At 50.6% G+C, this 139761-nt stretch overlaps 4 protein-coding genes across 17 annotated transcripts in view; 3 read left to right on the forward strand and 1 right to left on the reverse strand.

The window, feature by feature from the left end:
- The first annotated feature begins 3802 nt into the window (after positions 1-3802).
- On the forward strand, positions 3803-92686 carry MBNL3 (muscleblind like splicing regulator 3). 13 transcript variants are annotated; one of them, XM_030497097.1, is made up of 11 exons: positions 4865-4958; positions 14731-15699; positions 35432-36449; positions 61363-61527; positions 68155-68355; positions 69714-69950; positions 76829-76979; positions 79225-79260; positions 81222-81316; positions 82728-82801; positions 84814-92686. In XM_030497097.1, exons 3-10 carry the CDS (start codon positions 36276-36278, stop codon positions 82782-82784), a joined length of 1116 nt encoding a protein of 371 aa, XP_030352957.1. In that variant the 5' UTR covers positions 4865-4958; positions 14731-15699; positions 35432-36275; the 3' UTR covers positions 82785-82801; positions 84814-92686. The 13 variants fall into 13 exon arrangements, 12 of the variants coding, with proteins under 12 accessions (XP_030352961.1, XP_030352959.1, XP_030352964.1 ...); XM_030497098.1 differs by lacking the exon at positions 4865-4958 and adding an exon at positions 5632-6439; XM_030497095.1 differs by lacking the exon at positions 4865-4958 and having other exon boundaries at positions 13421-14834; positions 15619-15699.
- Positions 92687-102604: 9918 nt separating this feature from the next.
- RAP2C (RAP2C, member of RAS oncogene family) lies at positions 102605-112457 on the forward strand. Its single transcript, XM_030497611.1, has 4 exons — positions 102605-102724; positions 102810-103199; positions 104913-105232; positions 109973-112457. Exons 2-3 carry the CDS (start codon positions 102927-102929, stop codon positions 105189-105191), a joined length of 552 nt encoding a protein of 183 aa, XP_030353471.1. The 5' UTR covers positions 102605-102724; positions 102810-102926; the 3' UTR covers positions 105192-105232; positions 109973-112457.
- Positions 112458-118600: 6143 nt separating this feature from the next.
- FRMD7 (FERM domain containing 7) lies at positions 118601-130052 on the forward strand. The gene is made up of 12 exons (XM_030498366.1): positions 118601-119272; positions 123692-123796; positions 124147-124189; positions 125245-125323; positions 126024-126121; positions 126250-126364; positions 126552-126699; positions 127795-127890; positions 128104-128267; positions 128466-128534; positions 128632-128707; positions 128835-130052. The coding sequence occupies exons 1-12, from the start codon at positions 119111-119113 to the stop codon at positions 129825-129827; spliced, it is 2148 nt and encodes a 715-aa protein (XP_030354226.1). The 5' UTR covers positions 118601-119110; the 3' UTR covers positions 129828-130052.
- Positions 130053-132921: 2869 nt separating this feature from the next.
- STK26 (serine/threonine kinase 26) overlaps positions 132922-139761 on the reverse strand; it is a 31041-nt gene continuing 24201 nt past the window's right edge. For both annotated transcript variants that reach the window (XM_030497135.1, XM_030497137.1), the window contains 6 exons: positions 137745-137930; positions 136975-137123; positions 136215-136308; positions 135675-135737; positions 135446-135582; positions 132922-134929 (listed from right to left, as the gene is read on the reverse strand). In XM_030497135.1, the coding sequence (XP_030352995.1) occupies positions 134905-134929; positions 135446-135582; positions 135675-135737; positions 136215-136308; positions 136975-137123; positions 137745-137930 (654 nt within the window). In that variant the 3' untranslated portion in view covers positions 132922-134904. The remainder of the gene's footprint in view (positions 134930-135445; positions 135583-135674; positions 135738-136214; positions 136309-136974; positions 137124-137744; positions 137931-139761) is intronic.

The following is a 139761-nucleotide window of genomic DNA, read 5'->3' on the forward strand; positions in this document are numbered from 1 at the left end:
GCCTTTTGTGTAAAACGTCGTTTTCTAAGGAGTGCTCAAGGCCTGTGCCTCTGCTTACCTTTTGTAACACATGTAAGGTTAACACTCAGCAGCGGCTATTAAAAGCAACTTCTGCTTGAGCAGGGTTAGGTTTTGAAGAGTCATTTTCAGCATTGCCCATAGCAGGCATAGTCAGAAGTGCAGGAACACAGTGCAGGGCCCTCCTGCAGCAAACGCGGGGTCTTGTGCCACGAGGGGAAGTGATGTGCAGAGGTGAGCCCCTCTGCCTGGCACACTGAGGAGTTCAGGACAAAGAAAACTTTGCAGCAAGAAAACGCAACACAACAGCAAGGTAGAGATGGAGGCAGGACTTTATGGTGGGGTCCTTCTTTCTGTGTTTCCCTTGGGGCATGTCGCAGGAGGCATGGGAGTTCTAATGGGTTGTGTCCCTGGTGCTCCCCGTAGCAGTGTTTGGCTCGCTCTGCTGATTGTCTTGCAGCCTTTAACAGCGAGAAAAGGAATTAGCTGGTAGCCGAGGGGATTCCTAGACAGGGCAGCCCCCAGCACAACTACAGGCTGGGTGGGGAACGGATGGAGAGCAGCACAAAGGAGACGGACTTGGGGGTGTTGAGCACAGAACCCCCTGTGTGCTGGGCTGCACCCCCAGAGCGTGAACAGCAGTGATGTGCAAATCCCAGACCAAGTTATCCAAGCACGGGCACTCCAGGCTGCATCCTATGCATGCTGCAAGCAGATCACACGCTTCTACAGCGTGCAGCCAGGTGGAGATGTAAGGCACCATCTCCACACTCACCTGCAGAGCCTGCCCCGCAAACACGGGACGTGGCATGAGTCAAAATGAGGGACACCAGCAAATAATAGACTTCACCTGAAGAAGAGCAGTAATTTACAGCTGTAAATCACCTTTCATCTGCAGATCACAGAGGCGTCTCCAGCAGTGATTAACGCAGCCCTGCAGCATCCCTGCCCCATCACCAGTGCGGGGCCATGGTTATTGCACCCACTGGCACACGGCCACGTGTCCTTGCAGGCACCTGCAGGAGGGACCTGGCTCACAGGGCTGGTCCTGCTCTGCTTCCCATGGCCACGTTGGAGGGTCCCGGGCACCTCTGCCAAGGTGTCCCCAGCGTGAGCAGTTTGGGGTCTGCTCCCACAGCAGGTAAGGATGGGCCAGGAATGGGTGGGGGAGCGGAACCCTCTCTGAATCCAATCCACTGGCGCCTTGGGGTTTATTTGGTATTTTCTATGTGGGCATCACTATTTTGCTCAAAGCAAACTGGAGCGAGGAAAGTTAAGCCCCTCCAGCAGCAGAGAGCACGGGCAGGGTTGTAAATAAAGTATGGCAGGAAAGTTTCCTAAAGTTCCTAAAGTTTTCCTATGTTTAAGTGTGTGTGTACATGTGTATTTAAAAATATATATTTACAGAATATTTTCAAAGAAGCCAGAGTTCTTTAACCTTAGTAGTTCTCTATCTAAAGAGGGACACACACACCAAGCACTTGTTAACTCAGGCATGGAGCACAGGTTTGCAAGGATCCGTGTGTGGGGCTGTTCCTATCCCAGCCTTAGTCCCCTGCTTCCCTGAGGTGAGGCATCTTTCCTCGGGAAAATGAAATAAGCTTTTCTGGGAAGAATTTAAGCGTGAGAGAGAAAGATGAGGACTGGTATAATCAGGAGAATTCCCTGTCAGTTGGAGGTGTACCAGACTTGACTTCCCTCCCCCTGGGCTGGGTATGTACAACACACCCTGCAGCACACCAGTGCCTGAACAACACAATGTGAGACTCTGGGCTACAAAACTTGTCTATTTTGAGTTTTCAGTGAGCAAAATAAAGCAGAAGTTACTGGGCTGCACGTGGGAATTGAAATGTGAAATACAGGAGAGGGGAACCAGACTGCAGGACGTCTATCAACGTTGTTGAAATCCTGTGTGTGATCACTTTGCATGGCTGAAAATAGCTCTGGAAGGTGCCTGGGGACAGTGCAAGCCGGCCCCTGGCATCGTGCAGCTCCCAGCACTGTTTTACTGTCACGCCAGGAGCTTTGCTGTACCGAGAAATTACAACTGGACTCTGCTGCTCTGTCCGTGTTACAAGCAGGTAAATTAAAGGTTAGAGAGATTGTAATTTGCTTCAGGACATAGAGAATGTTGGGGCAGGAGTGAGACCTGCAAGCCCTAGCTGACAGTCTCTTGCTCCGACTTCTGCATGAAGTGGGATTTGTTTCCCTCGTTAAAAATAACCTTGTTTATAACCTCTGTTTCATGATTCAGCTCTTCTGCAGAAAACAACTGATCACCATCAGAGCAGGGAGCATCACGTTTCAGGAGGAAGGTGCAATGGGCCGTGGCACCTCAGGGATGCTCCTTGCGAAGGGCGGTTTGGCTGAGGAAATGAGGGTACATTGGCAAAGGGCTGCTCTTTTTGACGAGGAGCTCTCCTGTCGGAGATCGCTGTGCCAAATCCTAACCTGCCTGGAGCTCCTGCCGTGCAAATCCCCACCCATGGCTTCTGCCCCGCCAGAAGCACCGGTGCCTCATCACCATGAATGTGGCCCTGTGCAGGCCCAAAGGTACAGACAAATGTGGTTTTCCTGGTTCCTCTCCTCCTTCTTGCCTGTAGGTCAGAGCATCAGACATGCATTGCTCCAGATGGGGCGACCCGGAGCCCTACCAGTGGCACAGCTACCGGTTTTACGTCTAAAGCAAGACTCATTGCCAAGAGAAATCTCCTACGAAGTCCCCCAAGCTTTGGTTCCTCAAAGCTTGGTGTGATGTGTCTCATGAGCAGCACGGCTCTCCTGCCTTTTAAAGACAACGCTGCCAGGGTTTGCTCGCTGCTGTAGTATCTTGCCTGCAAAAATCAGGATTGCAGCTGCAATCCTCATCCCATTTAGTGGCTGGGAAGCAGAGGTGCAAAGTGAGCATGACCAAACTTTTTCCAAAAGCATCTGATGAGAGCTTTAAACTAACAGAGGGGGGATTGAGATATAAAGATGGAACTGGATGAGCTTTAAGGTCCCTTCAGCCCAAACCAGTCTGGGAGTCTGTGATTTTTGGCTAGCACTGGATTAAGTTTTTGCTTTCAGGAGTGTCAGCAACTGCCGGCCCAAGTGATTACCCATGGCCACACAGATCATTGGTAGCAGAAACCTAAACAGAAGTGAAAGCAAAACCCCTGAGACACAATCTGGTGATGCAAATTTGAGCTCACCTTTCCTGTTTTAGGAGCTAATCCTTTGTCCTTGCAGCAAGAGGAATTTTCCATAGAAGGGATAGTCTTTTGAACACATCACTGTGTGTTTAATGTTTAACAGTGGGATCATTATGGGTTTATTAGCAGTATGTAATGCTTTTTCGTGTTCAACTGACTTTGCAAACATTAACTAATTGATCTCAGCTAGGGTGGTAACTAGGAAGAGAGGCGAAGCGATGTGCTCCTGCTCACGGGGAAGCGGTTGTCGGCACAGGGTGCAGACACGAGGCTCCTGCTTTGCTGCTCTGACCACCAACACCGGCAGTTTTATTAGTGTCATTTCCATTAGTGCTGCTGTCGGGGAGGAACACTCTGTGCGCAGTAAACATCCCTCAGCTGCTTCCCTCTGCTTGTGGCTGAGCTCACAACATGTAGCAAATGTCACCGAGCCCCATAAAACGCTGATTTAAAAAATATTAAATACACGATTGGCAGTGTTTCCGTCAGTAATCCCGTAGTTGCTGGTTGTTTTCAGCTCACCCTCCCAGAATGCGTGATTAAATGGTGCGTATTTGTGGGAATTAGATGCTAAAGTCAGAAACAAGCGGGGCTGCTCGCAGCCAAACGCTGTGAGGGTTTTAAAGGCCACATTGGCAAAGAGCGACTGGAAGCCTCCTGAAGACGCCTGCCAGGAAATTAGCTCCTCGTTTGCAGTATGCAGAACATGTACGAGCTCCATGATTTACTCGCTCATCTGCTCCACATTGCGCCTGTTCTCCCTCACCACTGTCCTGGCGGACGCGATTGTCTGTTGCAAAACAGGAGTGAAAATGAGCACTGCAGCGTGGAGGAGCTGGGCCGTTACCCAGGTAAGGGCCGCCGAGCCTGGCAGGGACACAGCCCCGCCACGGGCAGCGGTGGCAGGAGCGGTGGGGATGGAGGGCACCCAGCGGGGTGGGTGTGATGGTGGCTTTGAGGACACAGGGGATGCGGTGGGAGGGATGCAATGGTCGATGGTGGCATGGAGGGGATACAGCCCCTCAGTGAGAGGTTGCAGTGATGGCTTTGGAGATCAGGTCGGTGCAGTGTGGGGATGGGGTGGTGGCTTTGGGGACCGTGGGGACGTGTGATGGCAGCTTTGGGGGCAGTGGGGACACACTAGCGGGATGTGATGGTGGCTTTGGGGACAGTGGCGACACAGTGCTTGAATGTGATGGTGGCTCTGGGGACCATGGGGTGGTGTGATGGCAGCTTTGGGGGCAGCGGGGAGACAGTGCTTGGATGTGATGGTGGCTTTGGGGACAGCGGGGACACAGAGCCCGGATGTGATGGTGGCTTTGGGGACAGGGAGCCCTCGGGGTGGAGGTTGTGCGATGATGCCTTTGGGTCCCTTGACCGGTGCCCGTGTCAGGGCGGTCCGCAGCTGCGGGACAAGCCGCTTGGGAGCCCGGCGGGGCGATACGACCCAGCAGACCCCTCCGGCGGGGCCCGGGCGCGGCGCTGCACCGGCGGCGAGTGCGCGGAGCCCCGCGGGTCGGGTCGGGTCGGGCCGGGCCTGCTCGGCGCGGCCCGGCCCGTTGCCATGGCAGCAGCCAGGCGGCGCGGCGGCGCGCGCGCGGCCGGCGGGGCGCGGCGCGGGCCCGGAGCGTACCATGTGCGCCCGGCGGCGGGAGGCGGCGGAGGGGCCACGACGGCGGCGGCTGCTGCTGCTGCCCTGCTAGCTCCGCCACGGCGGGACCAGCGACCGGGAGCCGCGGCGTCAATGTAACGGCGGCGGGACGGCGGGAAGGGAAAGGAGGGCGGGCGGGGGGGGGGGGGAGAGCCGTCGCTGAGTGGCATTTCCACGCCGCGCGTGGCCGCGGGGAACGGAGCGGGGGGGGCGGAGAGGGCGGAGGGCGGGCGGGAGGCGTTAAAATGGCGGCGCGCAGCCGGCCCCCGCGCTAAACCGGCCCCCGTGGTTCGCCCCGTGCCGCCGCGCGTGGCACGGTGCGGCCGCCCGCTGCCTGCTGCCGCCGCCGCCGCCGCTGCTGAGGTAAGGCCGGGCCCGGCCGCGGGGCGCCGGGGCCGGCTCCGGGGCGGGCGGGCGGGCGGGGGAAGGAATGTCTGTGGCGGCGGGGGCTCGGCGGCCGCTGGCGGTTGTCCCGGGGCTGCCGGCGCGGCTCCTTGGCGGCTCTTCGCTCCTTTGTCTGGCGGTGGCGGGCCGGGAGTGGCTGCGGGGGGGCGGCCGGAGCGGCGCGGTGCGAGGGTGTCGCTTCGTTCTTAACCACCCCCCCCAAAAAAAACAGAGGAAAAACCCGCTCCCAAAGTAATGTCGGAGCCGAACGTGCCCCGGGCGCTGCCTGCGCCTCGCAGCGCAGCGAAACGCCCGCTCGGCGCAGGGTGGGAGCGGAGCGGTGCTGCTGGGAAGGCGGCACAGGGCGTGCGGAGGGGCCGGGGGGCAGCACGCGGTGGGGGGGTGTCCTTCTTTATTTATTTTTTTCCTCTTTTATTTTTTTTGGGCTCTTATGAAGACATGCGCATTTGTTCATTCTTGCCACCGCACTGGAGTCTGCCTAGAAACAAAGAACACAGCCTGGCGAAGTTGATGCTGGCTCCCAAAGTGTCTGGCTTTTTTTTTCCTCCCCTTCCATTCACTTATGCCATAGTTAAAAACCGGGAGATAATTCCTTGGGTTATTTCCCCGTGCCTGCTGATGGAACCCCCCCATACACACTATCCACCCCCCTCCCCCCCGCCCCTGCCAGCCCAGGTTACGTGTTTGGGAAGGTGCAGCCATGATCGCTAGAGCAAGTTCTCCCGTTCCCCCAGCCCCGTGGTGTGACAGCTCGCAGGAGGTGTTGCTTTCCGACGGGGAGCCACCCCCTTGCTGAATCATCCTGGAGCCATGGCCGGACGGCTCGTCCGCCGCTGCGGGAGCACGATATTCTCCTCTCGAGCATGAGGTGGTGGCGAGGTGAGACGCAAGGAAGAGACCTGTTTGCATTCGGCTCAGGCGCGGCGCACGCTTGCGGGGAGAAACCTTTCCCTTTCATGGCAGCAGGAGCTGCGGATGCAGTTCGGAGCTCAAAGGCAAGACGTGCGCTGCTGAAAGGAACATCCCCTGCCTTTGAGGTAGTGAAACTCCAGTCAACTGCCTGAGCCTGCAGCTTTGGCTCCTCTGAGGGCTCCTTTCTTGCATGGATAGGCTTCGTGCGAGATCACCTGGCTTGGGAATTCGTTGTCTTGCTCAGTGGTGGCTGTTAGCAGTAATCCTGGGATACGTGTGCCCAGACAAGTGTGTGAGCAGGAGTGTCGTGTCCGTGCCGTTTGCCTAAAACTAGTTTGTGCTGTCCTGGTGAAAGTCATTGCCTTCATTACTGCAAGGAAATAATGACTTTACCTTTTTGTGTCAGATGCTGAAGTGTTGCCAGGTATCCTGCCTTTATTCAGAGCATGCCAAAATGTATGGGAAGGGAGGGAGAGGTGGGACGAGCAATTTTGAGCTGGGGTGTATCAGGCAAGACTAAATTGCAGCAGTTGTTGGACATGTAACGAGATCCTGTAATTAGTTATAGTCTATACCGTGCTGAAACTATCGAGTGTCTGAGCTGGAGCAGTCTGAATTAAGCTGGTTCTTCTGGGATTATGCAGAAGCAGAAGTAATGCAGTTAAAGTTTCCATACAGCAGCTTCCATGGGGTTGCAGAGATGTTTTCCCCCGCTGGGTCCTCCTTGCGGGTATTTTGCTTTTAAGGTAGTACGTGGAAGCTGCAGTGGTGCTGCTCTCCAGGTTAGAGAAATGGCACAGTCATTGGAGCTGTATTTACTAGCGAAGGTCCAAATCGTGCGCCTCAGCTCCTGAAGGAAGGACTTGAGGGTTCAGGTTTGTGCAGATCTGAAGGATTTAAAGGACTTTGTCGTTTGGTCTTAAAACCTCCCTGCCTGCCCCCTCTCTGTACCCCAAAAAACATGTGTGCTAGTGAGTGGTGTGGTGGAGAGCCTGCAGGCTGTGGTGTTGCTGGTGCTCCTGCAGTGGGGCAGGGTCCCCGTGGGGCTCTGGTTTGCTGTGGGGCTGTTCTGGTGTGTGGCAGTCACTCACACACAGGCAGACCCAGGAGGCTGTGCAGTCACGGTGTGTGGGCACCAGCCCTTCATCGGGTGCTAATTTCCCTTGGTGTGTGCGTGTGTGTGTATATATATAGACATGGTACATATTTAAATGAAGCGATTTTAAAGTAGTGATGGCCCAGAAAAGTTTGAGAGCTATTTCAGAGTGTTTCTCTCTGAAAGACAATGGACTGTGCAGAAGCTTCTAGGTATTATGGGCTGTGCTTACAGCAGGAGAGGGTGCAGTCAGCCCTCTCAGAAGGTAGCTGCGTTTTCCTGGTTCAGCCTGTGTGCAGCTCTAGGCCTATGGCAGGCCTGGTTCTATCTTCCAGGCGGTTTGGGATACACTGGCAGGGGCCAAAAGCAGCCTGGTAGTCAGTGGGGAGATGAGCCCCTCAGGGCTGCTCAGCCTCCTGCAGCATCCGCCCAGGTCAGCAGTCAGGGTACCACATCCTGCCCACCACCGTGGGGAGCGAGGGACCCCGTGGAGAAAGAGGGAGTGGATCTGGGGCTGCCCTCCCAGGGAAGGTGACGGACCAGTGGGGATGCTGGACAGTTGTCCATCTGAGGTGTTGGGGTGTTGCATCCATACAGAGGATTTTGTAGTGGCTTTTGTGCCCAGTTCCACTTCACCAGCAGTGCTGACCTGCTCTGCTGCCTCCTTCCCTGTTGGGGAATGACTGGCATGAGGCTGAAATGATATTCTTAGATTTTTACTGACCTAGAAGTTTTCTCTTGGGCTTACCCCAAGATGAATACTTGTGCTGCCACCAGAAGGGAGGTTTTGAGAGGCTGTTCTGTGCCTTTAAGGGAATCTCAAAGTGGGGGTTAGAAACTTGTGGCTCGAAGCGGGGGAGGTTGGATTTCGTTTGCAGCACAGCTCACAAATCAGTTCTGAAGCTGGTGCTGTGGTGGAAAATGTGCTCCTGCTTCCAGCCCTTCCCTCCAGTCTCTTCCCCATCCTTGTGGAGTAAGAACAGCCTTGCAGAATAACAAGAAAGCACTACTCATTTTAGCCATCGCTTGGTTCACTTCTCCATGTGGCCACAGGAACACTTGTGTTGGCACAAGGACCTGGCGTGCAGGGACAGGACAGGATGAGGCTGGACTGCTGCTTGTATTAGCAGCACTGGCTTATGCTGAGTTAAACTGGTGGCAAAACTGCGTTGCTAGTGTCTTGCAAATGGCTCTTTCTTCATGCCACGAGTCAAACCAGGGCTTTCCTAGTCCCCAGTGCCTGCAGCTTAGTCAGGACCATGAAAGCAAAGGGAGATGTTCTTTGTGGGCAGTGCAGGCGCAGGTGACGATGACTCCGCAGTCGGGGTTTGGTGACTGATGCCTCAGCAGGACACCCCTCCTGCCGTGCTGGTGCTTGGAGCTTGGCTTTGGCCATGCAACTCGCTGTGTGACTCAGGTGTGTTGGGAAAGAGTGTGCAGCCTCCAGAGGAGCAGGCTATTCTGACCATGAGCATACTAGAAGTCACGTGTGGGAACTAAGATGAGTACTAGAAACACGAGGCTGCTCATTTAGAGGGAGGCTGTGCGCTGAAAGTGGAGTTTGCTTAGATCTCTTTGCAGGGGTAGTCACAGGAGCTGTGGCTCTCTGCTGTGTGCTCCGAAAACAGAGTGTAAATGTCCAACTGAAGAACAACTGCCACTGCAGGCAGACATGGTGGCACCCTGCATTTGCGTTACCCACGTCCAGCCTCCCAGCACCCAGCAGGAAAAACATGAGGAAAATCTTCAGCAACGGGATAGAAACGCTGGGTTGGGGAATGGTGGCAGTGGTGGGGAGAGGATGTCTTCATTGAACAGTGCGTGTTTGCTCTGAAAATCCCTTAAAAGCTCTGAAGCTCAGGCTTGCTTGGTCTGCTCTTTGCCATATGTAATATTTCAGGTAGAAGCTTTGATTCAGTGTGGACAAGTTGATGCAGGAGTTGTTCCCTCTTAGGTGGTAGGGAACCAGTTGCCCATGTGTAATGCACTGGTTTGCTTGTTCGACTGGTTGGGGGTTTTTTTGGGTGAGTTTGTTTTTAACCAGCGTAGTGCAGAGCTCTGGGCAGTACATGCATCCTTCTCTAGGGCAGTGCCTAATCTGTCACACGGTTTAAGCACAGACTTGTCTCTCTTGCTGAAGCGCAGCCTTTAAGCCGGAGCATTTATTAGAACAAAAGACTTTGTAATTCTCTGTTCACATTTAATGCGGCATCACAGGTATTTTGTGCGTGTGTCTGCTCCTGGAACAGAGTTCCTCCTTGCGCCCCCAAAGTATAGAAGCTGTGTAAATGGATCCTTTAGGTTTGTTTTCTCTAGGTTCCTCTGTGTGTGCAGGTTGCTGCTCCTCGATAGATGATTTACCTGAACTTGTGCTTGCGATGCTCTTGCAGTCAGGCATCTCTTGCTTGCTAAGCTGTTGTGTGTTGTTTTAAAAGGAGTGTATCCTCCCCTTTTTCCATGCCATCTTCCAGGAAGGATTGTCTACCCAGAGTGATGTTATCTTCCCCCATTTTAAATGGTATCAGTAGGTACTTACTTTTTCCCTTCTCCCATCTTGATGCTAAGTACCGAACCGTCTTGGATTACTCACATGGAGCAAATCTGTGGCTTGGCCTCCAAATTACATGGCTCTACTCAGCAAGGGTGAGGTCCCCTCTCTGGAGCCCAAGTAAAGAAAGGTGCCAAGATCTTACTTTGTGTAAAAGCACATTGACTGATATCGAGCTGAAAACCTGGAGGCCTGCAGAGCTGGGTGGTTTATGTCTGAGGGCTTCTGAATGCATAAAATCAGAGCGAATGCGTCTGTGTAATCCAATCTGCTCTTGAAAGCCTTGCAGAGGGCTGCGTGCTGCAGACATAAGCTGTGTCAATAAGAACTCTATTCACCCTGGAAAACAGCCTCGTGATCGGCTTTGACTGGCAGCTTCCTAAGGGAGGGCCTTTCCTGAGCGAGCTCCAGTTTTTGGCGGCACTTCTGACTGCCTTTTGGACTCCCACTTGGTGTTCTTTCCTTGCCTTATGTGCTGGGAGGGTGCTGGGGCAGAGGGTGGATTTCACACAGCACTATAATGGGAATGTGGGGGGAGTTTCCTTCCTCGCAGTGCAACCCCTCTGCCAAAGCAGTGCTTAGGAACACGGAGGCAAAGGGATTTAAGAGAACAATAGGACTGTAGGTTGCTGTGTGAGGGGTGCACCTTGAGCGTGCTCAGGGTTCTTTACCGCAGAACAGTGGCACAAACCCCCTGTCCTTGGAAAACTCTTGGGTGGTAATGGACAAAATGTGCATGTTAATGTGCTCTTTCCCCTTGGTGCTGCGGATGTGTGCGTTACCCAGCAGTGGTGTTGGTGCAGTTCCACTTTCAGCAGTGCTGGCACATATCTGTACCAACAGCTGTCATTTCCTGGTTGTTACTATTGAATAAAACTCACACAAGTCAGAACTCTTACTCTGCTTTCTGAAGTGTTCTGCACCATTTTTCTTGGAGGAAAAATCTGCTTGAGCTGCTAAAAATGCTGCTTATGAGCTTTTCTGAAAGCAGGGTTTAATCAATATATCTGGTTCTGAGCTGCTGTGCAGTGCACAGTGTTTGTGCAAATGGCGTTTCCTGTTGCATTACAAGGCTGATACTCAGGGTTTGCTCTGCTGGCACTGAGTTACCAAGACAGACACTAGACTGTCACTACTGGGTGATTCTTTGTTCCTGCAGGTCCCTTGGTCTATCTGTCACTTCTTTTCTAAAGCTTCAGCTCCATGCTCAGGTGATGGGTTGAAAATGAGCTCATCTGTCTGTCTTTCTGGGTTATTCCTGTAGCTGCAAATGAAAGCTTGAGAATACAATTAGGATGTAATATGCACAAACTCAAAAAAACCCACCCCAAAACCCAACCCAACAGAAAATGAAGTCATGCAAAGCTGTTACTTGAGAGAAATGCAATTATGTTTGGAGCCAATTGAGGCTTGACTTGATTTCCCAGAGTTTGCTGGTGATGAGGCAGTAAAACCAGAATTAACTCCTGAAATACGCCTGTCCTGAGCCAGGAATTTGGCTGGTGAAGATCCCAGGAGCCACCCAAAGCAGTGGGATCCCCTCGCAGGGAGCCCCGTGCTGTTTGCAGCGGGGTGGGTGGGTCCTGCAGTGCCATTGCCCTGTCTCTCCCCAGCCCATTCCCTGCGATAAAGCCCTGGCGCTGCTGCGGGAGCTCTCATACCCGCCTGTGAGTGGTTTAGGAGGGATCGGCCCCCGGGCAGAGCCGGGAGGCCAGGGCTGGGGCAGGAAATGCTGGTTTCTCTGCTGCTGCTCCTGAGGCGGAGAGGCCACCGCTGGGTGATGTGGTTTTACTTCCTGTTCCCGAGCTGTTTGGGTCAGAAGTAGCGGTGTTTTTCCATATTAAGATGTTTGGCTTCATTCTGAAGGCAGCAGTAAATGTCACACCATGCACAATGTGCCGCTTATGTTTCAGAGACTCTTTATGGCTGCCTTTGACTTTTAATTTGGATGGTGAAACCTTCAGTAGTACTTTTTCTGCTGCATAGACCTGCTTTTCAAGGAAAACAGAAAGGTTTTATTTTCTCTTTCTTTCTGTTTTGGAAAGAGCCTTTGAACGGGTGCTGGAGAGGGACTCTTCATCAGGGACTGTAGTGACAGGGCAAGGGTTGATGGGTTCAAGCTGAAACAGGGGAAGTTCAGGTTGGATCTAAGGCAGAAGCTCTTCCCTGTGAGGGTGCTGAGGCGCTGGCACAGGGTGCCCAGAGAAGCTGTGGCTGCCCCATCCCTGGCAGTGTTCAAGGCCAGGTTGGACACAGGGGCTTGGAGCAACCTGCTCTAGTGGAAGGTGTCCCTGCCCGTGGCAGGGGTTGGAACTGGATGAGCTTTAAGGCCCCTTCAACACAAACCAGGCTGGGATTCTATGAAATAGCTCGCAGGCCTGTAGCTGAGCAGGAGGGAGCTGGCAGGTCTGACGTGGGGACACAGGGACACCTCAGCCTGCTTCTGCACTCCTTGGTCCCGAGGAGATAATGCTGCAGGAGTTCATTGAGATGCTGGGACTTTGTTCATTAACATTTGGGAAGTGACCTTTTGGTGGAAGGTCCTGGGACTGCAGGGCAGGGTGGTGCTGGTTGTGCTCTGCAGGGCTGTGCCGCCGGGAGGGATGCATGTGGGTTGATGGACCGGTCATTACAACAGTCCTAAAGGCTGGAATGCTGAGCTGCTGAGTGTCCCTGCCTTGCTGATGGGGAAACCTGCCTGTAAAGGAAAACCAGCTCATGCAGAGGAGCATCGTGGCCTGCTGGGAGCCATGGCTGGCTGCAGGGCTGCTGCTGGGACTCCTCCGGAGCACCCCGTTAGAACACAGCACGCAGAGAGTCACCGCAGGCTGAGAGATCCAAAACCAGTGGAGAAGAGGGGACTGGGCTCCCTGGGCTCTTCCCTGCCTGTGTGGGGCAGCAAAAAGTTTCTCTTCCCCAAAATCTGGTCAAACCTCTTGATCAGTGCTGTTCACTGTTAACCAAGCCACTTGGTTGTAGGATCTCCTCCCCTGGCTACAGCCAGCAGGTCAGGATGCATGGATCTCTAAAGCCACACCAGGTATTGGTGGTATCCTTTAAAATACAGTCTGAATGCCTTAAAATAAGTAGTGCTGGCCCAGGGAGCTGGTATTGCACCTTCAGATATAGAAGAGTTATTTTTGAGGTACCAAAAGAAACATTAGCGTGGATCCATCCGTAGGGATCCAGGTGATCTGTCCTTTCTCTGTAGCCTCCAGGTGCTGGGTGGATCTGACTGAGGAGGCCAGAGCACAGAGGTGTCTTGTGAAGTGTCTCTGTGCCATCAGACAGGCTGCCCAGCTTTTGGCACTGCCATTTCCACCTCTGCACTTCACCCCTGGATCCACAAACTGATGCGTCTGCCCTGGGTCTTCTGACCAAGTCCCCCATGAATTGGGCTCCCCTGGGTACTCGGTGGAGCACTCAGTGCAACAACCTCGGTGCCCTTCGTTCAGCACAGCCTTGGTAAGGGGCTGATGTTGGTTGTGCTCCAGGCAGGGTCTGGCTGATGCAGCAGCACCTTTCACAGGGTGCTAGAGGAGGCTGTGCTGCAGGTCATGTCAATAAGGCCAACCAGAGCGGGGTGACCGGTGAGCCCCTTCCCTCCTGCTGACCTGCAGTGAGGTGCCCCCCCTGCTGAGGCAGGGCCATTGGCTACTCCAGCTCCCAGGCTGTGCCACGTGCCCTTGAGGGCATCACGAGGAGCTAAGCCTGCTGTTTCATGCCCTTCACATGGGGTTTGCAGCTGAAAGGTGCTTGCTTTCCTCCTTGTGCTGTCCTCATTGCTCTGCTGGTGCTTGGGCTCACAAGTGCTTGTCCTGGCTGAGGAATGAGGCCTGAGCCCCACAGACTGATGCAGCCTGGACTTGGGTCACCTGGAAATGGTGGTGACAGAGGAGCTGGAGGATGCCCAGGGCTGAGGAAAGCATCTGCATGGCTGAGGCTGAGCTGGTCACTGACAGCTTCTGCAAGTAACCAGCTAGTTCAATAAAATGCTGCTATGGTTCTGTACTGGTTAATAAGAGTGATGCTTAATCCAGCCACTGCATAAGGCCATGTGTCAAGGCAGATGCTTTTTACCAGCAGTAACTCCCTTTCTGAAACTAAAAGACTGGACAGTTGAGCTGATCCCATGCAAAGGTAATTCACTGCAAACTACATTTCAGACAACTGCCCACTGATTCCTGCTGTGCAGGCTTGGGGGTGTGCTGTTCTTCCCAATGGGGGGACCAGGAGAGCAAATGGGGAAGGCTGGAGTTGGGGGACCACAGCCCAGCACTCCAGATCTGGGGCTGCCAGGCAGGGATGTGCAGTTTGTTTGCCATGGAGTTTGCCTTCTGTCAGTAAAATACAGATAGGAACATGTGTGAGAAGCTTTTAGTATGAACATTCCTGATGTTCAGCAGCAATGTGGCTGGTGACTTGCTTGACTCGTGGATTTCCTTTGAGCATCCTCAGGTACTACTTTGTCAATAGAATCATAGAATGGTTTGTGTTGGAAGGGACCTTAAAGCCCATCCAGGCTGGATGCCATTAGGATGCAGAAACTTGCTGAGTTATGTAGCAATCACCTAAAGGAAGGAAAAGAAGGCAAGATGCTTGTTAAACTAACATTACAAATGCTTCTGGTTTACATGTTTTTAAAGACACCTGGTACAAGCCAACTGCTGAGGGCGAGAAGTCCATTACAGGGATTATTGGCCACCTGTAACATCTTTGTGACAGGCAGAAAGTGAAACTGACTCCAGATGGGAGCGATACAGGGAGGAAGGTAAAAACCTTAATATGCTGAATACTAGAAGAGTGAATTTAAATTCATCTAATGTCTGTAATCTCTGTTATTAGCTGTAATCTGCTTCCGAGAAGCACACAGACTTGCCTTTCTTTTTTTCCTTCCTCTTCGCAGAACTGCATTAATAAGAACAGAGTGTTTCTCCTGACCTCTGCATTTAGACTCTGAGCTCCCAAGAGCACCACTTTCTCTTCTGTATTTCTGGACAGCATCTGCAGGTAGTGAAAAGCTGCCACAAGTAAATAGCAATGCTGGAAGCATGTTACTGCAGTCCCAGGTCACTCAGCAAGGCTCTAATGCTGCCTGCTGCTTACTGGAGAGTGGAACTAGGGCTACAGTTACTGAGTGTATGGGTGTTTTTAGGATGGTCTTAAACCTGTGTGTTGCCGAAGTGGTTCTCAGCAGGGTGATCCCAGGAGGAAACTGGGAGAGGGTTTGGATGCTGTGGGTTTGGATATATACATCTTTCTGGGGGTGTACTGCAGGGGAGATAAAAATGCAGTGGTATGGATGAACTTGGTGCAGTATTGTTAGCTGGATTGTGGAGACAGAGGTGAGGCTGGCCTTAGGGCTGTGATTTGAGCCTTCAGTGTGGGGAGAGAGTGCTGTGGCCCAGCAGCAGCATCCAGCACCTCCGGGTGGGAGGTTCTCACAGCTGACCCCGTGCGTCTCCGTGTTCCGAGGGGCAGAGCCCGTGCACACAACTTTGCTTTGGTTCCTGCACGGATGTGATGTTGCTCATCCTGGAGATTCAGGCAACCAAAACAAGAGAGAGAATTAAAGCATGAGATCTGCTTGCTCCTGACCTGAATCCCCTAATCGCAGCCTGGCGTAAGTGAAGGTCTTAGGCTGGGTTGAGTAGAGGGCATCTCCACACAAGAAAATGTCTATCTGCCCTCCCTGTCCCAGAATTAGAGCTACCTCGTGATGAAATATGGTTGTAAGGGTTAAACCTGCCTTGTGCTGGACCTGCTGTGTGTGACCCTGCTTCCCCTGCTGCAGGCACCCCGGTGAGGATAGGTGAGTGCTCCCGGAGCTCCCTGTCCCCAGGACAGCTCCCCTGGGTGCCAGGAGCACGTCCCGGTGAGTCCGAGCCTTTTACAACTGCTCCTTCATTTGGTGGACTTGGATTAGAGCCTTAGTTGGATTTAATTTAGAGTGTGTGCTGCTACTTTCTGTTCTTCAATCCAGGAGGCAGCTCATGCAGCAGTGCGGCCGCTTTCACTGAGCCTGGAGCTTGCTTTTGCCTGTGGTGCCTCCCTAACCCCAAGCCAGTGGTAATCCCTCTATTTCAGCTTCGTGTTCCTTTCATTCCAGGTTGTAAGACTGCAGCAAGTGATGCAAGTCCAACTGGGTTTTTTCCAAGTAGGTGGCTAAGCTGAAAAATCAATTTTAGATAAAAGAAAAGGAACTTATTCCACTTTGGGTGGCTCCAGAACAAAGAAAAGGGAATTGTCAGCACATTTTGGCATGGAGGTGACGGGAAGTGCGTTTGTTTTTTAGTGGAAAGATACGTAGTTTATTTATTAGATGAGAGGTAGAGATGCTTCAGCTGAGGGGTGGAGATGAGAAGGCAAACAAGGGGGGAGCAAGCCTTGCCTTTGTAAAGCAATGCTTCAGGTTTTCTTTTGAACAGTCTGGAAATTCAGGTTAGTCACTGTAAAACTGAATAAATAATGTCTGTGGAAAGCACAGCCGAGCCTGCACACAGAGCAGGGAGAGCCACATGAAAATGCTTGATAAAAGGACCTTACAAGCACATTGGGCTCAAATCCGTGGTCGTGCAAACTGAGGGAGCATCTCTGGTATTTCTGTTACCTGCGGATCTGGCTTCTGTCTTGGTTTTCGTCTCTTTTCCTTCCTGCCCTCTCCTCCCGTGACATGGAAGATGTGTCTGTGTGGAGGGTTTCTTGCAGCACGTAGTCAAGGGCCGTTGTGGAGCTCAGAGAACTTGATCCAGAGGCTCCTCCCAGCTCGATGGGGGTTTGATTTTACAGCTCCCATGCACCAGGAGAGCATCTGTTCAGCATTGTGTCAGATACAGATAATGGGGGTGTGAACATCCCCCACAAACACACCACCGTGAAATGTCTTTGGGAGCCAAGAAACACGTGTGGTGGTGCCTGGAGGTTGAATTCACAGCTCACTGCCTTGGGATAAGCTGATAACAGATTAGTTGCTAATATCTCACTTATGTGTTGATATTTCCACTGCTGTTACTGATACAGGGTCGAGGGTTTTGGGTCACAAGGTGGAATGCATGAGCCAGATCCCACTTGGTCTTGATACCCTGTTTGTATGATGTGTTTGGGCAAGATAGGACAAGTTGTTGCCCATCTACCTCCAACCTGTGACTCCTGCATGTTGGCCACATGAAGACAGCAAGGAACAGGACAAGTGTAGCATACTAAAGAGCCACAAACTACCTCTTCCTTTGACCGTACCATCGCAGTAAGTCTCTGGGCTGTGCCTGGTAGGGTACTGTTAGAGGATGATGTGGTAGCTGGTTGAAGTCCTCCATGTTCAATTGGTGTCTTCTCTTTCTGCTAAAGAATGAATAAGCGCTCAAGGCCAGGTTGGATGGGGCTTGGAGCAACCTAGTCTGGTTGAAGGTGTTGCTGCCTGTGGCAGGGGGTTGGAATATAGAATCAGCCAGATTAGAAAAGACCTTTAAGATCATCAAGTCCAACCTTTACCCCAGGACTGCCAAGGCCACCACTAACCCATGGCACTGTGAGCTTTGAGGTCCCTTCCAACCCAAACTATTCGTCCTGGGTTTGTCTGGGATAGAGTTAATTCTCATCCTGGTAGCTGTGTGTGCAGTGCTGTGTTTTGGTTTCGGTGAGAATGATGCTGATAGCACACTGATGGTTTAGTTGTTCTCAGCAGCACTTACCCTGATCAAGGACTGTTCAGTCCCTCATCCTCTGCAGTGAGGGGGGGCACAAGGAGCCGGCAGGGAGCAGAGAAAGGACACCTGACCCCACTATCCAAAGGGTCACTATACCACAGCACATCATGCCCAGTATAGAAACTGGGGGGAGTTACCTGGAAGGGACCGATGGCTGCTTGGGTCAGGCTGGGTTTCGGTCAGCGGGTGCTGAGCAGTTGTATTGGGCATCACTGCTGGTCAGTTTGTTTTCCCTTTCTCCTTTTAGTTTTATGTTCTCTCTCCTTGTTAGCTCCCTTATCATCACTGTTATTATTATTAGCAGCATTATACTGTACTTTAGTTATTAAACTGTTCTTATCTCAACCCGTGGGTTTTACATTCCTGTGATTCTCTCCTCATCCCGCCCAGAGGAGGGAAGCAGGGGGGTGAGCGAGCGGCTGCTGGTGCTGAGCTACCTCTGGGTTAAACCATGACACTGTTCTATCCTAACGCTTGGATGAAGCTGGATGTATCAGACGTGGCTGTGGCTTCGCTGAGAGGCCAGGGCTGCATCCGAGGCAGCTTTGGGGACTGTTGATTGAAGGTTCCTGTCCTGTCGGGTGAGCTCTAGGGTAGGGTTTACCTTGCGGAACATGAAGCGTGTGTTCCATGTTTGCTTTGTGGCTCTTGAACATACGTGTGTGTTTGAAGTACCTGCAGTTCAGAGGGAGCCTCATGAGCCTTTGTGTGATCAAAAGAGTCTCCTGGCTCTGCAGGCTAAAGGGGAGGCTGAGCGTAGACAGGCCCATGGTGGTGTCTCTGTGTTCGCTGTGCCCTTAAGGTAAAGGATTAAGCTTGCAGAAGAGGAACGAGGTCAGGTCTAGACCAAGGAGTAGACTCTGGAATCCAGCCAAGAGTGTAAGTGAGGTTTTTCCTGTAACAGCATCCTTGATGTGGCACTTGTGTTGGCTTAGCCGAAAGGAGGCTGACATCTGTAGGTCAGGCCTGATTAAAAGGGAAGGAGGGTGGAGAATAGCTCTGCGGAGTAAAGAGGATTTAAAGATAACGGTGGGAGGAGATGCCTGGCCCTGAACTTGCAGAGTTTGGTTTGGCCTTGGGAATCCAAGGCAGCAGGGACCTCCTGATCCCCAGGGTCCTTGTCAGCCCCTGGAGCACTGTGGGTTCCCTTCATCCCCAGTTCATGGATGTCTTCTTTCCAAGCCCTTGTTCCCAAGTCTGACTTAAGCTCTCTTCTGCTGCTGCTGAAGGGAAGCCTTCCACACAAACCTCCGGCTTGCAGTAAAGCCCTACCATGAGGACAGCAGCCACCCTTCTCCTTGCGTGTGACAGGGCTCAGTGTGCGGCTCGCTGGGTGCAGATGAAGGGCGCTGTGGTGCTGAGCTGTGCAGTGGTGCTGAGCGTTATGCACCCGAGGCTGCTTCAGAAAACGTTTCTGTGCTCATTTTGACCTCTCTTGTGTCTTCCTGCCCAAATGCAGTTGTGATGGCGGCTGAGGATGCTGGAGACTTTGCTGAGAGAGGAGGATGATGGCACTTGAGCAGCTCTGTAGAGCAGCATGTTGTGTTCAGAGCTGTGGCTCACACTCACCAGCTGCTGCTTAACTTCCCCACTGAGCATGTTGCTCTCTCAAGTGCTTTGTCACTGAGGATCAGCTGTGGTGGGTGACCTGAGGCGCAGGGGTGAGGTGACACTGCAGGCAGTGCTATCGAGGAGCGTGCTGCTGCCGGAGTCAGGAATGCAACTTCGCTGTTCCTCTTCCTTAGGGTCCTTCATGGGCTGTTCTGATTTTTTCCACGATGATTCCTTTTAGTGGAAAAAGGGTTTATTTGATTAGCTGAAAACTTCTGTGGTAAAAGTCTGACAGAAGAAGGGCACTTGGCTTCTCCCTGAAGCAACAGTTTTAGTTTCTAAATGAAAAACTTTCCTATCAAGATAAAAATAGAGAATTACTTTATGGGGAAAGTACTCATTTCCCTGCCGGCTCATGGGCAGCCTTCAGCCATGAGGAAGTGGGGAAATCACCCTCAGCTCCCCTGGACCACAACCAGCCCAGGTGGCTTTCCAGTGAGGCATCTACACTGGAGCTGTGCTTTGGCCCTCTGAATTGAAGGAATATGTGAATCCATATGAAAACTTGATGTTTCAATGCTGCTTCCCTCCCTGCAGGACCTATTGCACATCCAGTGGTGCATGGGTGAGGTTCTTCCCCTTCCTGTGCTTGGTCCAGTGAAGCAGCACTGAGAGCTGTGATGGCTGCTCACATCAACCCATTGCTAACTGTTGTACTCAGGGCAGTAACAGCGTAAGCACCAGTGTCCTTGCGCAGAGTCCTGGGCCTGTCTTTCAGAACACTGGCAATTATTTGATGACTTTGTAGAAAATAGATTAACTTGGCTCTCGTTGTAGGTCCTAAATTCATCTCCAGCTGTGACAAGAGCCAGGATTGAAGCCTGGGTCCCCCAAAGTAAAATGCAGGTAATTGCCCCACTCCATCATGTGGCTGTACTCAGCTAACAAAGGCAGAGCCTTCAGCAGACAGGTCCAGCTCACAAGTGATGCCAAGCCTCGGAGCTGCCTGCATGGCAGCCTGTGCTTGCTCAGAGCCTGCAGTCCTTGTCTGCATCCCTCTTCAGCTGCTTAACCTCTCGGTACTGCTGCCTCTCTCCAGTTGAGAGACTTCTGCACCAGGATGTGTTCTAAGCTTGAATGATGATTTGTGTTATGGCAAAGGCTGTGGGGTCCCACCAAGGTCAGAGTCTGCTACAGAATTCAAGGGAGAGGGTTTCTACCCTGAGGAGCCTTAGGCCTCAGGCCAAATCCTCAGGGTGATGTGACATTAGTGTTATTAACTGTAACTGGTGAAGGGGGTTCAGAGGGGTGAAGTGAGACAGCTGAAACTGCTGATTTCTGGCCTAGAAGAAGGGTGTGTAAGCCCTCAGCTGGAGTCCTGCCTTGACATTCCCACCAGACCAGATCTCCTTGCTGCTGTGCCTGGGGGACTGTGCTGCACTGCCCCTGGCAGGTCAGGGGACGTGCTGGACATCGCTCCTTGCCACCTCTCCATTGATTTGGGTGTAGAGGCTGGGGCAAGGCAGTGTGATTCCAGAGCAGGGCCGGCTGCTGTGAAGCTTTCCTGCCTGGCCACTGACCTCGAGCAGGTCACTTAAACCTGTTTTTCTGCAAAGGGACAGCTTGGATTAAAGTTTCTTGACATTTGAGTCCTTTGCAGTATTGTGACGTTGTTCAGTTTCAAATACCATTTTTCTTCCCTGTGCCATACCTCAGTTTGACTGTTGCCCTGCAGTGACATTGGATTAGTAAACTGGGGAGAAGAACAGTCCTTGGTCTGGGTGTAAGCATTGGCTGTAGCCTGTAGGAATGCGTCTGCAATTTAAAAACCATAAGGCCTTATTTTCAGACCCTGTCATCTCTTTAGATCCAGGCTGCTTCCCGAAATCCACACCGGCCGTTGTTGTAATCCAGAGGCTGTGTGTGCAGGCAGTGCTGGCTGCTTGAATGCAATCCTTGCACAAAACCTCATCTGTATGTAGATACCAGCATGTGAACAGTGGTGGCTGTGTGAGTGGATAAGCGGGTCAGGACCCCCTGAAAACAGAACCATATTGATGTTGTTAGCAAAAGCTGGGGAGCGTGTTTTCCTTGGAAATTGTTATTCAATATTGTCCTTGGTTCCTTTTGAATTAAACATAGCGTTAAGAATTGGTTTGCTGGAATTCGGACTGTTGTGGAAGATTGGATGTTGGGCGGTTGTTACGAGCAGCCGGGGAAGGAGGCATGACCCGAGCAGCCGGCAGATGCGGAGGCATTGGCAGCACTGGCAGCAGGGAAATCGAAGACAAGAGAACCCATGGAAAAAATATGTACAAGGTAAAACTTGCACAGCCAGCCCTTATGCAGCAAATAAAGCAAGGTCTTGCTGACCTTGGCAGCTGTACAGGGCAGCCTCTGCATAAGAATGACTTGTGCTTAATATGCCAGAGAAATTATTCAGGGACAAATATCCCTGCCTGCTGCAGCGCTGGGGATGCCATCTTCTCCCATCTGCACTTGCAACACGAAGCATTGCAGACAGCGTAAGAGGAGCAACTCACCCTCCTCAAGCACTTGCAGTTCTCCTTGCCATGGCCTGCAGAAGGAATCTAGTGCTGTCCTCCTGGCAAAGCTGGACCCTTCAGTGCCTTATAGCAGCTGCCTGTGAGAGCTGGCAGTGCCTGGTGTAAAGGCAGTGTGATGGGGGTCTTACTTAGTCCATGCAGTTTGTGTCTGCTGATGAGAGATGTGCTTGGCTCGGGAGTGCTGTGCTCCCCGTGCTGTGCTGTGCTGAGGCCCTGCAGCCTGGTTAGGTGCTGTGAAGCTCTGCTCTCCCTGGCAGCCTGTGCGGGTGCCTGTGTGCAGCTCCGGGGCAGCCCGAGCCCTGTCACCCGCTGGCAGCGTGGGCTGGAGCTGTGGCACAGCCTGTGCATGGCGGCTCCTGCAGCAGAGCCTGGGCCCCCCCAGCCAGGGGGGCATGGGACAGATGGATGCGAGCTGGCTGCAGGCTCAGCTCCCCATGGCCTGGGGCCAGGCCAGGGCCCGCTCTGCGCCTGCGCGTCCCTGCGGTGCTGCTGCTTACTAGCCCTTGCTGCTTACTACTGCTGTTCTACATGGGCTTTCCTTTCTCAGCCCCATAACCACCCATGTTCAAGAGCACAGCTATCTTGAGAGTGAGGTCTCTCTGTCGGGAGACGGGCAGGGACAGTGTGTGTTGCTGTTGGTCATGGGAAGTGTAATTAATGCAGGTATAAAGTGTTAAATGCTAAATTGAAATGGGAGATGTAGAAGCAGTCGATGGATCAATTCCAAGGCTGGGACGGAATGCTCAGGCTTTCAAACAATAACCAGATTTCCGATAAAATCTTCATTGTGTGTAATTAAAGGGGTTGAAATATGAAATCGGGTGTTAAGGGAGTGATATTTAGATCATGTTGAAAGAACAAAGATCCAGACAGAAGAGTCCTCCTGTCTGCAGGCAGAGCCCTTGGCTAGGCAGAAATGGTGTGGAGCTCGGGGGCTGTACCCAACTAGTGACTAAAACCACAAAAACGATGGGAAAACTGGGAAAACCCATGCTGCAGTGCTGAACATCTGCCTGGATGGAGAAGAGACCATTTGGACCTGATAGCTCCTTTTAGTCTGATAGCGCTTCCAAGGCCTTGGTCCATCCACGTGCACAGACATCTACAGCCGAGTCAGCCTTCCAGAGAGGTGATGACAGCCTGTTAAAGATGACACCAGTGGGAAGCACTGCCACAGAGAACGCTTCCCAAGAGTTAAACCTGCTCTTTACCAACTGCCACCCCGTTTCAGTGATAGCCCAGCTAGTCAGCAAGAGCCAAGGCATGCAGCTGGTGTTTTGTTAAGGAGTAGAGTGGCAGTTAAGAGAACGAAGGTTGGGCTCAGCACTGCTGCCAGTGGAATGCATGGGGTGTCCTAAGGCATTTCCAGGACATTTCTTTGAAGTTCCTGTTTTTCCCTTGCCCTGTAATCCATAAAGAAATAAGCAGAAAAGGCTTCAGAGTAGCAACTCCTCAGTTTAACTGGCCTGTGAGTAATGACATCAAACAGGGTTTGCTCTAAGGGCAGCATCAGGCTTTGCTCTTCCAGTCAGCTTGATTTTCTGATGCTGGGAGCTGTGCGGGAGGCTGTAGAAGGCTGTAATAAGGACTCCAAAGGAGATGTTCCTCCTTCACGTGAATCATGGTGGAGCTGTGAAGGTCCTTGCCAAGAGGTGTTGTGGGTACACGAAGCTTGCACAAGTGCTGGGGAGACTGAGCAAGTACTAAGTGAGGAGATGGTTGGGGAATGGCTTTAACCTGCCAGAGGGGAGGCCGAGATGAGATCTGAGGCAGGAGTTCTTCCCTGTGAGGGTGGTGATTCTGCCAGGCTGATGTTCTATGAACGGTGAGCAGGGAAACCACCGCAGGCTCAGGAAGTTCCCAAAGTTAAACAGTGGGAGTCTGGAGAGCATTGGGGGGGTGCATGTTTGCCTTGGGTACTCTTGGGCACTTGTGGGTGCTGCTCGCTCCTTGTCTCCAACTGGAGTGGGGGGGTCATTCCTCCTCTCCTGCTGCTCAGGGGCCTTGTCCTCTCTGCTCTCGCCTGCCTGTGGATGGGAGCAGAGGAAGGACTTACAGGCCATGTACCACTGTGGAACATCATGTTTGAGGACTTGCATGCTGCAGGGTAAGTCCAGCCTCCCATGACTGCCTGTCAAGGAGGATTTTCTTGCCCTCCCTGATCCATCCCTGTGGTCCTGATCCCAGTCCGCTCGGTTGTTTCCACCTACATCTTCAACACAAGCAGGAGACCTGCAGCTCTGAGGGGTGAAAGGTGCTTTACACCCTGGCCTGCACACTTCCCCCTACTTAGCCTTCCTAGAGGGAAATCAAGGAGCAGAGATGCTGGTCTCCAGTCTTCTCAGATGCCTTGATGCTCCCTAAACTATATCCTCACCAGCTACTCCCTTGGGTTGACTCTGTCCTTGGGATGTGCAGATGAAGTTCCCTGCACTCTCCTTCCTATGGGGCAGAGTTGGCTCCTCCTTGAGCACTGGTGTGTGCGTGATGTCTGGTCCCAGGCCTGTTTTTCCTGACCTGGATGCATGGAACAGCTTGTTCCCTGCTGCCTGTTAACCCTTGCAAAGACAGTTTGTGGTGGTTGTTCCACCCTGCTGTGCTTGCAGGGTCAGCTCTGCCTCAGGCTTAGGGCAGAGCCGGAGGGAGTTAACTGCTGAGGGATGATGGCTCTCCCCAGCTGAAGATCTGCTCCCATGAGCTATTTAAGCCTCTGTTTCTTGTATCTTGGTGCCAATCAGATTAGCTGGTGCCAGGAAACAGACCACTGCCTGCTTGCTCCTGAATGCACCCTTTTTCCTCCTTACCTGTTTATCCCAGTCAAGCCGCTTCCTGCTCCGCCTCCGTTCTGTTCTTTTGCTTTGTTCCTTCCTTTTCATTTTCGCAGTCTTACCCTGGCCCATCTCTTCTCTCCCCCAGGCTGTCTTGCTGGGTTTTCACATCCAGCCTTAACAACACAGTAAATCCAGTTCCCTGCTGGAATACTGCTGGCTGCTCCGCCGTGCCCTGCATCAGGCTTTTCTTGCTCCTGATTCCCTCCACAACGCTTACCCCATTGTAACTCTGATTCCCTTTAGTGTGCAGAAGGAGAGATATCTCCAGTTCAGTGGAGGCATTGAATGTGCTTATCTTCCCAGGGAAGAAAGGGAACAGGCTGGAGGGAAGCTGGGAAGCTGCAGTCCTTCCCCTAGGCTGTGCTTGTGCCCCCGGCACTGCTCTGCTCTCCTCCCCAATGGACCCTTCTACTGGTTGCTGTTTTCAGCAAGGGATTCGTTGTACAAATAAGCTCAAAACCCCCTCAAGCCCCCAGGACCAAGTGTTCCAGCCTGGCCATGTGTGCCAGAACAGGCCCATCCCCTGCCTCTTGCAAGGCCCCACCTTTATCCTTATTCTAAAAATACAGTGCAAGGACATTCCTTCCTAGTTACTCTGTTCTGTTATTCTGACCTCATTACACTTCCCCAATAGAAAACTTCACTGCTCTCCTCTATTAGTGGTGAAAACAAACAAGACTGTTGGACTTCCTCTGGAAAAAATGCCAGATGCATCACAGGGAATTGCAGGGAGCCAAATTTCCACTGCGGAGTTGGTGCCGGACACACATGTTCCCTTGCATGCGTCTGGTAAACAAAGTTGTCTTCACACTTAGAAGAACTTAAACCAGTTTATCCCTTATATGTGGTCTGATTCCCCTTCCTGATTGGAAATAAAGTGCTCCTGTACTGTTAGAGCACGGTGCTGGGCTGGGCTTGCAAGAAGAGCTGCTTCTTTCCAGATCCCCCAAGCTAAGTATATTTTGAGGGTTATGGATGTTCCTGTAGGTGGGAATGAGAGCCAGTGATGGATTGCTAAACCGCATTGTAAATTCACTTCCTTGGCCACCTCTGATTACCTCCTCTGCACTCTGCTCCTGATCATTCTCCTTCAAACATCCTTCTCGTGTTCTTAACAGCAGGCAGTTAAAACAAAGACTCCCCTTGCCATCCATCCCCTCTTCCCTCTGCCACCACCCAAGCTCCTGCCCTTGCTGGGGGGAAACAAGTGCCTTGAAGGGCTCAGGGTGCACGCTCCAGGCTGGAAGGAATATATCCCTGTTTAGGTTTATTGCCTGCTGCTTCAAGTCGGTTTGGACAGGCACCCAAGCAGCCTGACCATGAGGTGCTGGGGGCTGCGGGGGGGTGGCAGGAAGGACAGGGATGTGGGAAGCGCTGTTCCTCTGCCGTGGTTAGCAGAGCCTGCCTTCTGAGGCTCCTGGGTTTGATTTGGTAGTTTCATGCCAAGCTGTGTGCTGTCTGGGTAAAAGCATGCCACGGGCCTTAAGTGTGGAAACTGGACGTGGTTCAGGTCACTGAGACTTCCACAGGGAAGGAGAGGAGTTGGAGACTGACACTTTGCAGATGCAGCGAGGTAAGGAGAGAATTGAAGATCTGAGGACATCAGTTGGTGTCCGTGACTCAGGCGTCTTGGGGAGAACAGAGAATGTTCAGTCCCTGGAAAGCTGATTCATCCGCCTGGCAGTGAGATGAAGAGCAATGAGTAACAGATTCTGGGGCGTGTGGAAGGCAGGAGGGGCCAACACATAACTCTGAGCGGCTTGGGAAGTACCTTGAGGGTGACTCTGACTTCCCCTCCGTGCCTTTTCCAGGGCTTGGCTGTGTGGGCTCCTCTCGGCCATCATCCCAACCCCTCTGTGTCCCACAGGGGCACGGGGCACACAGCCCCTGGTCACTGTGACCAGAGTGTGGTGCCAAAAGTGGCCCTTACACTTTGCAGGAGCCTCTTGGCTGGGTGCTCCCCTGCAAGCACTGCACTGGTGCTTGTACAGCCTTTACCATAGTGGTTTCTTAATGCCTGATTGATGTTCCTGTGTTTTATCACTGAGAGAGAGGGAAGTAGCAGTCCCTGTTTGAGAGGGATTAAGCAGCTTGTGACTTGTGGCACCTATGGCTGTATTAGGGTTTGAGCTGAGAGTCCCAGCCTGGCACTTCCAGACTAGAGCATCTTTCCTGTCTAACTGGTGACCTGTGGTGACTACCTGTATGAGGATAATGCCTTTGGGGCTTGGGCTGAGGCTGCTCTGGGTTGTCACTGGCATATGGAAGTGGACAGTACGTTCTCAGTGGTTGCTGTGTTTGCTTTTCCTGCTTTCCTGCATGTTTTAACTCCTTTCCTTTAATCCTGGAAGAAATTACCCTAAATAAATCAGATGCTTTTGTTACAAGTCTTTCAGTCTCCTTCCGTCATGGCAGATTTGATTTGCAACTTAGGGATGCTGTTTGAGTTGAGGAATAAGTCAAGTTCCCTCTTCCCAAGTCTTGGATTGTTTCACAGATGCTTCTTGAGTCCGTTTGTGTGTGGGATGCCCTTCTGAGTACCCATAAGTGATAGGTGTGTTTACCACATCCTGTAGTTCAGATGGACTTGAATGTAGCAGCGTGAGGACTTTGGAGGCCTGCCCTGTGCAAAGGGAGAATTCCTGTCTGGCCCAGAGTGGTGGCTTTGGGATGTCTGCATTGTGTTCTGGTGCTCTGTGTTTGTACCAAACTGGTTTGCTGCCAGCTTACCTATGGCTTATCCCAGCGCTCAGGACAAAGAATGTTAAAAGAAAAACCATTTCTGTTTGCTGCGAATTCAGACCACTGTGTAAATGCTGTCCTCTCTCTGCAGGCCTGTGTCACCAGGTAGGACAGCTAATGTGAGTGCATAAACTACAGTGTGTGCCTCGGAGCACGTCTGTGCTTTAAGGAGATGGAGGATGGGACTGGAATGGAATTGCCTTCCTGTTGGAGAAGACATGTCCCCTCGAGCAGCAGCTCTGTGCTGGAGAAGCCTGGAGTGGAGGCTTTCCAGGCACATGTGTGCACGGGCAGGCACCTCTGAAGCTCAGCTCTGGGCAGGTCTCCTCTGCTTCATACCTCCCCAAGCCTCAGGCTTCCTCTGCAGCACATGAGCGGCTGAGCTGGGCTCCTGTTCCAGGGATTCTTTGTTTACTGGAGTACACTGGAGGGCTTGCGCCGTGCTTGGAGCTCAGGAGAGCCTGCAGGTCATTCCTGCCAGCAGGATCCCGGGAAGGGCAGTTGGGTAAAGGTATTCCCTCCCCTCAACCTGCCCAAACACACTTAGCTCATTGGCAGGGACCTTGGGGGTGTCTTGAACACTGAGCAGGATAATCAGATTGTGGATACATCTGCTTGATCCTTTTTCTTACGATTATGTGGTGGGGAACAAGCCTTAATGAGTGAGCCTTGGCCTCTCCTGTCTCCTCTGAGTTTGTGTGACTCAATTGAGCTCTCTTTGTGTGAGACAGCTCTCTTTGTGCTCGGGGATGGCAGCATCCACCTCTGAAGCTGCTGTGCTTTGAGCGGGGTTGGGATTAGCTGACCTCCAGAGATCACTGCCAACTTGGGGTTTCTCTTCCTTTGTGTTTGCAGCTGGTGTAATTGTGGTCCTCACCCCTCCCAGCAGTGCTGGCGCTGCAGAGGGTTTGAGCACAGCTTCACAGCAGCACAGGAGCTGCTTCTGCTCCGCAGAGGCAATGCTGCTTCCAGGTTAGCTGTCCTGCTCCAACACAGGCCCTGAGCCTTGGCACCGGGGAGCTGCCTCCTGTAGGAGGCTGGAAGGGATGTGTCAGGCAGGTCCCAGTAAAATCCCAGCCTGGTTTGTGTTGGAAGGGACCTCAAAGCTCATCCACTTCCAACCCCCTGCCACGGACAGGGACACCTTCCACTAGGGCAGGTTGCTCCAAGCCCCTGTGTCCAACCTGGCCTTGAACACTGCCAGGGATGGGGCAGCCACAGCTTCTCTGGGCACCCTGTGCCAGCGCCTCAGCACCCTCACAGGGAAGAGCTTCTGCCTCAGAGCTCATCTCAATCTCCCCTCTGGCAGGTTCAAGCCATTCCCCTTGTCCTGTCTCTACAGGCCCTTGTCCAAAGCCCCTCTCCAGGTTTCCTGGAGCCCCTTTAGGCACTGGAGCTGCTCTAAGGTCTCCCCTTCAGGAGCCTTCTCTTCTCCAGGCTGCCCCAGCCCAGCTCTCTCAGCCTGGCTCCAGAGCAGAGCTGCTCCAGCCCTCGCAGCAGCTCCGTGGCCTCCCCTGGCCTTGCTCCAACAGCTCCACGTCCCTCTCGTGCTGTTGCCCCAGAGCTTCATCCTTCTCCCTGTATCTGTGGCTGGGAGTGATGGGCTCTGTGCTGGAGCAAACCTGCTGCTTGGCCGCCCGGGCAGCAGCATATCCCTCAGGAATGCCAGTATCCCACAGTATGGGATTGCAGTGGGTCGCCTTTGCTCCTAGCAGAAAGCTGGAATAGGAAAGGGGTCTTGTCCTCTAACTGCTCCTGAATAAGCTGATGGCAGCAAATCAAAAGCCCAAAAGCACAGAAGTGTTTGTGTGTGGTTGTTCTGACAAACCTATTCAGCGGAACAGGGGGAGTTCCCTTTGAAGCACCCGCCACATGCAGCCCTGGAACACCCCATGGAAAGGGATTTGTTCTGCTGGAGGCACGTGTGGGCCCGGCGCAGCAGCTTCTGTGGCTGTGTTCAAAGAGAAACAAACAAAAAGCTCCTTAAATTGCAGTGGGTTTGTGCTGCAGTTTTGGCTTAGAACCCCCCAGCACATAGTGGCAAATAGCTCCTGGCCCTCTGCCTGTGGAAGCCTTTGGAGGAGAGCTCGTCCTGCAGGAGGGGAGGGAGAGGAGTTCTTTGAACTTTGATGGCCAGGAGGTGGTGGAGATGAAGGGTGAAGAAGGAAACCAGATTGTAAAGGTCTCAGGCAGCTGAGGCAGTAGGAGCAACCACAGCTCTCAGTGAGGAATGGCCGATTTCAGAATGAAAGGGATTTTTTTCCTACTATTTCCTTAAACTTGGCATTTATTTTTCCTGTGATTGTGCTGCAGGGTGTAAATGTGGTGAATTGCATGTATGCAAGGGAGGATGAAGTTCCCCACGTTGATTTGTACTTTGTTTTTCCCTGCAGTGAAGGGCTTCCTTCTCTCATAGTGCTTCAGTTTCTCTTCTTCCTTTCTTTTCTTTCCACACTCCCCCACCATTCCCCAGCTGCCACCTCTCCAGGTAGGAAAGGTGCCGGGGCCATTCCAGGGCAGTGCAGAGCAGTGGGGAGCACCCAGAGGTGAGCGATGGAGGATCCACCTTCCCGAGGGCAGCAGCACTGCTGCCCCTGCAGAGCACCACCATCTTCTGGGGTGCCACCAGGGCTGGTGAGCTCCCTGCGAGGTGGGACACGGTGTCCCATCTGAGGAGCAGGAGGGGTTTCCTTGTGCTGCTCTCCCCATAGAGGTCACCACCAGTCACCCACACTGCGGGGTTGCTCCATGAGGGAGTGCGGGGGGAGAAGGACGAGCCTCAGCGGCTCCTTCAGCACAGACATGTGGTATTCACATGCCCAACTTTGTGCTGCTGCTGCAGTGGGTTTGTGTCCTGCCAACGAGGCTTCTCCACCACAGCAGCACCAGGGGCTTGTTCTAGTTGCACGTGTGGCTTCTGGGTTCTGCCGTCCTCTTCGAGCAGACGGCACTCGGGGCTGAGTTGTCTTTGGCACATGGTGTGATCCATGGTGTGATCATGGTGATTCCCAGCCCCCAACATCTGCCATTAGACCTTGGCAGAACCTTGCCATGCATGGCCGTGGTGGGGGAAACCTGCTCCTTTACTCAGTAACTGCAGAACAGGAGGAGGTTTATTTTCTCTGGCTGTAAAGGTCTACCTTAAGTAAACTGTTCCCTGAGGGAGAAAGTGTCCAGGTACAGAATGTTCACAAAGGAAATATTTAAAGTGCTGCCGTGTCCCCAAAGTGTTTGCTTTCAAGTATGAGGGCCAGAGCAAAAAATAGAATATTAGTTTCTAATTTGAAAGCAAAAATAACCTCTTGCAGGCAGCAGAAAATTAATTGACCTTCTTTAGGCTCGATACTGCAGCCCATGAAGCGCCCAGGCGAGGAGGAGCTGTGAGGAGCTGCCCTGTGCAGAGGTGCCTCCTGTGCCTTGTGCACAGCCCGCATGAGGCAGGGCAGGAGCTGGCAGACCAACACCAGCGGAACTGGGGTCTCCATCTGGTTTGTGTGATCCAGGGTAAGAGCCTTGCTAATGGCACTTCAGCAATGCAGGATCAGTGCCTGGGCCATATGGGCTGTATTTCTGTGTGGGGTGTTTTGCTGTTGTGCAGCACTTCTGAACCAGTTCCAAGCTGCCCTGTGATCCCATCATGGCAGCACTTCACTTGCCATGGGCTTTTCAGAGGCCCAAAGTGAGCTTCTCTTACGTCAGCCAGATGAACTAATGTCATCGTGGTCCTGGCTCTGTGGGTCCTAGGTGAAGATGTGTTCTCATGTGTTCAGGAGAAGGGAAGATGCTTAGTGTTCCATGGGAATGTGTAAGTGCTGTTGGATAGGTGGTGGTGTTCTCCTAAAGACTTCTGTTTCTCTTTCAGAACAGAATAGTTCAGTGTGCTATTTACGTTGTTCCTGTTTCTCTTTGCCATGCAGTGTTTTCCAGGAACACGGCATTTATCTGGAACATTGTTTAATCACGGAAGCATCTCACTGCTGTTTGAGTGTTCCCCATTCTGGGTTATCGAGGAGGGGTGCTGGGTACACCAAGCTCTTCTGTACCCATTCAGGTGCCATGAAGAGCCAAGGTTACGGAATCATCACAAAAGTACAAGGACTGATGAGTGTCACTTGTGCTGCAGCTCAATTTAATGCTTTAAGGAAAGGCCATAAAAAAGGCGCTTTTTTGGCTCTGACAATATCTAGGTACTCAGAAAACATTGCTAGTTCCGGGGTGGGATGCAGGTTGTAGTGGAATTGGTGAAAGACTCAAGGTGTGAATTTTGTGTGTGTCCATCCAGCTGGCTCTGAGCTGTCATTGACCATAACCCACACAACTGGGTAAAACGCAGCAGCCCAGCAGGACAGGGATGAACTTGGGCTCAGAGCGGGACCTCTGTTCCTGTGTCATGTGCTGGTGGTTCATATTGAGGAGGGGAGCATGGACAGCATCACATATGCTGGAGAAAGGGCATGTGTGGAACTTGACTTCAGGAAAGCTCCAGCATTCCTTTACCATCCACACTGTCCTTATTCCAGCTCAGGTGAAGGGAGGGGAATAGCTGCAGATGTCTCTCACCAGGACCGTCAGTCAGGGCAGCAGCACTTGTGCTGCTCATCCGAGCGGCCGTGACCTGGAAATCCTTGAGAAACAACAGATGAGGATCCCCACCCTGCCCCTGCTACTGAGCCAGGCTTTTCTTCTCAAAACCCAAACTCTTAAATAGCATCATTTACACTTGGGAGCCGCTCGAATCCACCCTGTCACATAAATTACCATCTCTGAACTCGGCTGTCAGGAAGCGTCCTCACCAGTTGACATCCATGAGGGGTGTCAGTGGAAGAGGACTGGTTCTGTGGAAAGCAGGAGGAATTCAAGCATCGAGGGAATATGTTTGTCCTCGCGTTACCTCGGGTGGTGAGGGCATCTCAGGCTGCTGCAGGCAGCCCTGCCGTGACCTTCGCTCCTCACGCTGCCCCTATTCCCCCTCACTAGCTGTGGGGCTGGCTCTGACATGTGGAGCGAGCCCCATGCTCCTGCATCTCAGGCAGTTACAGCCTGGCCCAGCAAGTGGCCCTGGAGCAGGGGCTCGGGATATTACAGTTTCCTTACAGGGGTAAAGCCACAGGCTTTTCTCTCTGCTGTGCTGCTTGCCCTGGCTTTGATGCTGCTGCCATTGAAATGAGGTTGGCCCATCTGGTAGCAGAAGAGATGAGCTGTGCTGGATGGATCTGCCTTGCTGGGAAGGGTTCAAAAGGCAGCACCTACCCTTTGTTGTATTTCCTGCATGCTAACGAAGTCTGTGTTTTCTGGAGCTACTTTTTATCCTTGTAGTATGTTGGTTTTGGCATTGGATGCTTTCAGCCCTCCTGTTTGAAATAAGTGGGAGGACAAAGTGGTGAAAACGCCAGTGTCCATCATCCCACTGTTGTCTGCCCCATCCCCATTACCCTCCCCGTCCCCCAAAAAAGGATAATACAAGGGAATTGTAAGGCTGCATCCTGGTGGGAATAGCTACAGTCGCTTGCTGCCAGGAGTTGAAACATGGAGAGCTGAAGCTTTGCAGTGTCAGTGGGTTCCTGTCTGTGTTGTCCTGTTGGGGTGCGCAGGAGTCTTTATACAGCTTTGGGGTGATGTCAGCCCTGCGTGCATGCGTTTCAGCCTTCCCCGTGGCCACAGGGAGAGGGGATTTGCAGCAGTCCAAACACTGTATTTGTTGACTTGCAGAAAAGCCCAACTCGTGCTCCTCTGGGCTGGGAGCACGTAAGCTGGAACGCGGTGACTGCTGCCTGCGCTCACTGCCCTCCCAGCACTGAGAAACTTCTGGAGCAGATCCATTTATTTAGGCTCTGATTCAGCAAAGCACTTAAGTACATGCTTCATGAAGGTTTTTTTCTTCCCAGTAAGATTGTCAGCATGCTCAGAGTTAAGCATGTGCTGAAGCGCTCTCCTGAGCGCACAGCAAAGCAGTGATGGGGCAGCGTGTGCTGGGCTCTGCCTGGGCAGGCTGAGGGTTGAGGGCCCTGGTATTAAAAACTTACTCATTTATTTGGCTCCCTCCAGTACAAAAGCCCTTGTCCCAGGGTCTGAGATAATAGTCTGTCCTGCTGCAGGAAGGTGGGTTGTTTCCATAGCACAGAATATTCCTCGTGTCTGGCTCTTGCACATTGATGAGATGAGTGTGTCCTGCAGGATGTGGGGCAGGGGGCTCTGTTTCCATCAGCAGAACAGGGGCAAGTCTTTCTTCAGAGTTCTCTGTTTGCTTTCCCCCCTTTAAGAGTTGTAAAAGATTCCAACCATGTTACATGTATCTGAATGTCTTGATGTTTGTAGTTCAGTATTTTGTAGGGTTCATTCTATTTATCTTCCGTTAAAACCATTCCCTTCATCTTGAGGACTGAGCAGCCTAGAGCAGGCATGTGCCCATGTGTCTGCATGTGCACGTGTGCTCCTGAGCTACATCGGGGAGAGCAAAATGAACATTAGTCTCTGGGATTTCTCCAGGTAGAATGGCTGGGAAGTGGCAGATGTTCCTACACTACATCTTGGTTTAACTGTGTGACCTTCACTTCCCTGGGAGTCTGAAGCCGTGGAACAGGCACTTAATCCACAAGATGGTTGTATTTCAGCCTGCTCGGAGCAGCTTCTAGGGAGCATTCTTTCTAATCCCCACCCAGAGCTGACCTGTTCTAGCTTGTTTTGAGGAGCTGCGCCCAGCCAGGCCCTCGCTCCCTGCAGAAGGTTTCCACACATCTTTTCCTGCTTGCCGAGCTCACTTGGACAGGGAGCCCACACATCAATGGATGGGATTTGCCCCGTTTGCAAAACTGGAATTGATTTAGAGCATCTCTGTTCTTTACAAAACCCAGAAGACACGAGCATGGCGAGATGTGCTTTTTTTTCCCCCTTCCCTTTGAAGTTTGAAACATGCTCAGCAAATCCCATGTTTGCAGTCTCTGTTCCCCACCTGATGTGCAGAAACGCAAAGGTCCTTCCAGAAACATGGATCAGACTAACCACTGTGCTGATGCTGCGGGGGGATTGCAAGGACCTGGGCAGGTTTTGTTGTGGACTTGACTCTAATGAGCCTGGAAAATACAACGTAGGTTTAACGAATGTTGGTTTTAATGTGAAATAATTTGATCTGTGAATCAAACGGCCTCCGTGCCCCACCCCCTGCTGCTGCTGACAGCCTCTTCCCACACTTCCTTGGGAGCATTGTTTCCATTGTTTCCAGCTCCAGTAATCTTCAGTTACTGATCAGTGTAATTGCAATAACACACCAATAATAAAGGAGGAATTTAAGCTTCCTTTTCTTGTAGTTGAAGGCTCTTCTCCTGTGAAAGCTTCGAGTTTAAATAGCAGTCACACGAGCAGCATCCTGCGCCTGTGAAGCGTTGGCAGAGCTGGGTGGCCATGCTTTAGGGAGATAAAAGGGCTGGATTTTGGGAGCTGGGAAACAGCCCAATCCTATCAGGCGGCATCAGTAGGGCTAATATTAGAATGGGAAACTCTAGGGACAGCTTAACATTTTAGTGGATGCCGAGGAAGCCTCGACTAGGAATGCATTGGGAGTTGTTTGTTGTATAACACGAGTTGCTGGAGTCCAGAGTAATCCGAGTTGCTTTTGGTCTGGTGGAAAACTACAGCTGGGAGCAGCGAGTTAATTCTTTCCGCGTGTGTCTGGCCGAGGTTTTCCTGGTAGGTTTGCTTTTAGCTCTGTAGGCTCCGCATCCATGACGGAGCGACCGTGAGACCAGTCTCCATGTGCCACCCCAGGCTGCTGATCCAACAGCATGGGTGAACCGAGTGGCCATGGGGGTGAGCCGCAGCAGCTCCTGCTTTGTCTACCAGAAAGCCACCGGCTGCTTTTCCTGCCGGAGCGTTTCCTACAGCAGGGGAGGGGCCCGTGGGGAGGACGGGACCTTCATTAAAAGAGATTAAAGAGCAAAACGCCCTTCCCCGCTCCGGCGGGGCCGGGCCGCGGCGCTGAGGCGCTGCTCGGTGCCAGCCTGCGCCGCTATGAAACAGTCTCCGCTATTGGTCGGCTGCCCGAGCCTGCTGCTACAACGGTAAACGCCATTGGCCGCTTCCTCCTCGCAGGCGCCGCTGGGTGCGGGAGATGCCCCCCGGTAGCACAATGGCGGCCGGGCAGCCCCGCGCCCCCTCAGGCAGGGGGGGCATCAGCCGCCGCCGGCTCCCGCCTCATTCTATTTCTCTTTTCCCTGCAGGTTGCTGAAAAGTGCCTTTCCTGAAGCCGCCGCTGCTTGGATCGCTGCCTCGGGCTGCCTCCCTCTGCCCCGCGCCCCCCGCTCTGTTTAACCGGCGTCGCTTGCGGTCCGTGCCCCGACGGCAGCTCCTCCAGCCTCCCCGCGGGTTTCGGTTCTGCTCCACATTTACACGCAGTTTGCTCAGCCATTTTAATTCGATTTTAGTTTTTTCCTTCCCCCGAGTATGTAGCAAATATTTAAAAGAAAGAGGAAAAACAAAACCAGAAAGAAATCAGACGTCTTTTTGCTCGTTTTGATGCTCGCGAACCGTAATTTTTAGAAGCAAGAAATAGAAGGAAAAAAAAAACCCCAGAAAACGAAGTTTTCTCCCCAAGGACCGAGACCATTCCACAAACTGAAGTGCTGCCAACAGCATATGCTTTTTGCAAGAATAATTGAAACCATTAACTGGAGAGCACAGAATCCTTTTGAAAGTCTGCCAGTTATTTGCAAGTAACTCCGGCAGTGGCACAAAATATAACACTTGTATTTTAACTTCTACAATTGCACTTTTAGGAGCTGGCCTCTCATTTGATTTTCAGTTGTTCTGATAAGATTTCTATTTTATGATTGGCTTTATGTTTAATCCTTGTTTCGAGAAACACGATTTGACTTAAATGAAAACCTAAGTGCTGATGAATAGGAGTTCTACCAAAGCAACAAGTTAGTTATTTCTTCACGTTTAACTTGAATTCACTTTTTTACCCTTTTTTTAAACAAACAAGAAGAAACTAAAGCGGCTCAGCAGTAACTGTTGCCCTGAGGAGGGTGCCCTCGCTTGCTTGGTCATTTTTGGTTTTTTACTATGGCTGTAAACGTTTCCCTGGTGCGGGATACGAAATGGCTGACGTTAGAAGTGTGTCGGGAGTTTCAGAGAGGAACTTGTTCTCGGTCTGATGCAGAGTGCAAGTTCGCCCATCCGTCACGGAGTTGCCATGTGGAAAACGGTCGAGTTATTGCCTGCTTTGACTCCCTAAAGGTGAGGACTAACGCGTGCGTTACCTAAGCTCACTTGCTCTTCCTTCTCTCCGGAATGGCTCGGCGTGCTGGGGCGTGGGGTGTGCACGACGACTCCTTATTGCTGTTTCTGCAGGGAGGATGCTGCCGGTGCAGGATGTAGCTCCTGAGGTCTAGGCTGAAGCTGACATTGGGTACAGTCAGTGCCCTGATGCATCGCAGGGAGAAAGGGGTTTATCCACCATTTCCAATGGCAGCTCAGGTCTGACAGAGCTGTTCTCAAAGTGGAGATTGTGGGCAGGGAGTGAAACTGAGATGAGAAAAGCAGAGAACCCAGTGCTTTAATTTGTGTCCAGAGCACATGGGCTGTGCATTCGGTGCAGGGCTCTGAAATGTGCTTTTAATGAGCAGAAACGAAAGCAGCATTTTAAGATAATGAATCAGCTTCATGTGCATTTCCTGGAGATGGAGTTGCAGATGCGCTTGAATGCTGGCCTGTGGATGAGAAACAGCCAAAATATTTGGAGAGCAGCGCTCCCAGGAAAATGGGTGTTGGGAACAGGCTTTCTATAAGGGACATGCAAACGCTGTGGCTCTGCTTGGCCTGGCTGAGTCACAGCCCAGCCTTTTGCTGGCACTCACCTTTGCGGAGCTCATTTTGCAGGCAGTAAATGGCTCTTGGTTGCTTTGTCACTGTTGCAGCTCCAGGGCTGACTTTCACGACTGACCAAGTACCTGGGGTCTGAGTTGGGGCAGGGGCTCGCAGGGGGAGGTGGCATCTCTGGGGCTGCTTCACTGTGGTTCTCAGGAAAGGAGCTTCTATTTTATTGTGTTTTGGTGGGTTTTTTTTGCCTTTTTCTCAAAAGTGTGGGTCATCAAAGATGCTTTCAATAGGATGGTCAAACCCCTGGCACAGTATGGCTGGATCACTGATTGCTTGTGCAAACTCCTGATGTAGTGCTCACTGTTTTGATTAACCTGTTTGAGTTTCTAGAAGGAATCTAGTACATTTTACAAGCTTAAAAGCTTTCCCTTGAACATCAGCTGTTGCTTGGGAAGATCTGGGTTTATTGCTCTGAACATAACAAATGACAGAAGTGGTGGAATTACGGATGCCCAGATTCGGACTGGGGCTGGATCCAGTCTAACACTGGTTTACCCATTTTATTACTGTTTGTGACTTCTTTGTGTTTTTACTTCTGTTCCCTTTTACCAAGGAGCTCAAGCTTCCTGTTTGCATTCGGTTTTGCTCTTTTTAATCTGATTATATGCAGCGAGGCTTAGTTACACAGTGACTTTCAAATGTTCATTTGCATTGCTGTTTGCTGACAACGAGAGGCAAAACTATTTCTGTCGGAGGGACATAAAGTCATGTTCTTTGTGCCCTTGAAACTCCTGAATTGTAGCCACTGGCAGCGCAGACAGTTTGAATGGAGAGATTAACACGTTTCCATGGGATAGTGTTTCTTTGGGAGGTGGAAGGAGTGCTGTCCTGCTGTGTGGAGTGGTACCCTACCCCGTGCAGGGCTTGCCTGATGTTCGCAGCATCCTGGGGAGCACCAGGTCTGCGGGCAGCTGGGTTCAAATCCCAGCATAGCAAACAGTTTTCCCACTTCAGCAGTGGGGAATGGGATGGGGAATACAGTGTTGAGAAAGTAAAAAAACCCCAGTGAAGGAGTCGGGTCTAATGTACAGCTCAGCGTGTTTCCTGTGTAACTGCCTGTTAAGTAATGTTCTTGTGGCAGCAGCTTCCTCTTGACACAGCAGCAGATGCCCAGTATGTGCTACTGAAGTGGCCTGAATTTTCCAGGGAACAGATTTTCCGGATTCTTTCAGGCTTAGGAAAGCCTTGTGGAGAACCAGCAGCTCTGCCTTAGGGAAGTGCACTGGGAGGAGAGCTTAGGCTCTCCTCCCATGATGGGGCTGTTCCTGCATCCCACTTCTCAGCCAACAAGTGGGCCTCAGAGCACCTCCTTCCTTCAGAGCCATGGATCCAGTAGCTCCCAGTGGGCAGAGCCCTGGCTGTGCTGTGCCGCAGAGCAGTGCAGTCCCTGTGTGTGCACACAGCATGTTTCCCAGCAGAGATAACCACCCTGGTGACTGACCTCTCCAACAATGGCCTTTCTGTCCTTGGGCTGCACTGGGCTGGCAGAGCCATGTTTGCAGTGGCATCGAGGGGCTCATGGGCATAACAGTGGCCTCCCTGACCAGAGAGATGTAGTGATAGGACAGGGGGTGATGGGTTCAAACTGAAACAGGGGAAGTTCAGGTTAGATCTTAGGCAGAAGCTCTTCCCTGTGAGGGTGCTGAGGCGCTGGCACAGGGTGCCCAGAGAAGCTGTGGCTGCCCCATCCCTGGCAGTGTTCAAGGCCAGGTTGGACACAGGGGCTTGGAGCAACCTGCTCTAGTGGAAGGTGTCCCTGCCCGTGGCAGGGGGCTGGAACTTAAGCTCCCTTCCAGCACAAACCAGTCTGGGATTCTATGATTCTACATTACATTCTCAGACCTGTAAAGAAGAGGCTTTTCCTGCCCATCCTATGGGTGTCTCTGTGTTTCCCTATGGAAGGCTGAGCCTCTCTGCTGTGGAAGGCTCGATAGCTGCTCAGTGCTCTTTTCCTCTCCTCACGCCCTGCAGTGGCAGAACATCTGTGTTGCTCCCTTGGAGACAGGATATAGGATGCTTGCAGCTAATAAGTTTTCCTTTCCCAGTTGCCTCGCGGTGCCCAGGGCTTTGTTCAGAGGTTGCTTATCTGCATCCATTGTGTAGTGCTGGTGCTTGTTTTCTTTCTCACAAACCTCTTAAGCCTGAACAATGCCTTCATACAGGAACTTCTGATAACCCAGCCCACAATGGCCTCACCTCCCTGGCCAGGTCACACACAGCTTCTGTAGTTACTGCATCTTACTGTTGCCTTCTGTTCTCTCCGTCTCATAGAGCAGTTTTGCCTCTGGTGCAGTGCTGGGAGCAGTAATGCTGCAGTGTGGGTTGTTTGATGGGTGAATGCGTGCTGCCTGTGAGCTTGTAAAGAACACACAGGGCTTCTGAAGATGGTGCTGGAGCTTCAGTGATGCTCAGGTGGGGTTCACCAGGACCTGCTCTGCAGGAGCACTGTGTGGTTGTGCAGTGAAATACTAGATCTTGACAAGGGTGGAAGTCCAGGGCTGGATCTTGCTGTCCTGAGCTGTGGCTCTTCAGAGGGGGAGTTTGCATATTTGCAGGCAGCAGAAGGAACCTTTCTCAAGCAGATTGATTGAAGCTTAAAAATAGTTCCTTGAGAGAAGCTGTTCGCAGATTGGAGTCGGATGCCAGGAGAGCTCTCGCTGCGCTCGTGCTTCCCCTCGTCACTCTGGAGGAGCAGTGCTGTCTGCAGTAGCCTGTGTGAATGGCAGGACAAGCTGCACTGCTTGCAGGAGGGCAGCCCAGGGACACAGGAGCCAGCCACGCACCCAGCGGTGGCCACAGGGGCTGCTGATGCTCTGTGGTACCCCCCGGCAGGTCCCAGGGCACATCTGAGGCCTTCTGCAGTGGTGGCCTTTGGGGTCATCCATCAGCTCCTTTCCCAGGCTTGGTGTGCACCATTCCATGCAGAGCTTTTGGTGAGGATCAGGCCATGGCTTGCTGGCTCATGGCACTTGATAGAAGGCTTGTGATGGGCTGTGCACAAGCACTCAAGTCATTAACCTTCCTGTTGAGGCTGGATCAGGCAGGCATGGTGTGACCCTGTCTGACTCCTCAGCAGCTCTTTAGCTGTGTTAGTCTCTTTCTAAAGCTGTCAGGAAGGAAAATAGCATCATCTTTGGTTGCTAGAAACACTAATGGAGCAGTGAGCTGAGAGATGGGGCGTTAGGAGATAGTGCACTGTGATATAAAAACATGCAGGTAATGCACACTTGGGTGTTCCCAGAGGCTTTGGGTTGTTCTGCTCACAGCTTAAATACAAAGTGTCCAAGCCCAGCCTGGTGAGGTGGGGGGGGGTTTGGGTTTGTGTTTCAATTTGCTTTATGAACGTAGGTGTTTCGCGTGCAAATCAAAGGTTTGAAGAGCTTTTTGAAAGACACAAAATCATGTGAAAATTTCAGGGGTCTGAATTTTGATCTTGGGAGGTCTAATGTAAAAAAGGTCTTTATTGCATGTTTCAAAGCAGTTCTGTATATATATAAAAAGGGTGGGTTGTCTGAACAGGCATGAAATTAGGAGTTAAGAGTAGAGTTTTGTCTGAATTATCTGTCTTCTAAAGGAAGTGTTATTCCCTGGTAGTGGTATTCGCAGTCCCACAGCAATCTTAAGAAGGTCACTGTGCTTGGGCAGTAAATGTACCATAGGATCTTGAAGCTGGGATACGTGAGGCTATTCCTTACACTTTTCCTGCTGGTTTGTGCCTGGTTTATGCTGACTCCACCAGAATTCTTTCTGTTACTGGTTTGCAACCAAATCTTTTCAATTTAAATAAACTCCAAACAAGGAAACAACTAAACCACCCACTAAACCTCACATATGGTTACGCTTTTACAGGGGAAGAAGAAAGCAAACCAAGCCAGAGAGGTATTTTTGGAGACACTACGGCTGCACGTCTCAGCTCAGTGTGATGGGGATGCAGATGTACCAGTGAGCAGTGTTGGGCCAGGTCACCTCTGTGAGGCACCTTCACTTCTCCTTTGGTCACTTACCTGTGTGGTGACAGCATTTGGTGATGAGAAGTGGATTTGCAGCAGTTTCTGTCTTGTCTGGTGCTGGTGTGTGTCTTACAGCACATCATAAGTGCTTTTTATAACTACTGAGTCAAACATCTGAAAGCAGGAAAAATTTAGACTCGGTTTTATTTAGAAGAGCTGTGGCTGTTGTATTTGAGTGCTACATCAGGGAGGACAGGGGAGCTATTTAGGCACATCCCTTCTTGTCTACAACAAGCTCCATGTTCTCACTGCTTCGTTTAATGGGCACACGTGCTGGGTGTGCTCTGCAGTGGCTCCAAAAGGTTTGTGGCACATCATGGGATGGAGACTACGGATGGAGGAGCTCACCTGGTGGTGCCTGGGGCTGAGCATCTCCCAGGCCTGCCCTGGTGTCTGGGCTGCAGGTGCTCTCAGCTGGGGTCAGGCTGGTTACTCGGGTGGTGGGTGACCTCCCCAGGCACGTTCAGCTTTCCAGGGAGCTGTGCTGCTGCCCCAGAGCTGGATCAGGACTGCAGGGGGGGTCTCCCCAGAGCGCAGCAGAGGGGCAGGATCCCCTCCCTGACCTGCTGCTCACACTCCGGGGGTGCAGCCCAGCACACGGGGGGGTTCTGGACTCAAGCGCACACTGAAGCTGGGTCATGGGGAGCTTCTCCTCACCCAACACCCCCAAGTCCTTCTCCTCAGGCTGCTCCATCCAGTCTCCCCCAGCCTGTGTCTGTGCTGGGATTGCCCTGACCCAGGGGCAGGACCCTGCACTTACCCTGGGCTTCTCTGATGTCCCAGTAGTTTTGCTTTATTTATTGGTGACTTCTTGGCAGCTGAACCATGCCCGCTGAGCCTGGGGAATCTTGCTGTCCTGGTTTAACAGCTTACTGTCCCCTGCTTCTCTGTGGCAGCTCACTGCCTCTGCAGCAGGGTTGGCAGGAGGACATGCTGAGTATGAAGTCTGAGCTGACGTCCCATCGGTCCTGGCTCTGTGTGGAGGTGCTGGGTGATGGACGTGTGTAACTGGAAACAGGCTGGTGTTACCTGGTGACTCTAGTGCAGGGACAGCAAGGGGCAGGGAGGCCTTACCCATCACCAGCCTTGCAGGGAGTTGTCTGGAAGGAAATGCCCTCCAAAGCTCTCACTGTGACACACGGAGCAGTAGCAGTAGTTATGTACTTGGAGTGCACAAGTTAGGCTTGGACAGCTTCCTCCTCAAAGTGTTGGTCCCTCATAAGCCACATTGTGCAACTTAACAGACCTCAGACTCTTACTCATGTGGAGGGTAGATATTAGATGACTTTGGGTTTTGCTTTCCAGCATGTGCTCAGCAGATCTAAGCATCCGTGTTGCTTTCCCCATGTGAAGCAGTAGGACTGTTGTACAGGCTTGGTCAATGTGAACACATTCGTCAGCTCATACTAACGGTCACTTTTCTCCCTGTCTGACATGTTCTCCTGTGGAGAGGAGCGTGTCTCTTCCCCCTGTCCTCACCCACCTCTGGTGCATCCCTTTCAGTGTCCCACATCTGCCTCCTTTGGTGGCACAAGGCAGTGTGACACTTCTGCCTGTGTGGGGCATTGCTGAAGCCAGGCCTGGGAGTGGAAGTGTCCAAAGCAGTGTCCTCGCTCTTGGGGTGGCTTTGGCCTGATGGGTATCAAAGCATTGGTGGGGAGGGACCCCAGTGGGTCTTTGGCACCCATCTAGTGCTGCAAGGTGAAGTCCTTGGGACTCCCCTGCTCTCCCGTGGATACCTGTAAGTGGAGTGTGCTGGCAGCCCTGCTGGAGTGCTCAGGGGGAGCTGAACAGATCTCCTGGCTGTGGTGGTGCGTGGTCAAGAGAACACCAGGACAAATGTCCTCTAAAAGTCTTTTGTTTCTGAGCATGGGGAGCACTGTCTCTGCCCCACACCTCCTGGCCCCACCTGAGTGCCCACTCCGGAGCAGCTGCCTTTGCTGTTACCCCATGTTTGGGGTGCCAGCCTCATGCCTGGGATCCCCGGGTCAGGTTCAAGGGCTGACAGAAGTGTGGGTGCAGGCACTCCCAGTGCGAGGGCCATGCACAGCACCACTACTCTTTCCTTTCTTCCTACGGCTCCCGAGTTCATTCCAGCTCTCTCTTGGGCCCCAGACTCATGTGCATGTTCCCTGGAATGTGTTGGGAAGCAGAGCTGTGGCCACAGATTGGTCCTGACGCCGCATGTTGGAGGCAGCCTCCTTGGGAGACAGGCCAAGCAATTGAGCACTGGGTTCCTGATGGCCTCTCCTCTCCTCACCAGGCAGCCCTGGGCCTCTGCTCCAGCCCCAGCCTTCTCTCCGTGGCATGAGCAAACCACCATCCCCACAGGATGAAGCCAGCAGCGTTTACATTATTAATACCAGCCAAGAGTAACCTTGGGTTGCTGGTTGGGAAGATGATGGTAAAGTGCTGACTGTTGCTCACGCTTGCCTAAAAAAGCAGGAGAGAGATTCTTTGGGGATGTGCCTCTAAACCCTTCTGAGCTGCTGCGTGTGCTTTAGCAAATGCATTCTGAAACCTTTTATGGGCATATTGCAGGGCTGTGGCAGCCACCTCCTGCTCCCCAGGCTGGCTTCCCTTTGCCAGGGCAGAGCCCTCCAGACTCAGGTTCCACTCCTGCAGGATGCTTAAACCTCATTTTAAGCCCTGTAGAATTCCTGTGGGCAGCAAAGAGCTCCTCGTGCTGAAGGTTTGGAGAGAGGGAAGTGGTCTCCTTGGCCCTTCTCCAGAGGGAAGGAATGCCTGGAGAGGTTTCCTTTCTGCCACTGTTGTCTCTCCTGTTTGGGGGAGTTTCTTTGCATCTCAGCTTGGATGTGCCAGCACAGGCTCTGCGCCTGTGACCTGTGTGAGTGCAGCTTGGTGTCTGCAAGCCCCAGGGGTTGCCCTGCAGGGGAGGAGGAGGAGGATGGGTGCTGAAGCCCAGCTAACAAGCTGTGGCAGTGCTCACACTTCCCTGCTGTGGCTCTGAGGCAGAAGGTGCCAGGGCAGCACTGTGGGTGCGTGTTTGTACAGTGAGCAGTGACACCTCAGCAGTGCCGTGGTTCTGCCAGATCCACCTCGGGAAGGAGGTTCAGGCTTTGCATCTTCCAGCCCTGATCTGTACCAGTAGCCACTGGGATTCAAAGAGATGTTTATAACCTACGAGTCCTTATCCCTGGAAAGAGTTTGGGGCCGAGAGGATGCTTGTAAACATGAAGCACACTTGGCCATGGTGCCCTGTGTTGCTGCTGTGGCAGTGAAGCTACTCGAGCACTGCTCTTGCTCATGGTTGCATTAGCAGAGACTGCTGAGGGGAAGGCAGTGGAAGATGCCTTCAAGGCGAATGGCTGTGGGCTTGTGGAGCTGGTGGATTTCAGCAGCAGGGTAGCATCAGCTTGAGGTAATCCCTTTGCTGACAGCAGCTTTCTGCCCTCTTGGTCACTCGCCTGAAGCAGGGTGCAGGAACATGCATTCGTGCAGTTGAGCTGCTTGAAGCTTCAGAACAAACACGAGCAGGATGCAGCAGGCTTTGTGCAGAGCCTGACAGCTCCCACAGAGCACTGACACAGTGGTTGGGCTTCCAAGTGAGGAGCTGAGCTCTTTGCAAATCTGCCCCTGTAAATGTGGTTCTGCTGGTATTAAAATAAATGCTGTGAGGCACTTGGGTGGATGTTGCCCCATCCAGGCACAGTTTTACTTAATGACTTACTAATGTTGTTTTATTGCTGTTCATAAAACAGCAGAGAGCCAGGCACTGACACTCTGCCTTGTCCCATGTAGCCTCTCGTGCCATGTCTGATCGTGGCCTTTTGATGAGAGCAAAGGCCAAGGATTTGGGAAACCAGCTTTCAAAGCCTGTGATGATGCAAGCTGCTTCAAAGTGGAGTAACATCAGTCTCTGCCTAATTGCACTTTTTGACCTCGCAGGAGCAGCACAAAGAAAATGTGTTTAAAAGCTGAGTAAAGCTGAGCTGCTGTAGTAACAAGAGTCAGGGTGTTGTAGACAGATGCCCCAGCTGAGTAAGCATTTCAAACCTCTAAATTAATTTAGATTCATTTATGGTGATGATGGAAGGTCATCATCAGCCATAGTGTGAGAGGCTACATGGGGTGAGGAAGGGGCTCAGTGCCTGGTTCTTTGCAGTCCTGATCCAGCTCTGGGGCAACAGCACAGGAGGGACGTGGAGCTGCTGGAGCGAGGCCAGAGGGGGCCACGGAGCTGCTGCGAGGGCTGGAGCAGCTCTGCTCTGGAGCCAGGCTGAGAGAGCTGGGCTGGGGCAGCCTGGAGAAGAGAAGGCTCCTGAAGGGGAGACCTTAGAGCAGCTCCAGAGCCTAAAGGGGCTCCAGGAAACCTGGAGAGGGGCTTTGGACAAGGGCCTGTAGGGACAGGCCAAGGGGAATGGCTTTAACCTGCCAGAGGGGAGATTGAGATGAGCTCTGAGGCAGAAGCTCTTCCCTGTGAGGGTGCTGAGGCGCTGGCACAGGGTGCCCAGAGAAGCTGTGGCTGCCCCATCCCTGGCAGTGTTCAAGGCCAGGTTGGACACAGGGGCTTGGAGCAACCTGCTCTAGTGGAAAGTGTCCCTGCCTGTGGCAGGGGGTTGGGACTGGATGAGCTTTAAGGTCCCTTCCAGCACAAACCAGTCTGGGGTGAGTTCTGAAGCTCACCTCTCTGTTACAGAAGCCTCTCTCCTGTAATGGCAGTGAAAGTATTCAGCTTATGGTAAAACCTTTCTGCTGTGCCTGCAGTAGCAGGTACATGGCACAGAAGTATCGCTGCTCTCAGGAGCCTGGGTGCTTCTGCTTCTCTGAACATCCGATTAGTGTTTGGCCTTGGGTTCGGGTTTGGGTTTCAGTGATGTGGTTACTGGTGTCCCCACCAGCAGAGCCTGTGACGTTGGAGTGATGGATTTTTAAGCTCTAACTCTGCATTTTTCCCTCCTGTGCCAGCACCCGGGCATGGCCCTGTGCTGCTCTCCATGTGCTTGAGCTCCGGGCGGGAAGCTGGAGGTGCCTTTCTGCATCATTTAGCTTAAAGCTGTGGGACGGTGCCTGTTCCTGAGAGGGGACGGTTGGGTCGCTGGGATGCGAGTGTGCTCAGCCCAGGCACTCGCCCAGGTTTGCAGTGCAGTGTGAGAGCAGATGGCCCGCTTACAGTGCGGGGTATTATTAGACCCATGATCGGTGCTAATAAGGTCAGTGGTGGTGGGGGAGGTCAGTGCCTGACCTCGTTTGGAAGGTGGCAGCCTGTGCTCCGAAGGGGAAGCTCTTCTCTCACAGCAGTGGGATGTGGATGTGCAAAACAAGCTGCTCTGTGTGTTAACCTGGCCACAGGGGAGAGAAAAACAGTCTGCTCCTGCTGCGGGGTGCTGGCGACACTGCTGGCCCCAGCCCTGGCTGGGGGAGGTGCACAGAGCACCACTGATGGAGACAAATTCTGCCCTAATGAACAGTCCCAAGAATGGAGCTAGGAGCAGCTTAGCCAGGCCTGCAGAGCAGTGTGGTATCACACAGCATTGCCACTCAGGTGACTGGTAAGTGGTGTGCACCACGTTTTATCTGCCTCTAAACATACGAACGTACTCTGCATTAACACAGCGCTTACTTTTAGCTGGTCTCTCCTACACTGGTGTCAAAAAAAGCCCCAAAACAACTACTACAGACTGGATTGTTGGGCTCAGCCGAGTTGCATTAGGGATGACCACATCTCTGCCCAGCAGAACCCACACCAGAGTTCTGAGCAGGATTGAAGCCTTTACCCCAAGCTGTGCTGCTTTAATGCTGTTTGTCTCCTTCTGTCTGCTTTGAGCGAGCAGCTCTGGGTGTGTGAGGAGAGAAAGCAGCCCTCAAACAGAGGGAGACTGTGTGGTACCTGGTAGGGCAGCACTGACACAGCGCAGCTACAGCCTGCCCGAGAGCACGGCCTTCATTAGATGGTGCTTCCCTAAGTCCATATTATCCGCAGGGGCACGGCTGGTGCTGAGCACGGTCACACGGGGATTAGGTCCTTAAAGAGCCCCGACTCAGGGGCTGAGTTTGCAAACAAAACCTCAGTGTGTAATCCCACTGACCGGCGTTTCTGCCTCGTGCTGTCAGCTCCTGGAGGCTCAGCGTGTGAGTGAAGCTGCTCTGCTCATCTGCTGGATCCTGCAGGGTCTGGCCTTGCAGCACTGTGCTCGGTGTGGTGCTCAGGCTCTACTCCTGCCGTTCCTTCCCTGGCATGCTGCAGGTACCGAGTGCTGGATGAGATTGCCAGGAGGAGGTGAGCACCTCGCAGGGTTGGATGCTGCAGCCCGTGCAGCAGTGCTGGAGGAGGCAGGGCAGTGGGGGGTTGGAAGCTGGGCATGTAGGTGAGCTTTCAAGGAGGACTGGGAAGGCCGTCCAGATGTGGCAGAGGTGATGATGTTGGGGTCAGCTGGAGGAAGGAAGGTGTTTTCCTCCCCGTGGGGGAATCCTGTTTCATGAAACAGCGCATTTCCAAAACAGAGAGTTGTCTTTGGAGGATGTTGCTCCTTCCCAAACAAACACTGCAGAGTAAGGCATTAAAGATGCTCCTGCTGCAAGAGCCCTCCTGAGTCTTGCTCCCGTGGCACAAGACTTGCAGCTTATCCTAATGCCCTCTTTCTCCTTTCTGCTCTGTTTCCTCCTCCCCTCCAGGCTTATCTGTCCCTGAGCCCTCCTGCAGCTCCTGTCCTCTCTGTCCCTGACGTTAGGTGTGATGTCTGCAGTGACTGAACACGGCAGCCTGGGAAGTCTTTGCCCTCCTCCTCTCCTGTTGCTTCATCAGTGATTGTTATTTCTCAGAGCGTCTGGTGCACTTGCAGATCAAGTAGTTAGTGCTCATCGTGGTTCCCTCCCTGCAGACGCTGGCTCCCCGCTGTGTCAGCCTGTAGAGCCTCTGTGCGTGCTGGGCTGGGAGCTGGAGCAAGGCAAGCACTTGGAGCAGAACCATCAGGGTTGATAAAGGCAGGACAGGGATGTCTGAAACGTGCACTGAGCTGTGAGAGACGGCCCTCAGGGAATGAGGTGGAGAGGACTCCGGGGAGGAGCAGCGCAGCTCCCACAGCACTGGAGCTCAGGGATGCAGCAAGGACCCCTGCCACCATCACTGTTGGCTTCAGCAGCATCAGCACAGCCATGACACACTGCTGTCACCACTCACACTGCTCCTGAGCCACCCTTGGGAGTGTGGAGGAGCAGGGGGAGCTCCTTTGGGAGCTGAGAGGCAAATGGGCAGGATGGCTTATAGCTGGTGCTGCAGAGGTAGGAGTTCACACAGCAGCAGGGACAGGGCAGCACGGGGTGGCTGGTGTGCAGCTTGGGGTTGCTGGGGTTTGTCCACCAAGTCTGGTGTGTTTAGGCTGAAAACTCTTCCTGCTGGGACAGTCGTGTTCTGTGTTTGGGTGGTAATCTGAGCATTTGTATTCCCACAGCCCCAGATCCCCTGCTGTGGCCTTTTGTGATGAAGCACAGATTGAATTAAGGGGATTGTCAGTGTTGTTTTGTGTTTCTCTGCGTGGGTTTTTGAAGAGTCCGCAGTAATGTGAAATCTTAAGAGATCTTTACTCAGCACAGAGCTCCCATTAGCTAGGAGAGAAACACCACTGAGAATTGTTTGTTCTGATGGTGCTAACTCTTCAGGTTGAAGCATCCTTTCAGCGCTCAGCCCAGCCACAGGGAAGGGGTTAGCACTTCCCTTCTTTTTCCTTCTTTCTTTGTATCAGAGGCACTTGCACTGATGCTTGTGCAGGGATTTCCACCAGGGCCCTACCACAAGCCCATCCATCTCTGTTGGAGTGAGAGCATTTTTGCCCAGGCTGGTGTTCGCTGCCCTGGGCACCCGTCCTGCTGCATTCCAGACTTGCTAATGGCACTGGAGCCTCTTTGCAGCTCTCAGGAGGAGGAGAGGCTGCAGATGTCCTCAGGAAAGGTCACTCTTCCTTGCAGCAGGAAATCGCTCCTCATCCAGAATGGGTCCATCTCACCTAAAAGCAGATGAGCATTTGCATCGTCCTGGCTGTGCCTGACCAGGGCACTGGAAGGTTTGGTGGGTTTTGGTGGTGTTGCCCTTTTAGGAAGGGATTGTGTCATGTCCGAAGGTATCTCCTGCCAGTGGCAGAAGCAACATACACGAGGCATGTGCCTGTCTCAGGAAGTCACGTTGTTGAGATTGCTTTCTGATGGAAAACAGCCTTTAAAAGCTAATCCTGGCATTCCTCCTTGTCTGCAAAGGTTGAGCATCAGGCAGCCTGTGCTGCACCAGTGAGTGGGACCAGGACGAGCAGCTCAGAGGAGAAGCTGAGGGCAGGAGTTTGGAAAGGGCAGGAAAACCCCACAGGAATGGGATCAGTTTGCTTTGTGTGACTGAAACCCAAATAAGCCAACATGTCCACGTGGATGTGCTTTAGTTGCTTCTACCTCCCCCAGCTTTTCTCTTGTGCTCTCAAACCCAAGTGAATGAATCTGGCAGTGATTAAAAACATGAACTGCCCAAACCCAAGCAGATGAAAGAAAAGCCCTGACAAGTTCCATTCCTGTTGCTCTGCTGGGCAGGCAGACGGACACATGCATGCACACACATGACACATTCCTTTCTTTGCTGTTCTGGCACTTACATCAGTGCCACTCAGAGGAGAATGTAGGTCAGGGCAAAAGCTGCATCCCGCAGGAGAAAGTAGATCCATGCACTCAGTAAGGCTGTACAAGCTTCCAGTGTCCTGTCTGACAGCTCTTGTTACAGGAGAAGGGACAGATCTAATCAGCAGCTACACAGAATTAACCTTTCAGTGTCCAAAATCATGGTTTCTACAGAATGCTGGATCAGTGAATCTCCATTGATGGCATTAGATAGGGAAAACAGACTATTCTTGCTAGATTTTGGAGTCTTTGGGCTGTACGTAGAATCCCAGCCTGGTTTGGGTTGGAAGGGACCTTAAAGCTCATCCAGCTCCAACCCCTGCCACGGGCAGGGACACCTTCCACTAGAGCAGGTTGCTCCAAGCCCCTGTGTCCAACCTGGCCTTGAACACTGCCAGGGATGGGGCAGCCACAGCTTCTCTGGGCACCCTGTGCCAGCGCCTCAGCACCCTCACAGGGAAGAGCTTCTTCCTTATATCTAACCTGAACTTCCCCTGTTTCAGTTTGAACCCATCACCCCTTGTCCTATCACTACAGTCCCTGATGAAGAGTCCCTCCCCAGCATCCTTGTAGCCTCCTTCAGACCCTGGAAGCTGCTCTGAGGTCTCCAGCAGCTTCTCTTCTCCAGGCTGAACAGCCCCAATGTTCTCAGCCTGTCTCCATACGGGAGCTGCTCCAGCCCCTCATCATCCTCGTGGCCTCCCCTGGACTTGCTCCAACCGCTCAATGTCCTCCTTATGTTGAGGACACCAGCGCTGCACACATCACACACACAACATCACAGTAGTGCCTCTGAATTTTGGGTCTCTAGGTCAGTGTGGAGTGCAGGCTGAGCAGAGAGCCTCCTTGAGCGGGCTGCTCCATGGTACTTACTGTGTCCTGGGAACGTGTTATTCCCTGTCAGTGCTCAGTTAGGGACAAGAGCATGGATCTGCTTTGGCTGAGTGTGGGTCTGGGTACAGACTGGGAGAACAGGGGTCAGTGACGGGTGTTGTAACTACAACTTGCACAAGTTTTGCTCTGGCTGAGGCTGTTTCAGTAAATCCATCCTAAATTAACAGGATTTCAGATGCTGGCACAGAATTTGGTATCCTGTCCCTTAAGCTGGCTGCTGCCTGGTCCTGGTGACCAGAGCACATGCACTGCAGTTACACATCTCACTGCGTGCAGTGTTAGCCCAGAGCTGTGTCACTGCCTTTTGCCCACAGCGGTGGCAGTGCCTCACCCCTGGCACCGTGAGCCCCATGTTCACCCCATGGCACTGGGCCTGTGGCTGCTGCAGCTTGCTGGGCTGTTCCACGGGCTCGGCAGCACCACACGTGCGCTGCTTTCACCTCCCTCTCACTCGAGCCGGTAGCAAAGCCCAGCCACGGATGAGCTTTGTAGTGCCAGGCTCCGCTTAAAGAGCGCTTCTGAAGGTGTTTGTTTCAAAGAAGAATCCCCTCTGTGCCTGTGACTTCAATGTGCAGAGGTTGTACCAAACACCCGCCGAAGCAGATCAGTGCAGAACCTGCCTGAGGTGCAATGTTTGCCTAGGGCAAGGCAGGCTTGCTTTTGCTTTTTGTTGGCTTTTTCCTTTCTTTTTCTTCCTTTCTCTTCAAGCCTCCTAGATGCAGGGCTGGGATTCAGCTTGCTTGTCCTGCGTGCTCTCTTTGGAAGCCAGAGCCCGTGTGAGATGTGTGGTCCTTGCCTGCTGTGCTTAGAGCTCTCTTGAAGGTGCTTTTTGTATCTACACCTTTAATCCTTTGACCAGCAGCAAGCTCATCATACCAGGGATGTGAAATCTGGCATGGACCAGAAAGATTGAGGGACCTTGCCTAAGAAGATGAGTGTGAGCACGTGGAGTTGGTGGCACACAGCTCTTTTCCTGGTACCCTGGTAGCATCTCCACACAGCCGGAGTGAAGGGGAGATGGGATGCTGTGCACAAACCTGCCCAGCATGTGGGGCTGAAACAGGAGCATGAGGGCAGAGCTTGGTCTTTGGTGAACCCACCTGTAGCTGGAGAGGCACCCCTGTGGGAGAAGGTGGCTGGAGAGGTGGGCTTTGGTGTGCAACAGGAAGAGGTGAATGGGATGTGGTGAAGGGAGTCAAGCAATGGGATGGAGAAGAGTAGAAGTAGGAGCTGGTGCCACCCATGTGCTGGGCTGCACCCCCAGAGCATGAGCAGCAGGTCGAGGGAGGAGGGCACAGGGTGCCCAGAGAAGCTGTGGCTGCCCCATCCCTGGCAGTGTTCAAGGCCAGGTTGGACACAGGGGCTTGGAGCAACCTGCTCTAGTGGAAGGTGTCCCTGCCCGTGGCAGGGGGTTGGAGCTGGATGAGCTTTGAGGTTCCTCCAACCCAAACCAGGCTGGGATTCTGTGCCGTCAATGGGGTAGCCATCGGGGTGAGGGGCTGGGGAGGCTCTCAGCTGTTGGGCAGATCTCAGCCAAGAGCAGAATGTGACCTGTGCATCAGACTCTGTGGGCTTTGACAGGCATCTGGGAGCAAATCTTGTGGTGGCAACTGAGGGCATCCCCCTCCTGTATCACTGCATGTGCCTCCTCTCCTGCACTCACCTCCTTGGGTGGCTTGAGGTAACGCACAGTGGGACCATCATGTCCTGTGGTGTTGCCAGGGTGAGGGTGGGAGGCCGTGGGGTGCTCAGCAGAGCCCAGCACCATCCCTCCCTGCTCAGGGCACTGCTGGTTGCCCCCTGGCAGCCCCTCAGAGCCGAGGCTGAAGCACATCCTGCACAGTTATTTTTTCCAGACTGAAGATTCTCTGGGAATTGTCAGCCCGGATGGAATTAATATTTATTTTTTAAGGGGTTTTTTTCATTGCTTTTTGAAAACCAGGAATCTCTTTGTGCCCAGGAAGCTGCTGCTTTCTGAGCAGAGCAACACCACAAACAAAGCTGGGGCTCATCCTCAGAGTTGTTACATTCCGCCAAGTTCTAAAATAGCTTTTTAGTTGCACTTTCACTTTGATTTCATTGGAATGATGTTTCCAGAGCCTGGTCTGCCCTGCCCAGGCCAGGAGGGAAGGTTTGGGTTGGACGCTCATTTCCCAATCCCTGCACTTCCCTGTTTTCTTCTGCCTTGTGTGGACTCCAGGGATGAGGCTGTGGAGGTGTCACACGTGCGAGTGTTTGTAGTCACGAACACGGTGCTTTAACATTCATTCTCCTGGGCTTTAGTGTACTCTGCGGGGTGCTGTGTACGTGTGCTTTGCCTGCTGCTGTGGTCATGCTCAACACACACTGCAGGCAGAGGAGGGGCAGAAGCAGCAACTTTCCAGCTGACCTTGGCAGCTTCAGTCAGCCGGGGAAAGTTGCAGAATTGGATTAGGGGATTTGCAATGAAAAGGGAGTTTAAGGCCCAGGAGAAGCTCCACTCGGTGTTTGCGGGAGCTGGGCTGGTGTGACAGCAGCGGGAGAGCCGGGCCTGAGGAGGGATGCAAGGTGGAAGATAGGACAAGTTGTATTTTGTTAGTTGTCTGTGGGGTTTGGTGGTGGGTTTGGTTTTTGATACAGTGCTTGTGCAGTGTGGCTCAGAGACCGGCATGAGGGTTTTGTGGTTTCTTACAGACACACTGGCATGGCAGTGGGGTTCTTCCTGTGTCTTCCACGTAGGATCCATTTCTTTGCTCACAAACAGTCCCACACTGAAACCTGCACCCACAGGAGTATTAACACTGCAGGATGTCACTTGCCCCGTGTCCTGCTGTGCTGCAGGCAGTGACCCCAGGGCTGGACATGCTCTGCAGTGGGCTCCTCACCAGGCACTAGGTGCCTCCTTCAGAGCTGTTATGGATCAGCTGCTTGAGCAGGACCATGCCCAGGAGTGTCTCTAAAGCTGATTTCACTTGGAGAGAGCCTCTATTTGTTACTGTATGAAAGAAACCTATTTTACTGTGCTCTTAACATTCCTGAACCTGGGAGAGCAGTGGAATAATACTTGGAAGACATTGAAAGCAATCAGTTCAGAGCTCTAAATTGAGGATATTTCTATGCTGGTTTAACCTCATGTCAAACCCATGGTGGTAACAGACTGATGGTGTTCACAGAACGCAGCCTGATCAGAATGGATCAGTGGGTACAAAAGCAAAGAGCTCGATGAAGTCATTATTCCACTCTTGTGGAACGGGATTGCTGCTCATTGCAACTAGGAATCTCTTAGATAAACATGTTTTTCTGCTCTGTGGCTTTACAGCTCATGAAAGAGATACTTTGATAGTGCCATACTCTGTGAGTATGTATTTCTTGGACTTGGTAAACACTGGCCATTGCTTGGAGCAAGCAAAAAGTGTTCCACTAACCAGAATGTGAAAATCAATCCCCATTTTCCATTGAGCATAGCAGAGCATACCGCTGGCCTGAATGAAGAGAGCTTGGCAGGAGAACAGAGCTGCAGAGAGCTGTCAAGATGTAAAAAGCATAATGAAGGAGCTACAGGGCTTTTCCCCAGCAACATAACTGCTCCGAGTCTCTAAGAACCTCCCAGTCTAACAAAGGGCTAGGGATGGAAATCCTGCTGGAAGCAGGAGCACAACCACGAGCTCTGTGCTGTCCTGGGGAGCCTCAGCAGGACGTGGCAGCAGCAGAACCTCCCTCCCCGCAGCTCTGGGCTCCCCTATTGCAGGTGAAGAGGGGCTGGAGCTGGGGCTGTGCCGTGGCTGCTGCAGCACAGTGGTTGCGTGTCCCCCTGCTTCTCATTCAAATTAGCATGGAAATAAATACCAGGGTGATGGTACTTGTTTGAATACTTGAGCTCTGTGCTAAAGAGGCATCTTTTGTGTGCGGAGCTGGGCCTGCCTGCTCAGTGCAGTGGTTTGAAGGTGCTGGCAATAGCTGTAACTGTCCCTGGAGAAGGTGATACCAAAAAGGGGGACGAGGCTGTAGGAGCGCTGCTGTCTCTGCTTTGGTTTTCCCTCCTGCTCTGGCTTCAGCTGTGTAACAGAACCAAGCTTGACAGAGGATTTGAGGCTGCAGACTGTAAGAGAGTCCTGGATAAGCTTCTCCCAATCCCAGCAGAGTGCATCTGAGCTTGAGAACCCCCTGTCCAAGGGCTGTGCAGGTTTATACACACTGTTTGAAAGGACCTGCATCTGCAGTAGGATTTGTCCACACTGTGCAGCTGTGTGTTCCCAGCACTTGCAGCTCACAACTGTCTCCTGGTGTGAGGGAAGCAATGTTCTGTGCTCAGGATGCTCTTCAAACATGCTGGTGAAACTGTGCCTGTTCCCTGCTTGGCCAAAGTGCTGCTGTTCCTCGTAGTGCTGTTGCTGGTGACCTGTGCAGCTGTTCGTAGGTGGCTGACCATAGCCCTGTCAGTGTGACCATGTGTCACAGCGCTTGGTGCTTTCCTGTCCTGTGATGGAGGAGAGGGCATCAGCACAGCCAGAGCCAGCAGCACAGAGGGGCCAGGCTCTCCAGCCCTGTCTGTGTCTGGGGAGAGCTTGGCTGGGCTGACAGAAGGAGGTGTTGCAGGTGAGTGTTGGCTCAGCAGTCCCTCAGCTCGCCGTGGGCAGCCTCTCTCTGCACTCAAACACATTTGCAGAAATGATGCTGACGTTTCCCTTCCTCCCAGCTCCCTGCAGAGCACAAGCATCCCAGCAGAGCAGTCACACGGTGGGCAGGGAGGCTGGAGAGCAGCTCTGGTGGCCTAGAGCCAGGCATTTTGGCCTCTGCTTCCCATTCCTTCTGCATTTTTCTAGCTCGCTGGACATTGAGTTAGACTCTACGTGGACTGAAGTGCCTGTTTTTGACATGCCTGGTTTTTAGGTTGCAGAGGAATATAACTTTTGGTTTAAAGCCCATACACCTACAGTTACTTGTTATGTGCTGGTTGACCTCCCAGGGCTCTGCCCCACTGCTTCAGGGAGACAACTGGGACTGTGCAGATGGTTTGCTCTGGGGGCTTCCACTCCACATGCCACTGAGCTTTGCTTTGAGCTCTTGGTGCAAAAGGACCCCAAATTCTTCTTGTAGCTGCCAAAAGTCACCTGCTTTCATTTGAAATCATGCATAACCTGGAGACATTCCAGGCCAGGCTGGATGTGGTTCTGGGCAACCTGCTGTAGTTGAAGATGTCCCTGCTCATTGCAGGGGGTTGGACTGGATGAGCTTTGAAGGTCCCTTCCAACCCAAGCCATTGTATAACATCAAGGTTCCCTCATTTCAGGTCAAAATCAAGTCTAGGCTTGCTCAGAAAGGGCTTGACCCTTCATTGAAGCCATGAAATCCAGTCGCTGTTTCAGTGACAAGTTGGGGCTGCCTTGGGAGCCCTGGGAGCTCGCTGTGGATACTCAGGTTTTTCCATGGAAGCTGTGTATAAAGGCAGGTCAGACTCTTGCCCTCTGTACCGTGACAGGAGCCATGTCCCCGCTGCACAGAGCGGTGCTGGCTCAGAGCTGATGTGCTGCTGCGGCGCCTCAGAGCATCGTTCAGAGCAGCATGAACCCTGCAGAGGGTTCTGCAGCGCCTGCAGGGAGCTGAGCTTGGCCAGAGCAGCCCCCGGAGGTTCCAGCAGTTCCCACCTGCCCGCACAGGCTCAGAGGTGCCTCGTTGCACCCAGAGGTGGGAACTTCATAGAAGTTAGGCAGAGCTCATCTTAGAGACGTTGGAAAACTGTGGTTTGTGCCTTTTAGGGGCTGTTTGAATCCTATTTCCAACAAATTATGCATTCATGAGCCATGCTTGTTCCTCGGGAGAACCTGCATTTCACAGTGTCTGTATCATCCATACGTGGAAGCTGCCAGATTAACCTCAGCTCTGGCAGTTCTATCCACATACACTGAAACGGAAACCTGTGTGTGACTGGAAGTCTCCATTGCCTCCCTTCCCTTCGAGCCTGATTGCCATTGGGAATGCTGACTAGAAGACATGCTTTTCTTTCCAGCTATGATCTGTTCCCAGCAGGATCCACACTGTAACAGCAGCCTTTGGGCTGGCTGTGGAGGATGCTACACCTCATTTGAAAAACGTCAGCAAGTGGCTGTGTTGTGTTTGTTCTCTTGTTGTTCCAAGTCAGACCTCCGGCTTCTTGTACCCAGCGCTGTGCAGATGCTCTGTGGCAGGTAGGGGTGCTGCACAGGAGGGGTGCAGACACCAACTCCAGCATCCTGCAGGGGTCCAGAGGGCAGCAAAAAAGCAGAACTGGAAAGCCTTTGGGGAGGGTTAATTCAGAGAGGTGGGGAGGATGCAGTGCTGGCATTGGGTTTGGGAGTCACGCACATGTGGCCCAGGTGTTTCCAAACAAGACAGAGAACAAAGCATAGAAGAAACTCTTATGTGACAGCCCGTAGTGGCATGGAAACCGAGTTCAGTGGCAGGCTGGAAGGATGTGCTTGGCAAGACTGAGTTTGTTTTGTTCTGATGACTTGAAAGGTGGAATAGAGAGAGTATGTGTGTTAAACTGGTAGGGAGCTCTGAGCTGGGTGCAGAGATGCAGATGGGGTGTTGCAGAGAACCTTGGCAGGTTGGGGAAATACTCCCTAAAAAAGGCTTGAGTTCGATAAAAGGTTCAGAATGCTGAGGAGAAGTGAATGAGCTGCGTGCTGCAGGATGCGGCGTAGCTGGGATTGCAGTAGTTCTGGGGAAGGCTTGTTGAGAGAGAATCAGGAATGTTACAGGCATTATGTATTTTGTATGCATTAAAAATACTGAGTGTTCAAGGCCAGGTTGGACACAGGGGCTTGGAGCAACCTGCTCTAGTGGAAGGTGTCCCTGCCCGTGGCAGGGGTTGGAACTGGATGAGCTTTAAGGTCCCTTCAACACAAACCAGTCTGTGACTACCAGACACCAAACCTGCCTCCCAGGATCCCTCTTTCCTTAGGGAGCAGATGGCCGTAGGGGTAACCTGGAGCAACACGTGTTGCTCTGTACCTGTTCTTAGCTGTGCTGCACAGACACAGGATGGAGCCCTGAGCTCCCCCTTTCTGCTTCTGCTGTCCCATGGCAATTCCTGCCTCATGGGCAGTTCTGCAGCTGGTCCCTGCCCCCCAGATGTGGGGCAGACACCAGGGTGGCTGAGGGTGTACTGCATGTGAGAGCCATGCAGGGGTGAGGGTCCCGGCCAGGAGAAGGCCTCTGTGTGAGCGGGGATGGGCAGCAGAGCGCCAGGCACTGAGCAAGCAGAGCCAGCGCATCTCTGAATGTGCCTCCCCATGAGCTCCTCGGGGGGGGGTGGAAATCTGCTGCTTCATGCAGGGAGAAGTTGTGTTGGCAAGCTGTGTTCTGGTGCCTGGCGTTGTGCACGACATGGAAATCCTTCCCTGCCTGGTCTCTTCTAATTCTTTTTGCTGTCAGTCATTGCACATGTCATCAGTGTCTGTGGAGAAGACAGCGCAGTTGGGGCACAAGCCTACTGCAGCGTGTGAAAAGCAGCATTAGCTTAAAGCTTTGCACATGGGAGTTGCTGGTGATTGACGGGGCACACAGCGCAGTCACTGAAACCAGAAACGTGTCTGCTCTGGAACCTCTTCTGGTGTCCAGGATTAAAGAGTCCGTAAGGAACTGCAGCGCTGGTGCACCTGGGTGTGTGCTGGGAGCCTCGTTGCAGCAGGCAGCAAGAAGAGAACTAGTGCAGGATGCTGAGGGCAGGCTCACCCAGCCTGGCACAGCACCCAGCCTGGCACAGCACCCAGCCTGCTCTGAGCCGCATCCCTCCAAGCTGGGATGCAGATGACACAGTGCAGGCCAGCAGATTCCAAGCAGCCAAGTGTAATGCAGGTCTTTCCACTGGATTTAAGTGTGTGCCATGAGTGTTGCAGTCGAAGCAGCTGGCTTTGTGGCACTGCAAGCTGCTGTCACCGGAGCTGGTGTCAGATGCCAGCACTTACAGTATGCGCCATCACAGCATGACTGGAGTTGGCACCACAGAGTCAATCACATGCCAGCAGCCTACTGTAAGGGTGGGGAGTGTGTGGGAAGACAGGGGGGGAAGAGACTCTTATAGAACGTTTTAATGATTTATTTTTAATAGCCATGTTTCAAGCCTTGGGAAGTGCTGTCCATATGCTTTTCCCTCCTGGCTGTAGTTGGCAAAGCAGCTGACGAATATGGTCCTTCAGACTCCTTCCATTTTGCTAGCAGCTAGGAATACAGCTATATTTAGCATGTTTCCAGGGCCAGCAGCAGAGGCTGTTGCTGGGTGGTGATTCCCTGCCTGCAGGTTCACGTGCCACCCGGGACAGGGTGGGAATGTGCCCTTCCCTGAAGTCAGTACTGGCTAAACCAGCAGCACCAAACTCCTCTGGTTACAGCAGGATGCTGCACTGGTCCCAGCAGGCTCAGCACACCGTGTGCTGGCACAGGTCAGGCTCCAAGCACTGAGCTCCTTCCCAGCCCATGCAGAGACCCACTCAGGTGCTGGGATGGTGCTTTTGGGTACCACACTCTCTGCTTGGTCTCTGTGTGGGGACTGGGACTGTGCTGAGTGTTCAGTGTGCTGGAGCCACAGCAAGTCACTGCAGCAAAACTGTGCCTTTTAGCATGAAGATGCTCACCTGAGGTTTAGGGGCTTGATTCCTGTTGTATTTTCCCATATTGCATCCTAGACCACCCAGGTATAAAATGGAGTTGTCCTTATTTGTCCTCAGCCCAATATTCACACAGCAGATTTGCTACCCGTTCCCTGTTGTTTCCCTGCTGTGTTGCAGCTGGTACTGAGGAGTGAGTAATGGCAGTTCTTTGTCCTTCTGGCGGCTTGCACAGAGCTGAAACTGGTCTTGAGGAGTGTATGTGTTGCTGAGGAGTGCTGAGAACTGTGGGTGTTGTGGTGGAGGTGGAGAAGAAGGGATCACCCCCACCAGTGCTGGAGTTCAAAGGATACCAGAGGTGCCCATCACTTTAGAGCGAGACATCTTGGAAGCTGTTTTGTAGCTGGATATCTGAACTGGGAACACTTTGTGTTCACATCATCAGTTCCTAAAATTCCTTGTCTGAGAGATGAAGAACCTTCTGTGGCGTTGGAGAGAGCAACCCGCTTCAGTTGTGGCTTCTAACCTGTCCTGGTGAAACAGCGGTGATGATGCTCAGGATCAGAATGATGGTGAGGAGGAGCAGGGCTGAAGGTGTGGGTTTGAATCCGAATGATTCAGCCTTCCTGGAGCCCTGGAAGGCTGACGACAGCCGTGCTGCACTTCACAGCCGTGCTCTGCAGCAGCATCCGTACAGGGCTCAGTTCCTCCAGGCACAGCTCCTCACTGAGTGCAGTCGCACTCCCCCAGCAGCAGTGGTTTCTGCTCACAGCTCGCTCTGCAGCAGCAAGGTCGTGCTTTATGGGCACTTCTTGTTGGTAATAAAAACATCATGTCTATAGAACCCCCTGTTGGAATTAAACAAACTCTGCCTTCATTAAAATGTAGAGCAAAGCTTCCCAGCAAGCTGGGGTAGCTGCTGTCAGTGACATGCGGAATCTCAGTTGGAATAACACTCTTTTTCCAGTTGAAGAAAGGCCTGTAAAAACCAGTAGCTCTTTTTCTCATCTTCTCCATTCCTGCCGTGTAGAAACATCCACACACATTTATTCCAAATTGAGTAGAAATTAGAGTTTTCCCAACCCAAAGCACTTGTGCCAAGTTCAACCAGGAGGGATTTCTAAGGCTGATGTGTGAAGCCCTTGAAGGCTGGAGTTCAGAACCAAGCAGCTGCCTGGCCGTGGCCAACCCACTGTGCTGCAGGAATGCTCTCAGCCTGGGTCCTGATGGGTCCCCAGGGATGGGAAGGGCTCTGGAGGGACCTGGAAAAGCTGCCATGAGGAGAATGACCCAAACCTGCCCAGTGCTGCTGAGTCTCCTTTTCCTCCCAGATTAATGCAGGTTTTTTACCTTGCAGTAAAGTCTGAGCACCCACCAGCTGCGTGGGGCCATTTTACCCTCACTTTACACAGATGTGAGGAAGTGGCTCGTGATGTAGATTCACGACCTCTCAGGTGTCCCTGCCCATGGCAGGGGGTTGGAACAGGATGATGTGAAGGTCCTTTCCAACCCAATCCATTCTCTGATTCTATGATTTGAGGTGATCTGTAACATTAGTGGTTCTTTGGTTTCTAGGAGCCCCTGGCTCCCCAGTGCTTATGTTTGTTGTGATAGTGATGCAACATACCGTGGCTTTTACAAATGAAAGGGTGAAAGGGGAATTGTTTCAGTTGTCCCTCCTGTGAGTAGCAGCCTCAGCACGTTGGGGTTACACAGAGGTTGAAGCTGAGGGGTGCTGCTTTAGAGAGCTGTCCTCTCTGTTACCCACTGCAGCCAGGGCAGTGCTGGAGGCAGTTTGCTTCTCCCTGATGTCAGGTCTGGTGTTGGGAGGGAGGGAAACAACCCACACAAGAGATGGAATTCTGGGTGTTGTTTCTGGAACTGTTGCCACTAGTTTCTGAAAACATTGATATTTGTGTTAGACTGGGGATTTACAACAATAACATCAGGAAGCCCAGCTTCTGGGTTTAGCTTGGTAGCACTGGGTTAGTGTTACTGCAGGAGAAGTCATGTTGTTCTTCCCTTAAGCCCTATAGAAGAATCACAGAAGAGGAGCAGCAGCCACCAGACTGCCTCAGCTCAGATGACTGTGTTGGTGCAGTAACTCAGACCATCCTTTACTACACTTCTGCGCCTGCCCCACATGTCACACGCACTGAAATGCTGTTTCCTTGTGTTTTCCAGGGCCGGTGTACCCGAGAGAACTGCAAATATCTCCATCCTCCCCCCCACTTAAAAACACAGCTCGAGATAAACGGCCGCAACAACCTGATCCAGCAGAAGACAGCCGCAGCCATGTTCGCTCAGCAGATGCAGTTCATGCTTCCAGGTGCCCAGCTACAGCCCATTGTGAGTTCCAGCAGTGAATTGGGGTCACACTGCTCCATGTTTCCTTCCTGGTTGCTCACGAGGCCCCAGCCCTGGGCTTGAGCTCGGGCAGTTGTCACGCAGCATCTTCTGGAGGGATGTCTGATGCTACCGTGGCTTCTTCTTGCTCCCAGCTCCTTTCCTCTGGTTATTAAGGAGTTGTGAGGTTCAGGACATCAGGTGGAAGGAAGGATGTTTGACCAGTTAATTCACATGCATCCCAGAAGTCCTGAGTGGCTCAATTCCAATGGATCCTATTTTGGATATCTGTTTTACATTGGGGTGAGGATGCTGGAGTTCTTCCAAGAGGCCAGCTGACTCCCTTGGACTAGATGCATTGTACTGCTGAGCTAAAATTGGGGAAGATGAATCCTACCCAGACCTTAATACATTTTTCTATGCCTGGGAGTGAGACCCATTTCACTGCAGTCATCCCAGCAGAGAGTTGTGCTGATGTCACAGCCCTGTCACTTGTTTTTCACAACAGTGCTGTTCTATACTAACTTCTGTACCTCAGGTGGGGAGGGAAGCCTGGGGGAGATGGGTGTTTGCAGAGCAGGTAGCTCAGAGAAGCCTTCGCTGCCTGTCCCTGGTTTTGCTTATCAGTTAAAACAGGTTTTGAGGCTGGAGAACCCTGTTACACCAGGGAGAGGGTGGCTCGGCTCTGCTGGTTGGTGTATCTGGGGGGGGGTGACATTTGTCAGCTGAGTTTCACTCTTCTGTGATGTGTATTTTAAGAAATGTCAGAGGTCTTGAAGCAGCTCTTTGGTGCTGACACAAGTAACTGCACATTTTTAACCAAGAGCTTGAGGAGGAGTTCTGCAGTTAAAGCTGGGGCTCAGTATCTGTCCTGGGGCAATGTGCGCTGGAGGTGCAGTTGTTGGGTGAGGTTCCTCGTGCTGTGCCACAGGAGGTCTGGCTGGGTCCTGAGGGGACACTAATAGCCTGAAGGTATCACAGCTTGTGCACCAGCCTGTGCTTGGCCTAGGGGTGTCCCAACAGCAGTTGCTTAAGCTCTCATCTGCTGGGATCTTTGCACCTCTTTTTGTGGGGTTCCAAAGTACGTGCACATCAGAGAGAAATCCTGAATTCCCACCAAATAGCAGCACTGGTTTCCTCACCCTGTTCCAGAAGCAAACCCTTCCTGTTTGGGGTTTTCCTCTGTGGGGAATTCTGAGTGGACATGCTTTGGCTGTGGCTATTCAAAGCATCTTTGGGATTTCCTCTTTGGAAAATTCCCATCTTCCCATTTCGCAATCTTGCAGGTCCGGTTCACTCCTGCAGTTTCACTCTTGCCTTTTAAATTGCCTCTGAGACTGAATGTGTCACTTTGGTTCGTGCTCTCATTGCAGAGGTAACTTATCTGATGAGAAAGGTCCCTGGTTTCTGAATTGTGCCACGAGGGAGGCAGGGGCAAAGGAGCGCAGCCAGACCTTTGCTCTGCAGTGCCTGCTCCCTCCTTGCTTTCCCACACTTTGCTCAGGGTAAACCAGCTCTGGGTCTGACTCCTGCTGCCCAACTGGCTCCGCACCACTTTCAGGACAAACAAGAGGTTGCTCTTCCAACTGCCTTTGATTCCCAAAGATGCTGCCGGTGGAGACAGGCTCAGAGAAGGTTTTTCCCCTCTAAATGAGCAGGGCGGGACCTCCTCCTGCCTGCACAGGAGAGTCTTCAAAGCAGCAGCGTTGTATCAGATGCAGCAGCAGAGCAAATCCCATGTGATCAGAAAGCTGATCAACTGGATGCCTGCTTTATTGGGATGCTTGCCAGGGACAAGATTGGGAACAGCGAGCTTGGGAACAGCGTGCTCAAGAGCACCAAGCGGTAGCTGAATGCTTGGATGTTTTAAAGGGCATTTTCACCAGGAAAACTAGTGAGTTAAACCAAACCAGCACCCAAACCCCACAGCAGCTTGTCACCGCGCTCCTGAGCTGGCACTGAACGTGTGTGTCTGTGAGCTTGCACCTAAACATCCACCACCAGACCTTTCCACACCACCAGTGCCATCCAGCAAGAGCTCCTCGTGCTGCTGCCCCAGCAGCCAGCACCCTGGTGATGGTGCTTAGTGAAGGTGCTGCTCCGTGTCCCGGCTGTGCCGGTGCTGACGCAGAGCCTGCAGGGTGTGAGTTGGTGGTTGCTGCTGTGAGCTCATCCCTCTGAGGTCTCAGCTTGCTCTCTGCTGTTGCTGCTGACCGTTTGTGCAGAGTCACATGAACGGTGCCTGAGATGCAGTTTGAAACAGACTGCTTCGTCCAGCACTTTCCAGCCAGGCTGCCAAGGGCACGGGGCACAGTATTTGCTCAGCATGTTGTATTTGTCTGCCAGAGACCTTGGAGAGGCCACAAGGATGGTGCCAGGTAGGAAGACTCCAGTGAAGTTTTGACTTTGGGAAGTCCAAATTCACCTTGACTGCTGCTTGAGCTGTGCTGGAAGCTCTCTGGGCTTCCTGGTTTTGTCTCTGCCTGTTAGACTCGGTACAAGTCAGGTTGAAGGTGGGTAGAGCTGGGCCCTGGCATTTTGGTCAGTGCTGTGTCTGATTTCTCAGATATGGTGCACACCAAAGCAAGGCAACCCCAAAAGTGCTGCACCCTGCGCCTGTTTCCTGCCCTCTCTATTCTGCTTTATCCCTTTGCAGCAGTGTGAGACAGACCTTTGGAGCTGGCCATGGACGTGCTTCAGCACAGGTTTCAAACTGACCTGGTGGCGCAGGGCAGTGGCTTGTGTGGTGCTGCCCATTAGCTGTTGCTGAGCAGGCAGTTGGGTCAGCACAGTGATGGTGACAGACCTGCCTCCACTCCTGCCTGCAGCTGCCTCTGCTGCTGCCCTGGGGCCTTGTTCCCCTCCTTTGTTTTCAAGCTCTTCATCATCTTCATTACAAGGGAGATATTGAGGTGCTGGAGCGGGGCCAGAGAAGGGCACCGGAGCTGGTGCAGGGCCTGGAGCACAAGTGTGCTGAGGAACGGCTGAGGGACCTGGGGGGTTTAGTCTGGAGAAGAGAAGGCTCAGGGGGGACCTTCTCGCTCTCTGCAACTGCCTGACAGGAGGATGGAGCCAGGAGGGGGCTGGTCTCTGCTCCCAAGGAACAAGGGATGGGACAAGAGGAAATGGCCACAAACTGCACCAGGGAAGGTTTAGACTGGAGATTAGGAATAATCTGTTCCCCAGAGGGTGCTCAGGCATTGGAACAGGCTGCCCAGGGCAGGGCTGGAGTCACCGTCCCTGCAAGTGTTCACACACTGTGTAGCCGAGGCCTCAGTGCCATGGGTTAGTGGTGTGATCAGCCCTGCAGACACCCCAGCCTGTAATCCAGCCCTGTGTCCCCTCTGGGGCAGCAGGACCCTGCTGCCACCCCTTGGTGCTGAGGGAGGGGTTGAAGCACAGAGTGAGCAGCTTGCTTGGGCAGTGATGCTTGGAACAAGTGCTGGAGCAGATTTCAGCAGGTGCTGGGGGCATGCATTTGTTCCATGCAGTGAAAACCCATCCATCCCTCAGCCTCTAGTCAAAGACACGCTAGGAATGAACCAACACGTGTGCCCTGGCCCACCTGGGAGCTGGTGTCTGCCCAGAGACAGTCATTAACACCTGACTTTACACTGCAGCAGCCCATAAAGGAGAGAGCTTTTTTGCTGGGAGTGTGTCTCTGTGGTCTGGTTGGGGAAGCAAGCATCTGTAGCAGTAGGTAGCTGATGCTTTGGCTGCTTGGAGTCACTCTGGCATGCTCAGCCTTCACGTTAGAGGGTGGTTTTACAGCCAGCCCCATGCAGTTGCATTGGAGGGAACACAGGTTTCTTTCTTTTACTGAAGAGCATCAATTGTGCTTGCAATCTCAGGGCCTTCATCCTTGTCAGTATGTGATCTTTATCTTCTACATTTCTATCAGCAGACTGTAATAAAAGCTGCCACTGGGTTGGTGTTTCTGTGCTTTCCACGTGTAGCTGCTTAGCAGCGCCCTGTCCGCCCTCCTTCAGGCCATCAACACCTTTGCATTTATGCTGGGTCTCTCATTTTCAGGCTTTCCCTTTTGAGGGTCGGAGGTGACTCAGAATCAACACCTCCTGGCTGAGGCAGTGCTTGTGCCGGGCTCCGCACCAGCCGCTCGCTGCCTTTCTCCTCTCACCCATGCTGTGTTTCCTCTCCAGCTTTAGCACACTTTCTGCTGAGCAAATTGAATGCAACTTCTGGTTTGTTAACAAAATCAGCTGTGCCACGGTCTGTCTTCTCTGTACGCTTACAACCCTTTTAATCCATGGTGAATCAGTCTTGTGAGCTGCTACCAGTGCGGACCCCTCTGCTGCTGCACTGTAACCTCTGCTCAGGAGTTACTGTGCCTGCATATGCTGTGCTTGATGAAGGTTTGTCTGCAAGGAAACCTGCCCCTGTACGTCCTGCCTTTGCAAGAGCTTTAAGGGGGGCAGCAGGGATGTGGGGGGATACTTTCAATCCCTCTCTTTTGCCCCAGAGCACACCACAACTAAGTGTTTTTACTGCATTGTCACAATATTGATCTACGAGGTGTCCTGGCTGGGTGCAGTTGTCAGGGTTTAACCCAGCTCAGCCCCACGCAGCCGCTCCTCGCTCCTCCCTGCTGGGATGGGTTGGGAGAACCAGAAGAGGAAAAGTGAGAAAACTCGTGGGTTGAGATAAAGACAGTTTAATAGGTAAAGGAAAAGCCACACACACAAGCAAAGCAAGCCAGGGAATTCCTTCTTCCCATGGGCAGGCAGATGTTCAGCCATCTCCAGGACAGCAGGACTCCATCCTACATGGTAGATACTTGGGAAGACAAGCTCCATAACTCTAAACATCCCCCTTTCCTCCTTATGGCTCCTTACTCCTTATCCAGGTTCCTTCTGTATTAGGTGCTGGAAAAACATAGAGTAGATTTGCCCACATATTTGTGCCAGCCACATGTGCTGCAAGGTCTGCTACGGGTACATAAAAGAAGAGCTGACAATCTGTCAGGCCCTTGTATAACCCTGTGCAGACTGGCTGGGCTGGAGAAGCTCCTTAAAATAGCATTTACAGTGCAAATGGTGACAGAAGCTCAGCAGATGCCACTGTAATTACTGGTGCATGCACAAAAGAAACCAGTCTAATGGAAGTGTTCAGGGAGTCACCGTGTTTGAAGATCCTGACAGAGCTTTTCCAGCAGTAGAAGGTGTAACATGTCTGGGAGCCACAGCAAATTGAAAGAGTGAAGAGAACTATTTCATAAAGGGCCATGAACTGGAGGATCTCTGGGTTTGGTGGTTAAAATCTCCCATCAGCTGAAGCAGATCTTACCTCCGGCTCAAAAGAAAGGAAATTGGGAATCCCTTCCAGGGAGAGGATTATTCTGCTGCACTTGTAGTGCCCAGCACTGCTGATTCAGGAGGCTGTGTCTCCTCGTTGAGGCAGAGAAAGAGGGACATGTGCTGGCAGTGACCTGTCATCCCCTTTCCCATCAGCTCAGGAGCTGTTGGCTGTCACTCTGACCTTAGGAAGAAGCCATCATTAAGCTAAAGAGAGATTAGGACAGCTTGGCTGCTGTTCCTGCGGGCTGCCTGCTTTCAGATCGCAACAAGCAGAGTCTGAAGGGATGAAGATGCACACATTGTCCATGTGTGGTTTCTTTTAGAAGCCTCCAGGACTAAAAGTACCAAAAGAAAAGCAAGGAAGGGATGATGTGTGTGGCCAGAAAACCCACCCCAGGCCATTTTGTAAACACACTGCATTTATTGCCAAGTAGAGGCTGTAGTTACCAAGGACGGCATCACCTACACCTGCAAACATGAGCAGCTTTAACTGTAACCCAGAGGTGACAGTGCAGCCTGGAGAAGGCTCCGTAAGGGGAGACCTTGGAGCAGCTCCAGTGCCTAAAGGGACTACAGGAAACCTGGAGAGGGGCTTTGGACAAGGGCCTGTAGGGACAGGCCAAGGGGAATGGCTTTAACCTGCCAGAGGGGAGATTGAGATGAGCTCTGAGGCAGAAGCTCTTCCCTGTGAGGGTGCTGAGGCGCTGGCACAGGGTGCCCAGAGAAGCTGTGGCTGCCCCATCCCTGGCAGTGTTCAAGGCCAGGTTGGACACAGGGGCTTGGAGCAACCTGCTCTAGTGGAAGGTGTCCCTGCCCGTGGCAGGGGTTGGAACTGGATGAGCTTTAAGCTCCCTTCCAACACAAACCAGGCTGGGATTCTGTGCAATAGCAATGGGGTTATATCCTTCCAGGTTGTGCAGCTGCAGTTTACATTGGGGTACCCGTATGGGGACAGCACTGCAGTGTAGACATCCAGAAGCCGAGACATTTGTTTGGGAATGAAAAGTCTGTTTAATTTGGGCCTGCCCTAATTGCTGGCATGAAATCCTTAATTGTGTCATTAAACTGTAAAGATCATCAATATGCTTTGATCTGGCAAATAAAGATGCCTTGTGTTCATATGAGTCACTATCTGTGAGTCAGGAGGAGGGAATGGATCACAAGGAGACGGTGGTAAATGAATAGATTGGAGAGCCCAGCAGTTGATACTGCAGATCGAATTGTGTAAAAGGATTGATTTGATGCAAGGCTTTGGTGGGTAATCCAAGACACAGCTTTTTAACTAATGTCTTGTTTTTCTTCTTTCTGTCCCCAGACAACTTTTCCTGTGACTCCATCGCTTGCAACAAGCCCCACGATGGCTTTTAGTCCCTACCTGAGTCATGTTTCTCCTGGGATGGGCTTGGTTCCTGCAGAGCTGTTACCAAATACTCCTGTCCTGGTTTCTGGAAATCCTACTGTTACAGTACCAGGAGGCTCTGCTGGGCAGAAACTGATGCGTACGGATAAACTGGAGGTATTTGGATGTCTGATATGATGCTGCTGATGGGAATGAACAGGACGTGTGGTCCCAGCTGCTGCACTCTGCTAGAATGACCCAGTGCAGCACAGTGCAGAGTTTAACTTGCAGTTTTGCTAACACAGGGCTGCTGCTCTCTGCTTGAGCAGATTCTCACGCAGGGCCTGATCCCAAATCCTTGAAAGTCACTGGGAATTTGGAAACACTCTTGTGATTGCAGTGGGTGTTGGAGCAGGGCTGGGATGGTTGCTTTCTGTGCTTTAAAAATGCAAGTGGATGGTTTGCCCTTTCACTGAGCTGAGTGGGAGCCCTTTTGGAAGTACCAGATACTTCCCTTGTCTAAAGGTGGGTTTATTGAGCTTATACAGAAAGCTTTCAGCACTGCACTGTTGGGAGTTGTGAGCATGGGGCACTGGAAGGATGTCTCTCCCTCCCCACAGTTGGCTGGGCCTGCTGGGACTTAGTGTTGGAGGAGTTGCAGATGTCTTTCAAACCCTAAACAGAGGCTCTGCAGGACATAAAGGCTGAGGACCTGAATTCAGAGATCCCTGCAGGTGTAAATTATAACACAGGGAAGGGTATCATTTCAAAGCACATTGGTTTATGTTATGTTCTTTCTGTCACCTTGCTGACAGCTCACCTTTCTCCACACTCAGTCTTATAGTGCACAGGTACATGATCTATACCATCAGCTCTAGTCCTCAGCAATTCCCCTCAGTTCCTCAGCCAAAGAAACCTTTTTCTCTGCTTTTGATGCTTCAGTGGTCATAACTTAGAGGATCTTCAGGATATTCATAAAGCCAGCAGTTCTGGCAGCACCTCCCGAGCACTGTCACTAATGCAGTGTTTTATTGCGGAGGGCAGTGAGATTATGTATGTGAAAGAGGCTCCTCATATTTAGGCACACGTACTCGTTGTAAATAGCAGCAGCATGGAACATTTAGAATGAAATGTTCTACCCAAGAGTGTGCTCCATCACAAACACATAAGCCAGGTGAGACACAAGTGGCAGAGTTATAACATTTGAGCTTTAGAGGCAGGGGAGAAATCCTGAGCTCCAGAAGTTTTGGTAAAACAACATTAGCTTCCTGAGGTCACTTTCCATTCTGCACAAGGTCTGTATGTCCCTTGTGCTTGGTATTAGGCCCTGAGAATGTGGGGTTTTTCATGCCCTGAACCAGTTGTGAGTAGCACCAGTTGCGCCTGTGACTGTTGGTGCATGTGCTGCCCAAGATAAGCATGGATGTAGAATACACACGTGGTTCAATGTGCCCAACTAAACTGATATTCTGTGTTTAAAACACTGACTGAAGAGTGAGTTAATGTTCTGCTCAACACTGTGGCTTCCTTTGAAGGTTTGTCGGGAGTTCCAGCGTGGGAATTGCACGCGTGGTGAGAACGATTGCCGCTACGCTCACCCCATCGATATCGCAATGATAGACACAAACGAAAACACTGTTACAGTCTGCATGGATTACATCAAAGGTCGATGCTCTAGGGAGAAATGCAAGTACTTTCATCCCCCTGCACACCTGCAAGCCAAAATCAAGGCAGCTCAACACCAGGTGAACCAGACAGCTGCAGCTGCAATGGTAAGCACGAATTCTTCTCATCACTGGGAGATTTCAGTGGTGTCACGTGTGGTGTTTGGGGGAAAGCAGAGTGCTTTGTAAATGGCTGAGTGCATGTGCAGTGTGAGTCCCACTTCTTCATCCTTCCTGTGTGCTCACCATAGCATGAAGCCCAGAGTGGCACAGGACATCCTGTCAGTTACAGACATGGTGGCAAACGCTGTGGTTTTCTGAGGTGACATCATGACATGACATGAACACAGCACTTGGAACCAGCGTCTTCCCTGGCTAAGCTGTAGGTGTCATTTCAGCTTTTTCAGTACACAAGGAAAGCAAAGACTGCTCATCCCATAATGCATCCTTCGGGTAGACCTGTTGAAGTCAGTAGCAGGATTTCCACTGACTTAAAAGCAGACAAGGTCTCAGTCATTTGAGCTTCGCAGACTTGTGCCTGGTACCTTAGTGAAGTTACAAGGCTACAACCACGGGTGACCTCCTGATCCATTTGGTACTGGGGACCTGGGAGAGATGGTCCCACCTGTATTTTAATTTGAATTGTGACTTCTAACACCTACAATTGGGAAAACAAGTCAAGGAAGACTTACCAGATAAAATTCCCAGCTGGAGCCAGTGTTTGCCATTCTGTTGAGTTTGGTTTAATGGCACCTATTCATTCCAGAAGTGGGAGAGGTGGCATGTTCAGCCTGGGGAGGGAAGAAGAGGCCCCGGGGGATCTTACCCACATGTATAAATTCCTCATGGGGGAAGTAAAGAAGCTGGAGACAGACTCTTCTCTGTGGTGCCCGGTGAAAGGACAAGAGGCAATGGGCACAAATGGAAATTCAGGAAATTCCATTTAAACTGCTTTACCATGAAAGTGGTCAAACGCTGCAACAGGCTGCTCCATCCTTGGGGATACTCAGAACCTGCCTGGATGCAGCCCTGAGCAAGCTGCTCTAGTTGGCCTGGCTTTGAGCAGGGTGTTGGTCTGGATGGTCTCTAGAAGTCCCTCCCAACCTCATCTGTTCTGTCATTGTGGTTTTATATATAACTGTTACTAAAAAGGTTCCTGTCTCCTTTTGGATGGAGGTCACTGAAAGTTTTCTCCATCCCTCTTCTTTGAAGACAGTAAAAGAGGAGGTTGCTTTGCATTCATAGTGAAGCAGATGATTCTGCTTCCATAGCAAACCCAGGATGATTCTAGGAATTAAACAACTGCTCTCCTTGTAGCATAAGTATTACCTGGAATGTAATTTGAAGAGCCAGTTTATACTCAGAATTTATTTGTCCTGCAGTTTATTTATGAGATTTCTTACTATTTTTATTGCTGCTGAAACAAGAGCCCAGGTCTTGTTGAAAAAGAACCTTCTGAAATGAAGCTCTTTGTGTTCTTCACAATTGAATCTTTACTTTTTCACTCATTATGTAGGGCACTGCTACTTGTCCAAGCCGACACATGTTTTATTCATGCTTCTGGCTTCTGTTAAAAATGTGATTAACCTTATTTGTATGCTGCTAACTAGAACCTTCAAAATATTTATTGATGGCTTGTTGCATCACCCCTGCTACCAAAACAGCATACATTATTCATTGACTTTTCAAGGTTTGGTGCATTTACTGTACCTGTTGAGGAGGAAGACTTTAATAAGGGGAAGAATGGTGCCTGGGTTTCTTGGATCAAAAAACATACGCCAGAAAAATGGGTGTCCCTCCTGAAATAGATTTGGAATGACTTCAAATTCAGAAGGGATTTCTGAGGAACCCAGTCCTGCAGTTACATGACATGCACAAGTAGTAGCTTTACTCCTGCTTGGCTGAAGTCAGTGCAGCGCAGGCAGACGGACTGCGTCAGGCTCAGTCTCCAGTTAAGGACAGCACTTAAGCATGTGCTTGAACCTCCTTTCTTGACTGGTGGTCCTGCCCTTGCCCCAAGCACTCCTGCTGACCTCTGCATGCTGTGGAGCTGCAGAACTAGGGCTGCAAGTCCACTTGTAGGTGCTAATCCCTGAGCGCTCCTGACCTGCCGCGCTAAGCAGTGGGGCAGCTCTGGAGCACGTGTCCCACAATGACATTTCTTTACTCTTAAAACTTACTGAGGCAAAACAGAGAAAACAAAACCAGAGAAGCTGTGGCTGCCCCATCCCTGGCAGTGCTCAAGGCCAGGTTGGACACAGGGGCTTGGAGCAACCTGCTCTAGTGGAAGGTGTCCCTGCCCGTGGCAGGGGTTGGAGCTGGATGAGCTTTAAGGTCACTTCCAGCACAAACCAGGCTGGGGTTCCATGAAAACAGCTGATGAGCCGCTGGCCCGTGTCTTTTTATTATACTGTATAATGCATTCACTTGTTTGTTTGTTTGTTTTCTCTTCACCTCCCCAAATGCTCTCTCTTGACACCTCTGCTTGCTGTTTGGTCCCTGTGCTTGTCCCCCTCCCCAGCCCATTGCCACCGTGTGCTCTCTGCCTGCTCAGTAACACTCAGCAACTGTCACATCGCTGAAGCGACCGTTCGAGGCAGCCTTTGAGCTGGTACTTGGACCTTTCACCTTCTCACTTTGCACGTAACCACCTTAGTGTGCACCAGAGCCTGCCTTCTGTGCTGGCAGTACCTGGGGGGACTGCTAGCCTGGCCACAAGTGTTGCAGCCTGTGTTCAGACATGCCAGTACTTCCCCCCCGATACCATCCGTTCACCCTCTGAGCTTTACCTCCTGGAGCCTGGATGTGTTTTGGAGACAGTGAATAATCCTGGGAGGGGGGAGGCAGCTCTGGGGTTTGAGGTGGTTTTATGCACAGCAGCAGCTTTGGAGTCATGAGACGTGATGTTTCAGCGAGAATTTAACTCATTGGGTCTACAGCGTGCTTGGATGTACCAGAGGACTGGTGGTGCAGCACAGATCATAGGATCAACCACGTTGGAAAAGACCTTTAACAAATCCAGTCCATCTGTTCCCCAACACTGCCAAGGCCACCACTAACCCACGGCACTGAGGCCTCGGCTACACGGTGTGTGAACACTTGCAGGGACGGTGACTCCAGCACTGCCCTGGGCAGCCTGTTCCAATGCCTGAGCACCCTCTGGGGAAGGAATTGTTCCTCAGCTCCATCTAAACCTCCCCTGGTGCAGCTTGAGGCCGTTTTCTCTTGTCCCATCCCTTGTTCCTTGGGAGCAGAGACCAGCCCCCTCCTGGCTCCATCCTCCTGTCAGGTAGTCCATAGAAGACAACAACTTCCCATTCACCCCAAATAACGAGGGATCCAATACATCCTAAAAAAGAACAGGTAGAGGGGGAAAGGGAAGAACGGATAGAGGAGCCCTGAAACCTTCAAGCTAGTGTTGCTTCTCATTCCCAGAGCTCATAAGCAGAGGCTGATTCACTCCCGTTCTCCTCTGAAGAATTTTTGGGTTGTTTTAAGTAAAGAGACTTCCTTACCAGGGTTCTCGGCAGCAGCAGCAGGAAACCTTGCTGGGGACCAGCTTCCACCAGCAGCTGTGGAATTAACGCTGTAGATGACATAAGAGCCTCTCACTGCTTATGGCTGGCACAGAGGCAGCCCCAAAGCCAGCGCAGGCAGTGACGGGGATCTTGCCTCTCTGCCCTCCCCAGGAGCCACCTCTCTGAGGAGGCTGGGAAAGCCCTTTAACTCCCTTCCCCTCCTGACCTCCCCACTGAACAAAAGCCCATCAGATAAGTTACTTTTACTAGTCATCCTGTTCTGAAGCATCTGAAGGTTTGCCACCGCGTTGCTGGAGCATGTCACCTCCTCTGAACCCTTCAGGAAGGCTGTGTCAGAGAAGGACTCACAGTGGTGATAAGAGCCGTGTATAATCTTCAGAGGAAACTGCTCAGCTTGCTTCTGCTGCTTGCCAGGGAGTGGGAGCTACCTCTGCCCTCTCACAAGTCCTTTTCTATTGTTGTGCCTCGGACTGAAGCAGCCAGATGCAGACCCAGCCCCTCTTCCCTGTGTGCAAAGGGGTGTAAGTGGGATGTGCTCCCAGGAGATAGCGGAGGATGACTCTGAGGTGTAGTTCAATGTTGCAAACGTGTAATCCAGGCCTCGTCTTGCAAAAGAATAACAAGAGAGGATTGTTAACCAGCACGGGGGGAATTCTGACTTCCATCCCTGGCAGCATTCAAGGCCAGGTTGTACGAATGCTGCCCCAGCTGCTGGGATAGCAGAGGTGACCCAGAAGATCATGTCAAACCAGAAGCAGAGTGAGACAGGCTCCTGGCTCCTGTGCACGTGGCTTCGCTCTGGTGTGCTTGCTTCTTTAGAGCACACTGGAAATGGTGCGTGTATTTGGGTTTCTCCACCCAGCTGCTGTTCAGGGAGCACTGGTGGGGCTGCCACAGCTCCTTTCCCTCCCTTGCTCCCACGGGGCTGTAGGAGGGTGACATTAGAGTGATGGTATTAGGATAAAATTCTAGGATATTTAGATCTTAGGCAGAAGCTCTTCCCTGTGAGGGTGCTGAGGCGCTGGCACAGACTTTTCCCAGAGAAGCTGTGGCTGCCCCATCCCCGGCAGTGTTCAAGGCCAGGTTGGACACAGGGGCTTGGAGCAACCTGCTCTAGTGGAAGGTGTCCCTGCCCGTGGCAGGGGTTGGAGCTGGATGAGCTTTAAGGTCACTTCCAGCACAAAGCAGGCTGGGATTCCATGATGATGATGGGGTAGTCTGTCGTGCCTTGACATCCCTATGGCCTGGTGGTGTTTGTATGCTCCCTCTGACTGCAGTGCTGGGCTCAGGATTGTCCTGTAGAGAGCCAGGACATCCCAGTAAGGTCTCAAAGCCTTCGGCTGTTCTGCTTTTGGCGCTGCCGTTAGGGGATAATGGAGTTTTTGGGGTGGTTGACAGCCTTTGGCCAAGAAGCAAGGACTCAGAAGTCATTATGTGCCTGGCACAGTTGCTTTGCTATAATTAGCAGGGTTTTTTCTGAGGCAGGTTTTGGAAGCATCTGAAAAGGAATGTTTAGCAATCAGGCACCGTACATAGCGTGGATTTAAGCAGCAAGTTCTTCACTCACTGTAAACCTGTAAAACACCTCTGATGTATGTGGAGCTACTCCAGGCTCTGCAAGCTGCAGCTCTGTGCCTGGAGGAACAGTCATGTAGCTGCCGTTAAGTAGACGAGATGTAGATAGAGTCAGATTTAACACAGATACCAGTGAGGGCTTACCTAGAAATGGGGAAACTCTTAGATCTGTACCTAAAAGACCTCATCCTAAAATAGGGATCTTAAGCAGGAGACTTCGGTGTCTCAGTCTGATGTTGTCCCATGTTTGAGTGGTGTCTTTTAGTACTAGCTGGAAGAAATCTAGGAAGGTGGAGCCCTACTGCTGTGTGTTAGCAGAGGATGCGTGCGTGTCTGAGGGCAGTTTTGCAAGTGCAATTTCTTCTTCTAATTTTCTGTTTTTAAATATTAAAACCACCCAAAAGCCACCATGTGAATGGAGATAGGATGGAGTAAGGTTTTGCCTGGAAGTGTCTTGCTTAACAGTCCTCAGATGAGCAGTCTCCTGTAGCAAATTAAAGTGAAACCTGTTTCTAGACGGTGACAACCTGTTGTGTGTCGAGCTTCGTAACACTTGAAAATCCCTTTGCTTGCGTCCTTCCATCCGAGTACTGTGTGTTTGTAGCCTCAGCCCTTCACTAGCTAAACCTCCTCCATAACCTGCCCTTCACTGGCACCTATTAATAAGAAACCCCAGAAAACAGGAGTCATAACTGTATTTCAGCCATGGCGTTGCTCCATGATACAGAACAAGTAGGCAGAAGTGACCTGATTGTGCATGACTTCCACGTGCATAAGGCTTCTTGACGTCAGTGGGAGCGTTACGTGCACAAGGGCTGCAGGCCAGAATTAAAAAGGACCCTTTTCTGTCACAGTGCGCAGAAAAAAACCTGCTTTCTGCTGGGCTACAATGAAAAGCTGTAAATCATTAGAAACATTCCTGCCTCCTGAGAACCCGACATACTGCTTTGCTGTTGAGACATGCTTGGGTGAATGATGAGTAACTGAGAAAAGTTCCTGAGTTGGGTTAGTGCTTTTTACCAGGTCTGAGCAGGAAACAGGTTTGACAGGCTTGGAAGAAGCTCGGTGGTGTGATAGAGCAGAAGGAGGAGAGCTGTCAATGGCTTTCTGCACTGTTAGTAACAAGCGAGCAGCACTGAACGGATGGAGGCCACCTTCTAGGAGGTGGGAGCAGGTCCAAATGTGCTGGTGCTGAGCTGTGCCGCTGGTGTGGGCAGTGGAGGATCAGGCCTGTTCTTGACCATGTTGCTCAGCCTCTCTACTAACAAGTGGAAATGCATTTTACTATGAATGTAATGTTACACAGGAAACTGGCAGCACCTACTGCTTTACCACCTCGACACAGGGTTGGCTGTACACAAGTGTGCATGCTTCCACACGTGCACATATACATGTAAGCAGGAGTTGAACACACAAGCATCCCTTTTTCCATGGCATTAGTTGCTTATGCTTCTTCTTGGGTTTAAGTTAGTCATCTACTGTACTTCTCTTACCTGGTATGTTTTTAAATGCTTGTTGCCTGCAACTCCTCCTCGTAGTATCCTGTCCAGGTGATCACCTCTCCCCTTCCTTCTCCTCACCCTTTTTCTCCCTGTATGCCCGAGCCAGTCCTGCTGAAGAGCTCCCTTAGCACCCTTCCTCCTCCTCCTGGACTCTGCCCTTCCTGGTGCATTTACTAACTGCTTACCTAGTGAGTAGATTTCACCTACTACTTCCACTGTGACTTAGCTGCTCTTCTCTTTCCCGTCTCACTAAGTTGATGCAGTTGCAGGTGATTTGCAGCCAAGCCCCCTGATGGTTTAATGCATGTTTGATCTACATCTGGGCCCCTTGTTTCACTCCACTTGTGTTTACTGACTCCCTTATCCACAGGCCCTGCCGCCTGGTGCACTTCAACCTTTACCAAAGAGGCCAGCACTTGAAAAAAACAATGGTGCCACCACAGTCTTTAACCCAAGCGTTTTCCACTACCAACAGGCTCTAGCCAACATGCAGTTGCAACAGCCTGCATTCATCCCTACAGGTAAGTGGCTCCCAGCATCATAGTTGTCTTTTTGATGACCTAGGCGTTGAGTTCATAAGCAGATTTGTAAGAGTCCTTAGCACAAGAGTATCGGTGTGTAGTTTCATGTTAAAAATGGATGAAAAGTTCATGTTTGTTGTTCGACTATTTCCCCCCCCCCCCCTTCACCTACTACAGTTTAGAGCTTTTCACTTTAAAGAGCCCTTCTTAGGCCTTTTCTGTTTGGTTTTGGGTTTTTTCAACGAAGAGAAATGTCTGCATGTTTCTTGAATTCATACTTTCTGTTTCTCCTCCTTATGGTTCAGCTGGTTAATCCCAAATTAATTCTTTGACTCCTGCCTAGCACCCTTATGGACTCATGTTAAAATGTCCTGTGGACCTCTATGCCTGCTCCCTTGAAGCTGCAGGTATCTTTCTGAGCTTCTATCTCAGTGACCTACGTATGCCAGCAGCCATGGTGTTTATAGAGGGAACAGTTCTTTAGTCAATACAAACGACATAATCCTCTTTAAAGGCATATATTTCCCTCATGCTTGGCTTTTGAGCAGTACGATAGCCTGAGCTTTTTAAAAGCAATTTAACTCCCAGCTCTTGTTGTACCTTTAAGGTCTCAGAGTAAAATTGAAAGATGCAGTTCAGTCATTCATACAGGAGTGGAAATGTGGAGGTGGCAGTGTGCCTGCTGACTAGCCAGTTAACCTCTGCTCACTGCAGCCAAGTGACAGACAAAACCTGCTTAGGCTAAGAAGTATTATAAGTGGCTGAATGAGGAATATTCCAGTTGTTAGCTCGTTCTTTAGCATCGTTATGATCCTTGCAGAGCATCATAAGATGACGAACAGCCTATGTTTTTAATGTTTAATGCTGTATTCACTTGCCAGATTGTATCTTAAAAAATACCCAAAGTGTTTCTCTGGGCTGCCCCTCAGGCTGAGCACGGAGTGGACCTGCACCTTGTCCTTGCTGTTTCTTGGGGTCAGGGGAAAAGCCTTAGACACAGTCCTGTGGTGAGACCAAATTGTCTCTGGTGTGAGCACGAGTCCAGAGGGCCAGGACCTAAACCCTGTGCTCATGTGGCCTTTCTGTTACGAGGGCACTCGGGGACACTCAAAACTCAGCAGCTGCCAAGATGTTCTTCCAGGAAAGTGGGGCCTTGTATGGAAGGACGGAGGGATTCAAGTAGCAGCCTCCCTCCTTGTTCTCTGCAAAGTGCTCTTGGAGGGGATGGGCTGAGCTGACCATTGGCAGATCCGTTAGGTGCCAAATGGGATGCTTCTCCAGGAAACACTGACACCTTTGGGAACACCACGTCCCCCGGCTGGCTGCACGCTCCTCTTCCTCGAGGTCACAGAGTTGTCATAAGGACACGCACCATCGATTAGGCTTTACCCAGCACTCCCCCTGCTCTTGTCTCACAGCAGTGAAATTAATGCAGGGCTGATGCGTGCAGGTCTCTGTGCTGTCTGGGGACGTGAGTGCTGGGCAGAGCAGCACATTTCCAATCAGAGCATGGATCTCTGATGAACTGATGTTACGCATCCCTGTTTTCCCATATGCATCAGACTGCAGATGTGGTCTCAGCCTTTGCAGCGCTCTGGAAGGCCAAGCGGGGAAGTGGCACGTAGCAGCTCACACCATGGGGAGGGGAAGCGAAGCGAGCTGCTGCTTTTCCTGGTGTCTCCTGCTCAGTTATTGAGAGATCAGCACCGTGGGGGGAGAGGGGGAGTCAGGGTGTCTATTGGAAATGGCATCGTCACTGCGATTGTCCCAAGTCCAGAACAAAACTGCCTCTTTCAGCTTAAACTAGAGACTTTGAAATCCCAGTCCCTGCTTGCAGGAGTGAATTGCTTTTGGAAAGTCGGTTTTAACATGAGTGTGACGTTCCTCTAAGGGCAATTTGTTTTCTGCTGACATGATCAGAAAGAAATCTACATACCTGATACCAAAAAACCCCCAAACAGCCCTGCTTTGTAGGATAGATCATATCTCTTAATACCAGGGTGGGAGGAGAAATATATCCTCTATTCCCCAAAAATGCAAGAATTAATTTGGTTTGCTGTGATCTCTTAAAACTGAGTTTAAACTACTTCTGTACCAATACGCAGAATCTGTTTGCATGTGCTTAAATACTGAATGCTGCAAAGAGAAAACCTGCTTTTTAGTTAAAGTGATATCTAACACTGAAGCTTCACTAATGAAATATCCCTTTTGTTCATCTTTCCACGCTTCAATGCATGGTGTGCAGGGTCAGTTCTGTGCATGACACCCACTGCAAGCGTTGGTAGGTTTTTCTACACAAACTTCTCCACTTTTCCTAATCTGAAAGAGACTGCGAGTTAGTATGTGTCAGTGAGAACCTGGGTGCCTGAGTGGTGTGACTGGCTATCCGCTGTCTTCTTTGAGGCTTAAATGGTTGTATCCCTTTTAATTTCTGTGCAGTGCAGTGTTTCGTGTGACTAGTAAGAGAATCCAAGGTGATACGTTCCCACCCCTGTATAGTTCTACTGCAGAGACAAAAACTTGTCACTTAAATGTCTTTACAAGCCATTTGAGTCATCCAGCAAAAGGAAGTGGCGATGGGAGGATCCTGTTGGCTTAGTGGTGGATTAGAGCTTGGAATTTTGGTTGTCTTTCTGAGGATATTTTAGGAGATTGGTTTAATAAAGGCGCTAAGGAGGAATACATCTGGGGTCGGCCCCACTGCCAGAGCAGGGATTAGACCATGGGCTGGCTGAAGACTCCTGTCTCTAGTGCAGTGTCAGGTGTGCAGGCAGAAGGGACCGTAAGGAGGTGCTGCTGCTGGTGCATGTAGGATGCAGTGAGGAGGCAGGGCTCAGTACGTGCTCATGGATGCTGCAGGGATCCACTATGTTCAGGCTCAGCGTCTAGGTCTTACTGGGAACCCGTGCAGGTCTTTGAGGGACCTTCCTCTGTCTGCAGCTGCTGGGCAGAGCAGGGTGGGTGAAAGCTGAGCTTTCATCCTCCAACCAAGATTATAGAAGACTACCAGCATCCAGGCGTGTGTCTGCTTCAGTGAGAGGGATAGGGGCACGAGCAGGAGGCCTGGGGACAGTGCAGGGCTTTTGGGGAGCAGGTCTGAAAGCTTTGGCAGGAATGGCTAAGCACTCTGCTCTTGAGCCCTGTAGTGCAGGGAGGACACGCCGCTTGCATGGCAGGGAGCTGAGCCCCTCAAACACCCCGGGGCCGTGGCTGCTGGAGCGGTGGGGAAGGCCGGTCTGCCTCCCTGCCGCATGGCTGAGGGGATGGACAGGCCTTCCCATGGGCTCCACAGATCCGCCCCACCCTGGGTTTGGGGGATGCCTGTGTGTGCCCCAGAGCATCCCCTCCAGCCCCATGCTCTGCGGCACAAGCAGCTTCAGGAGGTTGCCGAACTCCCTGCTGCCGCGTTGTCCTTTGGATGCTCCTTCTGCAAATTGTAGCTGTTCAGATGCATTTTGTGTATTTTTCCCTCTCGGCCCCTTCCCCTCTCCATCCATCCCCCCCTCCCCTTCCCTGCAAGAGGGGAGTTTTGCCACATCCCCTAGGATTAGGGTGGGAAGGAAGCACGCTGTGTCCGGGGAGAGCTCACTCAGGCTGCCCGCCGCTCATGTGCCGTGCTCCAGCTCTGTCCCGGCCCGGAACATCGTCGCTGCTAGAGCGGGGCAGCAAACCCGGGGAGGGGGCTGCTGCCAAGTGCATCGTGTACCCGTGGTGGCTGGCGGGGACGGGGTGGGGAGGGAAGGGGACGAGCTTTCCCAGGCGGGCGGGGGGGTGCGCTTGCCAAAACGTCCCCAGCCAGAGGACCGCGCACTGGCTGTGTCTAACTCCCCACGGGTGCGAGCTGACGTGGGCTTTTGCTAGCACACCCGCCCTCTCCCCCCTTTGGAAATGTGTCCCCTCGGAGTCTAATACATCATTGTTCTGCTTATAAATGTACTAAGTGTTGAGAATGTTTTGGTTTTTTCCTTAATTATAATTGTAATTGGCTTTTCCCCTTCTCTCTTGTTTATTTTTTTTCCCAACGCTGTCTTGCTTTGCACTGTGATTGCATGCTGCGCCCCGATGTGTCCTTCATGACGATGTCACATGGCTTGTTGCTGTGATTCCTGCCACGCCCCCAAATCCACCACATGTTGCCATGGTTACATAAACCAACCAAAACAAACAAACAAACAAAAATATATATATATATATATACGCTCCACCCTCCCGTATGTCGCTTCCATGGTTCCCCTCCGAAAGTGCCCATGATGCACGGTGCTACGCCCACCACTGTGTCTGCAGCAACAACTCCTGCCACCAGCGTCCCCTTCGCTGCAACAGCTACCGCCAATCAGGTTTGGCCCTTTCAATGGCTTTCTTTCACGTGTTCAGATCTCGAGGACCGGGCGAGGGCCGGATCCTGTGCGGGGTCCGGAGCGCCCGGCTCGGCGCAGGCTCGGGTGTGCGTGTGAGCGTGTGTGTGTGTGTATGTGTGAGAGGGGATCGGTGAGGGGGCACCGGCCGGGCCTGCCGTGGGCCGCAGTAGGGATGGGCGATGGGCAGGGTTGGAGATGCTTCTCCAAAACCAAGCACACACCTCACCCCGGGTCCCGAAAACCAGGCTGCAAAACTCCCGACTTGGTCGCACAAGACCTACAGCGCTTCTGCTTTCAGTCTCAAGCAGAAATACCACCCTGAGCATCCTTCCCTGTGGTATTTTGGCATGTCCTGTCCTGGCTGGAAAGTGGAAGTGGAAACACAAAGTGGCCTCCCCCCAGCGCAAGATTGGACTCTAAAAACTACCCCCAAAACCCCAAAATCGGGGGTGAGGCTCTGAAGTCTGAAGCTCATTTACACCAGCAGCACATCACCCATCCCTGCAGAACTGCCTGTGGATGTGCAGTACGTGCTGTTGTAGCACTGTCATAAGTGTTCAGGATTTCATGCATGTCTGCCGAGCCATGATTCTCTCCAAAACTTTCCTCTGAGGATACTGAGTTGTGATGGCTGCTTCCGCACCAGTCCTGAACTGTATATGCACAACCCGTCCTAGTGATGCTTCCTGACAATTCGGTGTGCCACAACTTCTCCCAGTTAGACCAGAGGCATTTCAGACACTTGGGGTTTTTTATTCCCCCCCCCCCCCCCCAATGCTAATTTCAGCTTTTTGATTCCTCATGCTCTCAGGTTTAGAGCTACTGCAAAGAAAACGGGGTGTCACTTTGTTCTGTAGGGGCTGTTAGCCATGCCAAACGTCAGTGGTATCTCAGGGGGCATCCTCTAGTCTTCGGCTAGTGCGAGGGCACGAGGCTTCCAGTCAGAGTTTGGCCTGCATAAGTCCTAGGCAGTGTTTTACTGCTCACAGTACAGCTCACGAGTCTTTTTCTGTGCTTTGTTGTTATGTTCAGGTAGAGCGGGTCTTACTCCTACTCGTCCTGGTGGTGAGGAGAGAGCAGAAATTCCTGTGCAGTGTTGCTCTGTGGCTGGACGGATCCTGGTTCAGCCAGATAGTTTCAGGGCATTTCTGTCTTGTGTGTAGTCTGTGGAGTTAAAATCCCGGTACAGTCACTGCCTGCTGCACGAGGCACCGGTAGTGGTGCAGCTACGTTGTACTTAACGTGAGGCAAAGTAAAGACATCTTGGGAATGGATCCTGTTTTGTAAGACGCTGATGTACTTACTAACCTGATACTGAAGACAGAATGAGCAGCCGGATCTCAAGACAATGTTTTAATGTGCTGTGTTCTTTGTTTTTTCTTTGCTGTAGATATCCCAGTTATCAGTAGATGAACTGAGTAGCAGCATGTTTGTTTCACAGATGTAGAAGTTCCCGATAGAACAGTAAGTTCCTTTTTGGTATTTCTCTTTATGGGGGATTGCTTTGTCCAAGGGCACTGCATCCCCAAGCAGGGGGCTGAGGGACCCCAGTGCCTTCACACTCTGCCAGCTCAACAGAAACTGAGCTGCTGCAGCACAGGCGTGGACCAGCCCTATGGGTTATAACAAGCAATGTTTCCTTGTGTCTAAAATACCTGGTTTGAGGTTTTGGCAGCCTCCTTCTTGCATCCCCCTGAGTCTGAAGCTGTGTTTACAGGTTACTCTTGCTCTGCACGGCTCCAAGCTGCCTGCAGATGCCTCAGGGATTTGTGCTGTTGATGGCAAAGACTGCTCTGGTAATGAGTCAGCTGAAAAGGTGTAACTTCTCTCCTGCTGTTGGTGGCATATTTCCTTTCCTGGGGTAAGCAGGATTGGGTGAGCAGCAGCTGCTGTGCATCTGCAAGGCTGGCTCAGTCTGAGCAGAGCTCTGCTGCTCAGCTGCGGTGGGGGCCTGGCTCATGGTGGGTTTCTTCAGAGCTCCTTGTGTTTGTGAAGACCAGGATGAATGCCACAAGCAACATAACCTTCAGCCTACCTGCAGATCCTGGGCTTCCCTCGTCTGCTCGTTTTCTCTGAGTGGGAATGGTGGAGGAGTTTGTCCTTTTCTTTGACTTACAGAGTATTATTTCACAGCCATTGCAGCAGTGTCATTTTTCCATTGCTTTTCTTTATGAGCGTTCGCTGATGTTCATGAGAGAAAACCCCTTGAGGGTTTCAGTTCATCACTGGATTTTTTTTTACTCCGAGAGTAAAGAGCAGTTCAGCCAATTCAACAAGAGATCACCAGAATTTCCCAGTGCAGGCCACTTAGTATACACAGATCTACAACCCTTTTCTTCCTTAAGTCACGTATAGCAGGCAAGTACTTACATGACATGCAGTTAATTTGGCAAGCAGCTCTCTAATGATATATTTAGCAGTCGACAGAAGTTACTCATTTTGGTGGTGGCCCTTACTTCTGATGACTTTAATAAAGCACCATATGTGTGCTAACTTTGGTCATGGACCACTGTCCATATAGGGGTGAACACCAAGCTGTCCCCATTAGTGAAAATGTTCTGCGTGACACTGTGCTGCTCTCCCAAACAACAGAGAGACAGACAGATGTGACACCTGACATGGTAACCCATTTCCATAACGTGTGAAACAGCCTGTTCCATCTGATCAGGAGCTAATTTGCATGAGGACAGAGTTCCACGCTGCCACACATGAAGCTGTGTGTGTGCACAAGTGTTTCACAGCCAAGGACCTTTGTTGGTGCCCTGCAGTGCTGAGGGGCAGTTCCCAAAGCTGCCTGGTGGGAGTTGGGTAATTGAAACACTTGCTGCTCTGGCAGATGTTTTCCTTCTCCTCCATGGCTGGGGAGGCCCTGGTAGCCAGGCTGGCCAGCCAAGCTACAGGAGACAAGCGTCAGGTCCTTCAGGGGAGGCTTTTCACAATTACATCCCAAGAGGGGCCATCTGCTCTGAGAGGAGGATCCCCTGAGCACGGCGTTTCTGTGTCTGTGATTTGTCTCTGGGCCCAATTTGCCTCTGGGTCATGGCTCCTTAGGATCCGATTTTCATATTACTGTCTGTGGCTCTCTCTGAAGGAAACAGGAGCTAACAGGGGTGGGGATTCCTTTGGCCCCCTCTTTAGTCCCTCTGCCCACCATCCTCTCCAAAAATAAGGCTTATTATTCACCCACCTCCCTCTTTCACTTACTGTCTTGTCAGTGTGTGTGTGGAGCATGCTGGAAGTGGAAAGCCCTAAGTGCAGATTAAAGAGGATGCCAAGAGTGTTATCAGCAATTTCACCCCACAGCAGAAATCTAAGGGAATAGAATGTTTTCTCTTTACAACATACTAATGGCAACCCCTTGGGCAACGCAGTGAGGATGCGAATGTATCTTATTAGAGTGACCTTTATTAAAATATAGATATGTGTGTGTGTCTAATTCCTCACTCTTTCTTTGTTGTTTTTTCTTCCCCTTGCAGCAGATCATGTTGAAATTCTGAACAGTAAAATTATGGAGCACCAGGACTTCTTGGTGGGAAGCTGCGCATGGCCTTTCTGTATATATCCCCTCTTCCCTCTCTCGTTCTCTACCACCTCTACAGTAAGCCTGTTGCAGCCTACATGTTAACCAAAAACTGAGCAATGGGAATGTCAAAAAAAAAATGAAAAGACAAAAAAAAAGCACTATAGAAACACTTAACAAACAGCGCTCTGATATACGAGATATACAAGTAGGAAATTATAATAGACTTTTGTAACACATAACTTTAACACACTTAATCATTTTCTGACTACCATCCTGAGAAGTGCAGCTGCACAGTGGACTGTTGGTTTACTGTATACTATCGATGGATAAATGTTTGTCTTGTTTTTAAAGTGTTATCTTCCTGTTTTGTTTACATCATAGTCTATTGATTTGTTTGAAAGTGTACATCATTATCAAGTATACTCAATACCATTTTTTCATTATTGTTATGTCTTAAGTTTTCATATACTGTAGGTTTTATGGGGTTTTGTTTGGTTGGTTGTTTTGGTTTTTTTTACTAAAAATGTTATTGTGGGAAACAGGAATTACGTGCTGGAAAAACACGACACAGGAATGTTCTGCCCTTTGCTGGAGTTTGCTGTTAGTGTCAGCTAAAGATGCTCATGTTAAATGCTCCTTCTAGCATTTAAAATTTGCCTTCAGATAGAGCGTCCAAACTTGTAGTGCAAGGGATATGAAAGGACAGCTGTCATTTTAGTCCAGTTCAGGGTATTTCTTTCAATACAATGAGCTGATTCTGGAAACTTTTGGGGGAAACCCACACGTAAAATCCCAGGGTCAGTAAGGTTCGGGAATGATCCGCTCGGATGGTGGTAAGCGTCAAGGGATTTCTGCAGTTCTGTTGTCCATGGAAGTGCATTCTTAGCTGCAAACGGCGCACAATCTCTCATGGTGCAGTCAAAACAAAACTAAGAGGTGTGAGGTGAGACAGCTTCAGTTGGGCAAAGACTCGTAGTGATGGAGAGGAGCTGGAGCGGGCCATAGCCGTGACTTAGCCAAAGCTGGGTAATACCGTGCCCAGTGGCTTGTCTTCACTGAGCATGCTGAAACATTTCAGCCTGAAAACTCGGGTGGCTCTCCTTGAAATGTCATCAGCGTGCACCAGTTATTTAGTCACCATTTTCCATAAGTGGGTGATTTTTTTCCCTGTGATCTCTGGCCCTCTAAAGCAAACACAGCAGTGACAAAGCAGGAAAAAACTCAGCATAAGCTTCCTGCATAGATAAATATTCATCTTAATGGAGCTCCTGTAGGTCAATGGATTTATTTTGGCACCTTCTACTTGATCAAGAGCAATGTTTGCCTCACAACAAGGGCTAGTTCTCAATACCTCCTGTTCTGACACATGAATAAACTGATTTCCAGCCCGTGCACCCTGGACAGCCCAGCCTGTTACACTGTATTGCTGAACAATCTGGCTGCAGAATGCATTTTGGTTGAGGATACAACCAAATTCATCCCTGTCATAGCTCTACCATATCATTGGCATTATGGAAGAGATGGATTTGCTGCTGTAAATCCACAAACTCCATACAAGGAGAAAGAAAATGGTGATTGAAACCAAGCAAGAGGCCAGCTCCCAGCATCCGGAGGGCTGGCCAGCCCAAGCTCATGGTGGTCCTGTGGGGTGCCAAATTCTGTCAACCAGGTTTTCTTTTCTTTTCCAAGTTCCTTGGCCTTGGTTAGAGCCTTTCCTTGCCCCCTTTCCTTCAGTGTGAGCACAGATAGTTTGCTAGATGTGTATCTCCATGGACCACAAGTGATGGAGGGGCGTCTAGGGCACAGCCAGTGTGTCCCAGAGCAGGCTCTGACCATCTGCCCATGGAAAGCCATTCATAGCAGGAACTTTTGAAGAGCCCAGCTCAAAAAGGCCTTCAGCAGGCTTTGAAGCAAACCCTGAGAGAGGGGAAAAACCATCCCCACCCAAGAGCTCCTTTATGAACCCCCCGTTTGGACAGTCACTTGTCCATAACTGTTCCCCTGCCATCAGCGTCCACAAGCAGCAGCGTTGTCTGAAATCAGTGGCTCCCCTTTGTGTTGGCGACCACATCCCTGTTCTTTTCACCACTGAGTTTCTGTTTCCCAAAAAACCATAACATTGTTAGTGGAAAAAGTGGATTTGAGTACTTCCTGTTTGAAATTATTTGTGTATCAAAAAAATGGGTTTTGCACAACCTGTGCCAGTGCCTCAACAAAGAACAGAACTGATCTTCTTAAGCCAGAAAGGATGCATTCAAGCTTGTATGGCTTTATGAGTTCAAGGAGGTTGGAATTTTTTCAGTGCTAAAAGGATTTTTGTATATCTTGACACTTTGATGTAACCTCCTCTTTTATTTATCGACTTCAACATCTGGCATAGATGTGCATAGAATGTAAACCTAGAATACAGCTGTTTTCCTGACACATTTAAAGCACTGAAAAAAAAAGAAAGAAAAGTGTTTAAGGATTATTTTTTATTAAAGAGGTCCAATGAGGGATGTTCAGGGTAGTTATTAGGTGCCACAACAGTTTTTATATTGCTGGCAAATTTAGAGTTAATTTGTAAATGAGTTTAAGGAAAGAAAAGCTTGAAGCACTAAACTTCACCAAATTCAAAACAATCTCGGCAAAAATGCCACTTTGAGGTAGCACTATTTAAACTAGTTGTGCAATGAACTTGCTCTAATTTTCTTTGTTCAAGAAAGAAAAGAAAAACCAGTCGCCAGACTATAAATTTCCTAAATAGACTATTACAAAGTCACCGAGCTAGTTAGTGACTCTAAACAAATGTCATAAAAGCATGAATATCATCCTTTATTTGACAAGAGATGTATGTAAGTTTGTTTAAATCGATATAATTTTAGTGACATTTTTATAAGCTTCCCACTTTCCATGAACCTATATTTTTTATTTATCCAAAGTGATTTCTCTTTGTCCATTTCTCTCAGCCTTATGCAAACAATATGCAAGAAATGCTGAAACTTGGATAAAACGGGTCATGCAGAGGGAAAATGAAAGCTGAGATGGATCATTTTCACGGGAAAAGGTTGTTAGTAGTTTCAATACAAAGTACTGCTACTAAACTGTAACATAAGCAGACAATAAAAGAGGGATTTAAAATAAAATGGATTCATAAAACTATTAAGATTATTTTTGTTAAATACAGTGCTTTTAGTAATTTGGAACATGGTTTCACAATCAGCCCTTGGGGGGTTTTTTTGAGTTGGAGATTTCGAGCTGATGATTTTTGGACTGTGTATTTTTGCATCGCAACGTTGTAGAAGCCGTCACGTCCCCGGCCAGGCCCCTTCCCGAGCCCTCCGCAGCACCGGGTCCTCTCTTGCCGGCCCATCCTCGCCGTCTCCCACCACGCTCGGAGTGTTCCCCAACGGAAGCACCCCAGATCCCGGCGTTGGGGCCCTCCCGGATGCCGATGGCCGGCGCTGGATGTGGGTATGTGTGTGGTGGATGCAGCTGGCCGGAGGAGGAGGCGCGTGTGCCTGCTGCGTTGTCCTCTCCTCCCTGGGGTGGGAGAGCAGCTCTAGGGCACGCGGGTCGCGGCCGTTGGGAAACTGGAGTCCTCCTTTGCTTTCTCCCTTGTACATTTCACAGACATGGAAATTGAAAAAGGTGAAATTTATGAGGAAAATGGAATTTCCCATTCCTGTTGAATGGATTTAGTTTGATATTGACCTGATTTTACCATGTGCCTGTTGAAGGCCTTAGAGTATATACTGTATGTTAAAGACTGTAATAACTTTAAAGAAAATAGTTGATAGCCTAATCCAAATGTAAATAGAGCTACACCACATTGTTACTAGGCTACGATGCATTCGTTCATTCCTTCATGTCATCTCTCTTCATTTCTCTGCCATTAGTTTTTAAGGTTTTCGTTATTGCTCTTTTTTTTTTTTTTTTGATATCTTTAGTAACTAATGAATTTAATTTTGAAGGAGAGGTAGAGAAAGTTTAAGATTTTTAAGACATGTATTCAGCCCATTTAGTTCTATCCTAAACCCACACTGAAGCATGGTAAGGTATAGAATACAGTCCATAACTAGTTTGTATAGTTTACAGTTTAAGAACAAAATTAACTTTGTATGTAACTCCTACAATGATAGATTCATTGTTAACTAATTATATTAAGTTGTTGTTGCTATGGCAACAAAACTACAACATGGCTACCTTTGTATACATTATTTGTGAGATTTTCACATGTAAATGAAAAGTGATGTGTAACAGTATGAGCTTGTTCAAGGTACAGTTCGATACTGTCAGAGAAAGAGATGATTGAATATTTTTAAAATCCCAAAGTCCCATGTGAACGCTGAATCTGTGGCTCGAAGGTCACTCTTTCAGTCCAGAAGTTTACAACACATGGATTTAGAGTCAGGTTTTATAGCTTGTAGAAATTGTTGTGTGGCAAGGGTTATTCCACAGTATTTTCACTTCCAAAAACCACCACAGCCTGGATTTACCACATAGGGACCGGTCTTTGCTTTCATTTCAGCTCCATTCACACGGTGGCAACTCCGAGTTAATCCGTTTCAGTACTGTAGCTCCGCCTGCAATCTTCCTCTCTCCAGAATCTGAGCACTCGCACGATACGTTACGATCAGGGCTAAAGAATTAAGCATATAACTATTTTAATACTAATTTATATTAGCAAAAACTGTACATAAGAAAACCAAAATATTGTGGAATGACCCCGTAACAGTGTTGAAGATACCAATATGCTGCAGTTAAACTGATTCAGTTCGTGTACGAATGTGTGAGACACACCTTTTTTGCACTTATGTACATAGTCCACGAAAGAAATCCTTGGAACTTATTTTGAATATAAAAAGTCTGTAATAATACAGGAAAAGTTTGTAAAAGAGATAGGTATTACTAAGGCTTTGAAAAGGAGGAGTTTTTTGCTATAAAACTTATCTGAAAGCATGATGTTGCTTTGCTGTTGTAAAAGCTTTGTAGTTTGCCATAGCTTATTATACAGCAGACTGCTACCAGGTCAGCTCCAACCTGCAGCACAGAGAAATGGGAAACAGTGCTTAATTAAATAGTAAGGTCACTAGCAAAGATTTGAATTCCTCTTTTCATCAGCCTACATTCCCAAACACACCCCAGGTCGTGCTTCTGATGGGTTGTGATGGGTGAATCCTATTAGGACTGGTAGGACCGTGGTGGCACACAAGCCTTTTTCCTAGCGCCTAATCCCGTTTCTAGTGGAAGTGTTTATCTGTTAGAGGTGACTGTCACTGCAGAGAGTTTTAAAGCCCAGAGGGAGTTTGAAATGTGACAACTTACTGATTTATTTCTTCATTTTTTACCTTTATGGGGCAAGGTCACAAATTGGAAGGGGCTGATGAGCTGTGGATGGACAGGGGTGGCTGTGGATGGTCTTGGGCCACTTTCCTCTGCTGTGCAACAGCAGTGGTGTGTGTTTGGGAGCACCATGTGGCGGTGCTGCCAGATGGGTGTTGGGGCAGGGAGGTGGAGGCTGATGGTGGCATCGGGGCCAGATTCATGCTTGAAGGTTGAGAAGCCCTGTAGAGTTGCCACCAAAGGAAAGCGCAGCCGTGGTCCCCCAGCTTTGCTAAGCAGCCTCTTGGTTCCCTTTCCACTGTGTTGTGGTACTGCCGGGGCTCTGCAGTACCGGGGGATTGTGGAGGAGCTGAAGTGCCTGTTTTGACCCATTTCTTTTTATTGGAACAAGTATGCTCCAGCAGGCTGGAGCAGCTCTGCTCTGGAGCCAGGCTGAGAGAGCTGGGCTGGGGCAGCCTGGAGAAGAGAAGGCTCCTGAAGGGGAGACCTTAGAGCAGCTCCAGAGCCTAAAGGGGCTCCAGGAAACCTGGAGAGGGGCTTTGGACAAGGGCCTGTAGGGACAGGACAAGGGGAATGGCTTTAACCTGCCAGAGGGGAGATTGAGATGAGCTCTGAGGCAGAAGCTCTTCCCTGTGAGGGTGCTGAGGCGCTGGCACAGGGTGCCCAGAGAACCTGTGGCTGCCCCATCCCTGGCAGTGTTCAAGGCCAGGTTGGACACAGGGGCTTGGAGCAACCTGCTCTAGTGGAAGGTGTCCCTGCCCGTGGCAGGGGGTTGGAACTGGATGAGCTTTAAGGTCCCTTCCAACCCAAACCAGGCTGGGGTTCTGTGATTTCTTCTGCAAAACCCAAGCCCTGTTGCAGGGTTGGGGCTGAGGTGTCACTGCCAAGAGCTGCTCTTTGGCCACCACTGCTGGCATCTCGGAGCTTCCAACTCCTCGTCATGTCAGCAAGTGCCCAACTAGCCCACATGGCAGCAGGGGGTTGGTTAAGACGGGGCTGCTGAATCGGAGCCATAGTGTCATATGGTCCCAGTGTCTTTATGGCAGGAAATCAGATGTTGCTTTTCTTCATGGGTGTTATAATAACCTAGATTTTAACACAAGATAACCAGCTAATTCTAATCTCCATGCTGCCAAGGCTTCCCTTTGCCATAATTGATTTCCATAACCAAGTTCTTTCTCATTTCCAGGATTATGAGAGAAAAATCCTTTGCACTATGTGAAATGAATCGCAGGTGGTCAAACCTTTGCATTGGGGATGAGCATGATCATGACAAAACACCTCTAAAATCTTTGCTAGTGATCTTTACTGACATCCTGTATCATCAGAAATAACTCTATTTGCCTCTCAAATGAGCTATTTAAACATGCAAAAATAACACAACTATTAAATAAAAGGAAGTTATTTTTCCAAACACACAACAGAGAGAATTACCTGACACCGAATTACAAGGTTCCAGTTCTTTATTACTGTACACAGATGCTATTTGATAGTGGTGGAAGCCAAATGATTTTGTTGCCATGGCTTTTGTATCCTAGCAGATGAGGGGATGATAAGACCATTCACAGATTGGATTCTGGGATTTTGTTGTTTTCTTTCCAATTAGCTTTGCTTTAATTCTATCTTCATTTATAACCATTCAAATGAACCGAGACTCCCCACACTTTACTCTATCACCTGACAACAGATCGCTGGTTCTTTTCTTCTAGAGAATTGTATTTTAGGCAATCAGTAAAATCAAAGAATGTTCTCCTAAATTGTCCGTTTTGAATTGCAATATATAAAAGCATTTATACTGTGTAAAGTAGATCTTGAAGTACATTCTTTTCATAGGCATTTCTGGTAAAACCAAGTAAGGGAAACATTAGCTATCAATTTAATGGTATAGTTTAGAGAATATATACAAATACTACAGTTAGCCCTGTGGAATTGTAAGAAGTTAAAGTGTCCTCAGACCCAGGCGTAGGCTAATGCAGTGTTCCAGTTCCATAACACGATAGTTCATTCCCTCAACTGCTACAACAGGGTGTACGCTTTGAGTTTCTTTTTCTTTTGGCCACGTTATATTGCTGTAGTGCTTGTACGTGCTTTAGAACTGTGCATAATGCTACTCATTTTAGTATGTTACTTCTCTATTGTTATTGTTTTATTTTTGGATCTTTTAATAAAGTGTATAAAATTCTTGGTTATGTTTTTTATGGATCCATATCTACGCATTAATAGGAGTTTACTTTCAAAAACTTTTCCAGTTTATTAGTCCCAAACTTCAAAGGTTCTGATGTAAAAAAAAAAACAAAAGAATTAATAACTAATGAATTTGATTCAATGTTATATCAAAGTGTAGAACAACAGAATAAATTTCTTTCCAGAAAAATACCTTCAGTATTTTGGATTCTGTAGCCGGTGCCGCCTCTTTGCCGGGCGCACTCGGCCTCTCCTATGAGGTTACTAACACGAGAAAGACGTTTGTATTTTAGAAAAATAAAAAGTAAAACTTTCCAGATGCTGCCTTTTGCTTTCTCTCGTGCCTTAGACCTGCTGAGACCCGTGCGATGAGGCGTGCTGGCTTTGGGTTTGCCATGTGTCCTTTCCACCCCTGTCCGGCATGGGAGGGGAGAGGAGATAACCGTGAAGAGTAAACAGCATCGTCCCAAGGCCGGCAGCTTCTGTAGCACGATGATGTGTGTATCAACTCTTCTCTTTCAGCATTTGTGTCAGACACGTTCTGAACGTCCCAGTGCAGTAATCCCACAGGCAGATCCCGCCTGGAATTCCCCAGCTCTCCTGCAAGGGCACAGCTCAGCCCCAGGCTGCGCTCTTGGGCTGGGGATGCCTCTTGCCATGCGTGGCTAAGCCTGGGACAGACTTCTGCAAGAGAGAAGTGCTTCTTGCTGGGTTGGTTTGTCCCTTCTCTAATGATGCATAGATTAGAGGTAAGACACTGCCACCTTGGTCACCACCTGCTGTAAAAGAGGCTTTAACCTTAGAATGGCTTGAGATCATCACTCATTCCATAAAAGCTGGGCTCTTAACACACGTTGGGTCCAGCTGAAGGCAGCAGTGCCAGGCTGCAGCATCGCTCATCTCACCAGCAACAGAAGACATCGGGAACCCCTGGAGATGTGAGTAACCAACTCCACAAACCTCTGCGGGTGGCTGGCTCTGTCCAGGGCCACGCAGGGGACACAGGGTGATGAGCGAGCTCAGTGCATCAGGAGGCATGAGCGAGGGGAGCACAGCACAGGAAGGATCATTGGCCATTTTCCCAAAGGAGTTCAAGAGCTGGACTCGAGGAGGGGGGATTCGGAGTTTGGAAGTGATTATTTTGGGGGATGCTGCCCGCTGGAGCTGCTGGGGGCAGCAGGGCTGTGCTGGTGCTGTGTTGAGGCACACAAGGCTGGGCAGGTACCGCTCCACCCTCAGCAGGACAAGCCCTTGGCTTTGAGGAGAGGCAGACGGAGCCCAGGGCGTTACCTAACTGCTCCTTTCCCATCATTCTGCTGCCCTGCCTTCTCCTGCAGGTTAATTGACTCCGTTTGTGTGTCAAGGCCACTTAGAGCTTTGTTCTATAAATGCCTCCTGATGGCACAGTTAAATGTCTGAAGTGTTTCTAAACCCAAAAACCCCAGGGGGAACTGAAACTTTTCCAGGCAGTGGCTGTGTGGAAGGATGGGATGATGGAATCCTTCCCCAGTGGTTACTCATGAGGTTTCATTGCAGCTTCCCTGTGGTCCATGTTCTCTGTGGAAGGGGATGGGCACTTGCAGGCTGGTCTTGGACACCCCAGCTCCACTCGGGAGATGCATCCCCACAGGGTTAGGGCTGGGAGCCCCACAGCAGCCCCCAAATTCAAGGGTAGCCCTTTAACAAGAGACGTTAAATTGGGTTTCAAAGCCCAAGCATCCTTGGGCCAGGGATGGGGGATGTTACCTGGGGCCTGTTTGCAGAAGACACAGGAGTAGCTGCTGCAAACTGCTGTGTAAGATGGATTAAAGGCTCTGATGCTGTATTTATGGCATGTGTCACATGGAAATGTCACAGGATCCAACTTCTCTTCCTCTCCAATGGACACATTCATGTAGGAAAGCCAAGTTTGATAAAAAAATCTTCATTTAGCTCTTTGGCTTTTGAAGCTTCAGTGAGAAACATGGGGGTAAGAACATCTCCTTTTGAAGGCTTGCTCCATACTCGGCTGGGCCTCTGTGGTCCAAAGCCAGCTTTTATTCCATCTGGACTTAGTGCTGGATAAATAGATCACTTTGATCTATTTATTATGAGACAAAGGAGAATGGAGAAGGGTTTGGTTAATCCCAGGTGACGTGTGGATCTCCAATACCCTCTCCAACACAAGCAGCCCATTAACCCTTCCCAGGAGGGGCTGCACCAGAGCGCAGGGCAGATGAGGAACAGCCCGTACCCGCTCACTTGTGCTCCGTGCCTGCAGACGATGGACCAATGTGCCCCTTCCACCCCCTGCCTCCAACATAGCATCACGTCCCAGAAATAGATCCCTGCGAACGGCCCAGGAGGCCTCTGCAGTGTCTGTGGACAGAGGAACCTGCACAGAGACAGAAAGAGCCGCAGCCTGGAGGCCACAGGGATGGGCTTAGAGGAGCACCAGGCACCCAGCAAGCAGCTCTGGTGGGTCCCACCCAGGCTGGGCTCAGGTGGAAGATGCTGCAGATGCCTTTGCTCTTTCCTCCTCATTCTGCCTGTTTCAGGGTGGTTCTGCCAGTCTGCTCACAGCCGTGTCCTCCGTCCTCTCCCTGGCTCTTCCCACTGCCCTTGCCCTGGATCTGAAGGTGTGAATCCAGCCCGGAGGTGATGGCACCGGGACACTGGCTCACACGGCTGCACAGGAGCCCGTGGTGTGATGCTGCTGCACCGTTGGTCTCTTCACAGCTGCTGCTGCCTTTCCCAGAGGTATTTTCCTCCATGGTCCATGGGAATTGTTTGCTTGTAAATGTCATCTGTGCCTTCCCAAGGGAGCTGCTGCCTCCCTGCTGCAGCCATCGCGTGCTCAAAGCCTGTGTGTATAATGGATGCGGTGCGGTGGCAGCCGGGTGCCTGGGTGATAGCACCGGGATGTCAAGGGGCACTGGGGGCTGGTTTGGGGTGCGTGTCTGCACCAAAGCAAAGGCAAATCCTTTGCAAAGCTTTTAGGAAACTCTTGTTGAAGTAAAATGCTGTTTATTTCCGCTGTAGTTACACAGGCCTGAAGGAAAGGCACCAACCACCTCACCCTGCCGAGGGTCCTGCTCTGCTGCGCGGATGAGGGGACAGGGGACATTGCCCATGAATCCATCACTGCTCCCGGAGCAGCGGCAGCGCCAAGGTGGGGTCACACAAACGTATGTGCTGGGGGTGAGGTGGTGGGGAGGTGGGAATTCACACCGGGCCATGCTGCTGGTGTTATTGCAAAGAATCATAGACTCATGGGGTCAACCGGGTTGGAAAAGACCATTAAGCTCATTCAGTCCAACCGTTCCCAGCAGTGCCAAGGCCACCACTAACCCATGGCACTGAGGCCTCGGCTATGCGGGGTGTGAACACTTGCAGGGACGGTGACTCCAGCACTGCCCTGGGCAGCCTGTTCCAATGCCTGAGCACCCTCTGGAGAAGGAATTGTTCCTCAGCTCCATCTAAACCACCCCTGGTGCAGCTTGAGGCCATTTCCTCTTGTCCCATCCCTTGTTCCTTGGGAGCAGAGACCAGCCCCCTCCTGGCTCCATCCTCCTGTCAGGCAGTTGCAGAGAGCGATAAGGTCCCCCCTGAGCCTTCTCTTCTCCAGACTAAACCCCCCAGGTCCCTCAGCCGTTCCTCATCACACTTGTGCTCCAGGCCCTGCACCAGCTCCGGTGCCCTTCTCTGGCCCCGCTCCAGCACCTCAATGTCTCTCTTGCAGTGAGGGGCCCAGAACTGACCCAGGATTCGAGGTGCAGCCTCACCAGTGCCCAGCACAGGGGGACAGTCACTGCCCTGGCCCTGCTGCCACACTGGTGCTGGTACAGGCCAGGATGCTGGCGGCTTCTTGGCTGCCTGGGCACAAGCTGCTCATATTCAGCTCCGTCAATCAGCACCCCAGCATAAATCCAGGGGATTTTGGAGAGGGTGATAGAAACAAACCGGGGCTCTGGGCTGGGAAGGATGAAGCCCAGGAAGACTTTAATGCCCCACAGCGCACAGGGTGGGAGCTATGGCCAGCTTTGTGCTGGGCAGAGGCAGCCCATGCTGGATTCCCCCCCAGGCCCTCGCCCCTCTGCCAGCTTCGATGATGGGAAATCCTTTAAGCATGCGCATTAGTGCTGTATTTAGGTCTGTGCTGCATTAGGGCTCGGCATGGAGCAGAGTCTCATTTCTCACTTAATAAAGAGTGTTTTAAAGGCATTCATCCTCACGGACCTGGCTCCACGAGCAGGGTGGGTGCTGTGGGAGATGAGGGTGCTGGGCTGGCTCCTCAGCCTGCCAGGTCCCACCTCTGCCTGTGCCCTGCCTGCAGCCACCCTGTGCTCCCACCCTGACACTGGGGCACTTGCTGCCAGGACACAGGGACGGGTCTGCCCCGATAGCCCCGCACATGGGCTTGTGCATCCCAGGGCACCACCAGCCTGTCCACACGGGCACGGGGCTGCCGTGCTGGCGGGAGGCCCATCCTGCTGGCAGTGAGTGTGGCATCAGATGGAGACGGGGGATAATGAGTCACGAAAGCCACCAGCAGCCAGCGAGCTCCCACTGCCAGACCTGGCTCAGGGCTGCAGCGCAGGCAGGAGGGGGAGCAGGGCCCCGGAGCTGCTGCGAGGGCTGGAGCAGCTCTGCTCTGGAGCCAGGCTGAGAGAGCTGGGCTGGGGCAGCCTGGAGAAGAGAAGGCTCCTGAAGGGGAGACCTTAGAGCAGCTCCAGTGCCTAAAGGGGCTCCAGGAAACCTGGAGAGGGGCTTTGGACAAGGGCCTGTAGGGACAGGACAAGGCGAATGGCTTTAACCTGCCAGAGGGGAGGTTGAGATGAGCTCTGAGGCAGAAGCTCTTCCCTGTGAGGGTGCTGAGGCGCTGGCACAGGGTGCCCAGAGAAGCTGTGGCTGCCCCATCCCTGGCAGTGTTCAAGGCCAGGTTGGACACAGGGGCTTGGAGCAACCTGCTCTAGTGGAAGGTGTCCCTGCCCGTGGCAGGGATTGGAAATGGATGATCTTAAGGTCCCTTCCAACACAAACTGGGCTGGGATTCTGTGATGACATGAGACAAGCTGTGCTGTGGCTCAGGCAAGCCCAGTGTGAGTGCACGTGGCAGCCCCATGGTGGGGGCTCAGCTGGGAGCCCTCCCCCTTCCCCTTCCCTCCGGACCTGTGGAGTGAGCAGGAAACACCAAACTTTGCAGGATCCTCATGGATCTGCCCCTGCACCATCCCAGGAGCAAACGCAGCCCCAGCACAAACCCCAACCACCGCTGGGTTCCCTGGGGAGGGCCCGGCCCCGGGCAGGAATCACCCTGGTGGGAAAGCTTTTCTTTTCTTTCCATCTTTGTCTCCTCCTGGGCTCAGCGCGATGGTTCCTGTCAGCAGCACGAGGTGCTGGGGCGGCTCAGAGCCAGCGAGTGATTCCTCTGCTCTCAGTGCACACGGAAGCGGCTTCTATTTGTCCTCCTTCCCATCATGCTGAGCCATGGGGGTGACACCAGGGGTGGTGGCAGCGGCCTCTCAGAGCCTCATGTCCCGGCCTGGTGCAGCGCTGGTGGAGGGTGTCGATGCTTTTTCCTTGTGGCCATTGAAGAGCAACGAGATGGGAGAGAAACCTCATCTCAGCCACCAGTGTCCCATCAATGCGAGCACAGGGTGAGGACCCTCAGCCGCTGCCTCTGTTCCTGCTGTGTAACCCCTTCCCAAAGCACTGGCTAACGGAGGATCATTTTCTTTCTAAGGACCATGCAAAGAGTGGTGTCAACAGGCAGAATATGGGAAGAGCTCCTGTTTAAGTGACTGGAGCATCGCGGGGGCACAAGGGGTGAGGAGTAAATGGAGGGATTTGAGATGTTTGGCAATTACACAGCCAGGCTAAAAAGAAAAGAATGATTAAGAGACTTGCAGGATTGTGAGAGGATGGGCAAGAATTTGGCATGGGATTAAATACTAGAGGAAAGATTAGAAAAGCAAAAAGCAGGGGATGAGCAAAGCCTGAGGGATGAGGCAGATGGACCGGATCAAGGAGAGCTGCCAGCTTGGGGTGAGCCCGGCGCTCTCCACTCGCATCCCAGCCCCACATCCCGGCACTGGAGCTGCCCCTGGCTCTGCCGGGGCACAGGGCAGGAGCAGGAGCGTCCTCTCCCTGGCAGTGGCAGAGCTGCTGGTGCCAACATTCCCACGGCCCCTCATGATGAGGAGCAAACCCTTGGCGTGAGCTCTGTCTGTCTGTGCAGGGGCTGCACGGCCCTGGCAGAGCCACGTTTGCTTTCCCAGCCATGGGGTGGATCTCTCCAGAGTGAGGGAATTCCCTGAGAGGCCAAAGTGCAGAGGAAAAAAGGAAGCCCCATGAAATGCTAACAGTGAATGGGAACTCTTCTGTTAGACGTCGGTTTAAATGGCTTTATTTTCACAAACCTGAAGATACCCTGACAGTGTATTTACCTTTCCCTGCCTTTCTTTTCATGTGGGGTTTAAAGGAACAGGTTTGGTTTATAGAATTATAGAATCATCTGGGTTGGAAAAGCCCTTTAAGATCACCAAGCCCAGCCCGTTATGTGATCACTGTTGCCTTCTGGCTTGAGGGAACTGCATTTCCAGGTTTACTCCACTGCAGTGTTGGTAGGACCTTACACCCTGTGTGTGTATCTATTCCCAGGGAGAGGCTGTCACATCCCACAGTGGTGGCTCAACAGGGGCAGCTCTGAGGCCAGCCCCGGCCCCTGGGCTCTGCTGGGAGCTGGTACCTGAGGAGTGGGTCCTGCGTTGGCATCACCTCGTGTTGGTGGAGGATGTTCTGCTTATTGGGAGTCACAGAGCTGCAGCTCAGCGCAATCCCAATGCCCGTGTGGTGAGTGGGAGCAGGAGGTGCTTCCGTGTGGTTATGGGGTCCATCAGCTCGGAGCGTGGAGAGCAACAAGGAGATGGTTCAATGTCTGGAGAACAGGGGAAGAGGAGCAGCCGGTGAGGGCAGCATCCTCACACAGAGCAGTGACCTGCTCCCTGGCACAGGACACTGGTGCTGCAGCAGGAGAACAGCAGTGAGGGGGTAACCAGGGCACAGGCAATGAGCGTGGCAGGGTGTCACGGCAGCATCTCTCCTGCAGTGCTACTCATCAACAACAACCAGCTCCTGCACAAGCTTTTCCAAATGGCTGGTACCATGTCTGGGGACGTCACCAAAACCTGGATGCTTCTGCTCCCAGAAATCCCAATAAACTCCTTGTTGGATCAATTAGAATGCAGTGCAGCCCCCTTCTGTCCCAGAATCAGTAATTGCTTTGGAAAGTGTCCTTTCCCTTCTCTGACGTGCCAGGATGCCTTTTGTTGCTGCTGAAATAATGGCTAAAAGCTGACGGTGGCTTTTAGGAAAGAAATGGAACAGAAATTTCGGAGCAAGGTCCCCAGAATTTGCCTCTGAGTCATCTCTGTGTTGGCAGGAAAACCTGGTGAGGAGGAAAAGTCTCTGTGCAGGTCACAGAGCCTGAACCAGCACCAGAACTGGGAGTCTGGGCCAGGTGAACACATCCAACCCCTACGGTGTACCTCACTGTCATGTGGAAGAGCTGAGATCGAGAGCTTCCATGATGGTTATGTGACTCGTGTGACGGGAGCTCCTCGAAGGAGCTGCATGGGAGAGCCCCAGGGAGCCAGTCCCGACCCTGCGCTTACACACAGAACTCCATAAGGCACAATAAGTGGATTAGCAGAACCACTGGAAGAGGCGAAGGAGAAATGACACTCACTCTTAAGCTGGTTTTGCTCGTGTTTACGCAAGGGATGTGCCCAGTTAGATGGTAAGGGAGGTGAAACCAGGCTCAGCAGCCTGCTGCAGGCTTCCCGGCAGAGCAGAGCCTGGTTTATAGCTCTGGTGAACGGTGAATCACAGCAGGGAGCAGGTCACCAGTGACGCAGCAGCCCGCGCCAGGCAGCACCCAGGCCTGGCTGGTGGTGCAGTCCCACACTGGCATCTGCAGGAGATGCTCCAGGCTCCTCACTCCCTCCAGAGCCTGGTGATGCTCCTGTCACCTCTCCCTGCGCTGCTGCCATCCCTCCTGCCTCCCCGCCGGGCACAGCACCAGGCAGGATCCATCTCCCACATCAATGAGATGGGGATCGCAGTTATTCCTGGCCCTTGCTCGTGCCATCTGCCCATTCCCCGAACATCCCTGCGGGATCTGTGTCTTAGCAGGTTAATTTAATAAGAGCCTTCATTATTGTTGCTGCTGTGGGCATGGCACAGAGCAGCTGAGTCCATCAGCAGCACAGAGCTGCTCTGCAGTAATCAGATCGGGCCCGGATGCTCATTTATCATAGAATCACGGAATGGTTTGGGTTGAAGGGACCTTAAAGCTCATCCTGGCAGGAGCCAGCGAGACAGCGGCAGCAGAGATGAACCAGGCTTTGATGTGGGACATGCTGCACCCCACTGGATGGTGAGGACAAGGGAGCAGCACCGGGGCGGTGCTGGCAGGAGGTGCCAGGCTCAGGGCTTGGCCACTTGTGGAGCAGCTATTCCCATCCGGAGTTTCAAAACCTTTTCCATCACCAGCTCCTGCTTCGGCTCCAAGTTGTGGCCCAGTGAAAGAGCTGTGCAAAGTGCCCAGAGAAGGGAAGGACTCACCCGAAGGATGAGGAATGAACAGTCAGTGCACTTTGAGATTGACCTTCTGTGTTTTTTTCAGCTGTAGGCACGTGTGGCCGGGTATAAAGTGCTGGGAAATAGATCTCCAGCAACAGAGAATGACACTAATAGGCACATGGAGGGAAAACACCCTCGTTCCCAACCCTGCGCCCGCAGCTTGGGCTGCGGCTCAGCCCAGGAGTGAGGCACTGCTGGTTAACTCAAACCACACAAAACCATGTTTGTTTGCCTCCCCCTTGCCCCATCGCTGTGCTCTTTGCCCCATTCCTCTCCCTTAGTCATTCCTCCACCCACGGCAAAAGTAATGGACCAGCAGCGCTCCAAAGACGGGCACACAATGGACCTAAGTGACCGTGTAATCTCATTATTGTCACCCTCATCCTCCTGTGCCCCTTTCCTCCCGCCCCTTTGTCACTGTCACTGATTGTGTCACGGTTAAGTTTAGATGGGAAGCTCTGATCACGTCTGTCCTTCATCCCCAGCAGCCTGAGTGCATTAGGCACTTTGCAACCACTCGTGGCTTATAATGGGGCTGAAGTAGGAGGCAGCCTGTCTTAACGCTCCCCTTCTCACTCTGTGTGATTCACCAGCACAGGCGTACCTTCCATGCAGGCACATCTACCTCATGCCAGCAATTCACTTGACAGATCCATTTTCGAGGCAATGGCAAAGGGAGAGGGATTATTACTTACAGGTAATAGAGAGCAGTGACTCAAATCCCGTGTAATTTAGGTAAGATTTTATTCTGGTGGATAAAAGTCCTCACCGAGCTTTTCTCATAATCCCAGAATCCCAGGCTGGTTTGCATTGGAAGGGACCTTAAAGCTCATCCAGCTCCAACCCCTGCCACGGGCAGGGACACCTTCCACTAGAGCAGGTTGCTCCAAGCCCCTGTGTCCAACCTGGCCTTGAGCACTGCCAGGGATGGGGCAGCCACAGCTTCTCTGGGCACCCTGTGCCTGCACCTCAGCACCCTCACAGGGAAGAGCTTCTGCCTCAGAGCTCATCTCAGTCTCCCCTCTGGCAGAAGGTGCCCAGAAGCTACTTGGGTTGTATCAGAGGACTCTTCTCTCACGCTTTGTGCACACGATCGGGTCAGGTCTGAGCGACAAAAAGACTTTGCCCCATCCCTGGCAGTGCTCAAGGCCAGGTTGGACACAGGCGCTTGGAGCAACCTGCTCTAGTGGAAGGTGTCCCTGCCCGTGGCAGGGGTTGGAGCTGGATGAGCTTTAAGGTCCCTCCAGCACAGACCAGGCTGGGGTTCTATGGTTTTCTCTCAGACAAACCAGCCCTTTATTCCCTCTCGTTACTCCCTTGAACAAGGACAAATCCACCGCTGGGGGGCGCCCGCCGCGCCCCAGGGCCGGGCTCAGGGCGCGCCCGGGCGGCTCCTCCTGCCGGCCGCCACGTTGTGTGGGGTGTGTGTTCCCCGCCGGGGCCGGGCCGGTGACACACCTTCGGTGTCACACTGAAACCCGTCCCCCAGTGGTGGGCGGGGCCGCCTCGGTGTCACACTCAAATCCGTCCGTGTCAGTCGCGCCCCCGCGGTGTGTCCGTGCGCGCGCGCGGTGACGCAGCACGTCCCCTCCGCCCCCGCGCCGGAAGTGGCCGGAGATAAGCGGCGGGGAGGGGCTCGCGTCCGCGCGCGTCGCCGGGTGTCGCAGCGTAACCGTTCCGGGCGGGCCCCGCGGCCTGAGGCGCGGCGGGATGGAGTGAGCGGAGCGGCGGTGAGGAGCGGAGCGGAGCGGGGCTGCGGGGCCCGGGCAGGGCGGGCCGGGCCGGGCGTTAACCGCGGTGTCTGTTCCCCCTCAGGACGGCGCGGGAGCAGCGGGGCCTCGCCCTTCTCCTGAGGCGGGCCGGGGCTATGCGAGGGCCGCGCTGCCGCCTGCCCTAGGCCCGGGGCTGGCGGGGGAGCGGCCGCGGGGCCCGATGCGGGAGTACAAGGTGGTGGTGCTGGGCAGCGGCGGGGTGGGGAAGTCCGCCCTGACCGTGCAGTTCGTCACCGGCACCTTCATCGAGAAGTACGACCCCACCATCGAGGACTTCTACCGCAAGGAGATCGAGGTGGACTCGTCCCCCTCGGTGCTGGAGATCCTGGACACGGCGGGCACGGAGCAGTTCGCCTCCATGCGCGATCTCTACATCAAGAACGGGCAGGGCTTCATCCTCGTCTACAGCCTGGTCAACCAGCAGTCCTTCCAGGTAACCGCGGCTGGCCCCGGGGGCCGCCCCTGGGACGCGGCCGCTCCTGCCCCGGGGCCGGCGCTGGGGCGAGGAGGAAGGTTTGGGGTTGGCCACGTGTAAACCCTTCATCGCTGGCGGGGCACAAGCGGGAATGCCCCGCGTTCCGCAGCCCTGCTGCCTGCTCTTTGCTCTGCAGGTCCTTATCAGGGTGCCACCATTGTTAAACCCCCCACCAGGGCTGGAGAACAATGACCCGCTCCCACTTCCCCAACAGAAGCTTTTGGCAATCCCCTACCATGAAGAAATCGCTTGATATTAATAATCGAGACTTCCCCTTCCCCCCTCTCCTCCTTCCCAAAAGGCAGATTTCTTCACGGGCTCTTGCAGAGTCTGATTGTTCTGCAATTGGGAGCTTTTAAATAAGCTGCTATTTTCCACCCCCTCTCCCAAAATATATTCCTGTCTAACATAAGCTCGATGCCTTCACAGCGTAGGTGGAGTCCTGGAGAGGAGAAGCGAGCCATATGTGAGGATTTGTGGGTCTGCATTTCATTTCTACTATCCCAACTCTCTGAAAAGTGGAAATATCTCAGCCAGTGTCAGCTGCCTCTAGAGATGGGGCTTTATTTGGGGGCTGTAAGTGGGTTTAGCAGCACTAGATGCAGCACAGGGAATTGCAGCTACTGCCTTGGCTTCAGTTGCAGAGTTGGGTGTATTCCAGCTCCTTGGAATACAAACCTCCCCACACTGAAGCAGCGTGTTTGCTTCTGCTAGTGACTAAACTTTATCTTAGCAGAGGCCTTGAACTAGCCGAAGACTGATTTTCTCTGGAAAACAACAGCAGTGACATTGGGCACCTTCTCCCCTTTGTTTTCCCTTATTTTGGGGTCCAGTGAGTCCCCCACTGTTCAAGCATTATACAGTTAGTAATCCACCCTGTTAATACTCAGTTATTCTTGTCTGCCCATAACATGTTTACTCCGAAGCCTGTAGGTGTAAACCACTCTCTGCAGTCCTTTCACACAGTGGTAACTTCAAGTGCTTAAGTTGTTTTGTCTTGGAACTATGCAAGAGTTTGTAGAGCTTAGTACTGATAGTAACTTCCACCACTCAGGGGGCAGAGGAGATTGACTCACACTTTCAAGAGTAAACTCTCAGTGTTAGCTCAGACTTGAATAAATGCATCTCTAGGTAATAAAATCTCTTGACAGCATTTAATTTGGTTACTTACATGTGATTAACTGTGTTCACAATGAATTATTCTAAGCATTGCAGGAGTGAGAAGGCTTTATGTAAATGACCAGCTTTCTCTAGCTGTAAACTAAACACAGGCTTCCTAAATGACTGTGTAATGGCATCTGCTGCGAGTGGTGCAGGTTGGTGGGCTGGAGACCACGTCTTCAGGCAACTGAAAGCAACTTTGGAAGCAGCTCTGCTCTGTCTTCCTCTGGATGAGCTGAGAATTGCTCTCAGAGTGCACTTTCTGTTTGTACAGACACACCATATGAAGTGTGTATGCATTTATATAAAACTAAACCCCCTTCTTCAATAAAAGATGGGTTTTAACTTTCTCTGCACTCTAGATCCTCACGAGTCTGAATTTAAGATGTCCCTGATGTGTTTTGAATGTTCAGTTGCTTGGGAGGGTTGTTAAAAAATGCTTCTCTAGTGGCTCTAGAGCAACTCCACGTGGTTACTGGCACTTACTAACCAGCTGGGTTGTTTGACCAGGACATCAAGCCGATGAGGGACCAGATTGTCCGGGTGAAGAGATACGAGAAAGTTCCTCTGATCCTAGTGGGGAATAAAGTGGATCTGGAGTCGGAGAGGGAGGTGTTGTCTGCAGAAGGCAGAGCCCTGGCTCAGGAGTGGGGCTGCCCCTTCATGGAGACTTCAGCCAAGAGCAAAACGATGGTGGATGAACTGTTTGCTGAGATCGTCAGGCAAATGAACTATGCCTCCCTGCCTGAGAAACAAGATCAGTGTTGTACAACTTGCATCGTCCAGTGAGAGAAATCAAGAAAAACCTCAATCATGGCCATACAGAGCAGGTTGGTGGAACAGTCATAACTACCTGAGGTGCATAACCGTGCTGATCGAGTTAATGCGGTGTGCCAGGGAGTCTGAAGTTAAGCAGTCTAACCTGGAAGGAGCCTTCCTCCCAAAGAGGTGGAAGCTTGTGCATTCACTTGCACGTGATGACTCGAGTCAAGCAGATTCTTGTGCTCCTTCAGCAGGGTTAGTCAGGGAACGCTGCATTTACCTGCAGGAATTGTACAGTGAAACAAAGTGCACCTGTGTGACTGTCAGTGCTCTCTTTGACATTACGTTATCCCTAATGGTCTGTGATGTTGCAGTGGGTTTCTTCACTGGTTGTAGTTGGTACCTGAATTATTCTCAAGTAATGGGAATTGCCTTGGAGGTCAAAGGGATTGTTGTTGTGATCAGCTTTCCCAGTAGGTTTTGCTGAGAAGACTTTGAGCTTGTTTAAAGAATAACAAGTAAATTGTACAGTCCAGAAACTGAATGTACCTGGAGCACGTTTCTGCCTTATCAGTGGGATAAGTTTAAGAGAGATCCACCCTGAGCTGTGAGGAGTGGCCTGGAGCCCACATGAAGTAGTCAAGGACGTGTACAAAGTGCTCTTCATCTAAAATCCCCAGAGCAGAGAACACACTATAAAATGGCTTCTTACTGCACAACTCCTTCCTGTGACTCATGAGAGGTGTGGCGAGAGCGCAGCGCTCGGAGGGGCCTCTGCAGCTTCCCCTGTCTCGGGTGTTGCTTTGGTTTCATCCTTCTTCCCCAAGGATAGCTGCTCTTGGCCCCTCACACACGTGGTGGTCTTTCTTAGTGCCTCTTTCACCTGCTAGAGCGACTGGATGTGTTCCCCCTGCACGCAGCAGTGCTGTCACTCCTGTGCAAGTGGTTCTGGGCATCCTCTGCTCTTGTTTTACCTCGTAGCGGTTTCAAGTCTGGTTTTGCATTGGCTTGAATCCATGTTACTGAAAAGGGCTCTTCTCCATCATTGGTGCTCTGCGTGCAGCCAGCTGGTCCATCAGACCTTCAGGTGTCTGTTGGACCAGTCTTGGCAAACAGCTCGGTGTGATCTCTGAGGGCAAGTGCAGGGATGAGGGAGGACATGAAAATCCAGGGGAGGGAGCTGTCCCTCTTGACCACTGCTCTCCTTGAGGCTCAGGCTCCAACTGCCACGTCAGGAGCTTGCTCGAGTCCAAGGAGCTTTCTGCACCTGAGTGACAAGAGGGAAAATAAGTTATTACTGGAAGCTTTGGACCATGTATCCTCTTTAATCTTGAGTGCAAGGGCAGAGAGTGCAGTCTCAAAGCTTGTCTTTGAGATAGTTATCAAGTGCTTTGTGAATGTAAAATTCTAGGTGCTCATGACCCTGGCACTGTCAGACTCAAGATAATACATGATGGTTTTATCTCCAGTTCTGTGAAATTAAAAAAGGCTGCTGTCTCCACCTCAGAGGTGTGTGTAAGTTCAAACTCTGCTTGCTGAAAGTGAGCAAACTGCTTGTGTTGGAGCAGATTAAAACACAAAGTCTTTCCCTGTCCACTAATCCCTCACTCCTGCAGAGCCTTTTAAGGATATAGGAAGGAGTACATCAACAGAATTACTCCTTTTTCAAGCGTGCTGCAGGGTTAATGTCTTGAATTGCATATAGTAATGTCAGGTTTCAGCTATTTCTAAGGCAGCTTCACAAATGAGAGTATGTGGACTTGAGGTATGCCAAAGGTTCTGGCAGTCCTTGGGTTACTGGTGGCTCATCCTGTGCAGGTTGCTGTCTTCAGCTCTGACACAGTCAGGCCTTTTATCCATGAAATTTGTACTTCCAGAATTGGTTACTTTAAGGGAAGTTTCTGGATTTAGCATGAAATACCAAGTTTAATCTTAAGGGTGAAATGGAGGCAGGGGGCAGGGCCGTATGTTATTCCTTGAATCATAACTTAATGCTTAGATTTGATGAGTTTCCTGAGCATGCTCTTGCTTCAGAAGCAGCATCTGTATTCTTACGTCTTTGTGACCTCTTGAGACAGAGGATGCTCTAAGCTTGTGGAATAGATTTCCTCTCCTTCATTCTGCCTAGCTCCTAGGTCAAGCCTCCAGCAGCAAAGTGCTTCCTTGCTTCTAGGAGGTGCTGCTTCTGCCCCGTGTAGTCTCTTCACTTGTGCCAAACAAGCAAGTCTGTCCTTGAGCAGCTTCCTGCTCAGTGCAGGTCTCACCACTTCTGTTACTCACCCTGGCTCCTCACAGGCTCGTGCTCCGTATCTTTCATTTCAACCTCACATTTTTGGGATATTTCCTTCTTCCTGGCTCCCACTCTGTCCTTGTTCTTTGAGTAGGTGTAGGATCTCATTAACTTTATGATAAGCCTTTGCTGCCTGATAATTCCTGTCTGATGTGCTCTGGTGTAGGATTGCTGCTGATGGTGTCTTGTGATAGCTGTAACCAGCTTTGTAGTTCTTCTGCTTATCTGTGATCCAGGGAACAATTGCTGCTTCCCAAACATCTGCTTTAGCAGTGACCCCTCCCAGGTAAAGTGAAACTGAGGAAGTGGAACCAGGGGTCTGATAAACCTGTGTCAGAGGCAGGCTTGAACTCCAGCTCTGTCCTAGCGTAATCAGCAGCAGCATCTCTGAGTTCTGTGACCTGTCTGCATCCAGGAGGAGTCTTAGCTCTGGAGCAGTTGGTTCAGAATCAACTACATAAAACCAGCCTGAGTCTCTGCAGTTCTTCTGGAGAAGACAATTGAAGGGGTGAATTAAATGATGGACTTGGTTTCATCTAAGGCTGTTTCAATATCAGGTACCCTGACCTCTCTTTGGTACTGATACCTCAGCCCATCTGTCAAGTATGATGTTGTGTAGGTTCTTCCACAGTATTTTTGAGTCACACTTGCTTAAATTGCTGTTCAGTCGGCTGCTTTGGGTGAATGAAGGATGGAACAAACCCACATCATCAGGATAACCCATAGTTCCTTTTAAAAGCGTGCATTGTTCTTGCATCCTGTCCCCCCCCTCCCTTTGTTGCTTCTGCAGTGGTCTGCTGTCAGGTCACCGCTGCAGCCACAGGGGTGAGGTTGCCAGTAGCTGCTCTCTTCCTTGCTGTAGGATTTCTCTTGAATTGTCACTATTAGTGTTTCATATTTTAACTCCTCTTTAAAATGTGGCACCTCTTACAGTGCTGGTGTGTTAAAGGTTTTCTATAGAGGTACTAATGGGATTGGGAACACCTTAACACTGGGTGAAAGACTGATGCTGGTTAGTGATTTCTGTCCCCTCTATTCATGAGCAACTGATATTAGCATGTACTGAAGGAAGAGTGCTTTCCTCTAGGGATGCAGACTTAAAGTACACTGTCTTGTGGGCTCTGTGGCTGTGCAACACACACAAATGTACATGACTAGATTGTCTCACGTCCCCTTCTCTCCTGTCTGCTCACAAAAGAGACTAGAAAGTGCTATAGAGATTTCCTGGGCAAGTGAAGCCAGATAAGGTCCTATATGGTGCCAATTGTAGCACTGAGCACAAATTAAATGGAAAGATGATAAATCTGAACTGGGAGGTCCCTAACCTGCAAATACAAGATGCTGAAAGCATGTGGAGGAAAATACCAGCACTTGCTTTCTCTGTCCTCACTACCCTGAGCAATTCTTTGCTGGCCACAGCACTGGATGCTAGATTTGGGTGAAGGTTTGGGATGGATTTAACTCTGGTAGGATGAGGAGCTGCATGGTCAGTGGTTTGCCTCTCCTCTGCTCTAAGCAAAGATAAAACACCTATTAAACTGGTTTAATCCATCCCCATTGCAAGTGAAATATTTGTTGTTTTGACAGTACAGGGACCCTCCCCATCTAAAACTGGTGACCAGCAACAGTGTGTGAGGGGACTTGTGCCCGCCAGGCTGGGTGAGAGTTACTGTGAGTTGGAAAACTACCAACAAGCAAGCAAATCCTGGCTGGCTGCTCCTGACAGTACAGAAACCCTGCTCCTGAGTGTTGGGTGACCAGTTGTTAGGTGAGAAGGGGACCCCTGGCTGTGTCAGAGCACTCTGTCGTGACAAACTGCTAATGGAGAGCAGAAAACAAACAGTACAGTAGGAGGGACCTGACTCCTATGAAAAAATTACTTCAGGAATAGACTCACCAAAACCCCCGAAAAGCCAAGGATTGAGCTGCAGTGCAGCATGTGCACATGAAGGGCAGGTTTCTACAGACTTTGAGCTTCAACTCAGGCTTTTAGGATCTCTCTGCAGATAAATCTTGTGAAGGGTGAGCAAGTTATCAGAAACACAGTATGTTAGTCACACCACTGACATTTGTGTGCTTGACAGGGAACAGTGGCTTACAGTGTGTTCCTGCTGAGGCTGTGTAAATGCTAGGGGGTGTTTTAGTAGTAATTTAGAGGATCTGAATGCTGAGAACTCAGATGTCAAAACTAAATTAGTTGGCTCATCTACCTGTTCCTAGAACTACAAAATGCCATTGTTTCATGTTACTGGGTGCTGTAGTGCTTCCTACCTGTTTCAGATCTTTAGAAGCAATTTAATATCCCACAGGAGCAGCAGCTCATAGCAGTGAGTTGTTAACGGGCTTGCCTCTTAAATCACTGGAGTTAGAGGAGGAGAACCTCGAGAATGCTGCTGTGTAAAGCGGTGCTTTGGAGCTCAGTGTGGCAAACCAGGTCTTCTGCACTGTGGGAGAAGCTGGGTTCACTTTGAATGTGTGTTGAATATGGCTTTCATTAGTTATTTTGTTTAAATTGCAGATAAAACTCAGAGGAAACTTGCACAGATGCTGCTTTGGAGAACTTTCAGCCCAGGTTGCAGAGCTGAGCCTTGGTAAACCTGTCTCTATTACAGCACATTGCCATACATCTAAGTGCGTAAGGTTGGTGGCCTGCAGGATCCACACACCTTAATCAGAATGCTTAGCATGTTTACCATAAGTTTAAAGATCTGTTCTTTCTCTATCAGTCCTTTTATAGCTTTCTAAGTTCATATAATGGCTAATATGCAAGAGTTCATTTTTAATATTTTAATTGATTTCTTTAATCAATTTCTGAACTTGTATTTATTAAATACTTAAACTCAGTATTACCTACTCAATGCCTTTTAAAAGAAGAGAGTTTTAATGGAGAATAAATTGAGCCTTAAACAAATGGTTACTTCTGTATATTACCTCGCATCAGTGCTTATTCTATTTGCAAAGTTTTCTTCTACCATGTACTTGGTCATTCTCTGAGACTTTTTGTTTACGTGTGACAGTGTCGTGAGAAGATACTGAAGGCACCTCTGTTGTATGGATGTAGTATCCCTTTTCTTGGTAAATGCAGCTGTGACCCAGTGTCTGGTCCGATTTGACAGTAGGGATTGCTTGGGTTGGGAGGTAAAGTCTCCAGCTGATGTTTCTTTTCTTGCAATCATGGGTTTCCTAAACTCGCTTAATCAAAAATGACAATTGTAGCATTGAAAAATGGCAGCACACTTTTCCTTCTACTGAGTTTCTCAACTTGCTTGTTTACAAATAGCTTCTTTATGCCTTGGAAAAGGGATAATGTATCCTTCAGGATGGGCTCTATGCCTGGTTGGTCAGCTCAGCTTTGCCTGGCACATCGAGACATCTAGTAGACCTCTGCACATGTAAATCTAATGCAAATAAGATCACTTTACATTTTATAGTTCCTAATATTTGTCTTTCTGAATAATATTTTAAAGCAATATTTGTTAAAGTTTTTCTTGCACTGTCACAAATTGCTTTTTAGTTGGTTTGGTTTGATTTCCCAATAAACCAGTTTAATATTAGAGACAAGTTGGTGTAAGAAGGGGAAAAGCACCAGGTTCCAGTGATACTAACTGCGAGCGTGCTTTAAACAGCCATTGCCTTCCTTATTGTTTACCTGAGCAACATTTTCTCTGAATACTTGAAGATTTTAACAATAACACAGGTATAAAGAGCAGAATGAACATGTACAAAGAATAGATGGGATTCTTTTGTTCAGTTTGATTAACATGTTGCATACATGAGAGCTTTTTCTAGCGGTGGTTTCAAACGTGTACTTTTTGTTTTGCAGAAGTATAATAACTGCAGCTCACCTACTGCACCAAAGTTCTAGGTTTTTAGGAGCCCAGCTTTAGTCATTTGAACATGCTTCTAGAAATGTCCATTCTCTCCCTGTAGCAGCTAAAGAACTTGGAGAAAAGCTCCAGCAAAAGCAGTGATGGATAGACGAGGTTAAGCAGTTGAAAACTCACCAATTGTATTGTGGATGATGGCATTTCAAACAATAAAAGCTGACCGGTACAGTATCTCACACTAATGTGTTTTATTGCTAATAATGCAGGCTGACTTGACAGTGGTAGCAGAAATAAAGGTTCTGAGTCTACGTTCAGTGTTGAATTGGAATCCTGAGCAGAGGAGGAACACCCGGTTTCCTGCTTGGGTAACGAAATACCCGCGTTTAGTTTTCCTGTGGGGTTACTTGAATATTTCTTTTTTCCCCTGTTGTACAAACCTTATGAAGAGGCTGAGGCTAATGCTTAGGTTTGCACTTTAATATCAGAATTAAACCAAACCTTGTCTTCACAGTAGGTTTCTTTCATTGAAGTGATGGTCGTTGATCTTTTTTGTAGGTTGTAAGGAAGTAATAGGAAATAAAAGTAATTCATCAAGAGCTTAGTTTTGTCTAAGGGGGAAGGAGTTGGTTGCTCTGAATCAGCGGTTCATTCCTATGGGTAGTTATCAAACCAGTGTTCATTGTCATGGACCTCAGCACAAAAAAAATGAAAAAAGAAGAAAAAAAAAAAAGAACTTTAAAACTTGAACTAGTTTAGAGTGACAGGACTGGGAAAATGAGAGATGGTTTCTTCAGCACACTTTAGGGGGAAAAAGGGACCAAAAGTTATTTTAGGCTTCCTCAATAGATTGCATGTGAAGTTGCTTATTAGAGTAAGAGGCTAATAATAAATGCAATATGTATTGTCTTTACTATGGCATCTGTTTAGGAGTTGTTCAAATCACTGCAGTAGGGCTCTACAAAGACAAATGTAACCTACCATCAAGTATCTAATGTACTGTATCTTTATCAGTGAGAGGTGAAATCTGGAATAACAAGTGCAAAACCGGAACAATTACCTGTAATGCTTTGTAAAAAAAGGATTTTTCCAGTAGATTCATTCTTGTCATTTTGTAAGACAACCCTACAGTCCACCTGTTTGTAACTTTTTTAATAAAATAGATACCTGTATTACCAAGCTGGGCTCACTGGTGTGTGTTCCATCCTCCTGAAGTGCCCCAACTCACAAGCCACGCTGTTTTGGGGTGGTTTTTTGGGGTACTGGTTATTCAAAGCATGGTAACCACATCTGAATTGTCATGAGTGACTCCTTCCACTGGGGGAAACGGGGTGTGCAGCCGTGCCCAGGCTGGGTGCAAAGCTCACAGCGTCAGGTGCTCTGAGTAGAGAGGAGGGGAGCTGGGGCTGTGTGTTACCTTCTCGTGCAAGGCAGGGGCTGCTCTGGGAGCCTGTTCAGAGCAGTGATGGTCCCTCCTCACAGCCAGTGCGATGAGGCTTTGTTCAAAAGAAGTATCTGTGAGCAGTGGAAGGCAGGAGCCTGGCACATCCCCAAAGGTCCCCTGTTGTGACAGCCCTGCCTAACACCCAGGGTTGAGCCACAGCCATGACTGGATATTGCTGGGATGCTGCCAGCCATAGAACCACAGAATCCCAGCCTGGTTTGTGTTGAAGGGACCTTAAAGCTCGTCCAGTTCCAGCCCCCTGCCACGGGCAGGGACACCTTCCACTAGAGCAGGTTGCTCCAAGCCCCTGTGTCCAACCTGGCCTTGAACACTGCCAGGGATGGGGCAGCCACAGCTTCTCTGGGAAAAGTCTGTGCCAGCGCCTCAGCACCCTCACAGGGAAGAGCTTCTGCCTCAGAGCTCATCTCAATCTCCCCTCTAAATCCAGGCTCACTGTTTGGGGGGCTGTAAGATAGTGTTTCACAGGCAGCTTTGCTTTGGTTTAGCAGTTCCTGCTACAGAACCGCAGAGGCCTTGCACAAAGCCCCTCAGTGTCCCTCTCCCCCTGCGCAGCCAGAGGACAAGTATGTTCCCCCGGTGTGGCTGGAGGGCTCTCCCCACCTCACAAATGAGGTGACACATAAATGACTCACTGAGACGGGCAGTGTTGGGTATGAACCACCAACCGCTGGAACCCTGCAGCGGGGACAGCCCGAGGAGGAGGCGCAGCAGATACCGGCATGGGCGGAGGGTGATCACACCTCGGTGGAGCAGCAACACGCTGTTATCTGCACTAATAGGCTTGACTGTAATTACACTTGGAAACTAGGTGGAAGTGTCTGGTCTTAATTAAAATGAGATACGGGTTCTAAAGCCATACGTGTCGACCTGGCTGAGTTATCTCTGCTGAGAAGCCAGCAGCCCTGGTGCTTGGTTTGCTGGTAGGTGCTTCAGTTTGTGAGTCACTTCCTTGGTGGCTGGAGGAGGTGCACGCACAGCGTGCTCTACACGTAGCTGCAGGCAGGTCTGCGCGGAGGTGAGGTGCTCTGTGCTCTCGGAAAGGGAAATAATCTGGCTTTTGGGGTTTTTTATCTCTGCCTGGTCAACGCAGCTGAGAGGAGCAAAGAGGACGGACTTTGAGCTGTAAATCAGCAACAACGTTCAATCCAAAGGTCAGATCCTACCTGTAGTAGTTTTCTGGCTCTGCTGAGGGCAGCATTGAGCTTCTGGTGGCTTGGCTGGCAGTGGTGGTACAGTTCAATTACAAGATTATAAGGGATTAAGTTTGTTGTTCTCCATGGAAACGGTGTATTTGGTACAGAATCAACTTACTTGCCTCTGGAGCTCTCTTTCAAAGCTGAGGTTCTCTTCAAGTCCTTCCAAAAAGTCTGGAGCAATGTTGATGGCAGCAGCAACTACAATGACTGATGAGGAAGAGGCTCTCGTGTTGCAGGAACCTGCACACGCTGTTCACTCACAGGAGGCTTTGCTGTTTGTGTGTCCATGCTCCTTGGTGTTCTGTCTGAGGGTGCTGCAACAGCTTCCCAACAGTGCCTGGCTTCCTCCCAACCCTATTCCCAGTGCTTGGGCTGGAGTGGGATTTGAGGCTGAGGCGCTGCTGGTTACTGGGTGACCTCAGAAGACAAGTGGTAGTTGTAGCTCGTCCCTCCTGGAGGCACAATGGGGAAGGACGTGCTAAAGCTGGGGAGGTGCTTGGACCTGGAACCAGATGCACCAGCGCTGCAGAATCGCCTTGAAACTGGACTGCTTGCATGTAAAGAAATTAGTAAATAAATAGCAAAGTTAAGAATGTTCTCAGATTTATGAAAAGCATTAGTGTGTGTCATCCGTCTGTGCTGCTACCCAGACTTAGACAGATTTCTTGCACTGCACACTAAAGGGTAGAATTGATTTGGGCGACATGGTCTGATGTGACGTGTCCCTGCCCACGGCAGGGGGTTTGAAACTAGATGATTTTAGGATGCTCTTACAGTCCTTTCCAATCCAAACATTCTATGATTCTTTAAATGGCTGCACTGTGAACCAAACAGACACTCAACTTCCTGGGGAATTTCTGGCTTCTCAGGTTCTTTTCCTTTGTCCCTGCCTCTAGGCTGACTAGATCCACAGTTTTTTGTCCTTGGAAGATCTGCCTTGACATTAGATTTAAATCATCTGGTCAGCCCAGAAAAGAGAAAATAGATTTGGTGTTTGTGACATTCCTTAAGGGCTACTTGTCTTACTTGGGAAGTGGCAAATAGGATGATTAATCATCAGCTTGGGATTCATCCTACTGCTGGAATAGACCTTAGACCCTTTCTCTTGTAAGCAGATTAATAATGACTGTGTAATCAGCAGCAGCGTGGCCGCTATGGGAAGACAAGAAGAAATGCACTGGATTTTTAGGAAAGCTGGTGTTGGGAAAGGGAGCAGAGGAGGCTGCTCCCGGAGCACAGCTGGAGCAAGCTGCAGCCATGTGGAGGTGATGGAGAATTCCCAAAGGCGACATGGGACAACCAGTGCTGGAGGAAGGAGCGTGTGTGGTATGTATAGCCCCTGCCCTGTACATTGGGTTGTCATGTGGGACCTCCTGAAGCCCCTTTGCAGCCCCATGTCTCTGCAGCCACAGCCACAGGGCTGATCCTGGCACTGGTTTCCATTCGCTGTTCCAGGAATGAGCACAGACCTGCCAAATGCCCTGCGTCTAATCTCAGTAATGCAGATGGGGTTTGTAATAGGAAGATTTCAGCTGCTGGGCTTGTCCAGTGTCAGGCTGTGGGAAGAAGCCTTCGCTGTTCCTTTCCGTACAGCTCTCAGAGCTGTTTCTCTATCAGTTTTCGGCTCAGGATCTCGGCCCATCCAAATTGCTTCATCTTGTGGCCCAAATTAATAATTCAGAAAGGTTTTATGATTGTACCCCTGAAGCCTGGGAACAGTCGAGATGTTGGAATGTTTCCCCTTCTCTGAAACACATAGATGTGTTTCTTCCAGAAGGCCCTGGAGAAGGAACCATGAGACAGGGATTACCTTTGATCACTACAGGAGCACAAAGCTCCCAGCTTCAGATGGATGCTGCTCTGTTGTCCTCCACTGCCTGTTGTGAATGGCTCTGGCACAACTCCAGCTCTGCTTTGAGCTATACACCTGGAATTTGGTGGGCTTTGGTAGGACTGAGGTGTGGTAAGGGTCTTTTGAGTAAAAGGAAAAGAAGGGAGTGGGGAAAAAGAGGCTACATAGGAGGAAATCATGTTAACAAACTCAGGATCAAGATCCATATGGTGAGATGGGTTTGATCCATTGGCCTGGAGGTGCCTGGAGGACATTTCTTTGCCTAGATGTAATCAAGGCTTACTCAACCAGAGCTAGTTGTCTTGAGCCAAGAGGGAAACCGCAGGTGTCATGAAAATAAGCAGTGTAGTTCCTTAGAATTCCATCCTTTCCACTAGGATTCAGTGTTGCAGACTCAACTTGGCAGCTTCCTCAGATGAAGCCTTCGGCCATAGGATACTTCCTGATGATGCTTAGCAAAGGTTTTCAATATTCCATTCTTTAATTCCCTCCTGAAGAGTTGCTGCTGCTTCTAGTCTCGTAACAGCCGGAGCTGCATGAGCAGTAGAGCAGACGCTGCCCGGCCGCGGTGTGGTACGTGGGTTCCGTGGGTTTTCCATCGGGGAACAACCTAGGGAAGAGCTGCACATGACTCATGGAGAGCCTTAGGGAAGGGGTGGTTGGTTTGACTTCCTGACAGCATTCCTGAGGACAGAGCTTGTGCGTTGGAGACCCTGTTGTGGGGCTGCTGGATTACAGGTGAGCTCCCAACACTTCTGCTGTTGATGTGGTGATGTGTGAGTGGACCAGGAATAGGTCGTGCTTGGAACAACTTAAGGACAGCATATAACAGTCCTGTGCTTTGTGCTACTACACAGACATAGTGAGGTGCATCTCCCTAGCTAGAAATGACTGAATGCTAAGAGATGCCAGAGCCTTTGGAGGCATCAGCGCTCCTTTGACTCAGCACATCCATGAGGCTTTCTGTTCCTGTAGAAATGGCTTTCTGTTCCTGTAGAAATGGCTTTCTGTTCCTGTAGAAATGGCTTTCTCTTGTCTTCAAAGTGATCTGTTTGAATTAAACATCACAGAGTGCTTTTGATAGAGCTGTGCCAACAACAGGGTGCGACTGGAGTATTAAAAATGAGCTAATGTGTTCTGGAGAACACCAGAGCCAGGCTATTCTTTAGTTTCTTGTATAGCTTGCTGTGTAATTTGAATTTGCTTGCAGCAAACTGCCTTCCTCGGTGCCTGGAAATAGTTGTTACATAGCATATCAAATCTGAAAAAGGAAGAACAGTTAATATACACGGGTGCAGGGTGGGCTGGGGTGGTGCTGTACGGAACTGCTCCTCCCGGCAAACCACGTTGTCGTTGGGCACAACCACCACGAGAGGGCGCTTGGAAGCAAAGAGCTGGCGCATCATCATAGAATCCCAGACTGGTTTGGGTTGGAGGGACCTTAAAGCTCATCCAGTTCCAACCCCTGCCACGGGCAGGGACACCTTCCACTAGAGCAGGTTGCTCCAAGCCCCTGTGTCCAACCTGGCCTTGAACACTGCCAGGGATGGGGCAGCCACAGCTTCTCTGGGCACCCTGTGCCAGCGCCTCAGCACCCTCACAGGGAAGAGCTTCTGCCTCAGAGCTCATCTCAGTCTCCCCTCTGGCAGGTTCAAGCCGTTCCCCCTTGTCCCCATTGAGCTTTAAGGTCCCTTTCAAACCAAACAGTTCTATTATTCTACTCCCATAAGAGTCTTCATTTACCTCGTTTTCCGCCACTGGCTCCACACTGTCTGTAGAATGGCTCTGGAGGGCAGTCAGAGGCCCTGATAAATCCAAACCAGGACCCTGCCTTCATGTCACAGCAGTGAAATAAATTCTTTTCTTTCACCCACACCCCAGCTGGCCAGTTCTCAGCTTCCAATAGCATCCATGGAGCCCAGGGGTGCTGCCCTGGTGTACCAGGAAAGCCTGTAGCGGGGAGGCTCGGCTTCTTCTGGGGTTTGGGGGCTCCTCTATCACATCCCTGTGCATCCTTCCTGCCATTGCAGTGCTCCTGCTGCAGCAGAGCCATGCCTGCAATGTGTGAGCTGCTCACAGGGAGCTGCTTTTCTCGATGCCATCAAAGTTTGACATCATGAACATGTAGAACTGCAGAGGGAAAGCGCACGCAGCATCCCTGTTTGTATGTGACACTGCCCTTATCCTGCCACACACATAGCTCTGACCTCAGGGCCAAGGGCAGTGCTGGCAATCTGTTCCTGCACGCTGGGTACAGCCAGCCCCTTCCAGCCACTCTCTGCTTTGAGCCACACAGAAAAGCTTTAACTTTTGGGCTGCTTTTTTGTCCTGGTTATCAGAAGACTCAAGTTTTTCTGTAGCTGAAAAGTTCTGCGTTTTTCCTTCCCGCACCGCAGGCCACAAGCTGCGTGTGTCCTGACAAGCTCTGTCCTAACATCCCCAGGAGTATTTGGGAAGTGTAAGAGGGACCACAGCAAACAGCCTGGGGTGACTTACAGTGGATGCCTTGGTGGAAACTGGGAAGCGAGCAAGAAGCACAATCTCCACAGCACTTATTGGGGCATTTTCTGTTTACTGGGATGTGTTTCTGTCACTTTGGGTCCCACAGGATTGTGTGTGGTTGTGACTTTTTCCAGCAGCAGCAGCAATAACAATCCCCTATGACAGTCCTGTGCTGCCTTTTGGCATTACCCAGGGGTCTGTGAGGGTGGGCATCTAGATGAGGGTGTGGGGACATGAGCTTTTCAGGTGTGGAACAGGAATCAGGTTAATCAAAGGCTTGTAGGGCTTCACTGAGCCACTGAACCAGGGGGTGAGCTGGGAGTTAGCACCAGTTCCTCCTCTGCTTCCATAAGAAGGACTCCCACCCGGTTCCACGTTCAGCTGGAAACATGTCCCAGTGAAGTCCATCAGCCCATCTGCACGGTCTGTCCACATCTGCTCAGCCAGGAGGACCTTACCTGCCCACCTCGTTGAGCGAGCAGCCAGATGGGCTTTCAGTGCACCTCATCCAGAGTAGGGACGAGGTGCTGCTCGCTAGCTCTGGCAGGAGACACTCACCTCTTCTCCCTGGCCCCATGGTACGAAGCATGGGCTCGTTTTGCTCATCACCACCTGCAGAAGCTCAGTGTTTATCTAACCCCCACTAGTGCCACCCTCTCAGAGCCGCCACACAGCATTTCCCCTGTTAACACCCCCAGAAAGCATCCTTTAATGCAGTGGTGAGATTAAACCAGGGGAGGTATCGGGGTTTCTGGTTTGAAGCAGTCAGTTCCCTCGCTCCTGCCTCTGCTCCACATCCGTGACTGCCGCCTTCCCCATGCAGCTGCGAGGGACATTATGTGTGCAAGAGGAGTCGGGGCTGCCTGCCCAGCACGCTGCTCACATCGCTGGGACCACTGCGCGCACAGCCACGGCCTCCAGGATGCTGCACCTCAAAGTCCAGTTTCTGGATGACTCCCAGAAGATCTTTGTGGTTGATGTAAGTGCGTATCATACCCGTATGGGGGGGTTTTGTGCTAATTACTGAAGTCATTGCTGCTCTGGAGGGTGTTGTGGTCTCTGATAGCTTCTGGGTTTCAGCTGAATCCAAATCAAGAGATGATTGTGCTGATTGCTAAGTGCTTTCAGCACCAACACACTCCCACTCTCCCCTATTATTGGCATTATTTATAAAGGAGGAGAAATGGCTTTTACTTATCTGGTGTCATCTTTTGGAAATCAGCTAATACAAAGTGATGTTCTTGAGAAGTGTCGAGTTCTTCTCTCATTTGTCCTGCTGCCAATATGAGCATTCAACAAGGAAGAAAAAGCTGAGAACAGAATAAAAATAGCACGTTTAGGCAAATTACCCCTGGTGAGAAACATCTGCATGCAGCTCTCCCTGGGCAGTCAGCTGAGAAAGAAAACTGTGTGGGTTTGTGAATAGCTGAGGAAAAAACCTCACCATATCTTATTGTCTGCATGACAGTGCCCCACAACATAGTCACTAATAATGCACTTTTAATAACTGCTAGCTCTGAAATAGGTTTTAAATGTTAAGTATTAATATCTATGGTGTTAGAGATACATATGCATACAGGTAACTGAAACTAGATATATCCTGTGTGTTAGAAACATCTTTGTACAAGTCTGATTGAGCATTTACAGTTGGTTAGGATTTGATCATCACAGTAGCTAATTGCATTAGCTAAGCCAAGTGCACCTGTTCTAGCACTTACCTGCAGCTCCTGTGGGACCAGGGTGCTCAATATAAAGTTGTTTTTCCCAAGCCCTATTCCATTTCTCAGCCTTCCCTGTTCTCCAGGTTCTCAGGACAGCCTGAGAACTGCTCAGGCTCGGGTGCACTGCTCCGTTTCTCTGCAATAGCACTTTGCACAACAGAGGATTGTAAAGAAATTCCATCCCTTGGCACTGTATGGAAGTGGTTTGATTTAGTTTAATTAATGTATCCTAGACCTGGAGTCAGCTTAAAAATGAGATTAGTCATTTAAAAATGTCTTTTTGTGTTGTTTTTTTCATGTTGATTAGATCAGGACATAGTGAGAGACCATTTAAAAGCTGATGCTGGTACAATGTTGTTGCCTTTTTTTCCATCTCTGCTTTCTTATGTGCCCAAACCACAGCACTATAGTGCTACACGACATGTTATTGCAGCAAAGAGCTTCCATTAGAAGAACTCCTGGTCATTTCCTTTTTTAGCACGGAATGGTATTGGAAACCCCTTTTAGGCATTTCATGCATTTGATGCTCTCTGCGTACGGTAAATGAGAGGTTGAATTAGTGCCTTCTCCATTACAAAAGGACTGCTTTGGGCTAAGTTTTGAGCAGATATTTCAAGCAACTCTTCCTAAACCCACCCTGACTTTGGAAAGCTCTTTTGAATGTTCAGTACTTCAGTGTAATGGGAGGGAAAAGGACAAAAGAGAGAAACCACAGAGGGCCTGATCCCCCCTTGCACTCGGCATGTGCCTCTGCCTGCCTCACGTGGGTATCACAGCTGCCAGCACGTGAGTGAGGTCTCATTTCCAGCCCGGATTTGCATGGCAATGAGTTCTTTTCCGGGTCCTGGTCTGGGAAGGCTTCTGCTCCCATCCGCATCCTCGCTGGCAGCTGGGACCTGGCACCCTCTCCCATGGCTACTGAGCTCCCAGGATTTCCTTTGCCTGGGTGCGGGAGGTGGTTCCTGGGATAGCACCCGGCAAAAGCTCCCAGGGGTCAAAGGCAGGAGCCTGACACATCCCCAAAGGTCCCCTGTTGTGACAGCCCTGCCTAACACCCAGGGTTGAGCCACAGCCATGACGGGATCTTGCTGGGATGCTGCCAGCCATAGAACCACAGAATCCCAGCCTGGTTTGTGTTGAAGGGACCTTAAAGCTCGTCCAGCTCCAACCCCCTGCCGTGGGCAGGGACACCTTCCACTAGAGCAGGTTGCTCCAAGCCCCTGTGTCCAACCTGGCCTTGAACACTGCCAGGGATGGGGCAGCCACAGCTTCTCTGGGCACCCTGTGCCAGCGCCTCAGCACCCTCACAGGGAAGAGCTGCTTCTCAGCAATAATTTCTCCCATGGCAGTGAGCGCTGCACTGTGCGGGACACCAGGATCCCCTGCCCCAGTGCCCAGGGGCACAGTCACAGATGTCCTTTAATGGGTTTAATTGGTTTCTTGTGCTGGGAGGAGATGCTAGTGCAAAGCTGCCTTCTTTCCACCCCCGGATACCTACATCACTTTTCTCTCTGGAAATGGTTTAAACAGTGTCCTGAGCCTGGGCAGCCTCTGGAGCCCTCCCAGAGCAGCACTGAAAGGACAAAGCACTTCGCAGCAGGGCAGACAAAGCCTGGGCATCTCTGCAAGTGGAATTTGCTACAGGGCAAGATTCAGTGGGAAGGAAAAAAGAAAGAAAAGATAAACCAAACAAGCCCAGAGAGAGTAATGGCTGGGGCTGAGGGAAGGACAGAGTCTGCTGTGGTCTTGTGTTCCTTTTGATGAGTAAAGGTGGGAATTTGTTGACAGCAGATGTGCAGAACTGGCATGGGCAGCATCGGGGCTGGAGGCTTTTAGTGCAAGGCATTCCCTGCCAGCTGTGGCCATGCAGAAGCCACCAGCATGGGAAGTGTCTCCCAAGGTGAGGGAAGATCACAACAAATCCCAGGAGCTCTCAGTCCCCCCTGAACCACAGACCTGGCTGCAGCAGCCCATGCTATGGGGAATGCTGCAGAGATGCAGCTTTGCTGTTGGACCACAAGTGCTGCCAATGTCCTGTGGGATAGGTGTGCATGTCCCGCTGTGTCCCATATGTTGCCGTCTGCCTCTGGATGTGCCTTTTGCTTTCCCACCCTGCTCACAGTCCCCGCTGCTTCCAGCAAGGAGAGGAAGGGCAAGCCCAGCTTCTCTTTTTCACTGTCTTCCACACAGTGGTTTCTGCCAGTGGGTGCTAACCTGGCCCTGCAACACCAAAGCACATTTAGGGCGGGATGTGGGCAGCTCCTGCCTTGCCCCACTGCCCTCATCTGATGCCGTGTGGGGCTGATGCTGCACAGCTGTACCCAGCACTTGCGGCAGGGGTTGGTACCGCACAGACCAGGATGGGACACGTGTGAGCAGCATTCTGAGAGGGACGGGCTGTGAAACCAGCCCAGCAGCAGCTTTTGCTGGCCTCCCAAGCCATGTCTCCCCAGCAGCAGGTTTCCCTGGGGCTGGGCTGGGAGGAGAGCTGGTCGCTCCCAGCAAGACATGTGGTGGGTAATCACCCGGTAAGAAACGCTTGTCTTTCCTGGCTGCCTGACAAAGGCCAAGGCCTTTCATGCTACCAGATTCCAGCTTGGAAATAACAACTTATAATGGTTTTAATTACCCTTGTGATGTAGTCATTTCGAGGAGAACCGGGAGTGCTGCGGAGCCAATGCTGTTATTACGCTATCACTTTCCAGCAGCCTTTCAGCGCGGAGCCAGCAATTTCATCCCAGGAGAAGCCAGGAAAGGTGGTTATTATGTGCATCACCACCAGCAGCCGGGTCCCTCCCATCCCTGCCACGGGGAGCTGCAGCCTGCCTCGACCTCTACCACCCAAAATGCTGTGAATGAGGAGCTGCCGAACCCGGCCTCCCTGCTCCAGCTTGCACTGAGCCACGCTCAGTTATGGTCTGAGCAAGGAGCAGCGGGGGTTTGGTTGGGGTGGGAAACTGCCAGGTTCACTTATGGTGCTCTCTAGGGTGTTTTCCACAGTCCGGGTTGTTCCCAGCTATGTCCTACAGCACGGCAACAAGTCAAGCAAAACATGCTCCGAGTGTCTCTGTTTACTGGGAATAACTACAGCCTTGGCCTCCCTTATCCGCAGGTAGTGCCACTTAATTAGTGTTGTTAAAGCCCATGGATGACCCAGGGCCCAGCATCTCTGCAGGGTGCTGTGGCTGTTCATTACCATTAACCATAATAGCAGCTTGTCCCCAGCAGCCCCGGTGCCGGCTGTCGGGGCGCACAGGCTCGCTGCACAGGTTTGAGGTGTGCTGCTGTTTGCCATGGCCATCCCTGGTTCAGGCTCGTCCCAGGGATTGCTCAGGCATAGAGCTGCCCAGACAGTGAGAGTTGCAAAAGGTGAGCCCAAAGCAAGAGGTCTTTCCTGTCCTTCCCTTTCTGGTTCACATTCCTTAATAAAGGAGGGAAGGGGTGAGAAAGAACATGATTTCCAAGAGACCTAAGGGGCACAGGGTGTGCAATCTTCCCATCCCACACACTGAAGCCAACAGCACTTATTGAATAAGATTTTGCTGCAGCATGATCAGGAAAAGCTCCTCCCGGGGCGAAGGCAGGAGCTCAAACTTCTCTCCCTTCTCAACTGAAATCCCACCATCGCTGCTGTCCCCATTGCCTAACCCACTGCTTCCATTCTGCTTGTTTGCCAGCAAAAATCCTGCGGGAAAGGTCTGTTCAACCTCACCTGCAGCCACCTCAACCTCACGGAGAAGGAGTACTTTGGGCTGGAGTTTCGCAGCCAGGCTGGGAACCAGGTGAGTGCAGCTCACAGTGATGCTGCTCTGTGCTGCATCCTCGCAGCAGCCTCCCGCACGGCTGGGCTGTGCTAGCACCTCCCTGAAACACCCAGTGGAAGATTTCAAAGGGAAGTAGTGCCAAAACCCCCTTGAAAACAGGACTTACGAGGGGAGCCACAAGCTGGTTGGCAAAGCCCTGGTGGTAGCCGTGGTCCATGGGGTTTATCCATAGCTGTTCCTGCAGGACGGCTCGCTGCAGCCCCTGAGCTGGCTGATGTTTCTGTATTGCACTCCAGCATGCTGCTGCTTTTATTCCCTTTCTTTCGTGCTGTTTATTCACCCAGTTCTTCATCGCCTTATTATTCCAGGTCTGGTTGGAAGCACTAAAGCCCATAACAAAGCAAATCAAAAGTAAGTATTTAAAGAAGAATATTATTCTAAGTGAGTGCCAGTGACAGACGAATGCAGACACATTGGTGCAGTGTTATTGCTTGGGGACAGGGGCTCCGGTCCCAGCATTTACCTGAGCTCATTTTGCGGGGTGATGCTGGGCAGGGCTGTTTGCAAAGGCACCACACAGTCCAAATAAGACCTTGTAGGACTTACCACTGCCTTTGCAATCTGATATCGGCACCATTTAGGCTCAAGCTGTTCATAACCTGACAGCTTGGTAGAGAAGCAGAGGTGGCTGCGGCGTGTTCCCACTCCTGCATGAACCAAATGTTTTCCCCTAATACATGATGATCAGGAGGCGGTTGAGAGCATGAGGCCATGGCCCTGGTGTTTGCCATGGGGAGCTGAAGTACAGGGTTTGCATGAATCTCCTCCTTTATGTGAGGGTAAATCCTGATCTTCCCCTTTCTGTGTGCACCAGAAGTGGGGTTATTTCAGGCACCAATTTCTTTTTCCATGTTTCTTCTGGCCTGTCCCTCCAGGAGCCCCTGAGCCATCCCACAGTGTCCTGGTGCCTGCAGGATTGCCCCCGTGCTCTTTGCCTTGGGTTTGGCCTCTTGCTCTCACTCACCCCACAGAGAAGCTTTGCCCAACCAGCCCCCTATGGAGTTGCTGCTGCAGAAGGGCTTGGAGGGTTCATGTCTAGCCCCACTGATGGCAATTATGTGGGGCTCTGACCACGCTCCAACCAGCACACCTGGCACTGCTCCATGGGAGCACCCCTCCTGGCAGGGGTCTTGGCAGTGTAGAGAATCATTGGGGATTCATCCCAATCACTGGAATTGGAGTATTGGGAATCACAATACTCTTTGGTATTGTTGAAGTGTCCAGCGCCTTTTTCACCTTCACTGGTAACACTGGGGATCTGGGCAGGCTGGTTGTTGGGGGCAGGCTGGAGTTCCTGCTGTTCAGGGTCCAGAGTAATTTACTCTGTAAGGAGCATGTGTGAAGAGAGTTGTGAATGTTCTCCATAGACATGTAAAAGAAAACTTATGAAGGTGTTGTGTTTTAAGATCCTAAGGAGGTTCTTTTCAAATTTATGGTGAAATTTTTCCCAGTGGACCCCGGCCATCTGAGAGAAGAGCTGACCAGGTACGTGCTTGTTCTGTCACTTTCTTACCATCCAGTCCTGTCTATCTGCAATTGCAAAGCATGCGTTTGATTCATTATCTTCATCCACCTGAACCTATCTGTGAGCAGTCCTTATCCCAAGCAGCAAGAGCTCTGTGCTCCGCAAAACAAAACCCCAGAATCTTTTGTTCATCCTGTTTCTAAACAAAACCCCCTCGAGGGATCAGCTCTCTGAAGAGGCTGCAATGTGTTTCCTGCCAAAGCCTTTAGCAGCTGGGCACCAGGTCTGACTTCTCTCAGTCTGGCTCCTGCCTCAAGCTGTGTTCTGAAAGAAGTAACTTTAATTTTACTGTTTAAAATGACATTGTTAGTGCCTATGTTTATAGAAACAGGAACTAAGAATAAGACTAAGACAGTGCTTCTGCAGAACATTAGCCCGGAATGATGCAAGTGCCCTCCAAAGCATAAAGAAATATTAACTCTGAAACCTACTAACTTCAATGGCAAGGGTGCTCTGGTTGTGGTGGTGCCCTGCTGCAGCCTTCTCCAGGGGCTGCGTGCTCCTCCCGTGGCCCCACAGACCTGCATCCCTTGGGCTGAAACATGGGCGAGGGCAGGGGGAGGCGTGGGGCTGGCAGCAGAGCCCTCACTGCTCGGCCCAGTGCCCGCAGCAGTGCTGAGCCCGGCTCCCGCCCAGGGCACGCTCCTGTCCCCTCCACAGGTACCTCTTCACCCTCCAGATCAAGAAGGACCTGGCACAGGGGCGGCTGCCCTGCAGTGACAAGAGCGCGGCGCTGCTCGTGTCCCACCTGCTGCAGTGTAAGGGCAGGGATGGTGCCGCTCACCCCAGGGACAGGGTGCTCAGGGGGGCTTTGGCTGTGTGGCCATAGGTCCCCCTGCAGAGACCCCTCACAGCCTAACCCGCACTCTCCCCATGTCCCCTGCAGCAGAGCTGGGCGACTTCCATGAGGAGACAGACCAGGAGCATCTGGCATCCCACAGGTACCTGCCCAACCAGGAGTACCTGGACCACAAAATCATGCATTACCACCGGAGACACAGGTAAGGGCTGCTCTGACCACGGCCGCCTGCTCGGAGCATCCGCTGGGCGCCGGTTGTTGGGACTGTTCCCATTAGCAGCAGTGCGGGTGTGATGCCAGTGTGTGCACATCCAAAATGGCATCTTTTCAGCCCATTTTAGCAGCGGCCTTCTCAACTTTGTTGCTTCCTGGCACGTTTGTGTCTGCAGCGGGAAGACACCGGCAGAGTCAGATGCTCAGCTGCTGGACGTGGCCAGGAAGCTGGAGATGTACGGGATCCGTCCGCACCCTGCCAGCGATGGCGAGGGGCTGCAGATCAACCTGGCCGTGGCACACATGGGGGTGCTGGTCCTGCGGGTGAGCCTGGGGCTCGGGTGGGCTCCCAGCACCCAGCCGGGGCTGCTTCTCCCCCGGGACATCCCCTTTAGTTGACGGGGGGATGCCCTTTTCCCTCTGCATGCTCCAAACCCTCCCCAGTCCTACAAAAGAGAGCATACCCCACCAGACCTTGGGTGCGGAGATGATGCTCTGGGGCATGGCTGTGGGGCTCAGTGCCACATCCCCAGCAGCACCCCCAGCTCAGCGCCACCATACCCACTCTGGCTCTGTGTGCCCGTGTCACAGCAAGCGTGGCTGTGTAAGCACCACAGGTTACATGCCTGTCTCACACGTGTTCACTGTGTAATCTTGCAGCCTCCTCCTGTCTGTGCAGTTGCCCAGGGCTGTAATCACAGCACAGTGAGTCCAGAGCTCCCCGCAGCCATTTCACACCGGCTCGTTTCAACTTGGGAATAACTTGCCAGAGCAGAAAAAAGGATCATGAGTCCTCACTGTGGGTCTGCTGCTCCTATTAGTGCTGCCAAAGCCAGAAACAACCACGATCAGAACATCTGTGAGCCCCTTAAGCTCCGGGCTCTCCCAGAAAGTAGAGAGGGTCTCGGTGCCTCAGCACAGGGTAACGCAGGTTTAGGTGGTCCTGCCGTGGCACCAGCGCTGTGTGGCTATGCGTGGACTGATGTGTGGTGAGAATGAGAGGTAAGGGATGCTTGCAGCCTGCTTAAGCTGGGTCTAAAGGCATGGGAGTGAACTGAGCTCTGCTACGATTCCCAGCAAAGAGAGGAGGGTCTTAGTTCTTTTGGGGGGCTGATTATCAACCCATGAGGCGTTCGAGCTGGGACAGGTAGGACTCTGGCTTGATCTCTATGAGGCTTGTCTTGAGATCCTGGAGCTTTACAAATAGCTTCAGGAGGCAGAGTTAAGCCCTGAACCTCAAGTTCCATTTTTAGGACCAACTGATGGAGAGAAGGGTCAAATCCCAGCATCCCTTCCCAGACCCCAGCAGCACTGAGCTGCATCAATCTCATGCAGTGTCCTGCGAGCTCAGGACTTGGCCTGTTGTATTACTGTATTCCCAGCCTGCCTTGTCTGTACCTGCCGTGCGTGTCCTTGCAGGGCAATACAAAGATCAACACCTTCAACTGGTCCAAAATTCGCAAGCTGAGCTTCAAGAGGAAGCACTTTCTGATCAAGCTCCACGCAAACATCTCAGTAAGTACCAGGCTCAGAGCAGCAGCCATGGGTTGCAGTCCCCAAGTTGTGAATAACCTCCATTACTGCTGCTTGTGGGTGCTGCTCCCTTGTCCCCATGGGGGTGACACTGCACTGCCTGGAGCCACTGGGATCCTTGTTGGGTCAGGAGGGTGAAGAGCAGAGCCCAGCCCCTCGCCCTGACACAGGTTGTCTTGTTCTCTGTCATCGCAGGCGCTGTGCAAGGACACGCTGGAGTTCACGATGGCGAGCCGCGACGCCTGCAAGGCGTTCTGGAAGACGTGTGTGGAGTACCATGCCTTCTTCAGGCTGTCTGAGGAGCCCAAGTCAAAGCCCAAAGCCCTTCTGTGCAGCAAGGGCTCCAGCTTCCGCTACAGGTGAAGTCCCAAGGGAACAACCAAACCACAGCTCTGAGCCTCCCCTTTATGTCAGCCCTGGCTGGCTGGAAGTAGATGATGCCCAAGAGCTGCTTTTCTTGGAGAGATCATGCTGCGTCCCCTCACCTCACCCGGGGCACTGGGGCTGCCTGGGCTGGGGCTGATTGTGCTGCCCACACCTTTCCCTCCATGCTGCAGTGGGAGGACGCAGCGGCAGCTCCTGGAGCACGGGAGGAAGGCAAAGATGAAGAGCCTGCCCTTCGAGAGGTACGGGGGGGCATGGAGCGGGGCAATGCCTGGGTGGTGGATGGGGGGGAACAGGACCCTCGTGGCCACGCACCCACCCATGCTCTGGGTCTTGCAGGAAGCACTACGCCTCCCGCTATGACGAGAGGCAGTGCCGCTCCTCCCCGGACCTCCTGACCGATGTCTCCAAGCAGGTATGTGACCATGGTGGTAGCAGGGGGCAAAGCCATGCCCCGGGGGTCTTGGCACTGCAGAGCTCCACTGGAAGCTCTAGGTCTCGCTGCCAGCCCCGCTCTGCCCCACTGCTCTATCCCTGCTCAGGTGGAGGAGCTGCGCCTGGCCTATGGCAGCCGTGGTTCCTACCATGCCAATGGAGCACACGCCTCTGAGCCCACGCTGGACACCAGGCGCCGCAGCTCCGCCGTGGAGGTGACGTTTGCTGCCGAGCTGGAGCGCTCCAAGCCTGAAGCGTCCCCATCCTTCCTGCCCCACTCCAAGAGCTCGTCCGCCTTCCCCCTGCTCTACACCGAGCTGGAGCGGGCATGGGAGCCCCCCGACCTCTTCGGTGCCAGGAACCCCCTGACATCCTTTCGGCCCCACCAGCAGTTCGCTGGGAACAGTAAAAGCACTTCAGTGGGCAACATGCGGGAGGTGAGCGCCCGGCCACTGGTGTACCTGGATGTGCCATGTCCTCCACCCATGGCTGCCCCGGCCCCCCAGGTCCTCTTCTACATGGACAGGGCCCCGCAGCCGCCATGTCATGCTCTGGCACCCAGCGAGGATGTAGCAGGACCCATGGCAGCAACACCCCCCAGGGAAAGCCCGAGCGGGCCCCAGGACAGGGAGCTCCATCGCGAGGCTGCGTGCATGGGGAGAACAGGGCAGAGCAGGTCGCTGGCTCACTCCTTCGATTACGGCCTTCAGGAGCAGCCCCCCAAGCGGTCCTGGAGCCAGTCGGACATGAAAACCATCCGCTTCCCCTTTGGCTCTGAGTTCCGGCCGCTGGGGCCATGCCCTGCGCTGAGCAGCAGGAAAGGGGGAGCCTTGTGGCACGTGCCTGCGCCGCGGGGGCCGGTGCTGGGGCCACGGCGCTCCACCGAGCGGTACCTGGGCAGCAGCACCGAGTCCAGCGACTCTGACCCCGACCTCCTGCCCGCCGAGCACTGCTCCCTGTACGGCCGCGTGCTGCGGGCACCCATGGCCCGCATGAGGCTGAGCTCCGGCAGCCTGCAGCTGGAGGAAGAGGATGAGGAGGTGTCCTTCGCCACCCGTGCTGCGGAGGACAGGACGTGCAGGTCCAAGTACTTCACCTAGGTGCCTGGCACTGACCTAGGGCCACAAAAGGGTGACACTCCTGCTTGTGTGGTTGGTTGTCAACAGTGATGGGTTGTCTTGTGAGAGTGGGTGTAGCTGTAGAGGATGCGGTAATGGACAGCAGGGGAGTGTTCAGAAGTACTCAACCCCTACACCCCAGAGTGCAGCAGAGGGGGAGAATCCCCCCCCGACCTGCTGCTCATGCTGTGGGCTCTGCGGCCCAGCACATGGGGGGGGTTCTGGGCTCAAGCACACACTGAAACCAGGTCATGGGGAGCTTCTCCTCAGGGCTGCTCTCAGTGAATTTTGCCAGGAGCAGGATGTTCAGGGGAGGTCAGAAATAGGTTAAAACAGAAAAAAAAACCAGGCTATGGGTACTGCTCATCCTGTGCATCGCTGTCCCTTGTTTTAGAAGCTGGACAATAAAAACCAGTTGTTCACAACAGAGTTTTGGGTTCCTCCTTCTGCTTTGGGATGCCTGCACCCCTAGCCCCACAGGCACCCTGAGGCCATGTTCCCCTGCACCTCCCCACTGCCCTCATTGCTCCATGGAGCTGCTGGGCTGGTCTCCCTCTCCTGCCGGCTCCCTCTGGCCCTTCACTGTCCCAGGGAGCGGGGAGACCCACCAAGATCCCTCAGTGCTGCTGAGAACCACCACCTTCTTGGTTGGTTGCCCTAAGAAATGCATTACATCAAGAGAGCACACTGTGAGGTATAGCTTTTGCTCCTGGTTACTCTGTGCCAAAGCTGTGAACTTGCTGCTCTGGTATATATTCTATTGGAAGAAGGAGTAGTCTTTCTCGTGATGGAGTTGTCCCTTCCCTTTCCCAAGGCTTTGCACCTTGGTAAGAGCAAGGACCACCCCTCTCAGTACAGCATGGATGTATGGCAGCCTGTGTGCATGATTTAGAGGGTTAAGGAAAAGCATTTCAAACCCAGCCTGCATCACACACAGCCCTCCAGGAAGGTCCCTCATAGGCAAACCTACCCCCCACCATCAGCTCCTGGAAGCATGAGGAGACACAAGTGAAAGGTAGCCCAGGCCAGCTTTAGCATGAGCTTGTGCCACCCAGTGGGATCCATGTAGAGCCATGCTGCCCAGAGCTCCAGGAGCTGCCAGCTCTGGCATTCAGGACTATGCTGGGAAAACAGCACTGAGAAACAAGGACTTGGGAACTATTTTTGGATTTTTCTATTGAGCTGAGCGTGCTGGGGCACAGCACTGTGCCTGATGCATCCTACACAAGGGGCAGCAGCAACAAAGCAGCTCCTAAGTGACACAAATGAACATCTCCAAGCTGAATTAATTGTGAAAACGAGCTTTCTTGGGACAGACTGAAACAAAGGAACAATCCCAGTAAGCAGTGGCTCAATCAAGGAACAGCTGAAATAACTCTCGAGTGAGTCCTTCCCCTTGCTCCCTGCTCAGCCCTATTGACCCAAAAGAACAACACCCAAGTGATTGTGTTTCACTAGGGAAGAAAATAAGGATGGAGAGGACATGGAATGATTTAGGCTGCTGATGGGGAAAAGACACAGTACCTGGAAAAAGTGAGCTCTGCCAGCCCTCACCCAGCAGCGATTATACATGTAATATATATACGTTAGGGTAGAAAAAGAAGCAAAATGCACACAGTATACAGAGAACTTCACTTTGGAGAAGCTCAAGACAGGTTTCAGTCTATTTACCTCATCTCTGCAGCAAGTGTTACTTCATTAACTGGGAAACCATGAGACAAGCCAACATCCATACCACTAAAACTCTGCAAAGAGGAAAATACATTTTATTCCAGTGTTAAGTTATAAAACAGTGTGATAAAAATCAGACCTTTAATAATTGCTAAACTTTGTGCAAACACACTCAGGACCTCTGTGCTTCCCTATTCAGCTATAGGCATTGGATCAAATCCAAGAACAGGCAGTTAGGATTCTACATGCACAGAAGCGGAGCATGAGGAGCCAAACCAAGGGGTTTCTGAATGGTCACACCAATAAAGGACTCCATCTACCCAAGAACACACTTCTTCATTCTGAGATTCAGACTACTCTGATACTTCAGTATCGATTCCTCTCCATTTACCATGGGAAGCCCAGCAAACCAAGCTAGAAGATGGTTTTCCTGCAGGAATATTTTGCTCTATCATTCCATTAGCTACCTGCCAGCAACAGAATACTGCTGATTAAGTTACACGCCTCATCAATAACTAACACACGGTGGGGAAAGAGACAACTGTTCTCTGGAAACCAGGAATACCAACATCCACTCTTGGGAGTTAGATTATCGTCTTATGATGCACAGAGACTTCAGGCACAGAAATGCCATGTGCAGCACAGCGACAGCTTCTGGAATGGACTGTGCCACAGGAGCGAGGCTGTGTTATACACGCATGGATGAGGTTTTCCCCACACTGCCCTGTGAGGTAAGTGTACATCCCACCCATTTCACAGCAAAAGGAGAGGCACCATAGTCCAGCAGCTTGTTACAGTCATATCACACACAGGACAGGTCGCAGTTTCCCAAGCAATTTATTAACCCCACCTACCCAGGATCGTGAAGAGAGTTGCACAGATGAAAGACCCTGTGTCAACAGGGGAGAGCCACCAGTTACAAAATCCAGGAGGAACTGCCATCACCTCTCCCCTCAGTCTCTCACATAAAACACCTTAAAGGGGTGAAGTGACATGGAAGTAAAAACCATGTTTTTAACTGTGAGAAATGGAGCTCCTTAAAGTGAGTTGTGGGTTGAGATTGCTGAAGTGAACCCGAGGTAACTGTGGCCCAGGCCTGGCTGTACCTTCACTCCACAATGCCAAGGTCATGATGGAGTCAGAGCACTCTGACATCTCCACCACGTTCAGCTGAGCGCCCTTATCCTGAAGACTCTCCTTTAGGAACAGAATCACAGTGAACCCTGGGGCTGCTCCATCCATTCCCTCTGGCATAGCTGCTGGTAGGTGTCCTCTGGACAAGAGCAGCACAGGGGGACCCAAAGCTTTCCAAAGCAACCATGAAGCTCTGTGCAAGAAACACCTTTCTTGCACCAGATCACAACTTGCTAAAATCCAGAACAAAACGCACAACAGAACAAGCCCATGAAAGTTTACAGAACTTAAATATTTATTTTTAAACCATTTAAAACCCCCCAAAACATTGAAATAAGCTTCATCTATAAACAGATTTACAAGACTACCAACTACAGAAGCTAGAGGAGCACTACAATTTGTTTCTGTGATGCAGTTATTTTGTAAAGCTTCAGATCAACTGTATTTACAACTTTTGCTGCTTTTACATTTATAAAAATATTTATTTAATCCATAACATTATTGTTTTCAAAAACTATTTCCAGACTTTTCTCTCAGATATAAATTCTAATTGAATTTCAGTTCTATAGCAGATGAAAGTTTTCAACAGAAACATCTTTTTAAAATTAAAACAAGGAGTTAAAAGTAATTTTTTTCTTTTTTTTTTCTTTTTTTTCTTTTTTTTTTTTTTACAGTGTAGGCACCATTGAAAATAATTGTCCTTGGCATATCTAACCACCATCTCTCACAAGTGTCCTTTATATAAAAAGGACGTAATGGCAACGTTTGACTAAAAATGCAGTATTTTACTTGCACACACCATTACTTTTTTTTCAGTATTTGGCAGATATATTTCAGATTCTTTAAAATGCCTTTTGTGCAAAAACAAAATGTGCAGGTCTGAACCATAAAATAAACACACCCAGCCTTTATCAAAAATAAATTTACACCCACAGTTCCACATCTAAAGTACTGAAAAACAATCCCAGTTCAAAACTTCAGCATAATATACATACTGGGTCGAAAAAGGGAGAAAAAACCAACAACAAAAAAAAAAACCAGAAGAGAAGATATTACCCATCTAAGCAGTACCATAAATATATAACTGAAAGCAACTTTATAGTCTTAACCTAGTTTTTAATGGAAAAAAAATATTAAAAAACTCACTCTGTACTGCACAGTACTACCTTTTTGTGAAAGAATATCTATAACTCAGTTATTTGCATATTAACTGGTAAATACATCTTTAAAATACACTTTCAGAAAAATTATAAACAAATGATGGTGATGTACTGTCTTTAATGTATGTAAGAACAAAAACAAAGAGAAACCTGTGTATAAATATCTTACAGGAGAAACAACACCACCACACAGAACGCTGGTGTTACACGGATACCTGCTTGTGAGGTATGTATCATGCGACGCTCGGCTTCTCTGGCTCCCTTCCACCCAGGCATGTAGACTCAGAGGAAAGAAATTAAATTAAGTTAAACTGGACTTCAGGTTTTGTCCATTATTGCCAAAAGCCCCACCCCCTCAACTGTATTGCTCTAAATTTTCCTACCACGATGACCTAAGATTTGAGTGACTACTTCAAAACCTGGTCTAAAAGGTAATACACATACTGTACATCAGGATAGACCCGTTGCTACATATCACCTGCAAACTATTGACATATTGCTCTCAAATATATTTAATCATAGAGCTGCCTAAAATACTGTACCAATTGAGAATTAGAATAGATACTGTTGCAGGTTTATTTTTCAGGGCACAATAACTATATGCTGGTTGAAGCAGGTGCTACAGCAATACCCTTGCCACTACGTTACATGTTCTGAATACGCTTGTGAAAAAGCTATTTTCTCTGAAGCTTGTTAGTGATTTACAAAAGTTTAACTCATGAATACAAAAGACCTGTACATCCCCCATGTACAGGAACAAAATAGCATCAAAACATACTGTACTTGCACTTTCTATTAACTAAAGGAATGATTATTTCTAAAAGCAAAACTGCACCTCAACATTTATCAGATTAAACAGGTGAAACTACAATATTAAAAGTTGTTCTTTACAAAATAATTTCCTGAAAATATAAAACCATGTGCACTGCCACAAAATAGTTGAGTAGGTTCTTTCAAATCCTCAATCACCATCAATATGTTGCAAAGATCCAAAAGGCACAAGGAGCTCATGAGCTAAGCACTGCCAAGCTTGAAGTAGTTTTGGTGGGTTTCACTGGGTCCATACGAAACAGCAGTCAATTGGGTGAAGTTTCTTAGGATGAGTCATTAACAGAAAATCTACAGATGAAAAATGGAAGGAAGAACTTTGTTAATGATATTGTTTCAGCCTGGCAAACAGCACATAACTAGTTTTGCATCACTAAAGTAGTACATGGCTTCATCTTCACAGTGGGAAAAACCCACCAGAAGTGACCTTAAAATATTCCCTGAAAAGATAAGTTAAAGATTCTCTCACTCCCCTACTGTCTGTTGACATGCTTACAACACAACTGCAGCCTAAATTCAAGGAAGCAAGGGATAACAACTACAGTGAAACTGCAGCACTAGAAGAATGAACACATATAGTAATTGTTATTATTAGTTTTAGTCTCAAACAGAAGCGTTACATATAAATACCAAAGCTGAAAGTTTAAAGCACTGGACATAGCAGATCTTTCCACTTGTCACTAAACTACTCAAATTCATCCAACATATGAAGTTCGGTGTCAACCAACCTTTCCTGTGCATAAGGACTTGAGTTAAACTTTTTCTTTCAAAACAATAATACTTTTTATAAAACATTCCTTAACTTACTTCTGAAATTTCTCCATAAGTTTCTTCACCATCTTATCTGTGATCCCTGGACATGTTGCTTCTGCCATGTTGATGCTTTTCTCAAGTTCCTCAATTGCTTTCTTTCTGCTAGCGTTATTTGTGTCCTGCTGCTTGAGCTGAGTAGCAAAACAAAGGCAGATAAATCTATACAAGTTATCAGGCACTTGGGTTATACTTTCAGAGAGTAGTTTTCTACATCAAGACTTACCTCAGCAAACACAGGGGTGATTATCATAGTTAAACAACTCAGGGTTTTAACAAGATCCTGATCCTAAAAGTTAAGAAATAAGGATTACATGAGCATATTCTTGTATGACATAGACACTGCATTTAACAGAGACACATGATTCTAAAAGCTCACTTAAATTCAGCAAAGCCCTTGAAACATCACAAAAACAATGAAGGCCCCAGTATGTCAACAAATGTGATGTGGAAACAGATGCCTGATGACACATCTGAACCAATGTCATATATTGTCAGAAAACCAGTTTTTCCTCTCTAATATTATACAAGTCTTTAAAATTCCTATCTCTATAAACTGATGCTGATCTATTAGTATCTGGTATCTTTTGCTTCTAAGGCTGAGATGGGCATAAGAAATACCAACCACAAACATCATCTCTTGAACTACAAAAAGATAGACAGATGTTATGAAGAGTGAATAACTACCAAGTTTTATCACTATCTTCCTTGAAATGGCTTCAAAAGAAGTTCTCCCTTCTAAAAGAACTCTTCAGACTGTACATACCGTCCCATTCTGCAGCTTCTTTGCATCTGGCTTCTTTCGAACTGTAGTAAAGCTCCACTCAGGATGGGAGTTATTTTCTTTGTTACTGGACTCCCTGAAGAAAAAGGATACCATGTACATAATGTACCTAGCCACAACATAATGCTAAACAAGCATAGACAACCCAAACACATCATATATCTATATGGATTAGTTCCATATTCCTGAAAATATGAAGAAAAATGTGTATTGAAACATTAACTGACCTTAAAAACAAACCCAAACAACTTCACAGTCTGAACAAACTGAAATAGGATCAAAGCAAAGTGAAGATGTTATCTGTCCATAAAGCTTACCTTCTCCCATGGCATCCCATTTAAAACAGTTATCTGATATCCAGAAAAGCAAGAGACTCACAGAACTTCCACAGGCATTGTGCAAACTTCTTCATACACCTCAACCTTGCTCTGCAGTATTTCTAATTGTGATTCATTGGGTTTGGCATAACCACTAGCCTCAGACTGAGGAAATACTCAGCAATTAAACAGAACTGAGATTAAGTTCAGAGAGAGAAAGTTTAAAGAGATAATGAGTGGATAGCTTGACTTATGCATTAGTCTTTAGGTTCATACAAGGGTTTATCTTGAAAGAAGCCAATGAAAAACATATGGAACAAAGACAGATATACACAAGAGGAGTTAATTACAGAGAAACTGCAACAAACCTACTTTAGTAACATTAAAAACAAGCCCAAAAGAGACTAAACTGAAAATAAACTTACGAATCTGAGCCATCGGAATCACTTTCATCACTACTATGTCCCTCTGCTTTCCACCTCTTAAACCTATCAATCAGCTCTGTCAGATACGAAGTCTTCTTGGCATTTTTCATAATGAACTTGTGCTTCAGAAGTTCTTTTGCAGTGGGGCGCTGTAAGAAACACTTTAAATATTTAATGTTATGCTAACATGTCACGATTTAAAACATTAATAGGGAAGATTTAGCAAGACAACTGACTTCTCGAGCTAACTCACACAGTATCAGGAAATTAGTGCAACAGGAAGTCAAGAAAAGCCAGTAATCCACGTTTGCAAGCACTCTAAAAATATGATCAGAGTCACACAGAGGCTATACTGCTTATCCTTGTGTGCTAGGAGGTACACACCCAGGAAAATGACTAATCAGAATGCTCCAATGCAACATTTCCTTGTAAGCAGAATTGAGACAGCTGAAGTTCTGCTGGAGTAGAAGATTTAAGATTCTCTCCTCTGTTAAAGCTTCTCTGACATTAGCCCAGGTTTGAGTCCATTCTAGGAAACTGCCTCTGCCACCATCATTTATTTCAGCATTCTCCTTCTCCTTTCAGTATTTTAAACAAGAGAGACTAGGATGGAAACATTAAAATCACCACTACCAATCACAGTGGCAAGCACAGTCTCTCTGATTATTTCAATCAGCTGTGATGCACTACACCAGCAAAACACTTCCCAAGCATTAGAAAGCTGAAAACGAACCCAAAACATCTACATACACACACACATATCTACTCACAAATGTTGGGTCCTTATTCAGACACGCATCAATGAACTCTTTAAAAGGTTTACTGAATTCTCCTAATAAAGTCGGAGGATTGTTTTTTGGAATGAGAAAGAGAACTCTCATCGGGTGCATATCGGAGTTGGGAGGCTCCCCTTTGGCTAGTTCAATAGCAGTGATTCCCAAGGACCAGATGTCAGCCTAAGAAAGGGAGAAGTTACTTTCAGTACAAAAAAATCAAGAGCTATTGTGACTATTTATTAACTGAAATCTTCACATCTACTGCATCTATCCAATAAAATTAACACTGGTCTAAGTAGATAATGAACAAAGATTCCTTTCTAATACTTGAAGGCTATAATTCCCAAAGCCCTGGTGACTTAATCCATCTTTAATGACAGATGCCTACAACATCACTTTTGTTGAACACTGTCACTGTTGTAATACAGTCAGTAAGTTAAGCGTGCACCTAAACACAGCTTTTTGGAAAGAGCTTCAGAAACATTAATCTATTTTTCTATATAGTGAACTACAAACTGCCACAGATTCCCCACATCTAATTCAGGTTTTGTTTAGATGGCAGAACTGCTGATGTTACTTTTTAAACTGCAGATGCACTAAGGTGTCCAGCCTTGTTTGACACCTCCCTCTAAGGCGGCAGAGGTGAATCAAATCCAGCCGGTGATCTCAGTTTCTTTCCTATCAGACTGCTTGACTTAGTTATAAAATTATCAACAACTAGTTAGACCTGAAGCAACAAGGGCACAGTGTAAGTTTGTGAGCAATGAAGAAGTGGTGTATGTTTTAGCTGAAGGTAAGCATTATAAACACATTCTTTGTATCAAAATATCTTATGAACTGTAAAATTCTTTTCCAATTTAGAGATTTTTTTCTTTCCCAAGTGAAATAAACATTATTCACATCTTTTCAGATGAGCTACAACAGCTATTAAGGTCGCTCTCATTAAGAAGTGGCTGGCAATGGTTGGTTACACTTGGCACAGAAGTCACAAACAGAAGTTGCCCACAGAGTAAATAAGGGTTACAATCTGCATCTCTCCCAATACTTCTTACTTAGTCACAGGAACTGAAATACCTGCACTTAATATTGAAGAATTGTTTATTACTGAAATATCATAACCAACAATTGCGTATCAGAGCAAAATGGTTTAAAAGAATAGATGGGGTTTGTCAATCTCTGCCACTACAGAAAGGTATGAATTTGTTTGCTTTTCTGTCAATTTGAAGGAGGGAGAGAGAAGGAGAAAGGTTAAAATTCAGTCCAGATGCCAAAATATTCATCAGTGTTAGTCTAGAAATTGAAGTGTATCCTGTCCAAAAACCTTCATCTGTCCTTACCAAAGGCTTGCACCTTCTGTGCTTTCACACCAGACTTTTGGAACAGAAAGAAAAGGGAGAGCACATTGCTCTTGTCCTTTCCAACCCTAACCATTCCATGATTCTATATTGAGGAGATACAGAAGGCAAAAGATGAGGTAGAATGGAACTGAAGGGGTAGCACAGCTGATTCATACAAAGGACAAGCATAAGAGGAATTATTCTCCATTCCACTGGACAACACACACTGTTAGAGTAGAGAGCTTTTCCAAAATGCCCTTGGGAGCACATTACAGCTGCACCATGAAACCCTGAACATGACAACTACAACATACTCTTTCTTATCAGCAAGAACCCTTGTGACATGTACACAAATTCCTTCAAGTCTGAAGGATCCTGGGAAAGTCTCCTGGAGTGCGACTATCTTCAAGAGATCTCAGATACTCAACAGTCTTTTCTTTATGTACACATCACAAATACAGTTACATGGTTACTATTTGAGAAAGACCAGCATGAAATTATTACTTGGCATATGCCAAGATTTTTAGATTTCTTGCTTCTATTTGCATCTACAGAGAGTAGAAAGCCCAGGGCCAGCACTGAGTACATTGTCATTTCATTAACCACATGCTCTATGTTGTCTTGTGGGTGTACACATGCGAGAAGAGGCACTGTTCCCTTCTTATTGTCATTCT

The sequence above is a fragment of the Strigops habroptila genome, chromosome 9, assembly GCF_004027225.2.
Source record: "Strigops habroptila isolate Jane chromosome 9, bStrHab1.2.pri, whole genome shotgun sequence".
NCBI lineage: Eukaryota > Metazoa > Chordata > Aves > Psittaciformes > Psittacidae > Strigops > Strigops habroptila.

Bases quoted from the DNA above. Each gene is read 5' to 3' on its own strand.
- RAP2C (XM_030497611.1), top strand. From the start codon at position 102,927: ATGCGGGAGTACAAGGTGGTGGTGCTGGGCAGCGGCGGGGTGGGGAAG. The intron at 103,200-104,912 runs GTAACCGCGGCT...TTGTTTGACCAG, and splicing joins TCAACCAGCAGTCCTTCCAG to GACATCAAGCCGATGAGGGA.
- FRMD7 (XM_030498366.1), top strand. From the start codon at position 119,111: ATGCAGCTGCGAGGGACATTATGTGTGCAAGAGGAGTCGGGGCTGCCT. The intron at 124,190-125,244 runs GTAAGTATTTAA...TTGTGTTTTAAG, and splicing joins CATAACAAAGCAAATCAAAA to ATCCTAAGGAGGTTCTTTTC. The intron at 128,268-128,465 runs GTGAAGTCCCAA...TCCATGCTGCAG, and splicing joins GGCTCCAGCTTCCGCTACAG to TGGGAGGACGCAGCGGCAGC.
- MBNL3 (XM_030497101.1), top strand. From the start codon at position 36,276: ATGGCTGTAAACGTTTCCCTGGTGCGGGATACGAAATGGCTGACGTTA. The intron at 68,356-69,713 runs GTATTTGGATGT...CTTCCTTTGAAG, and splicing joins TGCGTACGGATAAACTGGAG to GTTTGTCGGGAGTTCCAGCG. The intron at 69,951-76,828 runs GTAAGCACGAAT...CCTTATCCACAG, and splicing joins AGACAGCTGCAGCTGCAATG to GCCCTGCCGCCTGGTGCACT.